Source organism: Amblyomma maculatum, chromosome 1 (assembly GCF_055883805.1).
Source record: "Amblyomma maculatum isolate TAMU_Amacu chromosome 1, ASM5588380v1, whole genome shotgun sequence".
NCBI lineage: Eukaryota > Metazoa > Arthropoda > Arachnida > Ixodida > Ixodidae > Amblyomma > Amblyomma maculatum.
In genome coordinates this window covers 153,406,156-153,535,894 of record NC_139344.1, presented here as the reverse complement: position 1 = coordinate 153,535,894, position 129,739 = coordinate 153,406,156, and the positions used below count along the sequence as shown (strand labels likewise).

The following is a 129,739-nucleotide window of genomic DNA, read 5'->3' as shown; positions in this document are numbered from 1 at the left end:
GTGTCTCGCTGGAAGGACAGTTTTTCGCAGGTTCGCTCAAAGTTAGCCAGATACAGACCGATATCCCCTGATATCACATATGGCTGCATGTACTTTGACATCTTGAAATCTGCCTCCTTGTTGAGACGAGGTACCGCTAGCTGGGGACAATCGCCCGACCTCTTGCTCAACTCTAGTTCTAATTTCCGGAGCTCAATTTCTTGGTCCAGCTTTTTTGCTTCTCTTTCAAGCTTCTCACGTTCGTGCTCCCTTTCCTCTTTTTCCCTCTCAAGTTCACGCTCCCTTTCCTCTTTTTCCCTCTGACGTTCGCGCTCCCTTTCCTCTTTTTCCCGCTCTTTCTGCTGTCTGAGCTGTTCCTTTTTTTGACCGATGAGGTTCCATGCTTCACTGAGCTCCTCATCATCGGCTCCCAAATCTGTGATTGCCTTTATAATCAAAGGTTTTCGTGCCAAACCACTTGTATCAATTCCCAATTCCTCACACAATTGCAACAGTTCCGGTTTCTGCAGCTTTTGTAGGTCCATGATCGCTCCGAGTGTCGGCTACTTCCAAAACAACTGTGCAAACTACCAAACCTAAAGGCGTTTCCACACTCTTTTTACCAGTTCTAAAATCTAACCCTGTTCTAGAACCTGGTCCACATCAGAAGAAAAGCCAAGCACTCACCCACACATGCAATCGATGTTCCGGGCTGCTCTCTTGTTGGCCGATTGTTGCGCCTGCTTGTTACTTGAGATGCCACCTCCGATCACCAGATGTTGTGGCTTGTAGATTCTGATCCACCTCGAATCACCAGATGTTGTAGGTTGTAGATCCAGATCCCACCTCCAGTCATCAGATGTTGTGGCTTGTAGATTCAGATCCCAACGCTGGTCACCAGTTGTCGTGACGCTGGGGCTACGTCGACCCGGCCTTCACTTGGTAGCGTGCAGAGACTCGGGGTTGAAGTAGGATTGAATCTTCGAAGTTGGTGAAATATGTACAAGCAGGTGTAATGGCACTTTGAGAAACTTATTTACAAGATTATTTACACGAAAAAGAAGGGTACATCAGCAAAGTGGCAAGCGTTAAGAGTTCATAGCGAGAAGCGACTGGATGAGCCGTTTACCCAGGGCCCAGAGCGACATTTCGTGCTCTGCAGCGTCCTTAAAACCCCCTATGTCCAGCCCCTCTCTGAAGATGCTGACCAACCAAATCCAGGGCACGCCCCTCAGATATCGGCATCCAATCGAACACATCACTGCACTGATGGTCTGAAGCACTGACTGGCCCGGCATTGTTTCGTTGGGCCTGGTCACTTGTTGGCGGGAAAAGCTTGGGAACGGCGAGGAGGTACATTTCTATTCTTCAGCCAAGAATCGATAGGCTGGTTCCGGCCAGTGGATTTACTTCTCAGAAACCCAAGTGCACGTGCGCGCCGCATACGGCTCCCAGCATTGTCCCTTTCCAACAATTGCAAATCTTTCCTGCATTCCCAGGAAATCCTCTAATGGCCGTAATCACCTTGTTCCTTTCTTGTCCTGTACGTCAGCGGACGTGTCACTGTCGCCTGCTTTGGACAATAGGCATTCCTTACTTGACCATAGCGCTTCTCGACGGGAAGGGTGAACAGTTGAACGAAAGCACCTCCGGCTATTTCCCGCAGGGGGACATTTCTTTGTGTTTTTCTAGACGTTCTCTTGACAGGGTTAATTTGGCATTTGCAGGGTGTCCACAAAGCAAAACAGGCTTACAAAACAGGATTCCTGGAAACAGGCTCACTTAGAGCCATTGTACCAACACCACATATCCACAGCACTTATCCATGCCCACAGGCGAACAATAGAGCGCGCAAGTGCGAATGATGCACGGTCGTAACAAGGATTGAGAGATTTTCAAGAAAGAGTTTTTGACTGCCTTTTCAAGTGTCTTTCGGAAGGAAAGAGCTAAGGCCCTCCTTCAATCAAGACTTCAACTCCCAAGCGAGCCTGTCCTGGTTTACATTGAGGAGATGAAACGCCTCTTTCGCCGCGCTGACCCTAACATGACCGAAGGTGAGAGAGTGAAATATTTAATGCGAGACATAAAAGAGTCTCTTTTTGCAAGGCTCCTCAGGAATCCTCCAAAAACCATTGAAGAATTTGAAACCGAAGAATCTACCATCGAGAAGACGTTGTACACCCGGATGTGCCACTACGAACGACCACTCGAACCTACCTGCGCAAATCTCTACAGCAACGCACCTGACTTTATCCGAGAGATCGTCCGAGAAGAACTCCGCCAGTTGCTGCCACCACCCCAACACCCCCAGGTGGCGACGCTCGCGGACGTCGTCCGTGAAGAAGTCAAGCAGGCACTGGGTGTTCCTTAGGTGATGGCTCCGACTGCTCCAGTGCAAAAAGCAGCAACCATGAACTATGCTGCAATACGTCATGCTACACCCCGACGTGACCTTTTAGGCCCTCGACGCTACCGTCCTGTTCCCGAAAGCCGCCCCTTGGCCCCCGCCCGCCAAGCCTACCAACGGCTTGCAAGCCCCAGGAAATGCGACGCCTGGAAGATGTCTACTAACCGACCACTATGCTTCCACTGCAGTGAGGCCGGCCGCATATCCTACGCTACTGCCCTTACAGACGCATCGGCCTACGCGGCTTCGTCATCGACGCCCCATAACCCCGTCCTGGCGAACGACCGGAAGAAATTGAGAACTACTACTTGCGAAGGGCTGAGTCACCAAGCCGTCGGTACCGCTCTTCATCGCCGTATGGCGCCCGATTTGCGTCGCCAGGCCGCTATAACGATGACAGTGTGCGAGGAAGTTTCCGTAGCCACCATAGGGGAAACTAAAGGCAGCAACCTTTGGAGCTGAGGCTACTCAACGGCGAAATGATGAAGATCCTCCGCCGCCAACGACGACTAACGACGACGTAGCCATTTCACCGCCGCTCCACACGACGACAACCCACCAGAGTGCGAGCCGACACCGCTGCCCAGCGAAGTAATAATGGTATGCCCCGGCCGTGACCTGAATGAACGACAGAGCCGAGATCGGACACTAAATGCCCCAATATAGTCAGACGTAACGCATGCGCGCGCGCACGTCGGCCTCCGCGATGTTACGTCGGCGAAAAACCGGTCTGTACTCCAACGTCACGGCGTGATGGACGGAGCGGGCGCGAGTCGACGCAGCCCAACGTCGCCGACGCGCAAATAGAATCTCGCCTATTCCTCGCCGACCGCGTCCGCCGCATCCACCACGCATCCCAGCATTCCTCACGCGCAGTGAAGATGGCGGCTTGCTATGTATAGACAGCGACCGCGCGCGCGTTTTAGACACTGTTGCGGAAAAGCTGCAAGAAGGCATTCGAGGGCAGCTGTGCGTCTGTGATACCAAGCGGATCGACTACAGAGTAGTTCAGAGGAAAAAAGAATGCCTGGGATGCAATCTGTCAGCAGTGCTGCCGTGCACAGCTGTGAGTTTTTCGCTGCAGTGCTTGTGCCATACCCGTTTTAATGCAGTACTCTAGGAGGTGTAACGATGGTGTTGTTTCACTTATCTGCAGTACATTCAGTAGAAGAATACCAGAAACTGCGGAAGCGGCTGTGCATAGAGTTGTGACCGCGGTACACGCCGGAATCAAAGGCCGTACTCGGTTTGGCCAAGCGGAACGTCAGCGGCTCAACAACCAGAAAATTCGCGAAATTGATGGAATTCTACAGGAACTACGGCCACCGTGAAAGTGATCCTCATTACTGTGTAATCTCTAACTCTTCTGTAATCATACAGATACTTAAATTATGATTAGTTTTCAGTAAAACACGCACGTACACAATCATTATCCGTAGCCGTCGTCGACGCGGGCTCAGGCCGTTGCTGGGCGGGACGTCTCCACGGCTGGCTGTAAATGCTTGGTGCCATTTGAACATTCGCAACATTTTGAACATTCCCAGTAAACACATCGCATCATTGTCTAGATCACGACAGTAATTAGTGCCTCGATAGGCGGCCAGTTCCTCCCTGCAGGTGCCCTGTCTGCTCGAAAATGCAACCGAAAACGTACCAGAGTGTGTCTTGTGCGTATGCGCGCCGCGGCACCGTGCACGCCAGCTGCGCCAGACCATTGCCTCCTATAACGGAGGCTATAGCCAGACTATAGAGGCGGCAGTTTTTTGACGCGCCCGTCTTAGCCGACGTACCGTGGCCGACGTCACCGGCTCTGCCAGTCGCGTCGAAAACGTCAGAATATATTAGAGACCTTGAAGTTGCTGTCGACGGTCGCACAGTTACTGCCCTAGTAGACACCGGAGCTGACTATTCAGTCATAGAACAATGCTCTTTTTATTTTTGCGACCATTTGTAACTGTTTCTCTTTCTACACAAGACAAGAATAAACACCACTGCAAAATGTAGTAGGTCTCCACAATTCAGGAAACTTTATCCATCTTCCTTGTATTTCTCCGCAGTTTCTGCGTGCTCATGCTGATTGGTCTGTTTGTGAAAGTTTCGTTATCTGGAGTTAAATCATCAGCAAATAATTGCTTACACAACAATCTATAAATCTTACAACAGCTCACGTTGACACGCTGGCCTAGACTAATCATCGACAGCTGATTGGTAAGCATTGGCCTTGATTCTAGAAACTTGCATGTAGCAGAAACGTTTGACGAAAAAAATTGTTCAGTAGTTGCAACATCATACCACGTTGCACTGATGGAGGGCAAACACAATTTGCAAACCTTTTGAAGACGCGGAACGACGGCGTGCTGCTACCGTCATCATGCGAAAACAGCTGTAGCGCATAGCCAAAGTCGCCCGAGCGAGAACTTGGTGCCGCTGAACGAGAGCAAACAACCTACTTTACAGAATTTTATAGCTTTCACAGCGCTACCCAACACTTGCCCCATTGACAAAATACTCGAAATAAAGCCTCGTGTTGCATGTGCAGCTCACCTGAGTTGGCGGTCAGCCGGCGGATCGCAACGGCCAACTGTTTTCGCCGTTCGCAGCTCGACGGCACTCAGAACATCTTTTATCGAGTTCTAGTTGAGTTGCCGTAGTTTCAAGCCGAGCACAGCATCACATTTCCACCAAATTGAGCGCAATAGCAAGAAAATAAAGGTCAAAACCGCACGCCCGCAATCAATGACAGCAGAAACCAAAGCACAGAACAGACCCAGAAGTGAAAATTCACGTGACAAAGCCTCGCCGTGACGCAATGTCCTCCAAAACGTGGACACCACCTCTGCAGCTTTGATGGTTTCATCCGGGTTAGTATTGCTGTGTTTGCAAGTGGCAGTGCGCGCTTTGTGAGAGCGGTCTGGCGACAGTGAACTGAGTTTTGATTCGTGAGGTGCCCCGACATCTCCTGGATTGCTGTGTCGCCATGCGGCGTCGATCTTGAATTCCTTGCCGTCGCAGCCATAGTGAGACCTCGTTCGAACGTTCGGGCCAACTTTGACGTATTTGAACAACTGGAAAGGACCAGCGGTGTGCAGGTTCTACTGCGCCAAGTAACAGTTTCCGAATACAGTGCGCTTAAAGAGCCACATTGCAAAGTGCCGGAAGTACCCACCGGACATTAGACATTCTGCACAATCGATGCAAGATGAAGCCATAGAGAAAGATGAAGCTTCGAAAACTTTATTTGGTTGCATCCGCTCTAGAAGCCAATCCGTTGAAGTTGTCAAGTCGGAGAGTATGTCATCAAAAAATGACATGACAGCATGATGGAAATGAAAGAGGCTGGCGGACTAGCCACTCAGAATGTTTCTATAGCAACATTCTTTGACCGAGTCACACCGGAGTTTCAAAACATGATGGACGAGGCCCTGGCACGAGCGATATACTCTAGTGGAGCTCCTTTGTCGCTCACAGAAAACAAATACTGGCTGGATGCTTTCAAGCTTCCAAGGCCTGCATTTTCGCCGCCGTCAAGGCATTCGCTGGGCGGGCGGCTTTCAGAATCTGAGTACGCCCGGGTGATGACACAAGTGGAAAAAAAAATAATTTCTGCGCTCAGTGTCTCGTTGCTTACTGATAGCTGGGCCAATGTGCGCGGGGAGAGCGTTATGAACTTTGTTGTAGCTACAGCGGACCCAATCTATACAGTGGCGTGGAAGCAGATGATCATAGGCACACAGGAAAGTACTGTAGGCCTGAAAATAAAATGGACCACCGCTCAGGGTAGCGGAGCGGCTGCGGCGCCGCACAACGGCGCTGTTATCTCGTGTCGCTCGTTGGCAGTCAGAGCAAGGGTCAGAGTGCCCCGAGTGACGACAAACTTAGCCCTCGCGTGGGGGCTTGTGTGTTGCGTTCAGTTGCTCTGCTGTTGACGGTCCCGACGAAGGGAAGCGCGCATCGCCTATTCATCGAGCACATCGGGCTGTGGCAGATCAGTTGGACAGTCGCAGTCCGTCAAACCACGGCTGTGTGAAGAAATGAGTCGGAGTTTTGTTTTTCGTTGTCCTTTTACATTGACCCATTGTTAGATGTTACATGCTAATCCCCTGCATCCACCATAGCCGGATTTTATGGCAACGCGGTCCAAGACGCGGCATCTGCAGCCACCGTGACGGGCGCTTTTTCACGCCAGTGAGATAACAGAGACGGCGAACTTCTCTGCGGGCGCTGCTTCTCTTTCGAAGCTGTCGTATTGGCAGTGTCTTCGCAATAAGCTTGATATTCTATTCATCAAAGATCTGCAATTTTTTTAATTGGGGTCTACGATACGTAGTCTTTGACGATAATTTTTTTACAATAGTTCAGTCCCGAAGAGATTCTTAGGAAGACGAATCACAAAGCTTATTGTCAGTAATGAAATTTATTTGCGAAGCAGAATTAAAATCTCATTGGCATTCTTCAGAGTGACCTTAGTGAGACGAAAAGTTGCCGTGTGCCGCGATTGACTTGACTTAGTCGTTTTGGCATTTAGTGCGTGCCAAATATTGCAATCAGCAGTAATTAATTAGCGCAATTAGTGGTGAATAAATAAAACGTGCAGCTAGTCTAGTGCTGTTGGACTTGGCATAAGCTATCCAACTATATACGACTTGTAGCTATAGCATGCATTTTAATATTTATTCACAATTATGCAATTAGCAGTAATTAATTAGCGCAATTAGCGGTAAATAATTAAAACGTGCAGCTAGTCTAGTGCTGTTAGACTTGGCTTAAGCTATCCAACGATGTACGACTTGTAGCTATAGCATGTATTTTAATATTTATTCACAATTTTGCAATTAGCTGTAATTAATTAGCGCAAAACGCTACTAATATGCTCAGGAACCATTCATGACGCCTTACACAAACTTTAATCCAAGCGACGTTGCCATGCAGTAAAGAAATATCCGTAAATGGGCCGCGCGCTTGACTGCGGCTGCTGCAGTAAATGTGGTCGTCTGTATGTTTTGCCCCTCCCAAGATGGCGGCAAGTTGGCGTCAGTTTTTGGACGTCACCTCCACTCCAGAAGTTTTTATATATCCTCCTTGGTCTCGTCACTCGGGGCACTCTGGCTGCCAGAGAGCGGCGCGAGATAATAGCGCCCCTGTGCGGCCCCGCAGCCTGGTCCATTTTATTTTCCGGCCTATAGTACATAGCAGGGGAGGTTTCGAAGGTAATCGGAAAGCTTGACCAGCAGAAGTTTTTGGTTTGCTTACAGACAACGCTAGTAACATGAAAACTGCATGGACGTTTGTAAAGCATCACTATTCCACTGCCACTACTTTGGGTTGCTGAGCCCACGCTCTAAACTTGCTTTTGTTAGATATGGTTAAGACTCTTCAAGAAGTTATTAAGAAGGCGAAATGTGTGATAAAGTATGTGAAGCACTCTCATGTGATTTGTGCTCATTTCGTAAAGAAACAGCTGGATTGCTGCGATGGAAATACGGCCACTCTCAAACTGCCTGCTGAAACGCGCTGGGCAGGTGTTGTGATGTCACTCGAAAGCCTTCTGAAGAACAAAGAAGCTCTGCAAAAAAACGGGATTTCCACTGAACTGGGAGTAAGCAAAAAAATCAGGACCACAGTATTAGATGCAGACTATTTCTGGAGAGATTTGCAGAGCAGTTTTGACATGCTGATCCCCACTGCTCATGCAATTTCTGAAAGAACAATGTGCGAAACCGGAAACCTCTCAACGCAATGTGCGGCCGTCGCTGCAGTGGCGCCGCCCCATGGCCGCCTTCCTAAAAGCTCGACCACTTCTGAAACCGAGTCTGACAGCGTTCGCTTATCAGATGTTCACGAGATCTTGCTCAATGTGTCTACAGAAGTGGAAAAGGCCCTCCATAATTCTACTCGAACGACAAGCGAGAAAGAAACTGTGTTGAAAATTCTCCATGACAGACGCGATTTCATCTTCCGTCCAGCCCATGAAGCAGCGAATTTGCTTGATCCGAGCTGCAGAGGAAGCTCTCTAAGCCAAGATGTGAAACACGCCTCGCCTTTGATTGTATCACACAAGCTGCAGAGGGCCTGGATCTGAGGGTTGGAAAACTACTTTCAAATCTCGCCTATCACTGGAATAAAGCACTGCCTTAACCAAAATGTTCACTGAAGTATAAAAAAAAAGAAAAATATTCTTAGTATGGGGCGTTCCGGCATATGTTTTTCGGAACTGATTGACCTGAGCGATGCGGTGATAATTGCTTCCCACTCGCGACAATACCTTCTTCAAAGTATTACGGAACAGTTCGTAATTAATGTTACCAATAGCCCTTTTTGCATTTAATGTCACCATGGTCAACAATCAGCTGCATGATGCGCATACTAATGATAAGCATTCATAATGATAAACGAATAAGCACTATATCGTTGATAATGCCGCACTTGGCCCAAATTCATCTTTTCGGAAGCGGCGAACTTGATTTACGCGTAAATAAGTGATGCATGCACAGCGACTGCATTGTTCAGTATATTACCCGTAGCTGCAGTAAAAATTCACTTTCAAATTATTGTCATGTATACCGTCGTTCCCATGTGTAAAACGGGACAGTGCAAAGCTGTATAACGCAGCAGTGCTCACGGTGTTTTTCGTTCGCAACGAACACAACGGAAAAGGGGCAATAGAAGAACACAGCATGCTAAAGCGCCGCAGTAGTATGGCTGTTTTGAAAAACGATTCCATAGCTAATTTCTACCAAAACTAATTAAAATAAATGGAGAATGGTAACCTAGCTGTGGCCTTTTCTGCGATTCTTTTGACGCAATCGCTTAGCAGGGTTTTATTGTTCAGCACATAAATTTTCAAAAGATTTCTTCTGATTGAAACCCTACAGTGCCTTGTTGTTGTTTTTTCTTCCATTTTCAGGCATTAGGGAAAAAACCCAGAAAAATCAGTTTTTTTTTTCTTCAAAATCCTCTGCCTTTTTCCGAGCTCTCCCATCCCTACCAGCTGCAACACGCGCGCTCCTCACCGCGATCGGCGCTTCTGTTGACGCCGGAGTTACGTTCGCCCGTTGCCTATACAATATCTCTCCCGAACAAGTGTGAATCAGATTGGCAGCCTACACACGCTCCTGGCGATCGTAGCATCGTGTATTCGCTCCTGGCGATCGTAGTATCGTGTGTTCTATTTATTCTGTTCTATAGTTTCGGTTTCCGTTCTGTGGGTTGTGCTTGTACTTGCCTTCGTCTTTGACTGGATTCTGTCGTCATAAGTCCCGTGAACCACGGTGTATAATATAGTGCCAACGCTCCAATAATAGGTGGCGGTCAAAGTAAACGAATCGCAAAGCATGCTGGGTACTCCGACTTCCGGTTCGCTCGGCGAGGAGCGCGTCTACGGAGCTGCGCTTGAAACGCGGCGCTGTCAAGTTGTAATTCAACTTTTCATTCTTGTTTTGAGCACTAATGAAGTCATAAAAATGGTCAGCATGATATGTTTACATTATTGTGCCCACGTTCAGCGTTGTCTACCTCAAAAAAGAGCGAAAAGGCGTTGTAAGTGCGACAGTTTCAGCCAGTTTCTTCTGTTCTCGCTGAAGTTTAGCATACACTTCAAATCACTTGCTAAAAGTTCCTTGGTTGCTACTTTTATCATGCAGTCACTACGTGTGTGTCTAATATATATTCGAGTAAATATATTTTGGCGGTTCTGCGTTACCAAGAGCTGAATATTCGGGCTGTATAGCAGCCGTAGCCTAGCATTACGTACATGCGAGAGGACTGCCGCGCGATTTGCCGCTGCGACGGCGAAGAGCTGAACGCATACAAATCTTAAGAGGATTTTCTTACATTTTTTTTTTTTTACTGTCTTTACAAAACTTTTACGTTTTACGTGCGTTACACAGAGCAGGAGCTGCAAGGGTTTCTTGCCGTGCGATTAACAACTGAAAATAACGGCTTGAGGGGCGAGTTGGTGCATCGTCGTATTCAGATATGTGGCGCGCCACATATCTGATTAACAACTGCCTCAGCCTGCAAGCAAGGTACACAGCACCTTAAACTGGGACATGCGTCGAGCTCGCGAAGGTCTGGGTTTGATTACCAGAGCGTCATAGCCTTAGAAGGGAACACTTCATGCTCTCTACAGCTCAACGTCTTTATTGTATCGTGTGTCGGATAAATACTGCAGAAGCTGGCATGCTCCTATCAACTGTATCATGGTTAACATTATACTAGCGTAATAACGTTTTTTTTTTTAGATTGAAAGTGAAAGTTTATTAGATTGAACATATTTACAAAATGCATAAAAATACAGACTAGTATAGTAGTATAACAATCCTTTTATTTATTGATAGCTGTCAATAAATAAAAGGATTGCGAGTATCATAAAGGATTAAAAGGTCTCATGGAATTGAATTTTATTTCAGCTGTATTGAAAACTGCAACTGCATCACATGTTGCATTGTTTGCTGTGAATGTTCAGTTATAGCATGTATGCACTACGCCCCAACATGCGTGAAACCAATATTAAATGGCTGCAAAGCTCTACTAATGTGTGTCAAGGACTTGGAGGGACTATAGCTATTCCTGGCTCGGATGGGTCTAGCTAATCCAGCAGTACGAGAGGCATTCACTTGCCGAGGCTTTGGTACATGCAAGAGAACCCTGCCTATAGACAAAATTAACCAAGCAGGTGGTGCCAGATATTTCAAACTATACACATACAACTGCTGGAGCTATTCATTTTAGGTAATTCTTCCGAGTACTGACTGCTGCATTATGTCAATGCGGAAGTAATAAAGAAAATGCTTTATCTTTACGGCACCCCTTGAAACCCCCGGGAGCTTAAGAATGTAAAACCCTTGCAATCGCTTCCCATCAATGTAGAGAAAGGCCTGTAGCCATTTTGCTGGTGTGTGTTTCATACTCGGAGCCTGGTTAAACGAGAACAACCAGCCCGAGTGCAAACAGATGCCTTGGATGGATGACACCTCGGCTGCTGAGGCATACATACAGAAATGTGGAAAATATATAGCTTAAGCATTGTATGCAGTGTGTTCAAGGTAAAACACTTATTACGAACAGCTAGGCATAAGGTGAGCTTGTCTTAGGGTTCTTCCTAATGCAAACCGGTATCTTTTAAAGGAAGGTATGTTTTAAAGCTTGGTGCGCAGCTTTGCTACAGCCACCACAAAATAAACAAACTTGGGCACAAGGGTCCTCAAAAAAAGAAAATAGCAAAGCAAACCCTTGACACAGGCAGCTTTATTATACAACTTTGAAAGGGGAAAGTTGCTCAGCTGTTAATGATAAGCCCTTGTTGTAGTGTGGGCAACAACAACTAACCTTTTCTTGTAAAAGTATTGCAATACATTTTCTCTAGCGTGTGATAAATTTATCTAAAGCAGACCTGTGAGGGAGAAAGAGCAAATTACAACAAGATGCACGGCACAGCATATAGAAATTAGAGTTCGAATAGACCTATGACTGAGAAATAATAAACTGCAACAATGCATGGTACAGAGTACAAAAACCTTGCTTCGGCTTTTCTAGCGCACACAGCAGCTATAGATCTAAGTTAATTTAAGCATTTGCTACAGCTTTCTTTGGAAAAGTTTTGCATAATGTTGAACCAACTAGTCGGCCCATTTTAATTCTGGCATATCGCCACAGCTTGAATGCTCTAATGATTTTTGGTTAATCATTTCCAAGACAGTGGTGATTACAATAAGTCTGGGATAGCTGTGAACGTTTTCCTAGACTTCTGAAACTAGCAGTTTTATAGCATTGCCAACTACTCTCTGACTTTCATGGCTAGACCAACCTCTGTCTATTTTGCGGTGTTCTGCCCTTCTTGAAATAGCTAATGACCGTCCCAGTGATGATTTAATTAGATCGCAACATGTTTTGGAGTTTGTTTTTTTTTTTTTTTTTCTTCTAAAGCTTGCTGCCTTGCTATTGTGAAGAAGAGAGGTGTTGTATCTCAAACATAACACGTAGAAGGCAGGCCCCGCAATCATAGTTTCCGGCCGTTTTGAATGAAGCCTCTGCAGAATAACTCTGGAACAAGGAGCAATGACACGTAAACTTAATGTATGCAATATCGTGAAAACAATGAGTGCAGTAATATGCAAATAATCATATTTAAGCGGTACCTATAGATGTAGACAACCACTTTTCATGCGCACGTTCGCCTTCGAGGCTGTATAATCAGTAAACTGCTTTGCTATATGACAAACATTTGGTTTTATATCATTTATCTCAGCTGTTAGTTCCCTATGTTCCGTACAATAATAGATTAAAAAATTGCTAGACAATGTTGGGATCTGTTTTTTTTTTAATTTATGTTATCTGATAAATTAGCTTTAGAGTCTGACTCGGAGCATTAAAAATGCTGAAAAATTATTAGTATCTCTTCCTAACGCGATCACATCTCTGTACACACACACACACATCTCTCTTCGTACACAGAACATGAATAAACCTAACTGCACCACATTCGGGTCCGCACGAACAGTAAGTTTTATCGTAAATATCTTCCTTGTAATTTCTCCATAGTTGCAGCGGGCTTAAACTGATTGATCTGCTGGTGAAACATCTTTCATTATTGGGAATTAAACTAGCGAAAAAGCTTTCACATAACGTATAAACCTTACATATGCTCATAAAACACATTCGTTGACAGCGCGGCCTGCAGACACGCACACCGAGACCTTCCATCGGAATAGCATTGTCGCATCGGCCTTGGTTCGAGGAGCTCGCATGTGGCACAAATGCCCAATGAAAAATTATTTCACTGCTTATAACGCCTTGTCAAGCTGTACTGACGTAAGCCGAATACCCAGGTATACCCAAAGCTTTTCCAAGACGAACGACCGCGCGCGCGCTGCTGCCGCTTGTCCACATCGGCTATGCGCTGCTTCCGCTGCAGCGCATAGCCGATGTTGACCGGGTGACAACTTTGTACTATGCTGAAAGAAAGAAAACCTACTTTACAAAATTCGCTAGCCTTCACAACACTGTAAAAACACCGCGATCAAAACACTCGAAGCAAAGCCTAGAGTTGCCCGTGGAGCTAGCCGTAGGCGGTCTGCAAGCGGATCGCAACGACCGGCCTGCTGTTTCTGTCGCTCCTGTTTCGACGGCATTCAGTATATCCTGTACCCCATTGTAAAGAAATTGCCACAGCTTGAGGCAATGCACAACACCGTTTTTCCAGTGATATGAGCGCTATAATTGACGAAATACAGGTTGAAACCGCACGGCAGCGAGCAACAGCTGCACAAACGAAACCACAGAAATGATCCGGAAGCCGAAATTCACGTGACAAAGCTCCATCCGTGACACTCCTGGCGCACGTCGCCCTTCCTTAACGGCCACCACGGTCGACGCAACGTTGGCGTACGAAGAACAGTAATATAACAGCGCAACAGAAACGAGACGAAGAGGAGAAGACAACAACGGCGCTGAACTTACAGCTAATTTAATGAAAAAACAAACCTCCCATCACGCACGTGTTGAACCTGCCGATGCACTATCTATTGTGCAACATGGTCATCTCTTTTACTGTCAACGCTACAGATGTTTTACTTACACGAACATTATGCTTCCCGTTAATATGGAAGGCCTCGGCGATTCCTCTAGTAGTCTGGTTATTGTGAAGAAATAATATCTCAGTATCGACAAGGAAAGGTACACGTACATTCACATACATTACAATATTTTGCCAAGTTGGTTTCATTCTTCTTTAATGACTGTGTATGCTCTGTCAGCCTAATGTTAATGCAACGACCAGTCTGCCCAATATACGTACGGCCACAGGACAACGAAATTTGATAGACTACGCCCCTCCTACTACTAATGAAACTATTGGCGTGATTGACCTGGCATGTGTTCTTGGTTTTTATTACTTTTTATTATTACTATTATTACTAATTATAATATTGCTTTTTTACTATTACTGTTATTACTAAATATATTATTACTTTTTACTATTACTATTACTTATTAATTATTACTTTTATTACTTATTTATTTTTATTACTGTTTGTCATGGTTCACCAATTCGCCCAATCAGCCGTTCTTCTACAGTTGGCGTACGAGTAGTAAGAGTATGGGATAGGCCTAGTGGATAACGGCATCCCCCAGTGCATAAATTATCCGATATCATCCCTCAGCTCATAAAGTAATCTTCCCCAAAGCTTCTGTCGCCACAAATTACAGCATATTTCCCTTCGACGTCGAATCATATTTTTCAGTTCTAGCCCATTTCCTGCAAGTTTTTTTTTGTTTGTTTGTTTCAAGTCGTCCAGCGAATTTGTTGCCTGCTGAGCCACACCTGCTGACGTGCAGCGTCGGGCCAAGTTCACCTGTAAAAGTCAGTGAGTGAAAAGTTTCATTTCGTGAATTTTTCTACAAGAAGCCACAAGCGTTTGAGGAAGAAAGGAATCACATTATAAGTTGTTCGTATGCTACGGTGCCGTAACGAACGCCGTACCATACGAACGCCGGTCTTTGCATAGAGAACAACAAGTGTTTGAGAAGAGACAATTCTACTGCTATGTTTTTTCCAAGTCTATCACCGAAGATATTACTTTCTACTACATCCACTTTCTTCATGCGTCAAGAATTTTCGTGACAAGGAAGGTCAGAAACAGTCACCGTTCTTTCATTGCCGGGTCAGTTAACAGAGAGGAGATGCTAAGTAGCCATTCTGGGCTCCTTCATTGGGAAGCCGCTGCATTGCTGGATGTGTCGAGCCGCCATGTGCACCTTTCGAGCTCGGGAGCAGCCATATTTTAATATTACCGGCTGAACAAGTGACACTTCCTACATTCTGTTTTTCAGGTATACGTCCTCCGAATTCATTTTGCAGAGTTCGGGTCGTCCGGAAATCCCATTCCAACAATTGATACAAACTTTTGAACTTATTTGAGTATAGCAGGCGGGTCTACAGCGACCGCCGAGAGCAAAAGAGGCCCATTACTTTACATTGTGGGAGATGAAGCTGGAATAATTTAGACTACCGCTATTACTTGTTCAGCTGAGACTAACGGTACTATGTCGGCCGTTAACAAGACAGCTGTTGCAGTGTTACAACAAGAATTCAAGGCACTAACAAACTTGGTCATGGAACGAAGACGTTTTCAAAACAGTCAGCAACAACTAGGCGAGTCGATTTCAGAATATATCGTTGCATTACGTGGCATACTATGCGACTACGCGTCTCCGGAAGAAATGCTCAGAGATCGTATCGTAACAGGGGTGTTTTCTATGAGAATTCGAGAGAGTCTTTTGTTGGAAGGGTCCACATCACTTTTGCGACTGCGTGTGACATTGCGTTTCAACACGAACAGGCTATCCGGGATGCTCAAAAATTTATACTACCTGTTCAACCCATCAGACAAACAACTTTAGTCCGTCCAGTGTCATCACAAAGGTCAGCTGCAAAGCAATTTCGCCCTCCTTTTTCCCCGCAACAATACGACAACCGGTTTCGCAAGCACGAAGATTCTAAAAGTATTTTTCAGGGTCGCACAACTCGCAACAAGTATCTCCGAGACGCTCTCTGCACCTGCCCCAAAAACTGTTTTCAAAGCAACATCCAGTTCAAAGGCTCACTACCAAAACAAGTGAACTGCTACTGATGCCGGTCAACGAAACACACCGCCGGTGCATACACTTGCCCTGCACAATGCAAGATATGCTTTTTCTGTGGAAAAGCGGGACAATTTGCCTCTATGCGGACAACGCTAAGCAGTTCGAGAGGTCGACGAACAGCAAGACGAAATACGACGAACAGCAAGACGAAAACGTAACCCAACAAGGACAGCTCCTTGTTGAGGTAATTCAAGTTAAGGAAGAAGCGATGAAAGATGGTGTTCATGACATGGTGTTGATCAGTGACGACCCGACACAAGGTACGTATACAGGGGTATACGGTATACATATCCTGAACACAACAGAGAACTTGGGTGCGCGCGTCCTGGCTTTACATCTATTCAAAGCGACAACCAAGGAAACCAGCAGGTATTGGACCAGCATGACAGGGAATCCGCCCTATTCACAGGCAGGGATATCCACTCCCTTGTGACTGTAATGTCATTGCTCAGGAGTAACACTCTCCGACCTCCATTTCCGGTGATACGACAAAGTGCAACGCCTCACCAGAGCGCTTTCATGTGAATGACTCTCCATCCAGTGCGTCATTACTTTCAAGTTAGCAGCGCTCTGTGCTTCCAGAATCAATAGTGAATGCACTGCTTTACAGCCGCATTCAGCTGAACCCCTGCGGAGACCTTAGAGCCGTGGAAAATCACACACGGCAAACTACCGCTGTGTGCCGCCCTGGCCACCACCTCTCAGTGAACTGGCTGGGAGACGAGAGTGTATGGAGTCTGTTGTACTGTTCTTCTGAGTGAATGCCAATTTTTTTGCGAACAAAGAGAGAGAATGTGCATGTTTAAACTTGTGTGTTTATGACAAAAAATAAATAAAATGCTTTTTGTTTCTTCTACATGTGCTTACCTGGTACTATGAAATGTTTTTATAAATTCAAGAATTCTTTCTTGATTTCTTTGTCCTGCGCGCTTGCGCAAAATGTCAATGTCTTTGTTTCCCCCCCCAGAGGGAGTATTTGTTATATCGCGTGTTCTGAATTTTGTTCTAATTTCGGTTTCGTCCTGTTTCGGTTTCTGCTTTGTGGATTATGTTTGCGCTTGTCTTCCTCTTTGAGCAGATTCTGTCGGTCATCAGCCACGCGAGCGAGGTATAAATATACAACCACCACTCGAATAATAAAAGGCTCTTTTTCCACATGGACTCCTGAGGCGCTAGGTTTGTCTCCGCTTCGTAACGACCACCGCCGTGGCCGGCGCAACACATTTTAAAATTCCACCAAAATGGCCTTTTGGGTTTGGACTGTTTGGACTCGACTGTGCCATCTCGTTGCATGTACGCTGTGCATCATATAATAGAAAGACGGACCAGAGTCCTCACAGGTTTTTCTCGTTGCCCATTGCATCTAAACGGCCACTTCGAAACAGGATGAAAAGAAAGAAGAAATCACTTCTCTTCATTTGGCAACTTTCTTTTCTTGCTGCAGGCCTGCTGTACGCCACGTCCACGGACTCTTCTCTGCGACCGATTTCCTTTGCCTGATCCTTTACGGCTTGGCCCACTGCCTGTAAGACTGGTCACGAGCTGGTGAGCCGTTCCGTGAATGGGGGATTTTGCCAGGTTTCCCCTTTATAGTTTAGGTTCATGCCTAGCTAGGGCTACGGCCATGACATTGTCTTCCCCGGGCTCTGGTCCGGTAAACTGGTTCGCCAGTTTGCCGGCAGATAACATACCTCTAAAATATTTTTCTGTCGATGGTGTCAAGCATCGAGACACTCTGCTCTTGCTTTATAAGACCTATGTACGATTAATACTTGAATTCGGCTTCATTCCTTTTTTTGGGTTCCCAAGGTACAAGCTTGAACCCCTGTTTGTTTTGGAATGACGTGCTCTGCGCCTATGTTTAAGTCTGCCCAAATCAGTGGCAAATGCTTTGCTATACTTGGAAGCTCGGATACCTAATCTAAATTCGCGGTTTCAGCTTCTAACTGTGCAAACATATTTAAGGTCTTTGTAGCCAGTCCCTGGAGTGGCTAACCCCATATGTACTTCGATCCCATCATACTTCTTCGATAATATTTGGCCTACATAGGTATGAGCTCCCTCAGGTTGTGTTTACTAATTCCCTGCTGTCGAAACTTTCCGTATCAATAACCTCTTTAGTACAAGTTAACCATCGGCGGCCTGATATTACAATCTCATTTGCTAACACTCTCCCAGGGAATGGTAAGCATTTGTCTGCCAATGTAATAAATGCCCTTATAGAGGACTATCTACACAATTTTCCGAACCATATTGCCATTTTTACAGATGCCTCCCAGCAGAATGAAAAGCAGCTATTGGCATATAGTCCCAGGCTCTTGACTGGAGTTATTAATTTCGGGTTCTACACTATACGCCAACTTTTGCTGCTGAGTTTCTGGCCATTGAGTTGACCTTGACAAAGATCCCCAGTAATATTTCAAAGGTTATATTTCTTTCTGACAGCCTATCCGTGCTGGCATCGCTCGAAAATTCGAGGGACACTCTGCTTTGCCGTTCCCTTTATTTTTTCATTCTTCCTCACACTGCATATTTGCGTTCTCATTGAGTCCCTGGCCACTGTGGTATTACAGGCAATGAAAAGGAGAGTTTTTGGCAAAATTCGCTCTTGGTGGACCTCTTGTTCCGTGCATACCTAATACCGTTCACTTAACTTTAGCACGATTTCAAAATTTTCAACGTCTCCATCACCTCAGTCACGAGCCTCTCTTTTCTGCACCAGATTGCCAACACCTCAGATGGCCTTGGCATGGCCGCATGTGTAGCTCAAGCTATGTGAAGTGTCTGTGGCTGTCTTGCGCTGCAAATTACCGAAACTAAATCTGTATTTATGTCGTTCGGGGCTATCCGCTACTAACCTCTATGAGTCTTGCAAAGAAATTGAATCCATAGATCATTTTTTCCTCTTCTGCCGGAGGTTCGTATCTCATCAAAATTTACTTAGCGACTCCCCTTTCGAGATTAGGCCTTCCACTAACCATTCCAGTTCTCCTCTCCTTCGGGGCAAGTGTCAAGGGATATGCTTTGAAACCAGTGTGCGATTCTATTCATGATTACATAATTTCAGCAGGCAGATTCCTATGCTAGGTATGACTTCATTATTTTATCTTTTCCTTTTTATTTTTTCCAAATTCAAGTTATACACCCATATTTATCTTGTTACTCCAGTACTTGATCATATATATTTACAACCTACAATGCACCCTGGCCAATCCCCCACAGTGGGTATGTGCCATTTTGTCTGAGGTCATCATTATCAAGATTTAGTGCAGAGGACGCTGAAGCCAGGTGGTGCAGTATGGCGAAAATCACGGGACCTGGTCGCGCATGACAGCATCCCGTGCAAGCTCCACGAACGCGCTGGTCCTAACGGGTTCTATTTTGTGACTTGCAGGACCTCAGTCCCATATGATCAATTTGGAGGAAATTCGCCTGTGCCCTGAAAGGCATATAGGATCGATGGAATCAACCACCGAGATAATGTTGGTTTATGATGACACTCCGGAGAACAGGAAAGGGGCTCTCAGCTACAAGAAGGTCACTATCGTTCCAGCCCTATATAATGTGATCAATGAGATCTTCTGGAACGCGACTGAAAACAAGCAGAGAGATAAAAACTTGGACTGTATCAAGGTACGGTTTACGCGTGGATTTAAAAAATATCAAGGGGGAGGGGGGACACCTAAGCTCCGCTGTTAAGGGTGTGACGCAATAGCGTAGGCTACCAGCCCACATATAAAGCCTCGCTTTAACCTAGCCGTATGAACGTGACTGTGTTGCATATAACGTGAATGCAACGGTCCTGGCAGGCTTATTCTGACATCACCCTCCCATATGAAAGGGGAGGGTGAAACTTCTGTCAAACGTAACATCAGGCAACCCTACGGCTAGTCAGTGTGCGGCCATGTTAACTGCCAGCTACTGCCTGCCAGAGCCATGTCCATGAGTTTTTGCTCACACAACCGCTTTAAACGTGTGAAAAGCGTGCCGTTTTATGGAGTTGGTTGCGAGACCGAGACTCAGACTCACAGTCACAACTGCTACCTTCACAACTGTCACAACTGCGACCTAGGGTTTTCTGACTGAGTTAGCCTTTGTGCGTGCTAACAGTGCAGTTTATAGCAAGCAGGCCCTTGCATAGACAGTGACCACTCGGAACTTTGGTTCGGGCTAGTTGGTTCATAGCATATACCGAATCTTGATAGCGCGAAAAACAGGGACACAGACAAATGTAAACAACGGGGCCAGTGCTGCTACCATTGTTTCCCCATATCTACGAGCCCGTCTTTTGCACTGCCAAAAATCAGAAGACAGTGAGCTCAAGAGAATAGATCGCAGCTCTCGGCTCTGCAGCATGTATAGACAACTTGTAGTCTAATGTCTTTTATGAGATTTCCCCAATGTGATGTGGCGTCTCTCATAGCCTGAGTCGCTTTGGGACTTTAGACTCCTTAAACCAAACCAAACCCATCCAAACGAAGGTGATGAAAATATTGTTATAAGAGAGCAACTGCTGTTTAGCATGCACTCATGCTAAGTCATACAGCTACGAAGGATGTTTATCTTCAACTGCGAAGCTTCTCTGAAAGCTTCGAAGATTTCATTTGTAGCCGCCGCGCTTGTGTGGACGCTGAGCAATTGCTTGTTTGTGCTGTGTACCGGTTTCAATATTCAGTAGTTAACAATTTAATGCTGCTTTATCTTCATCGTCACATACACATGCATTTCAGTTGTGACGCCGTCTATAGCTATTGACCCTACAGTGCAATCTTGATCTGCACATAGCGCCAGTGCTGGCTGCTGTCTTGACAACTTGCGATCTTGCTTGCGTTGAACACTGTTTCTGCTCGCGTCCTTCTTACTTAGAACGTCTTTGTTGCGCTGTTCGTTCAGCAAGTTCCACAGGCCTGTTCCGTGTTTTGTGTCAGATGCCGAAACGCTGCCAATGCACAAAGCAGTGATATCTAAAGGAGAGTTAATTATAGATGGCATGGTTGTAGCGATGTCTCCGTGATTACTTATCCAACTTCTATTCACCGACCCCGGTGAGCCCTATGGAAGCTATATATGGTCATGAATCGTGGCTCCCGTGGAGTCACGCGTACGCTGACCCGTATCTCTGCCATAACTGGGCCTACAGAGGGCATATTGCTTGTCTAGACAGCCCGATGTGCGTGTTCTGAACATGCCCACAGACTCCACGAGAGACAGTCTCAACACCTTGTTCGAAACAGGCTCGATCTGAGCATGCGCAGATACTCGTAGGTTTCTCATCTTTTCTTTCCTTGCTGTTCGCTGCGGCATGAGCAGATGCATCCACAGTGCGGAGCGGGCAGCTCGGCATTTATGTAGAATGGCAGTACATGAAAGGGCTAAAGACATGACAGGCTGTTAATCCACCTAACTCCATTACCGCTCTTTATCCAGATCGACATATCCTCTGAGAATGGATTTATTTCTATCTGGAACAACGGCAAGGGAGTGCCTATCGTTCAAGACCAAGACGAAGCTTTCCTGCCATCGCTGGCCTTCGGCCACTTTCCGTCAAGACGACAAACTAGAAAAAAGACAACCGGGGGCCAATATGGTTACGGAGCAAAGTTGTGCAACGTTTTCAGCAGCAAATTTATTGTGGAAACATATTCACGCTCAGATAAGAAGCTTTTTAAACAGGTGAGTCTCTGTCAGAGCGTTCAGTTTTTTCGTGTGAGCAGGGTACGGGTACACATTATTTTCGGTCACCAATCAGTAAAAGCAGGTCCCATTGCCTATCGCAAATCATTGCCACTCCGTGACAAACCCGCCACTGTGCGACCGTGGCGAGTCTTCTGTTCGCTTTCTCCACAGCCACCCTCGCTTCACTACCCCAATATCCCTCCTGGCGAGTCTGACTAGCCTCGGCGGTATTTGATTGGTACCCGCTTAGCTAAATATGTCTCTCTACCTTTCGCCTATCTTCTCGTCTGGGCGCATAAATGCGCAGTAGCGGCAGTGCGCAGCGGCTTTAACAGGTATACAAGTGACAACCCATGCTATGCGATCGCATACCGCACAAAATTGCTTTCCAACGCGGCAGCTGTTGGCCCACTCGCACACGACTATTGGTCCTACCCGCTATTAAATTGTGCGGTGTCATAATTTTGTAAGCTTGGATTCTGACATCTTGTGCCATGCACAACTTTGCTGCCTGGCGCTTTGTTTTCTAGCGTCGTACCAACGATACCATTATTACTATTGTTATATTGTAGGCTGCGTTAGTTTTCTTAATCTTCTGTATTATTACGCGTGTATCTACCGCTGTTAGCTTTGCAAACCACTTTTCCCTCCCCTCGCTGCGGCGGCGCAGGGGTTGCTGCGTTCGACTATAATCGCGGCTACGGCGGCCGGTTTCCCTTCGAGGCGAAAACGCCCATGTACTGCGCATCAGCGCACATTAAACGGTTGAGATTTCCGAAGCTTCCCACTAAGGCGTTCCTTATATTGTCTCTAGGATGTTAAACACCCTAAACCAAGCAAAAACTTCCCCTTCCATTAGGAAAACAATAAATGATCCGAAACCTCAAATTCAGCTCGCGACAGTCACGCGTTGCGCGTTACGCTGCTGTCCGATGGCATTGACCATTCGAAGAAGCAGACTGCTCCCCGGAATGGTATTAGTGTTTTCAGCTGAATTCCTTGGAGGTGTTTCCTTTCTCCCCGTGTGTCGCTCAAGTGCTGTTGTAGGATGGGCAAAAATTACCTACAATGTGAAGCGAAATGCCGTGGCAGTAACTTGGGCCAAAGGTCAACGGAAATCGGTTTCTTTCGGCTGGCCTCCGCGCCCGCAGAGCCGGCGTGACGGACGCCACACTGACGTCTAGCATTCCTTACAGATTTTTTCCAAGTGAAATCATCCTCTTAAAAGTCGTCCCTAAACATTTTGAATCGGAGTCCAAATAAAAAATTACGAGGGACTTTAGCGACTAAAGTAGTGAAAGCCGAAAGCCTGAGTGTCGCATTCAGCTGCGCAACTGGTACTAATTAGTAATTAATTATTTGTTAGTAAAAAGTCAAATAAATAATTAGTCATTAAGTAGGTAGGGAATTAATTGTGTGTCTAATTAATTAGTCATTTATTATTATTATTATTATTATTATTATTATTATTATTATTCAGTCATCAATTAGTCATTTATTAGTTAGCAATTAGTAATTGGTCATTGATTGACATACGGGCATATAAGGCACGCATTCGCGCATACTGTGGTGGTGCTCCGTGATTAGTCGAGACCTCTATGACGTCATCTCGCCTTGGGCAATCAGAACCCCCGCAAAAGCGGGACACATTTTGTTTACGCCAGCATGACCCATTAAATGCTTTCGCCTTAATACATTCGCCAGCATATGTCACAGGTATGTCCGATCGCGGTAGCTCTGATTAGGGCGATATGGTGCTGGCCCGAGGACGCGTGATGGATGCCGGCTTCGGAGTCCGCGTTTAGGCGGAAGCGATCGAATGCAAGGCACCTGTGTACTGCACGATGTCAGTACTTTAAAAGAACCCCAGCTTGCCGAAATTACCGAATCTTCTCATTCTGACGTTCGTCATAGCCGCTTTGGGATGTTAAACCCCTGGTCCTTATACTCAGGTGTGGGAAGACAACATGTCTAAAACGAGTGGAGCAAATGTCACCACCACAGGGAAGGGATCAGACTACACGCAAGTCACTTTCTACCCTGACCCGACGAAGTTCAAGCAGATAAATCTCAATGCGGACATGGTTGCACTATTGTCGCGCCGAGCATACGACGTGGCGGCGTCCACTCAAGGCGTCAAGGTGCGTATATAGTCCGGCATGCGCCGCCGCTTTGCACCCGACGAAGTTCCTTCGTTGCGTCTGTTAGTCCACTCGCATTTCGCAACCTTGCTTATTTATTTTATTATTTATTTTATTTAGGAATACTGTCAATCCCGGGCGGGATCGTTACAGGCAGGGCACAAAACGCATACATAAAGTCAGACAATATTTGGAACACGTTCAAAGACAGGGACAATAATTTAAAATGAAAGGAAGATTGTGGTCAGAAATGAGCGAAGCAAGACAATGATCAGTGTACAGTAAAAATTACAGTGAACTGTTGATACATGAAAACAAAGAAAAAGGTATATGAATGACACAGAATGGAAATAACCAAGCAATAAGGTATTAGTACAATTTGCAAGTTATCAATGTATGCTGACAAGGAAACTGTTCGGATGAACATTCATGAATTTGTGTGTAAATGATCCTCCACTAGCTTTACAAATTCATCCAGTGTTGAACTATGTGTTATTGATGGTTTCAAGGTGTTCCACTCTCTAATTGCAAGGGGGAAAAATGAGTTTTTGAAACTGTCACAATGGCAAGAAAATTAATTTATAGTCAAAAAGTGTTTATAGCGTGCGAGTCTTGTATCTTCGATGACGATGTACTTTGATGTATCTATATTAAAGTGGTTATGCACGAGTTGATACAGAAATTTCAGGCGTGCTAGTACTGCGCGTTTTTCCAAACTCAGCATGCCGGCTTTCTTAAGTAGGTGAGTTGGCGAGTCAGACATTTTATATTTGTTAAAGATGTAACTTATCGCCTTCCGTTGTATTCCTTCTGGTTTTTTTATGTCTTGTTTAGTTGCCGGGAACCTTACGACGTTAGCATATTCCACTGTTGATCTTGCATTTTAGTTCGGCATTTTAGTTTCGGGTTGTGCATCTCGGAGACGACGTCTAAGGAAAAATAACTTTCGTGTAGCAGCTGCTGTTACGGTATTTACGTGCGAGTCCCATCTTAGGTTATGCGTGAGTATCAAGCCAAGATATTTGTGTTCGCTGACTCGGGTTAGTAAAGTATTGCTTATACTGTACGGAAAATGCAGGCACTCTTTTTTTCTTGTTATCGGCAGGACTACACATTTATTAACATTTAGCACCATCTGCCACTCTGTACACCAGTGTGACACTGTTTCCAGTGCGTTGTTTAGGGCGATATGGTCTTCAGAGGAATTAATTTCACCATAAAGGATGCAGTCGTCTGCAAAAAGCCTGATATTTACGAGAATATTTTTAGGATGGTCATTTATAAAGAGTAAAAATAATATTGGCGTCAGTACGCAACCTTGCGGTACTCCAGAGGTAACAGGTACTATTTTTGAGTTATGGTTATTTATTTGTACAAACTGGTGCCGATCTGTTAGATAGTCCTGGATCCAATCTATGACAGGGTTATCACCGAATATGGATGTTAATTTCTTGATAAGCTTTACATGAGAAACGCGATCCAAAGCTTTGGAGAAATCTAAAAAGATGAGGCCGATTTGTTTTTGGTTATCAATGCTAATGAAAATATCGTGTATTAGCTCCAGTAGTTGGGTGACGGATGATAGCCCCTTGCGGAAACCATGCTGAAAGGGTGATAACAGATGTTCCTGCTCAAGATGTGCGTTTAAGTGTTTTAGTATTATGTCTTCTAGAAGTTTGCAGGCGGTACAAGTTAGGAATATTGGTCGAAAGTTAGAAATATCGTCTTTGCTACCGGATTTGTAAATAGGAATGAGCTTTGCGGTTTTCCATTCCCATTTCCATTCCCGTAAGCGCAGGCTGAGTCTGCATGTCGCCGGTGTCAACTGCTTGTGAGAACAAATAATAAATCAATTTGTGCGTGAGCTTGTATCTCTTAGGGTTTTAAGGAGGCTCCCCTGCGAAAACCATTGAGGCCTCCGTAACGGGCACGCGATCTTATGATCTGCCCATGCGCGATGGTGTAAGTACTTCTCCCGCCAGGCTCGTCTGAGCTCGACACGATCGATGAAACCTAAAACGGAGTAACGGAAACGGCGGGTTTTATTGTGCTCTAATCCGTTCGCGCAAATATTGAAAGATCATGCGCGTTGGAATGTTTGGTACGATACCACTGAGGCACTGAAACCACTCTGCCATCATCTTGCACCATGTTATGAGCGGATAATAAACAAAACAATACCATAAGCATAACATACGGCCTTGATCATGATTCTAAACCGCGTCGAAGCGCGCAGTACAGCTTCCCTGGCATTAGGCGACAAAACTATCGCCGCAGCCTGGCGTCGCACGTTGTCGTGACGCTGGGACTAAGTCGACTCGGCCTTCACTTGGTAGCGTGCAGAGAATCCGGGTTGATGAAGGATTGAATCTTCGAAGTTGGTAAAATATATACAAGCAGGTTTAATGGCACTTTGAGAAAACTTATTTACATGAAAAAAAGGGTATATCAGCAAAATGGAAGCGTTAAGAGTTCATAGCGAGAAGCGTCTGGATGAGCCGTTTACCCGGGGCTCAGAGCCTCATTTCATGCTCTGCAACATCCTTAAATCCCCCTATGTCCAGCCCCTCTCTGAAGATGCTGACCAATCAGTTCCAGGGCACACCCCTCAGATTTCGGCAACCAATCGAACACATCACTGCACTGATGGTCTGATGCTCTGACTGGTCCAGTATTGTTTCGTCGGGCGTGGTCACTTGTTGTCCGGTAGAGTTTGGGGAACGGCGAGGAGGTAAATTTCGATTCTTCTGCAAAGATCCGCTAGGTTGGTTCCGGCAAGTGGATTTCCTTCTCAGAAACCCAAGTGTACGTGCGCTCCACGAATACTGCTCCCATCATTGTCCCTTTCCGGCAATTCCAACTCTTTCCTGCATTCACGGGAAATCCTCTAATGGCCGTAATCCCCATGCTCCTTTCTTCTCCTGTACGTCAGCGGACATCTCACTCCGATCGTCTCCTTTGGGCAATAGGCATTCCTCACTTGATAATAGCGCCTCTCGACGAGAAGGGTGAACAGTTGAACAAAAGCACTTCCGGCTATTTCTCACAGGGCGACGTTTCTTTGTATTTTTATTGAAGTTCTCTTGACAGGGCCAAGTTGGCAGTTGCAGGGTCACAACAAAGCAAAGCATGCTCACACAAAAAGATTCATGGGAACAGGCTCACTTAGAGCCCTTGCACCAACAGCACATATCAATACCATGCCCACAGGCGCACAATAGTGCGCGCAAGCGCGGACCATGCACGGTCACAACAGCCTCCTCCCCCGCCAGAAGAGTCACGGAGGGTAGCAGTCGCAGCTGCTGCATGAAAATACGACTTAATGGCCTGCACATGAACGCTTGAAGCTCGCTGTCGCGTTGTCTTGATTGTCGTAGGCCAAATTGCTTGAGCTGTCTCTGAAACTCAAGCACATGTCTAAGCAAGCACTCGGCTCCCGTCTGAAGAGACCAGGTCAAAAGAAAACTGCCATCGTTGTCCGAGAAAAGCCCACACTCAAGACGTTCAGGACCCACGTATGCCTAGAAAACCAAACGTGCTGCTTTACATAGTCACATATATACAAGCGCACGAAAAAAAAACCTGAGTATCAATTTGGATACATGGTGAGGAGCACTTCGGACCGCTTAGAAACAGCGGCTAAGCGCGTCCGCATTCCCATTTAACTTCCCCTTTTTGTATCTTATTTCAAAATTGTACTGCTGTAAAATTAAGCTCCACCTCAGAAGGCGACTGTTCTTCGATGTCGCAGTTTGCAGCCAAGCCAGGAGACAATGGTCCGTCTCTACGATGAATTTGGCCCCTCCAAGATAGCACTGCAATTTTTGAATGGCCCATACAATGCAAGCGCACACTTTACGCCTACCAGGGATTTTCACTGCGTAGTTAGTGTTAGAAAGCTTTGCAACGACTTCAGCAGGTCCTTCCCACTGTACTTCGAGCTGATTCTGCCTTGAACCTGAAACATCACCTGGTCTCCGATACGAAACGTCCTTTGACGGGGTGACTTATCATAGTACAATTTGGAACGAGCCTGGGCTGACTTCATGCTGGCCTCAACGAGTTCCTTAGTGTTACGTAAGCGATTCAGGAGGTTCAGAATGAATTCTACTACTGTTGGGTCTTCTCCGCGCCCCTCCCAGGCTTCGCGCACCATTCGCAAAGGTGAGCGCAGTGACCTTCCGTATACCAACTCGGCTGGGCTAAATCCAGTGGATTCGTGCGCCACTGACCACAAAGCGAAAAGTGCTGCAGGAAGGCAGGTATCCCATTCGCGCTTGTTTTCATAGCACAGTCCCCTCAGGACGCGTTTGAGAACAGAATGGCATCTTTCTACTGTTACGACCGTGCATCCGCATTTGCGCGCTCTATTGTTCGCCTGTGGGCATGGATAAGTGCTGTGGATATGTGCTGTTGGTACAAAGGCTCTAAGTGAGCCTGTTTCCATAAATCCTTTGTGTAAGCCTGTTTTGCCTTGTGAAAACCCTGCAAATGCCAAATTGACCCTGTCAAGAGAACGTCTAGAAAAATACAAAGGAATGTCGTCCTGCGGGAAAAAGCCGGAAGTGCTTTCTTTTGTTCACCCTTCCCATCGAGAAGCCCTATCGTCCAGTGAGGAATGCCTACTGTCCAAAAGGACGGGAGCCGAGTGCTTGCTTGGACATGTGGTTGAGTTTCAGATAGCTCAAGCAATTTGGCCTACAACAATCAAGACAACGCGACAAGCAACAGCGAGCTTCAAGCGTTCACGTGCAGGCCATTAAGTCGTCTGTTCATGCAGCAGCTGCGACTGCTGCCCTCCGTGACTCTTCTGGCGGGGGAGGAGGCTGTTACGACCGTGCATCATCCGCACTTGCGCGCTCTATTGTTCGCCTGTAGGCATGGATAAGTGCTGTGGATATGTGGGGTTGGTACAATGGCTCTAAGTGAGCCTGTTTCCAGGAATCCTGTTTTGTAAGCCTGTTTTGCTTTGTGGACACCCTGCAAATGCCAAATTGACCCTGTCAAGAGAACGTCTAGAAAAACACAAAGAAATGTCCCCCTGCGGGAGATAGCCGGAAGTGCTTTCGTTCAATTGTTCACCCTTCCCGTCGAGAAGCGCTATGGTCAAGTAAGGAATGCCTATTGTCCAAACGAGGCGACAGAGTGACACGTCCGCTGACGTACAGGACAAGAAACGAGCAAGGTGATTACGGCCATTAGAGGATTTCCTGGGAATGCCGGACAAGAAAGGAGCATGACGCATACGGCCATTAAATGGTTTCCCGGGAATGCAGGAAAGATTTGCAATTGTCGAAAAGGGACAATGCTGGGAGCCGTATGCGGCGCGCACGTGTACTTGGGTTTCTGAGAAGTAAATCCACTTGCCGGAACCAGCCTATCGATTCTTGGCTGAAGAATAGAAATGTACCTCCTCGCCGTTCCCAAGCTTTTCCCGCCAACAAGTGACCAGGCTCAACGAAACAATGCCGGGCCAGTCAGTGCTTCAGACCATCAGTGCAGTGATGTGTTCGATTGGATGCCGATATCTGAGGGGCGTGCCCTGGATTTGGTTGGTCAGCATCTTCAGAGAGGGGCTGGACATGGGGGGTTTTAAGGACGCTGCAGAGCACGAAATGTCGCTCTGAGCCCTGGGCAAACGGCTCATCCAGTCGCTTCTCGCTATGAACTATTAACGCTTGCCATTTTGCTGATGTACCCTTCTTTTTCGTGTAAATAATCTTGTAAATAAGTTTCTCAAAGTGCCATTAAACCTGCTTGTACATATTTCACCAACTTCGAAGATTCAATCCTACTTCAACCCCGAGTCTCTGCACGCTACCAAGTGAAGGCCGGGTCGACGTAGCCCCAGCGTCACGACAACTGGTGGCAGCGGTGGGATCTGGATCTACAAGCTACAACATCTGGTGATTCGAGGTGGATCAGAATCTACAAGCCACAACATCTGGTGATCGGAGGTGGCATCTCAAGCAACAAGCAGGAGCAACAATCGGCCAACAAGAGAGCAGCTCGGAACATCGATCGCATGTGTGGGTGAGTGCTTGGCTTTTCTTCTGATGTGGACCAGGTTCTAGAACAGGGTTAGATTTTAGAACTGGTAAAAAGTGTTGAAACGCCTTTAGGTTTGGTAGTTTGCACAGTTGTTTTGGAAGTAGCCGACACTCGGAGCGATCATGGACCTACAAAAGCTGCAGAAACCGGACCTGTTGCTATTGTGTGAGGAATTGGGAATTGATACAAGTGGTTTGGCACGAAAACCCTTGATTATAAAGGCAATCACTGATCTGGGAACCGATGATGAGGAGCTCAGTGAAGCATGGAACCTCATCGGTCAAAAAAAGGAGCAGCTCAGACAGCAGAAAGAGCGGGAAAAAGAGGAAAAGAAGCGTGAAATTGAAAGAGAAGCAAAAAAGCTGGACCAAGAAATTGAGCTCCGGAAATTAGACTTAGAGTTGAGCAAGAGGTCGGGCAATTGTCCCCAGCTAGCGGTACCTCTTCTCAACAAGGAGGCAGATTTCAAGATGTCAAAGTACATGCAGCCATATGTGATATCAGGGGATATCGGTCTGTATCTGGCTAACTTTGAGCGAACCTGCGAAAAACTGTCCTTCCAGCGAGACACTTGGTCTCAGAGATTATTGACGGTTCTGCCCTGCGAGGCAGCGGAGGTTGTCGCGCGGCTAAGCAAGGAGGACGCGGACAACTACGAGAAGGTCAAAGCTTGCCTTCTGAGTAAGTATAGGCTTAGCGCCGAGGCGTTCAGACAACGTTTTCGGAACGCTACTAAGTCCAGGGACGAGAGTTACCCTGAATTCCTGTAGAATTTAAGAGCTAATTTGTGCGAGTGGCTAAAGAGCACTGATTCCTACAGTGATAGGGACGCTGTTGTCGAGAGAATTCTTTTGGAGCAGTTTTATAACTGCCTCCCAGAAAAAGAAAGAAATTGGTTACAGGACCGAGGCGAAGTTAAGTCGGCAACTGAAGCTGCCGAACTTATTGAGGAGTATGCTTCGCGCCGACAATTCAGCAACCCAGCAGTGGATAGGCCCCGCAATCCCAAGTTCAGTGTGAATAACCGTCAGAAAAGGCACTTCGCTAGATTTGCAAACGAAGAAAGGACGGCTTCTTCAGGCAAACGCCCTAGAAAGGACGGCAGTGAGAAAAGTGGGGAAGTGACCAACGCGCAGAACACAAAGAAAAAGCTTGAGGCTAGGAAGCCGCTCACATGCTTTAGGTGTAATGAGCAGGGTCACATTGCCGTCAACTGCCAGAGAGAAAAGATTGCTTTCTCGTATGTCAGTGACTGCGATGAAAATATGCAGCTTTTAGAACCCTACCTGCATGACCTAGTAGTCAACGGGAAGCCTTGCAAGGTACTGCGCGATTCGGCCGCAACGATGGATGTTGTCCATCCGGCGTATGTGTCGCCTTCCGACTATACAGGACAGTGTGCGTGGATCCGCCAGGTAGTGGAGGAACAGAGTGTGTGCTTGCCAATCGCGAACGTGGTCATCGAGGGCCCTTTCGGCGAGTTAACAACCGAGGCTGCCGTTTCAGAAAAGCTGCCTAAGTGCTATCCGTATTTGTTTTCCAACAAATCGGACATGCTACTGCGAAAGAGGGGCATCCTTTTCGGAGACAGTGTTGTGCAAGCATTAACACGTTCAAAGGCGCGAGAACTAGCTACACTGCTCATACCAGAAAATTCCACAGCGGAGGAAACGGCAGTTAAAACAGTGGTCTATGTGGAAGATAGCGGGTCAGAAAACTTTGAGAGCGAGGCATCTCAGATAAGTCAACTTGAAAGTGAGCTTGATGAGACGCGGAATGCGGACGTTTTTGAGAGTAACCTCTTGCCGCCAGTGTCTAGTAATCTCACGAGACTTTTAAGTGGAACCCGAGAGAACTTAGCTATGGAGCAAGCCGTGGTAAATCTAACGTTAAACCTTCCCGAGGAGATGGGGGACAACTTGATTTGCCTCAGCGGAAAAGGAAGCAACGCTCAGGAGCTTTTCAAAAGGACGGAGCAGAGAGGAGAACTAAAGAAATCCCAGTTGTCCGATCTAGGCGAGATAATAACAGAGTTTGAGGCCTGCTTCGTGGACAGGCCAGGCAGGACTGATTTGACTGAGCACGATATTGAGCTGACTTCAGACGTGCCAGTGCGATCAAGGTGCTACCGATTTTCTCCAATACAAAGAGAAATTCTGGATAGGGAAGTAACTCGCATGCTGGAATTGGGAGTAATAAGACCCTTGGAAAGCGATTATGCTTCGCCTATGATCTTAGTAGAAGCTCCAGGTAAAGACCCTAGGCCTGTGGTAGACTACCGAAAGCTAAATTCTCTCACCAGGGATCAAGTGTATCCTATTCCGAATATTGAGGAGAGAGTAGAACAGGTCAGTAGAGCGGCATATGTGACTACGCTGGACCTTACTCGAGGATACTGGCAAGTACCGCTCACTGAACGCGCCAGCAGATACGCGGCTTTCGTCACTCCGACGGGCAGCTACCAGCCAACAATGATGAGTTTCGGGCTCAAAAATGCTCCATTTTGTTTTTCCCGACTCATGGATAGGGTTTTAAAGGGGTGTGAAGCATTCGCGGTGCCTTATTTAGACGACATTGCGGTTTTTTCCGACTCATGGGCGAACCATATGGTACGTCTAAGAGCTGTACTGAGCCTTTTGCGTCAAGCTGGACTAACTGTAAAGGCCGAGAAATGTTGCCTGGCAAGGGCGACCGTGGACTACTTGGGTCACAATGTAGGTCAAGGTTTCAGGAAACCCAGCGAGATTAAGATTTCTGCGGTAGCAGACTACCCGCGGCCGAGCACGAAGACGGAAATTCGAGCATTCCTGGGTCTGACTGGATACTACAATCACTACATCCCTAACTATTCAGCTTTGGCCAGCCCTCTGACCGACGCTCTCCGCAAGACAGAACCGACAAATGTAGTCTGGGACGAACAAAAGGAAGCCTCCTTCGTAAACCTGAAGGCTGTGCTGATTAGCCGTCCGGTATTGCGAGCTCCAGACTATGCCCGAGAATTCACGGTCCAGTGTGATGCCAGTGATCGAGGGTTAGGTGCTGTTCTCTGCCAGAGAGATGACGACGGTAATGAGCACCCCGTGCTCTACCTGAGCAGAAAACTGAGTTCTAGAGAGAGGGCTTATTGCGCGTAAGAGAAAGAGTGCGCTTGCATTGTATGGGCCATTCAAAAATTGCAGTGCTATCTTGGAGGGGCCAAATTCACCGTAGAGACGGACCATTGTCCCCTGGCTTGGCTGCAAACTGCGACATCGAAGAACAGTCGCCTTCTTAGGTGGAGCTTGATTTTACAGCAGTACAATTTTGAAATAAGATACAAAAAGGGGAAATTAAATGGAAATGCGGACGCGCTTAGCCGCTGTTTCTAAGCGGTCCGAGGTGTTCCTCGCCATGTATCCAAATTGATACTCAGGTTCTTTTTTTTTTCGTGCGCTTGAATATATGTGACTATGTAAAGCAGCACGTTTGGTTTTCGAGGCATACGTGGGTCCTGAACGTCTTGAGAGTGGGCTTTTCTCGAACAACAATGGCAGTTTTCTTTTAACCTGGTCTCTTCAGACGGAAGCCGAGTGCTTGTTTAGACATGTGGTTGAGTTTCAGACAGCTCGAGCAATTTGGCCTACAACAATCAAGACAACGCGACAAGCAACAGCGAGCTTCAAGCGTTCACGTGCAGGCCATTAAGTCGTCTCTTCATGCAGCAGCTGCGACTGCTGCCCTCCGAGACTCTTCTGGCGGGGGAGGAGGCTGTTACGACCGTGCATCCGCATTTGCGCACTCTATTGTTCGCCTGTGGGCATGGATAAGTGCTGTGGATATGTGCTGTTGGTACAAAGGCTCTAAGTGAGCCTGTTTCCATAAATCCTTTGTGTAAGCCTGTTTTGCCTTGTGAAAACCCTGCAAATGCCAAATTGACCCTGTCAAGAGAACGTCTAGAAAAATACAAAGGAATGTCGTCCTGCGGGAAAAAGCCGGAAGTGCTTTCTTTCTTTTGTTCACCCTTCCCATCGAGAAGCCCTATCGTCCAGTGAGGAATGCCTACTGTCCAAAAGAAGACGACAGAGTGACAGAGTGACATTTCCCAGGTATGCAGGAAAGATTTGCAATTGTCGGAAAGGGACAATGCTGGGATCATTATGTGGCGCGCACGTGTACTTGGGTTTCTGAGAAGTAAATCCACTTGTCGGAACCAGCCTATCGATTCTTGGCTGAAGAATAGAAATGTACCTCCTCGCCGTTCCCAAGCTTTTCCCGCCAACAAGTGACCAGGCCCAACGAAACAATGCCGGGCCAGTCAGTGCTTCAGATCATCAGTGCAGTGATGTGTTCGATTGGATGCCGATATCTGAGGGGCGTGCCCTGGATTTGGTTGGTCAGCATCTTCAGAGGGGGGCTGGACATAGGGGGTTTTAAGGACGCTGCAGAGCACGAAATGTCGCTCTGAGCCCTGGGTAAACGGCTCATCCAGACGCTTCTCGCTATGAACTCTTTACGCTTGCCATTTTGTTAATATACCCTTCTTTTTTCGTGTAAATATTCATGTAAATAAGATTTCTCAAAGTGCCATTAAACCTGCTTGTATATATTTTACCAACTTCGAAGATTCAGTCCTTCTTCAACCCCGAGTCTCTGCACGCTACCAAGTGAAGGCCGGGTCGACTTAGCCCCAGCGTCACGACACTACGCTGTTGCTCTGCGGATGGTGGATCGAGCTATGCACTACCTTAATGCCGCATCGCTCGAGAAATGAGGTGGTGAGGACACTTGTGAAAACGCTACCCTGATCACTTTGGACCTCGGAAGGGAATCCAACTCGTGCAAACACTGACAGCAGCGAATTCACTACACTCTCGGACGTCACCTCGCGCAGCGGAACAGCCTCTGGAAACATTGTGGCTGTACATAACATAGTGAGAATATAACGGTACCCTGACTATGTCACAGGAAGTGGCCCAACTACATCTATTACTAACCGGTGAAACGGCTTGGTAATGATTGGTACTAACACCATCGGAACTATCCACTTATCTTGCGCCTTTCCAACCCGCTGGCACGTGTCGCATGACCGTACAAAATTTTCCGTGTCCTTAAAACATCCAGGCCAATAGTATTCTTGCAACAGCCTCTGCTTTGTTTTCCTTATTCCAAGGTGACATGACCACGAGCTGCCATGGGAAAGTCGCAGTAAGTCTTCGCGGTACTTTTGGGGAACGACTAATTGGTCCCGCTCTACTCCGCGCTTATCCTTGAATAAGCGATACAGCACTCCCTTTCTCATCTCGAAAGAAATATTCTTTGCTGTCTTAGTGGCGTGGTGGCGCTCCCTTATCTCCTGTATCTTGGGATCATTGGCTTGCTCCATAGCTAAGTCCTCTCGGGTTCCACTTAGAAGTCTCGTGAGATTACTAGACACTGGCTGCAAGAGGTTACTCTCAAGAACGTCCTCATTCCGCGTCTCATCAAGCTCACTTTCAAGTTGACTTATCTGAGATGCCTCGCTCTCAAAGTTTTCTGACCCGCTATCTTCCGCATCGATCACTGTTTTAACTGCCGTTTCCTCCGCTGTGGAATTTTCTGGAATGAGCAGTGTAGCTAGTTCTCGCGCTTTTGAACGTGTTAAAGCTTGCACAACTCTGTCTCCGAAAAGGATGCCCCTCTTTCGCAGCAGCATGTCCGATTTGTTGGAAAACAAATACGGATAGCACTTAGGAAGCTTTCCTGAAACGGCAGCCTCGGTTGTTAACTCGCCGAAAGGGCCCTCGATGACCACGTTCGCGATTGGCAAGCACACACTCTGTTCCTCCACTACCTGGCGGATCCATGCACACTGTCCTGTATAGTCGGAAGGCGACACATACGCCGGATAGACAACATCCATCGTTGCGGCCGAATCGCGCAGTACCTTGCAAGGCTTTCCGTTGACTACTAGGTCATGCAGGTCATGCATGTAGGGTTCCAAAAGCTTCATGTTTTCATCGCAGTCACTGACATACGAGAAAGCAATCTTTTCTTTCCGGCAGTTGACGGCAATGTGAACCTGCTCATTACACCTAAAGCATGTGAGAGGCTTCCTAGCCTGAAGCTTGTTCTTTGTGTTCTGCGTGTTGGTCACTTCCCCACTTTTCTCACTGCCGTCCTTTCTAGGGAGTTTGCCTGAAGAAGCCTTCCTTTCTTCGTTTGCAACTCTAGCAAAGTGCCTTTCCTGACGGTTATTCACACTCAACTTGGGATTGCGGGGCCTATCCACTGCTGGGTTGCTGAATTGTCGGCGCGAAGCGTACTCCTCAATGAGTTCGGCAGCTTCAGTTGCCGACTTAATGTCGCCTCGGTCCTGTAACCAATTTCTTTCTTTTTCTGGGAGGCAGTTATAAAACTGCTCCAAAAGAATTTGCTCGACTACAGCGTCCCTATCACTGTAGGAATCAGTGCTCTTCAGCCACTCGCCCAAATTGACTCTTAAATTGTACAGGAATTCAGGGTAACTCTTGTCCCTGGACTTAGTAGCGTTCCGCAACCGTTGTCTGAACGCCTCGGCGCTAAGCCTATACTTTCTCAGAAGGCAAGCCTTGACCTTCTCGTAGTTGTCCGCGTCCTCCTTGCTTAGCCGCGCGACAACCTACGCTGCCTCCCAGGGCAGAACCGTCAATAATCTCTGAGACCAAGTGTCTCGCTGGAAGGGCAGTTTTTCGCAGGTTCGCTCAAAGTTAGCCAGATACAGACAGATATCCCCTGATATCACATATGGCTGCATGTACTTTGACATCTTGAAATCTGCCTCCTTGTTGAGAAGAGGTACCGCTAGCTGGGGACAAATGTCCGACCTCTTGCTCAACTCTACTTCTAATTTCCGGAGCTCAATTTCTTGCTCCAGCCTTTTTGCTTCTCTCTGAATTTTACGCTCACGCCTCTTTTCCTCTTTTTCCCGCTCTTTCTGCTGTCTGAGCTGCTCCTCCTTTTTTTGTCCGATGAGGTTCCATGCTTCACTGAGCTCCTCATCATCAGTTCCCAAATCAGTGATTGCCTTTAAAATCAAGGGTTTTCGTGCCAAACCACTTGTATCAATTCCCAATTCCTCACACAATAGCAACAGTTCCGGTTTCTGCAGCTTTTTTAGGTCCATGATCACTCCGAGTGTCGGCTACTTCCAAAACAACTGTGCAAACTACCAAACCTAAAGGCGTTCCAACACTCTTTACCAGTTCTAAAATCTAACCCTGTTCTAGAACCTGGTCCACATCAGAATAAAAGCCAAGCACTCACCCACACATGCGATCGATGTTCCGAGCTCTCTTGTTGGCCAATTGTTGCTCCTGCTTGTTGCTTGAGATGCCACCTTCGATCACCAGATGTTGTGGCTTGTAGATTCAGATCCCAACGCTAGTCACCAGTTGTCGTGACGCTGGGACTGGGTCGACCCGGCCTTCACTTGGTAGCGTGCAGAGACTCCGGGCTGATGAAGGATTGAATCTTCGAAGTTGGTAAAATATATACAAGCAGGTTTAATGGCACTTTGAAAAAACTCTTTTACATGAAAAAAAGGGTATATGAGCAAAATGGAAGCGTTAAGAGTTCATAGCGAGAAGCGTCTGGATGAGCCGTTTACCCTGAGCTCAGCGCCTCATTTCGTGCTCGGCAACGTCCTTAAATCCCCCTATGTCCAGCCCCTCTCTGAAGATGCTGACCAATCAGTTCCAGGGCACACCCCTCAGATTTAGGCAACCAATCGAACACATCACTGCACTGATGGTCTGATGCACTGACTGTCCAGTATTGTTTCGTCGGGCGTGGTCACTTGTTATCCGGTAGAGTTTGGGGAACGGCGAGGAGGTAAATTTCGATTCTTCTGCAAAGATCCACTAGGTTGGTTCCGGCAAGTGGATTTCCTTCTCAGAAACCCAAGTGTACGTGCGATCCACGAATACTGCTCCCAGCATTGTCCCTTTCCGGCAATTCCAACTCTTTCCTGCATTCACGGGAAATCCTCTAATGGCCGTAATCCCCATGCTCCTTTCTTCTCCTGTACGCCAGCGGACATCTCACTCCGATCGTCTCCTTTGGGCAATAGGCATTTCTCACTTGATAATAGCGCCTCTCGACGGGAAGGGTGAACAGTTGAACAAAAGCACTTCAGGCTATTTCTCACAGGGCGACGTTTCTTTGTATTTTTATTGAAGTTCCCTTGACAGGGCCAAGTTGGCAGTTGCAGGGTCACGACAAATTAAAGCATGCTCACACAAAAAGATTCATGGGAACAGGCTCACTTAGAGCCCTTGCACCAACAGCACATATCAATACCATGCCCACAGGCGCACACTAGTGCGCGCAAGCGCGGACCATGCACGGTCACAACAACGTGTTGAAGGCGAGAATTGTTTATCAACATCCATTTGAGCACAAATCTGTCTGAAAGTAGGATCATTCATGCACTTGCACGTGCAAGCCAAAATTTGAACGCGTGGCTGCATCTGCTTGGGCAGTAGAGCTTCGTTCTGTTCTATGTGGTTGTAGTGGGAAAGAGCTGGGTATATATCGAGAGCGAAGCCTGCCGTCCGATCTCCCGGCGCCTCTTATTATCCTGCACATTTTGGAGCCAAATGAGAATCATCTACCGCTTACTGATGCTTTAATCCACTAAGCTTAGACTTCACCATTTTTTTCTTGACTGTGTTTTTCTTCAAATATTAGGCCATGCCGTTGGACCAAAGACAATCAGACACCTTTACAAAAATGCTGCCCGCAGCTTGGGTATCTAGACTTTGACGTTAACTGCACAGATGGGGAATTGCTTCATTTAATAGGGGCAAGTTAAAAAAATATATAGCTGGTAACAAAGACTCATGGTCTCTGGCGTTCCTGTATTGCTCCATCGACCAATCATACCGGCAAATAAAAGCAGTTTTTCAGTGCCTCACATTAGACAAGCCAGGGTTATCAAATCCTCGAGATAAAGTGTATTGCGGGCAGCTTCTTGATTAGATAAGGAATGTTTTCACGACGAACTATAGATATACTTTTTCTTTCCGGAAAAAAATTGTGTTTGGCGGTATGAATGTGGGCGGAGATCACTTAGGCCCCAAGTTAGCTCGACTATAGATCTCCAGTGAAGGAGATCTTGTGACTGTGAACTATACGTCTGTTGAATGGGGCTCAGAATATTGGCTTCAAACGGTGTTTAATCCCTCAGCAAGAAAGAAAGAAAGAAAGAAAGAAAGAAAGAAAGAAAGAAAGAAGGAAAGAAGGAAAGAAGGAAAGAAGGAAAGAAGGAAAGAAAGAAAGAAAGAAAGAAAGAAAGAAAGAAAGGAAGAAAGGAAGAAAGAAAGGAAGAAAGGAAGAAAGGAAGAAAGGAAGAAAGAAAGAAAGAATGCCTGCATCGTTCTCGCTGTCTAAAATGTAGAAGTCCTTACGTAAAAGGCTCTTTTGCTGCAGACCTGTTAGAATCGAGGATCGAAGGTCAATTTACCGTGAAACTTCACTTGAACGAATTTCAAGGGACCTCCGGAAAATGTTTGTTAGGATGAAAGTTCGCTGAATTGAAATAAGGGCGTGCAAGGTTGATCTGCAAGAAACATCGGGGGTCAAAGTTGTATCTCAACTCATTTGTCACTGCGCTCATTTGTAAGCAAGTAATGCAGTAACCTCTTGCAGCCCTTTCGAAATTAGGCCTGCAGTGGTCTTAAACAAAACCACTGTGTTTTAGCTCCCGTGAACCTTGTCCGACACAACGGTCTGCTGGGCAGCAAAGGCCTTCATTTTCTCCAAGCAGATCACTGCTTCAGCAGATAATGGTTAATCAACATGCATAAGTACACCTTCCTAGTAGAACTGATGCTCTCGCTATGGCTGGTTATGACTGTCGAGCCAATTAAGTGTGCAATGCCAGCTATGGATTTGACTGGCTACAAGCCAATTAAATCCATAGCTAAATGACGGCCACTTTTCTTCACGATGTAATGAAAAGTGGTTCTAAACGTAAAAATACGCCACAAAAAATGCGAGTTGTGCTTGTTGAAGTGCTCAATATGACGTAAGAGACACAGAATGACGTCGCGGGAAATGTTTGTAGAACTGAAATGAGCAATAACTAATTTCGGTAAAATGAAGGGCATTTGCATAGCGTTCAATGGAGCTTCGGTGGGGGCATTTAATAAAGTTCGTACAACTGAATACTTCGTATAAGTGACGTTTGTTCAAGTGGTATTCCAATGTATTTCGAATGCCGAAAAGCACTTTTATTCATTTGAAGGCATGATCCTAACTACATTTTTTGCTTTCTTTTGTATTCGGGTCCTTGTTTGCATGGCTACTTCATTTGAAAGGAACGAAGCGTGCACGCCACATGAAATTGCATGCAGCAGTGCAAGTGTGCTTCGCGGCGCCTCGTGACTGGTGGGGATTCTTGGTGGTTTGTGGCGCCCAGGTATACCTTAACGGAAAGAAGATAAACGTGAAGAGCATGAAAGATTATGCAAAGTTGGTGTTGGATGGAATTGTTGACGGCAATGGAAAACCACTCATGGTAGCCCACGAACGAGTCAATGAAAGGTGGGAAGTCGCAGTCGCGTGCAGCTCCCAGGGGTTGTTCCGGCAGGTCAGCTTCGTCAACGCCATCGCCACAACCAGAGGCGGAAGCCACGTTAACTACGTCGCCGACAATCTCGTAAGGAAGGTATATCTTCGATCTTTTTTTTTCTTTTCTAGCCGATTTGCATTGTGGTAGCTTCTTTGGCAGATTCAATCACTGTCTGCGCTGTAAACACACGTTGAGACTCATCGTGCAAGTGTGCGCGCGAATAATTAACGGGCACACGGCTTCATCACCAGCAGCGTTCATAATGCTTTATGGCGTATGCTAGGGCAAAAAACTAGACTTAGCTCATGAATGGACCACTTTCTCTCTTGTAATGGTCTTTGTGAAGCGGTCCCTTAAAAGCTGTAATTTTTTAACGCGTTAGCTTTATTGCGGTTTGCAAAATCTGTTCGTCTGGGGATGTGTTACGCCGCCACAACACTCCACGAGGATGCCAAATACCCATCTACTTTACCTCACCATCTATAATCACCACCTAAACAGCCCGCCTTCATGATAGGTGTAGCAGCCATTACCAACATTGTTCTGTCTAGCTTTATACTGCAGGAGCTTCACCTATTCCGACCTCCCAGAAGGCCCTACCCAGAACCTGACCACTCATTTCCACCCTCCAAGACATATCCGCCCAAGAGAACCTCAGACCCCCCCCCCCCCAATCACTGGAACAATAATAATAAAAAAAGACAAAATAGGAAGGCGGTCCACGCAGAAGCGACACGAACCAATGCTAACGAATCTTTGTCGCTTCACATCGTTTGATCGCGTTTACATTTTAGCTTCTTGCCTTTTAGTTATTCATTGATGACTGCTGGCACAGCGCGAATAGCATAGTCTATACGCCAGTCTTTGATATCAATGCATTCCTTTTGTGGCACGAAGTCTGCTGCAGAACGAGAATGCCGCTTTCTGTGGCCGACTAATGGTGGGTGACTGGCGTCTTAGCTCCTTTTTCAGGTCCAGGAGAGCGTCAAGGAAAAATCCAAAACTGGTGTGAAGGTCCTGGCGAAGCAGATCAAAGACTGCCTGTTTTTGTTTATTAACTGTGTCATCGAGAACCCTGTATTTGACTCTCGGGCCAGAGAGAAGTTGACGCTTTCAGCCAGGAAGTTCGATTCGAAGTGTGAACTCAGCGAAAAGTTCTGCAATCAGGTACGCTGCAATTACTCCATGCTCGTAGCTTCAATTACCGCGTTAAGTTTAGTTTTTAGTGAGTTTTTAATCACGCAGAGACATCTGCGGTGTTACACCCAGCAACAATTTCAGTTGCACAAGGGTCAACATTTTCCTTATCGATGGTGTTTGAAAATGTCTGTGCAGGCAGCCGAGCCATATCCTGATCATTATTTGATACTGTGCATGAAGTCATTTTAGAGAGGTTTGATTTCACTTAAAATTGTACCCAAATAGCTTGTTATAAGATATTACGTGGCTCTTTGTGGACAGTTTGTATATGCTGATTGTCAGGACGATAGCACGCTTAGAGTAGATGGTCGCCGGCCTCGGCTGTCTTTATCAGACGCTCCCCCTAAGTCAGCAGCTCCTGGTCTTGCGCATCCGAGGTATAGACAACGCAGAATCCCAGAAGGTGCATGATGGTTGGTTGGAGCTTTGAAGGGTCAAGGAACCTGCAGGACACTAGATCCAGCATGAAAGCATGCGTAGTTATAAATTTCCTTAAGTTCGCAAAGTCTCGTAGCCGTAACTGCTAAGGTTTCAATGTCTAAAATAAAATGCTGATTAGGAAAACAGCGTTAATCCAGAAATCATTCTACAAGTCTGGCTTAATACCAGAGCAGAAAATATACAAGAATGGTTATTTTATGTAAGCCTGCCTGAGACTACCGCTGCGGCATACAAGGTCTATGTTGTTTGTAGTCTTGGATCAGTGCACGGTTAGGGCGCTCGGCAGCTGAGCCCAATGACGCAAGTTCAATCTCAGTCGCGGCGGTCGCATTTTGATGGAGGAGAAACGCGAGATGCCCGTGTTCTGTGCAATGTGCACGTTAATGAACCCCGGGTAGCCGATATTTCAGGAGCCCTTCCACTACGGCGTCCATTATAGCCAATGTTGTTTTGGGACGTTAAACCCTCTCATACCATACCAGTCGCATCGCTATTCATATGCTACTGCTGCACGTTTACGCCCCCATTTACGACGTCACCGCGCATTGCACCCGCAGATAAAGGGCACTCGAGAAAGAGTTATATGGGCTTCGTGGCGCTCAGTTTGTTTGGCTGCGTTCCAACTTGCAGACATTTTCTAGCAATGAATAGGGTGCGTAACGGAGACTGCACTGCTGCTTATAGGCTTGTTCATACTGTTTACTAGGACAAGCAGGGCGTAGAAAGAGGCAGAAGAAATAGGGAAAGGTTTGGTTTGCCTTTACGTGTCGGAACGCGATGGGCTTTGCGGCAAACCGTTAAGGGGAAGTAGGATGCGTTATTATGGCCAGCGACGCATTGTTTCATGCAGACCGTATGGTTCAGCGATTCGGAGTGATTTCGGCGAGTTAAAGACAGCTCTGTGAACTCGAGTCATGATACGTGTACATTTTCTGCATTTAGTCTTGATAAAAGCGCGACCGCCGCGGCTGGCATATGAAACGCGTCAACGCGGACTGCGTAACCTAATGTCAAAGCCAATGATCGAGCCTCCGCGACGTGTGCAAAAGGCGTGGAGCAGGTCAACCTGATAGTCGCCTTCGTACAGTAGCAGCGCAGTAATCGTAAACAGTAGCCTACAGAAAGCAAAGTTATGCAAATAAAAATTTGGCATCACATAAAAGAAGCACGTTCACACACGGCAGGTTTACTCGGCTTCTCGTTTCGCCCGCAGGTGCTGAAGTGCGGCCTGGTGGAGTGCGTCATGTCACGGGCGACAGTGAAGGCTGAGAAGGCTGAGAAGGAGATGGGCACGAAGTGTTCGGTCAAGAAGCTGAAGGGCATCCCCAATCTTGAGGACGCCGACGACGCCGGCACGAGGAACTCGATCGACTGCACACTCATCCTTGCCGAAGGGGACTCGGCCAAGAGCCTGGCCATCTCTGGGCTCTCTGTGCTGGGCCGCGAGAAATACGGCGTCTTTCCGCTCAAGGGCAAACTCATCAACGTGCGCGAAGCCACCCACAAGCAAATCCTTGAAAATGCGGAAATCAACAACATCATCAAGATCATGGGCCTGCAGGTGAACTACGCGAGGGCGCTTGTATGTTTGGCAACTCCTTGAATGGGAGGTTCGCTTAGTTACGATGTATGTTACGAAGCACATTTTACGTGGAATGACGCTTGATTACAGCCATTTTAATTCTTAGTTTGAAATGTGGTCTGTCATGTATATTCATCTTCCATCCGTACCCCATTGCGTGCCCACTATGATGAGAAGTGTTACTCAAACGCGCGATGTGCGTCACTTGTTGTGGACGTGTCCATCAACAACGCACATTAGGCAACGGATAATCATGAAGGTGGGCCTGCGGTGGAATCGCGATAGTGATTATGAGAAATGGACAATGGACAATCGCTATACTGCCAACCTTCTCGAATACATAAGCACAACTGGACTGCACTCCTTTTAACTTTCTATCTCCTGCATCCCATTCCCCCTTTCTCAACTTATGCCTTGTGGCAAACTCTTCGAAAAAAAAAACGCGCTAATTTGAGATTCCTAAGAGTGCAGCAGATAACGCAGCGGCAGGTTCCGTTCGAATTCTCGTCTGTTGGCACGTGACGCCGATCCCGAAAAACCAACTGCTCACCTAGGTATACGCGTGTTTCCTTTTTTTTTAGGCACCGCGGGAGCATAGTGATTACGGTGCTCGATTACTGCACCCAAGAAAGTGGGATCATATCGCGGCCACGACGGCTGCTTTTTTTTTATTTAAAAGCTAAAAACAAGGCTCCTGTGTACTGCGCGATGTCAGTGCAGTTTAAAGAATCCCAGGTGGTCACAGTTTCCGAATTCTTCCACTACGACGTCTCCCATGGCCTGAGTCGCTTTGGGGCGTACATTAAACACTAAACCAAACCAACCAACATAGTGTTTCCTTGTAATTTCTGTTCTTTTTTTTTCAGACTTACTTGTGTTTCCGCAACAGTGTTCTATGTTTCGCAATACTTGGTACTTGGATATAGCTTTTATTTTAAAAGCTGGTACTGGATAAGCCGAAAGACGAGATGAAATGACATATCCTGTGTTTTAAACCAGTGAATGGTTGGCGAGAATGTGAAATTTAAGTTGTATTTCCTTTTACTCTGCGTAGTACAAGAAAGCGTACGAGTCGGTTGAGGACCTGAAGTCTCTTCGCTATGGCCGGCTTATGATCATGACAGACCAAGAACAGGACGGGTCGCATATCAAGGGGCTGCTGATCAACTTTTTCCACTACTACTGGCCTTCGCTACTTAAGCTGCCTTTCCTCGAAGAGTTCATCACGCCCATAGCCAAGGCAAGCCGCGAAAACATGAAGATTTCATTCTACTCCGTCCCAGAGTTCGAAGAGTGGCAAATGGCCACTGCCAACTGGCAGTGCTGGAAAGTAAAGTACTACAAAGGTCTTGGTACCAACACTGCCAAGGAAGTTAAAGAGTACTTCATGGACATGCCTCGACACCGTATAACCTTTCAGTATCAGGGCAACGAGGACGACCATGCCATCGAGCTCGCCTTCAGCAAAACGATGATCCAGCAACGAAAAGACTGGCTTCGGCACAGCATGGAAGAGAGCAAGCAGCGTCGCGAGATGGGCCTGCCCGAGCCCCACATGTACTACAGCAACACGAAGAATGTGACGTACCAGGACTTTGTGAACAAACAGCTCATCCTGTTCAGCAACATGGACAACCAGCACTCCATTCCATCCCTAATCGATGGCCTCAAGCCGGGACAGCGCAAGGTGCTGTTCACATGTTTAAAGAGAAATGACAAGCATGAGATCAAGGTAGCCCAGCTGGCTGGATCCGTGGTAGAGCACTCCGCTTACCATCATGGCGAGGAATCGCTGATGTCTACTATCATTAACCTCGCGCAGGAATTTGTTGGTAGCAACAACATCAGCCTCTTGCAGCCTATCGGCCAGTTCGGCACTCGGTTGCATGGCGGCCAAGATGCCGCAAGCCCTTGGTACATCTTCACGATGCTCTCACCTCTTGCACGTTTCATTGTACCTGCCTCTGATGATCCCATCCTGAAATACCTATACGACGACAACCAACGCATCGAGCCGGAGTTCTACATTCCCGTGCTCCCGATGGTGCTCGTGAATGGTGCGGAAGGTATTGGCACTGGTTGGACCACGAAAATACCAAATTACAATCCACGCGACATCGTTGCTAACTTGCGGAAGATGATTGCCGGTGGAGAACCGACCGCTTTGAAGCCATGGTTCAAAAACTTTAGCGGATCTATAGACCAGGTGAGGAACGTGACGTATCAGTGATAGGATTCTCGTCAGTAACAGTGGTGGTTAGGCAACGGCTGTGTGCCTCTACTCACAAATTTATGGCGTTCTCGTTTGCGGCGGTCGTAAACATCTGTCCTGGGATCTTTGTGAAGGTTAAAAAATTTTGAAGTCAATCCGGAGCTCTGCATAGGTATGGTTTATTTCCAGGATGTAATGCAGGCAAGTAAATTTAACATTTCAGATAGTGTTGAAAGATTCAATAGAGGATGTCCCTTAACCCTTTGAGGGTTTTTGTCGTACACGTACGGCGGCGGTTTTCCCTCCCGCAAGGTTTTCGCCGTACCGGTACGGTTTCAATCCTCCGTTTGAAATTTCGCGCCCCAATGACAATGCATGCTCACTGGGAGGTGCTGCCACCTCCTAGGGCTTACAAGAAGCGCTTCAAATGTATGGCGCTGCCTCCTTGCGAAGATAAACAGAAGTGATTCCTAGCTACAACCTGGTCTGCGGCAACGCCGCTGCCCTATCGCGGTTTCGGTTTCGCGATGTGATCGCAACCGAGGCGCGAAACTTGATTTCTATCTTTATGGGCGCTTCCGTGCAGGGAATAAACAACTGATTCCTAGCTGCAGGTTGTAGCCCGGTTTGCGGCAAGGCCCTTGCATGGTTTCGGTTATCCCCCCCCCCCCCCCCCCCGCGATCGCAATGGAGGCGCGCAAAACTTGTTTTTTATCTTTATGGTCACTCCCGGTGCAGGGGCCACAGAAACCGATTTCCATCTTTATTGGGGCTGCTGTTAGCTTGCTTATCACCGACGCTCACGAGGTATTCCTGCTCCCCTAGTTGTTTCCTGAGGTTCTTGAGTTTGCAGTGTGCAGCAACGTTGACACCAAAATACGGTTCCAAATATTTTTCTACACCTTTTCCTTAACTTTACTCATATTGAACTTTCAAAGTCCGCAATAAAGTAATTTGACCATCTGGGGAAATTTTTTTCAAAACAATTCGACCCTCAAAGGGTTAAAACATGGTGCAATGATGCCATCTAGTGGGAGGTTACGTACTTGGCCGCAACAGATTCAGATTTACCTGTTCTTCATATGTAACATGTTAGGCTTGGTTCACATTAAGCGTTACCAGTGGCATTGTTTCTTCAATATCCGATGCCCATGCAGCTTATGCCTGTTAGCCAGGAACATGAACAAAAAGCATCATGTCCAATCCCTGTGCCTTCTATTAACTTTTCCCTTTTTGTGGGTTTCAGAGAAGTTAGCTGCCTATATAATGCCATAGATTTTCATTGGTAAGACAACAGAAGTCTGGCATTTCGAAAAGATTGTGCTATATCAAACTGCTTTTCAGCCAGACGCGCCATTCTAGTCGCATTGTTTCTGCAGTACGTGATTAAGACCCTTCACTGCTCTGCACAGGTGGAGCCGCAGCGCTTTATCATCAGTGGCAGAGTGGCTATTTTGAACTCCACTACCATCGAGATCACGGAACTGCCAGTGCAGATGTGGACCCAGACCTACAAGGAGTCTGTGCTCGAAACATTGGTGCAAGGCACCGAGAAAGTGCCCCCGCTCATCACCGACTACAAGGAGTACCACACGGACACCACCGTCCGGTTCGTGGTTTCTATGACGGAGGAGAATTTGTCCAAGGCGCGCGAAGACCTGCACAAAGCTTTCAAACTGCAGACATCGCTGACCACGTCCTCTATGGTCCTGTTTGACTCGAAGGGCATCCTGAGAACGTTTCAAACGCCTGAGGACATTTTACGCGACTTCTTCGTAACTCGTCTGGAAGGGTGAGAACATCTTGATATCAGCGTCCCCTTGCGTGAGACAATATGCTGCAAATTCCTGGTCCATGAGCTGCATACGGGAACCAGCTAGTGCATAAAATATAGTGGCGATGCTTCATTATATCGTAATTTAAGCTGGTTGATGTTATCAGTGTAAGCAGCCAATATCATGTATCCCATGGCACTGACAGCATTCATCTCTTTAGTATCTCTCCGCTGTTTGTCATGCTTGCCGCGGGTAGAGGAGTATCAAACGGGCGTACTACACTGCGCGTAATGTACGTGTTGTCTCTTCGCCATTTTCGATAGATATTTTCTACTGGCCTTCCAACTCACGCATGACAGCATGCCATTAGTTGCCGTTTTGCCATGACAGAAGAAAAACGTAGCACGAAGACAAAATCGATGCTTTGTGCAGTTGTTCATCATGTGCAAGCATCATGTGTTCGCCTCTGATAATCGCTGGTCTAAAAACAAAACGGGGGTAGGGGGAAAGAGGGCTAGGGTAACAAATTTTGAGGCTATACAAAGTATGTTATGTGCTTCATCTGCACGTAAGGTCCGCCAGAGCAAATGACTAAACCGGTACTTAATAATAGTTAATCTCTATTTTAACGTAGCACCGAAGAGTCGCTAAACGCCTTTTATCACAATTCAAACCCATCGCTAGCGCGATAATTAATGACGTATGAAGCTGGGAACGATATCAGTGAATACTTGTGACGTCACAGAACAGTGGCGTACTATCAACGGCACCGTGACGCGCGACATCGGCCAGCAGCTGCATCGGCGTTCGATTAGGCATATCAGCGAAACCTTCCCGCCGATAAGACTGCGGCATGACTGGGTTCACTTTGTACTCTACTCAAATTACAAATAAGCGACATGATAGAGTATTTCACATGTTCACACATAGACACTCAGCGTAGCCACCGATAGAATTTTTAGCGGACGCCAGTGTCCTCCTGCGACCAGTAGGCATGCACGTCCACGGTGTTGAGCAATATCGGCGATTGTGCAGAGAGAGTTCGGGTGTTTTAGCGAATGTAAGAGATGTAGATGACCACTGGGTAAAGTTTTTGTCGCCAGTGATCTGAAATCGACGATTCTTTACTTCTTAGGACAGGACATACGCAGGAATGAGCGGGAAGCATCACTGCCAGACGGCGTGACCTGGCCCCGTATTCAGAGTTTGCGTTGTTTTCAGTGTCCTTTTCGCCCTCATCTAATTGGTAGAAATGCCAGAACCGGACGTGGCAGTTCGGAGGCAGTGAAAAGTGCGACAGAAACCAGGCACCGAGTTACGCTATGGTCACATAAAAAAAAAAACTGTCACTAATGTCACAAACCGATCGGATATTCCCGCTAATATTGGTCGATTCAAAGTCCCAACGGGTTCTGGCCAAACAGGCAAGGGTGGCGGTTTTGTTCAGCGGGGTCCCGATCTAGAGACTTCACTCATGTAAAGGGCTCTTTTGGGCCTGCACAATCATTTCTCTTCATTAAAAGTTTTCACTGCTATCAGTCGGAGCGGAGGCTGCTGGACAGGTCACAGTTTATTTTTTGTGAATTGCTATAGGATCGTGTGTTTCGGCTCAAAGCGTTTGCGTCATTCACATAGGGTAACAGGGTAAGCTTTCACCTCAGATGCTGAAGACCTGAATGAGGTAACATAGCCAACATGGTGGTGCGCTTTAAAAGCGCAGTCTCTCACTTTGGTGTGAACTCATTGGTGTTACTGCGTTCTTCGGCATGTCAGCAGGCTATAAATTGGGTGCTGGACTTTTGTTCCCTTATTTTTCCCATAGCAAATTGGATGGATGACAATTTATGGTCTGCTTTTCATTTCATTGGCCTTCCACTATGGCGTCTCTCACAGCATGAGTCGCTCGCTCTGGGATGTTAAACCCCATAGACAAACCAAACAACCACCATTTTGTTGGATGATTTGGCAGCTCCTAGGCCTAACGAAAAACAAGGGTTCGCTGCGGAAATGGTTGGATTCCTTGAAACCAGATGGTGCCACTATCAGTGAAGCTGTCATTGTGTTCATATTCCCCAGCGAAGCATATTCACCAGGCGGCACCGGCATTCATCGGTGTTTCTTGCAGAGTTATCGCAGTAAAGCAAGTAACGTACAATTAGTGCAAAATATACTATTTTACGTAATATCGCATGGGCCGGCCCTTGTCACAGACAAGCCAGCGTTGGCATTGTCGTAGTTGTAATGCGAAAATCAACCCGGGGCCCTATTCTCGACAATTCGCCATTTTGTTCAAACTGTGACGTACGCGTGACGTGTGCAGTAGGACGGTGCCAGGTTACGAAAGCACACAATCGGGTATTAAAAAGGACGGTGCTCCTGCAGGAACCGATACTTTGCGGTGCATTCCATGATTCGGAAGCCTCGGGTTGCATAAAGGCGAGTGAAGTATGTTGTGGCGTTGCGGTATTAGTGTGTCATGACATACTTGCGGTCGAACATTCGGCATCAGCTACGCACTGAAAGGCTGCGCGAGTTTCAGCTAGAGAGAAAGAACGGCAATGGAATATTCGCAGTGGGTTGGTGAAAAATGGGAGCGGAAAGTAACATTGCTGTTCATAACGGCCGATGATCTCTCACGTTCACTTACCAGCGGCTTTTAAATGCAGGAACTAAAACATTTAAGGACTTTGTCGTAAACAGAAGGAATCGACAGATTTCCAAAGTAGCTCTAGTATTGTCCATCTCTGAGGACAACGCTCGCAGGTACTGGCTGTGCTACCTGCCTTTTTCGAAAAGCCGCGTTATGACCAGCTACCGTCAGGTCACCAAGTCTGCTTAAGTTTTTAACAAATGTCTGCTTTAGTTGTGTAGAGCGCGGAAAGCAGTGGAAAGTGAGAGATGGATGGAGAGAGAGAGAGAGTCTTCCACACACACACACACACACACACACACACACACACACACACACACACACACACACACACACACACACACACACACACACACACACACGCACACGCACACGCACACACACACACACACGCACACGCACACGCACACGCACACGCACACGCACACGCACACGCGCACACGCACACGCACACGCGCACGCGCACACGCACACGCACACGCACGCACACGCACACGCACGCACACGCACGCACACGCACACGCACGCACACGCACACGCACACGCACACGCACACGCACACGCACACACACACACACACCACACACACACACACACACACACACACACACACACACACACACACACACACACACACACACACACACACACACACACACACACACACACACACACACACACACACACACACACACACACACACACACACACACACACACACACACACACACACACACACACACACACACACACACACACACACACACACACACACACACACACACACACACACACACACACGCGCGTATGCCTTCCACACCTTCCGCGAAGTGCAAGGCATACGCCGGGCCTTGCACCTAGTCGGTTAAATTTTCATGCGCTGGCGTGCGAAAAGCTCTTGCGAAATGCAAAAGATGTCCGAGAAAGAGAACGAAACAGAAGGACAGAATAGCAGGAAGGTCAATTAGGTAATTTTCAGGCTACCATACACGTGCAGAGGCGGAAAAATGGACAATAAGGAAAGAAAGCGAAAGATAATGATTGAGGAAATCATGGTATGAAGCTAGGGCGGCGCCGCGCGCGCCTTTTTCTTACTATCGAAACGGTAAAATGCAAATCAATAGTGGGAGATTATTTTCAGGCTGTATTAACAAAAGCAATCAACACAGAATGTCACTACTCAACATCATATGATTAGGGAGTACCGTCATAACGTCTATCACCTTTTTTTTGCATCCCATTTTTTTTTCTCTAAAAAATAAGCAAATGGTGAGCCCGCATGCATATTAAAAGAAAACTTCATATATGAAACAAATCACATGTGGCAAACAAACATGTGCCATGCACTAAAACATACATTCCTTTATTAAAATAGTTGCTGAGAGTATTTTTGCTTGCTTTTCCCATCGTGGAAAGGCTGTTCAATTCATTAATTCATTGCAGTGAGTGCATAGTGCAAGGGAAAAAAGGCAGTGTTTAGGGTCGACGTTTAAGATAGTCTTTGGTGATCCCTCGCTGCATGCCTGTCGCGCGAAGTTCCTGCACAGCCATCGAACCATATGACCCCTCAGGTTGTACTCACGAACCGATCAGACAGATAATTAGAAAACATCACTGTGCTCTCTGAAATTCATGTTGGTTTGGTGGGCGCTGTTTAACACAGAGACAAAGAGAAGAAAACATGGGACTGGGGCCTTTATTTAACAACCCACAACTCGCCAAACTTCCCCTTCTGTTGCTCTCTGAAATGCCTTGTCTCGCGCAGATCAACCGCTTAAGTTAGCGGGCCGCATTGGTGCGCTTGGCAACGACGGCGCGGATCGATGATCTCTCTATGAGAGCAAAGCATTTGCAACGGGAGGGTAGCTACGACCCTCGTACGGCTGTAAATCTGCGTCTTCAGTATTAATCCTCTAAAAAATGACACAGCTGAAAAGTTCCCTTATGACGTCGTTTTAGTGCTTTTTGCAATTACAAACAAGATGTGTCAGCTTACTTCGCCACCCACCAAACTCTCTACCAAACTGCGGTGAGCTAACAGCCGCCTACACTGCACGTCGAATTCGCCATGTTTTTTTCGCGGCCACCTCAAGTGGTTCAAAATGCGGTGCCCAACTTTGGTCATTTAAAGCAATGGCAGAACATCCTTTGCATAATGAAACGTTATTTTGACGTCATCATTAAATGTTTATGCATGACGTATTTCCCGCCACACAACGTCAGCCAATCAGAATTCAGGAGTCGGCTCTTGACAGTGGGCGGTTCCTCTCAGCTCATTCGTAATACAAGCGTAAGTCCTTCCCTTTCTATTATATATACCTCTGTTTTTTCTCCACAGTTACTTATATATACCCTCCATGCATCGTGAATACTACTGCTAAACATCCGTTTTCACGCTCACGTCATTTTTACGTCACCGCAAAGAGCTATTTCGACACACCAAAATTTCGCGCCACAAATTTGAAACGCGTGACTGTTCTGAGAACCAATCAGAGAAAACAAATGGCGCTGAACGGCGGCCATGTGTGCCGAGAATAGGGCCCCTGGTTACACTCACGTGATGATTTCGTATCAAAATTGCGACTCAGTCGCTCTTTGTGCAGCGTTCGGGGTGGTGTCATAACATTTCGATTCCCATTTACCATCTATCTGCTAGTCATGTTGAAGGTTAGTTTGACGTAGGGATCTGAATCGACGACATATAAGCAGCTCGGATACGCCGCCTTCCTTTCCCCCAAAACCAACTTAGAAAATGTACCCACCGTCGTGGCTCAGTGGTTGACGCTCGGCTACTGAACCGGAGTACCCATGTTCGAAACCGACCGCGGTGGCCGCGTTTCGATGGAGGCGAAATGCTAAGGCGCCCGTGTACTGTGCGATGCCCAGATAGTCTAAATTATTCCGGAGCCCTCCATTACGACACCTGTTGTATCCATCCTTCTTTCACTCTCACCTTCCTCCCTTCCCTTACGGCGCGGTTCAGGTGCCCACCCAGAAGTGTGACAGATAGCGCGCCTTCCCTTTCCTATAAACCAAGCCAACAAAAGGCTGTCAAAAATTCGCGGAATGAAATGACTGTGTTAAAGGCGCTATAGTCAGTGCCTTATTGATATGGTTAACAGCCAGCGCCTTGTGTTTGTGCTTTCTAGTTTCACTGTGTCCCGTCCCTTGAGCTGTTCCATCACCCCGCGAATTTTTGAACCTAATTAGAACGCAACTTCAGGCGAAACGATCCTGCGCGAAGCTGCTGCGTGCTCATGCAGCTATGCAAATATGAGCGGTGGAGATGTGTAAGCGAATCGATTTAGTCGTTGTTACCGATGTATATCGGGGGGAATCATGCTTTGGCGTCGTAAATACTGCAACCTGTGGTATTATCTCGAAGCATTCGTTTGCGAATATGCGATCGGTTAGACGAAAAGGCAGCCGAAAACAAGAAAGCGAACAGCGGGTATTGAAATCAACTGCGGTCAATGCCCGCGGAACCAAGAGCAGTATCGCGGCGCGGCTGGGTGCGGGGCGAAGTAGAGGGCGACGGATTGCCTCGTTCCGTTGAAATATGACTAGGGTTTCGGCCGACTGACGGCCTCTCGCAGCTGCGGGCCACCGGAACTAACGTCCGCCAAGAATCGGCATTGCATTGTGTGGTTTGAACCGACGACGAATATAGGGCTAATATCAACCAAAACGAATCATCCGGTTCGAGTTATAGAACACAGGCCGCCTTCGCTCACTTGGCTTTTATCAGCACATCATTGCACCAATCCATGAATTCGGCCGCCTTCCTAAAACGTGCTGGCACGCACGCCATGTGGACTTGAGCAGACAACGCAATAGGCGATGCGTCGCGACTTTTGGTACCCACGTGACCAATGTTGCAGCTCTTCGCTGTTTGTGACGTCACAGTACCGCCCGGCACTGAGAAATGGAAGCCGAAATCGCTCAGTAGAAATAAACTAATCACAAATTATTTACCGCACGCATATGAATCCCAGAGCGTGTATCACGCGTGCCGGAGTAATACACAACGTTTGAAGCAAATAATGAGGTAACAAAAAGTTGACGTCTCAGCCTGTTTAAAGGAACCCAGGTGGTCTAAATGAGGAGCACTTCACTGCGGCGTAATCGCTTTGAGACGTTAAACATCACGTACCGCTTCTATTTCTGGGTCCAGCGCAGTTAAGTTTCTATAACAGCGCGGTGTTTTATACTGGTCAGCACTTTCGCTGTTGAGCCGTGGAGCAAAAGTGCAAATCTTTATTGGCAGCACGAATCTCGTTATTGCCAGCGGCTATCTTTAAAAGGACACTGACTATGTTCAATTTCTCCATTCGATAATTACCATGAGCATTTTCCAAAAACAGAGGCAGCTAGTATTTTCACACGGCAATAAAACGATGAGCTGGAAAACTAGCAAATGAATTGCCAGAGGATAAGCAATGTCGTCATTCAATCCTAAACTGATTGCGGAGTCCATTTAGAAATTTTGCAGTAAAATTTTGCCAAAAAATCAGTCTTTTGCTGCCCAACTAAAATTATCATAACGACAAAGAACTGACGTTTACGGAGAACAAAAATTGATTGCAGCTGTCTACACCATGGCCTTTAATGCCAGGAAGCATTTTCATATATTTCATTATTTCTCACGATTCAACACCGCAGCTACGTGAAGCGTAAGGACTACCTTATCGGACTGCTGTCGGCTGAGGCGAAGCGGCTGGAGAACCAGGCACGCTTCATTCTGGAGAAGACCGAAGACATCATCACGATTGAGAATCGGCGACGCAAGAAATTGATTGAGACGCTTCAGACGAGGGGCTACGACCCCGATCCGCTTCTCACATGGAAGAAGCAGCAGGCCAGCCGGCGCGATAGTCAAGCAGATTCCCAGGACGAAGATGAGGACGACGACACGGAGAAAGAGGGCGTCCATTACAACTACTTAATGGGCATGCTGCTGTTAAACCTTACCCGCGAACTGAAGGACGACCTGTGTAAGAGGAGGGACGAAAAGAAAGCCGAACTGGAGCTCCTGCGGCGCAAGTCTCCGGAGAAGCTCTGGGAGGAGGACCTGGACGCATTCTCTGCCAAGCTAGAGGAAGTGGAGCTCGCCGAACGAGACGCAGAGAGTGGAGCCAAGGCCCTGAAGGGCTCCAAGGGCGGACGCGGAAAGGTAATTTTGACAAGTTTACTTACTCTTTAGTTGCCAACTCTCTAGGCCCGTAATTATAAGTTATCTGTTTATATGTTATATGTTTTAGATTTGTTGAAGCGGTACGGTTGCAAAGCTCCTGATAATAGGCCTTTTTCTAAAGCCCTCTTTTTGCAGTAGTTCAACCCTCTTGTAACCGCCACGCGAAGTATTCACTTTCCGGACAGGATCGGCTAGAATTCCTCGCATATTTTCTGCAAGCTTTCGTTTACGTTAGTGAGGTGTAGAGCTACTATATAGTCTTAACTCTAGTGGGGTGGACATTTTTTGGAGATATTAGGAGACTAGCAAGTGCATATCAATAAAGATGGTTCTTCGTCTCTTCTTCGTACACGTTCTTTTTTTCTTCTTCTCCGAAGTACTGCGCCGCTAGAAGTCTTGCAGAAAACACTTGTTGCGCGAGTATACGTATAAACTTAGCTCGGAATACATGCGGCTTTTTTTTTTTCCCACGATTTTCGCGCATCGAAAAGCGCCGCTCCGGCGCGACGCCCAGATCGAGATACATGGAACGGCGAAGCGACGCGAGCGCCGCCGCGGATCCCTAGATGCGAAAGAAAATGCATCAGCTAGTGAAAATAGCCGCAGAGCGAGGTATACGTGAGACGCTGTCCCTTGTGTTAAAATCGCGAAAGGGCTCATTTTAACGCTACTGTGCTAAATGTGGACAGCCAAGCGTACAAAGGTCGCACAAGGATTTGGCGCGCTTGAATGAACGAATACCTCGGATAGTTGGAAAACGGGAAACTTAGAGTGAAAGGCACTATAGGATGACGGTCAGATATAGGGAAGTGCCTAAGAGATTAGTTGAACAAAACAGCACGTAGTAACAGAGGCCGCCGTCTCATATCCACCTCTTAAGGACGCATTTGCTTTGTTGGGCCAATGGCATGAAGACCGAGTTGCTTTTCGCCTCAACCAAAAAGCACCCGCCATATGGCAGGGATCGGATGCCGCGTCCTTGGGTTCAACAATATAGCGCCATAACCACTGCGCCACCACGGCGGGTCCAATTAAATTTAAAAAGAAAACGCTATATATATATATATATATATATATATATATATATATATATATATATATAAGATGCGGTAGGGGCGCACAAACGAAAACAAAGGTTTATTTCGGACGTTTCGGCCGGGGCCCGGCCTTCGTCAAGGAATGCGCAGAGCAGCCTATGCTTTCCGCTTAAATACATGCGCTATCGAAGGACATGTGACAAGTAGTGACACTGTAATGACAATAGAATAAAATACGCGTAAAATCACAAATAATACATTGTCAAAGAGGTTATATCATTTCATAATGGCGCGTGTGGAGCTCATGCAGTACATTTTCGGCGTAGCATGCAGATACATAACAATTCGACACACAATGTCCGCTCATGCGCACAAGGTAATGATTAATGCGTATTGCATCTTTTAAGATATGACCAAGAATCATACGCAAGATATGTAATCATCTTTTGCACACAAAATAAATGCAAAATCCAACACACGAGGAACAGTCGCTAGTGAAACATAGAGAAAAATATTTTATATGCTGACATGTAGAAAGTTCAATTCAAGTTTACTGGAGCACTGTTTTGTAATAAAAGCAAATACATGTAAAAACGTAAACATAGCATGTCATGCACCTTCACTTCAATACTAATCACGCGTCTTGGGAAAAAAAGATATTTTCCCTAGGTTTTCATTGAGACCAGAAGTAACTGCATTGAATTTGTAGATTAAAAAGGATTCTCGGACCTCTCTTTCATGATGAGATATAAAACCAGATTCCAGTATTGTGGCTGTAATTTTGTCAAAAGAATGGCCCGGAATCGCGACATGTTTGGAAAGCGCTTTCCAAACATGTCGCGATTCCGGGCCATTCTTCAACTTGAATTGATCTTTCTACATGTCAGCATATAAAATATCTTTCTCTGTATGTTTCACTAGCGACTGTTCCTCGTGTGTTGGATTTTGCATTTATTTTGTGTGCAAAAGATGATTACATATCTTGCGTATGATTCTTGGTCATATCTTAAAAGATGCAATACGCATTAATCATTACCTTGTGCGCATGTGAGCGGACATTGTGTGTCGAATTGTTATGTATCTGCATGCCACGCCGAAAATGTACTGCATGAGCGCCACACGCGCCATTATGAAAGGATAACCTCTTTGACAATGTATTATTTGTGGTTTTACGCGCATTTTATTCTATTGTCATTACAGTGTCACTACTTGTCACATGTCCTTCGATAGCGCACGTATTTAAGCGGAAAGCATAGGCTGCTCTGCGCATTCCTTGACGAAGGCCGGGCCCCGAAACGTCGGAAATAAACCTTTGTTTTCGTTTATGCGTCCCTACCTCATCTTATACATATTTCTGGATCCTGGAAGACTTTTATATATATATTTATATATACGTTTACGTTTATATATACGTTTATATATATATATATCTTACGTTTATATATATATATATATATATATATATATATATATATATATATATATATATATATATATATATATATATATATATATATATATATATATATTCTCATCTCGGAGTTCTCTCTAAACCTTCCGGCCCCTCAGCCTCACCAGCCTCTCCAGATTGCCGTTCTTTCAAGCTGAAACTCAATGGCACGTTACACACACACACACACACACACACACACACACACACACACACACACGCACACGCACACGCACACGCACACGCACACGCACACGCACACGCACACACACACACACACACACACACACGCACACGCACACGCACACGCACACACACACACACACACACACACACACACACACACACACACACACACACACACACACACACACACACACACACACACACACACACACACACACACACACACACACACACACACACACACACGCGCGCGCGCTCGCGCTCGCGCTCGCGCGTGCACACAAACGACAAAGGAAGGAGAACATGCAGTTAGGACCGCGCGCACGTACTGCTGTAGCCCTATTGACCTCGGATGGATGGATGGATGGAATATAGGAGCGTCCCCTTTGAAACGGGGTGGTAGCAGTAGCTATTATGCTCATTTTTCTCCCTATGTCTTAATTATTGATTTAGAATGGTTAACTAAACCATCATTCTATTCTGCTCGAGATCGAGCAGAGTCGCCACCTAGCGTCATAGTGACGAACGCTACCCAGTGTGGATGCGTGTTCGCGTCGTGTGCCAGCCCGCAGGGATTTACGTGCGCTCGTGCGGCGTGTACGAGAGTGCTTTTTGTCTGTTTCGAGGTTCCTATGCGCTTTTTCTTACCTATCTGCCTCTTGCAAAAGAAATGAACAGATATTACCCTACGCTCCATTAAGAAAACAAAAAATACTTTTCCATATCGAGTATGTCACGCTGGAAGGACATATCATCAGTCGCGGTCTTCGGCGCTTGAGATTTTTTGACAAGCGGTGTCTTAATCGAAGCGCTGCTTTCGTTAGGCGCCGTGTCAAAGCAAAGCAGGTTGCTGATGTAAATACAACTTAATAAAAGCGCTCAAAAATCGTATATTCCCGTTTCTGTCTGGAATACCGACTGCTGAAACATGCGACCGCAGACTGCTGTATAGCAAAATCCAGTTTGAACAGCCCATTCTGTGCCTTCGGTATCCATGATAGAGTTGTCTGAGTACTTTATTTATTTATTATTATTAATTTTTTCGGTTAAACTTTTGTCGCGGTGTCTCAGTGATAGGGCGCTCGACTACTGATTTCGAGAACGGAGGGTTCGATCCCGGCCGTTTCGAAAGGCGCTCCTCGGCTGTGGAATTTGACTGAACGTTAAACAATCCCACGTAGTCAACGACACCGAGGCTCGCCCCTCCCTACATCATCTGTCATATAGCCCATGCCGCATGGCGCATTACACCCATATATGCGTTTAATTTCTTCTTTTGTTTTTTTCTGCTGAAGGATTCTGCGCATCCGTAACAGTGGTAATGAGCACATTTCGCTTTAGAGAAATGCTCGAACGTTTGAGAAACAAATGTTCGCAGCACCTGTTACACTAAATATTACATAATACACATAGATCAATGTACACTGGTAGCCCATTAGAACATTAGAACCCCTTTTTCGTCTGTGCTGTCTTTCGAGCAAACTGATTGTTTCTGACAAGGGCTCGCTGTCAGCGGATCACGGTGCATCCCGTTCTCACTCGCTTCACTCGCTAGCGGCGTCAGCGGCATCAGTCAGTCGCTGCTATCTGTTCGTCGCCCAACGTTCCTATGGGCCCACGCGTTGCTTCCCGCAACCTTACGATAACTCAACTGCACTTCATTTCTCCGACCACAAAGCTTCTTGATGGAGTACGTGTGAGAAATTAAAAAAAGTTGTCTGTAATTGTACATACATGTCTTGCTCGAAATCATTGCCTCAGTCTATCGAAAAATGTGAAACAGCTGATGAGCTGCGCTCAAACTTCGCATTAGGAAGTAACGTAATCGTCGGCAAATTTTTTGGCGAATACTTGTGCCTGGTTGTCTAGCCATGTTGATGTCCACTCAGTCTATGGCCATCCGCCGGACAGTACGCTGTCAGTGCTGCATTTCACCTGCTTAATCCTCGAGTCAAGTACGATATAATGAACCAGGCTGCATCGATTCAATCTAAAGTACTGCAGGTCAGAGCACGAACCTTGATCTCCGTGGGCTTGACACTATATATTTGCCTGTCTCACTCGTATAAGACACGCGCACGCCATTTAAAAGGTAATAAGATGTGTCATGTTCAGGCCCAAGTATCAGGCCTGTGAGCGCCCCTACAACGCAAAAAGCGTGCAAAACGATGCCAGTAAATCTAAAAGACGTGCATGCCTTGTTTTCCTAAAATCCGCGCATATTTTTTTTACTGCATTTTTTCTGCTTTCTGCAGTATTGGAACACTCTAAACAGTAAATCGCTATTGCGTAACATAAGACACGTTTTCATCGCCAACAAACCTGCCGTAAACTCGGAAGCAGTCATAAGCCGCGTCTGCGAGCGCCGCCGGCTGCCGATCCCCACTATCGGAGCGACGGTGAGGCCACCTATAGGTCGATCTCGCGACGAATACCCTTTGCCATCCTCCCCAGTACTTATTTGGTTCTGGCACATCTGAATCTCGTTAAACTGTGTACGTGTCGGCCCTGCTTGGTAGCAAGAACGCCAGGCCTCAGTCGGCCACTATGCTAACCTCGTTCTTGCAGTCTACAGCGTTTGCTTAGAAACAAGCCCATTCTAACGACGGCAGGAAGGAAGAGCCTTGAAAACAAAAGCTGCTAGGGTGCCGCGCCGGCGTCCTAGTAGCAGTAGCTCTGACGCGCCCTCTGGCAGGCACCGCAGCTAAGACTGACTGTGCAGTCCATGTTCCCACCGAGATGGCGACAATGCACTGCACGCTACACAACAAGAAAAATGGCCGTTTTGCCTAAGTCTCACTGGATTTTTTTTTCTGGAAAAACTATTGCTCTAAACATTTATGAAATAAGCACAACCTGGTAAATCCAGTTTTCAGGATAATAAATTTGAATAATAAATTATGCTTTGCCAAGCAACTTTTTTTTGTCAAAAACAGTGTTTTAGCAAGAAGTTGAGCAACACTTGTTATGATGCCTCTGTATCTTAAGATAAAGAAGAACTTTTACAAATATCTGAAACATAAAAGTTGACTTGGAGTGTGTTAGCCACCCTCTGTAAAAAAAAAAAAAAAGACAATATTTTTCTCTTGAATCGCAAATTAGCAACGAAACAACTCGAAGCGCTGTAGTTTAGCATGGCATGGGGGTATCAGTAGGTTGCGTATGCGTGTGTAAAAACGATTGTGTAAAATTTTGGGCAAGACATGAAATTAAAGCTAAATAAACGTGCTTTCGCAACATACGATTTTATAACGAATTATTTTTAATGCAATAATTTCTGCTGCTTAACGTACTTATCGCTTCAGTCCAGTCTGAGGTTCGAACAAGGCCAGCTGCACAGACAGCGGAGCTCCATTATTTCTGTGCTCTCGGATTCGTTTAAGCCCTTTCAGGAAAAGTGTCCATAGGAATGCACTAAAGACTCCAGAAAGCACGGTGAAATGTCGCTAATCATAATACCACTTTTATGATATTCGTTACTTCGATGATTGCACCGCCGCGTTGGTGCAGTGGTCAAGATGCCCGACTACTGTGTCGTAGTACCCGTGTTCGATCCCGACCGCCAGCGGCTTGTGTTTCGATGGAGGCGAAGTGAAGTGCGTCCGTGTGCTGTGCGATGTCAGCGCACGTTAAAGATACCCAGTTCAGTTCAGTCGTTCAGTCGTGTCCGACTCTTCGTGACCCTATGGACCATGTCACGCCACGCTTTCCGGTCTCTCACTATCTTCCTAACATCACATAACTTCATCTGCAGTGCCTCGAGGATGCCATCTAACCATCGCGTTCGCTGCCTACCCCTTCTCCGGCGACCCTCAACCTTTCCCAACATCAAATCTTTTTCCAGCGACTCCTCTCTTCTCATCAGATGACCAAAGTAGCTGAGCTTTAACTTTAGAATTTGACCCTCCAATGAGCAGTCAGGGTTTATGGTCGACAATATCGACTGATTTGATATTCTGGCAGCCCAAGGAACTCTCAAGAGTCTTCGCCAGCACCACAATTCAAACGCGTCATTTCTTCGGCGGTCAGCCTTTTTCACAGTCCAACTCTCGCATCCATACATCACAACTGGAAAGACCACAGCACGAGTTATACGGATCTTGGTTGGCAGACTAATGTCTCTGCTCTTTACTAGGTGGTCAAGGCTAACCATTGCTCTCTTTCCAGAAGCAGGCGTCTCCTAATTTCATGGCTGCAGTCTCCTTCCGAGGTAATCTTGAAGCCCAAGAAGAGAAAATCTGTCACAGCTTCCACTTCTTGTCTATTGATGCTCCAGGACTTGATAGGGCAAGACGCCATGATCTTTGTCTTTTTAATGTTCAGTTTAAGCCCAAACTTCTCACTCTATTCTTGTACGTGCATCAGAAGTCTCTTGAGTTCCATTTCACTTTCTGCCATTAAAGTGGTATCATCCGCATATCTAAGGTTGTTGATACGTTTTCCAGCAATCTTCACTCCAGCTGAAGACTCGTCCAGACCGGCCTTCCTCATGATGCACTCTGCATATAGGTTAAATAGGCAGGGCGACAGTATGCAGCATTGCCTCACTCCTTTCTCAATCGGAAACCAATCAGTACGACCATGCCCTGTTCTGACTGTGGCTTCTTGTCCTTCATACAGGTTCCTGAGGAGACAGATGAGGTGAATTGGAAGTCCCATCTCTTGGAGAGCTTGCCACAATCTGCTGTGATGTACGCAGTCAAACGCTTTCGCATAATCAATAAAGCAGAAGTAGATGGGTTTCTGGAACTCTCTTGCTTTTTCCATGATCCAGCGAAGGTTGGCAATTTGGTCTCTAGTTCCTCTACCCTTGCGAAACCCAACTTGCACGTCCGGAAGCTTCCGTTCCACATACTGCTGCAGCCTTCCTTGGAGGATTTTCAACATCACCTTGCTAGCATACGAAATAAGCGCGATCGTGCGGTAGTTGGAACAATCTTTGGCACTGCCTTTCTTTCGAATGGGGATGTAAACTGACCTCCTCCAATCCTGTGGCCACTGCAGGGTTGTCCAAATCTTCTGACATAATGTATGGAGAATGTTAACAGCGTCATGGTTGAGGTTTTGAAGCAACTCAGCTGGAATGCCATCAATTCCGCTAGCTTTGTTCTTAGCAAGGCTGGCTAAGGCCCATTCAACTTCACTCTTCAGGATGCCCGGCTCGAGATCAGTAATCACAACCGTCTTATGTTGGGTTTGCACATTCGGGTCCTTCTTGTACAATTCTGTGTATTCCTGCCACCTCTTCTTTATTTCTGAGGCTTCAGTGAGGTCCTTGCCTCGTTTGTCCTTTATCACGCCCAGCTTAGCATAGAAGCTTCCTTTGATATCTTTGATTGTCTTATACAGAGCTCTTGTGTTTCTTAGTTGGCTGTTGTCTTCAACTGCTTGGCACTGTATGTTCAGGAAGGCATTCTTATCTCTCCTTGCTATTTTCTGAAAATCCGCATTGAGAACCTTGTATCTTTCTCTTTCCCCCATAACTTTTGCCATCCTCCTTTCCTCAGCTATTTGCAAAGCCTCTTCAGATAACCAGTTTGCTTTCTTGCATTTCTTTTGCTTTGGAACTACCTTAGTAGAAACTTCTTGTATTATATCGCGAACATCAGTCCACATCTCTTCGGGCTCTCTGTCTTCTAGATCTAATTCTTGAAATCGATTCCTCACTTCCACAGCATATTCTAATGGAATTTGATCAAGGCCTTCTAGTTTTCTGCGTTTTCCTCAATCGAAGCTTAATTTTGGCAACAAGAAGCTGATGATCGGTGCCACAATCGGCCCCAGGCCTTGTTTTTATTGCTTGTATAGCGCTTCTCCATCTCTGCCGGCAAAGAATATAATCGATCTGATTCCTGTACAGACTGTCCGCTGAAGTCCATGTGTACAGGCGCCTCTTGTGCTGTTGAAAATGAGTATTCGCTATGGTCAGGTTGTTTTCTTGACAAAACTCTTCTAGCCTCTGCCCAGCTTCATTTGGCTCGCCAAGACCGAACTTGCCTGTAATTCCGGATATTTCTTCACTCCCGACCTTAGCATTCCAGTCTCCTATAAGAACAATGACGTCTGATGATGGGGTGCGGTCTAAAAGGCATTGTAGGTCCGCATAAAATCTCTCAATGTCAGCTTCTTCAGCAGTAGTGGTCGGTGCATAGACTTGGATAACTGTTATGTTGAAAGGGTGACCTTGGATCCGAAGTGAAATCATTCGGTCGTTTTTGGGGTTGTACCCTAGCACTGCTTTGCCCATTCTTCTGTTTACTATGAGAGCGACCCCATTCCTTCTCTTGGATTCGTGCCCACAATAAAAGACATAATGGTCGCCGGAGTTAAATTCTCCCATTCCGGTCCACTTGAGCTCGCTGATACCCAAGATATCAATGTTCAATCTGTCCATTTCTCGCTTGACGACATCCAGTTTACCTTGCGTCATAGATCTTACATTCCACGTTGCTATGTGATATATCTCCTTGCAACATCGGACTTTCCGGTCGCTTCCCGACACATCCACAACTGAGCGTCCTTTTGGCTTTAGCCCAGCCGCTTCATTCGTCCTGGAGCTACTAGGAATCGCCCTTTGTTCATCCCCAGTAACATGTGGGACGCCTTCCAACCTGGGGGGCTCATCTTCCGGCGCCATATCTTTAATGGTATTGTGACTGGCCATAGGGTTTTCTTGGCAGGAAATACTGGAGTGGGTTGCCATTACCTTCTCCAGTGAATCACATTTTGTCAGAACTCTCTGCTGTGACCTTTCTATCTTGGGTGGCCCTACACAGCAGAGCTCACGACTTCATCGAGTTTCGCAAGCCCTTCCGCCACGACAAGGCAGTGATCCATGAAGGGGTCCCCAGGTGGCCGAAATTACTCCTTAGCCCTCGACTACGGCACCTCTTTCTCTCTCTCCCCTTTCACTCCCACATTCCTCCCTCTTACGGCATGGCATGGCTCAGGTGTCCACAGAACAAGAGTGGCAGATACTGCACCTTTGCTTTCCTGTGAACCAATTATTTACTTCGGTGATGTGACGAAGTATCGACGATGCGGTATCGAGTATCTGTATCGAAAATCGATTTCGGTTCTGTATCTTGTATCGATATCAAAAATGCAATTTTCGGGGTATGGAGTATCCGTATAGAAGTTACTCTTAGGAAGTACCTTGCCCAGTCCCGATTGGTGGTTATGGCGGACACCAGCTGAGAAGCAGTAGGCTTCAATTAGTTCGATAATTAGGCAAATGCGTTAATTGAATTTTTATTTTATATTTTAAGGGATATGCTGTATTTGCAGAATTGGAGCTTGTTCTCCAAACAGTATAGCTGCAAAAAATGACTTCCTTTAAAAAATTGTAGCGGGCGTTAAAATGCCCACAAACGTCTCCCTGATAGGGGGCTTTTAAAAGCGCCAGTGGCGCGTCCGGCGTAGATCGCTCGGCTAATGCCCGCTTTGAGTCCCGACTGCAAGCGTAATGACTGCGCGCATAGGGTACGGAAGCAGCGGCAATCAGCGAGGCAGTCGTCGAAACGAAATAGGTAGCCAACCGCCTTGCGCCTGTCTGGCTCTTAGGCGATGCCAGCAGAGCGACGAAATCTTTGGGTGGAGCCAAAGTCGCTGTGTGAAGCTGCCTATCGGGGTCAAATTTGCGGGCCTTGTAACGCGCGATACAGGTTTGTTAGAGAAAATTTGATTTAGCTGCTACTCTATGGACAAACTGCAATTCTGCCCATATACCCTCTGAAATGAAAATTTTAAAGGTTAATTATGTATTTAATTAATTAGCGAACCAATGAAGTCTTCTGCCTCTTACCTGGTGTGCGCCGTAGCGGCCAATACGGCCCCAGGGCTAAAATAAATCTAAAGCTATTTACCTTTGTCTTAAAATTATGGACCTATGAAAACCCGATCTTTTTCCAAAAAAAAAAATGATCGGTCCCCCGATCGAAAAAAAAAAATATATATATATATATTGAAGAGAGGTTTATTGGCAGTTATTCGGAGGACTGGAGATGGCGACCGGTGACACAAGGCAATCGTAGATCGAGGCACAATATCGTCCGAACAAGACGGTCCGAGCTCTCAGTGCCCGCGCCAGCTGATCGGCGTCTTCATCGTCGTTAGCTTCGGCGCTGTATCATCTTCTTCCTTACAATTGCCCCGGCGGAAAGAGGGAGCCATCTTGGCGACTTAGGGCGAGGGTATGACAAGAGGGTCGTAGTATATATATATATATATATATATATATATATATATATATATATATATATATATATATATATATATATATATATATATATATATATATATATATATATATATATATATATATATATATATATATATATAGTCGACTGACGTGAACAACTTCTCGCCCGCGGCGACGGTGGTCTGAAGAAGGCGTTGCCGGCTCCACGACGTAGTTAACTGGTGATGTACGCTCTAATACACGATAAGGGCCATTATACTTTGCAGAGAATTTTGAATCAGCCGGAACACACAGCCAAACGCGGGTGTTGGTAGGAAAGTCAGCAGCGGGCTTGCCGTGATCGCTCTCTTGTCGGCGAAGATCTTGAATGTCCGACGTGAATGAACGAGCCAGCTGACGGCACTGCTCAGCATTACGGGCAACAGCAGAAAGAGAAGTGTACTCTGAACTGTCGGGGTGGTAAGGAAGTATGGTGTCCAGTAGACAGGAAGGCTCACGACCGTATAGGAGAAAGAATGGGGAAAATCCAGTCGTTGCCTGAATCGCTGTGTTATAGGCATAGGTGATGTATGGAAGCACCTGATCCCAATTAGACGCGTCAGAAGAAACGTACATGGCGAGCATGTCACCAAGCGTTCGGTTAAACCTTTCTGTGAGGCCGTTGGTTTGAGGATGGTAAGCTGTGGTGGTTCTATCTATTGCTTGGCAAGCTTCCAACATGCTCGCTGACCACTTGAGATAGGAAGACGCGGCCGTGGTCACTGAGAAGTTCACGAGGAGCCTCGTGACGTAGAACGAAGTGACGCAGGATGAAGGAGGCGACGTCACGAGCACTAGCCGTAGGCAGGGCTGCAGTCTCCGCGTAGCGAGTGAGGTGATCCATGGCGACTATTATCCAGCGGTTGCCTGATGTCGAAGATGGAAGGGGACCATAGAGGTCGATTCCGACACGATCAAAGGGTCGCGCTGGACAAGGCAATGGCTGTAATGGGCCGGCGGAGGGGCGCGGAGACGACTTCCGCTGCTGACAAGCAGTACAGGACCGAATATAGCGGCGGACAAAGTTGTACATCCCCCGCCAGTAGTACCGCTGGCGAAGACGCTCGTATGTCTTCAACAGGCCAGCATGTGTGCTCGGCGGGTCGGCATGGTGATGGGCACAAATTTCTGTGCGAAGATGGCGGGGAATGACCAAGAGCCATTTGCGACCATCCAGGCGATAGCTTTTTCGATACAGCAGACCACCCCGGATCGTAAAATGGGAAGCTTGGCGACGAAGGGCTCGCGGGAATGAAAACGTTGAGGACGCGGTGAGGACGTCTAGGAGCGAATATATCCAGGGATCCCAACGTTGCTCAAAGTCAGGTCTTCGGAGGTGAGGGCTGCAACGGAGGGTTCGGATATCGAGTGCGAGGGTGCAGGAGAAGGTAGCGGCGAGCGCGACAAGGCGTCAGCGTCGGAGTGTTTGTGTCCCGATCGATATATCACTTCAAAGTCAAAGTCTTGAAGGCGAAGAGCCCAGCGGCCGAGGCGCCCAGAAGGGTCTTTCAGGGAAGCCAACCAGCATAGGGCATGGTGGTCGGTGATGACGTTGAAGCGGCGGCCATATAAGTAAGGGCGAAACATCGTTGAGGCTCACACGATTGCAAGACACTCTTTTTCTGTGACGGTGTAGTTAGATTCAGATTTCGTTAGCGCTCGGCTAGTGTAAGCAACCACATATTCGGAAAAGCCTTGCTTGCGTTGAGCGAGGACAGCACCAAGGCCGATGCCGCTGGCGTCAGTGTGCGCCTTTGTAGGAGCGGATGGGTCGTAATGGCGGAGAATGGACGGTAAAGTTAGTAGACGTCGGAGCGTAGTGAAAGCATCGTCGCAGAGTGGGGTCCATGTAGACAAGTCGGCGGGACCATTCAGCAATTTTGTAAGCGGTGCAATGATGGTAGCGAAATTGCGGGCAAAACGGCGAAGATATGAGCATAGGCCGACGAAGCTGCGCAGCTCTTTAACAGACGTCGGTTTCGGGAATTCAGTGACCGCAAGTAGTTTGTCCAGATCGGGCAGAACGCCAGCTTTGGACACGACATGACCCAGTATTGTCAGCTTGCGGGCACCAAAACGACATTTCTTCAGGTTAAGTTGGAGACCGGTGCCAGTGAGACAGCTTAGTATTTGGTGCAAGCGCACGAGGCGCGTCGGAAAATCGGGAGAGAAAACGACGATGTCATCCAAATAACAAAGACAAATGTTCCACTTGAGGCCGCGTAATATGTTGTCCATCATTCGCTCAAACGTAGCAGGAGCGTTACAAAGACCAAAGGGCATCACAGTGAACTCATATAGTCCATCAGTAGTAACAAAGGCTGTCTTGGGTCGGTCAGACTCAGCCATAGGGACTTGCCAATAGCCAGAACGCAGGTCCAGGGACGAAAAGAACTCGGCTCTTTGTAAACAATCGATGGCGTCGTCAATGCGGGTAGTGGGTATACGTCTTTACGAGTAATTTTGTTAAGAGGCCGATAGTAAACGCAAAATCTTATGGAGCCATCCTTCTTTTTCACAAGTACCACATGAGACGACCATGGACTAGATGAAGGCTGAATTACACCACGTTGTAGCATGTCGTCGACTTGGTCAGCAATAACACGGCGCTCCGTAGGCGAAACACGGTAAGGGCGCTGGCGAAGAGGGGCATGACTGCCGGTGTCGATGTGGTGAACAACCTCAGTCGCACGGCCCAAGGAAGTCGTCTGAGCATCAAACGAAGAACGGAACTGGTTGAGTAGAGCAAACAGTTGTTCACGGTGAGTCGGGTCGAGGTCACTGGCCACAGATGATTGAAAAAGGTCCGAACTTGGTATGTCGGAAGACTCAGTAATCGGCATTACGGAGGCTACGTGGGCACTCTGTGGTAGATACCCATCAACCTCAAACGGCGAGATGAGGTCAGCAACTTCAATATGACCAAGGCATTCTCCACGAAGTAGCGGGACCACAGCGGTGGAGGCATTCGCAACAAATATGTCAACGGCACCGCAGTTAATATCGATGATAGCAAAGGGAAGAAGGAGGTGACGGCGAAAGGCGAACATGGGAGAAGGCGCAAAAAGAACAGTCGCATCGAAAGAAAACGGTACACACACGAAAAAATCACAGCACAGTTGGGCGGAATGTCGGTGTCGTCGGCGACAACAAGTTTGACGCAAGAAAAAGACGATGCATCGCCAGGAACCGCATCACAGAGCGCAAAGAAGGCGACGTGGGCGCGGGCGCACTCAATAACAGCATTGTGGCGGGACAGGAAATCCCAGCCAAGAATTAAGTCATGCGAGCACGACGCAAGCACTAAAAACTCGACGATGTATAAGACGTCCGCGATAACGACACGCGCTGTGCAAGCAGCAGACGGACGAACGAAATCGGAGCTGGCGGTGCGAAGAGAGAGTCCAGAAGGCGGGGTGGTGACTTTATGAAGCGAGCGACAAAAACTTTCGCTAATGACGGAGAGAGTGGCCCCTGTATCGACGAGTGCAAGGGTACGGACACCATCAACAAAAACTTCGAGAACGTTCGGCGGAGACAGACGAGGACTTGTGGTAGGCGATGTGCACGCAGATCGTGCCCCAGGAGCTGCGGCGGCTAGTTTTCCGAGTCTTGTGTCACGCTGCGATGCCGCATTGGAGACACGGACCGACGGCGAGGGAACGGCGAGCGCTGCAGTGGAATGTGCTGGCGGCCCGACGAGTTGTGCGGCTGCCCTGGAGATGTAACCGAAGGTGGGCGCAAGGTGTCGTATTGATAATTGTAGTCATCCATAGTGCGTGCAGGGGCAGAGCGCAGAGTGCGACGGCACAGGCGGGCGACGTGGCCGGGAATACTGCAGGCATAGCAAATAGGCCGGTTGTCATTCGTGCGCCAAGGATTGTAGGGAGGCGTCGTAGATCGGAACCGTGGGGCGACAGATGGTGGCGCCATAGTCGGCACGTACGCAAAGGACTGTGGCGGTGGTGGGCGGGCGGTAACATGTGCATACGTGGGAGGCATCTGTACTTGCACAGGCAGAGGCGGCACGACAACAGGGGGGCTGTAACTTAATGGTGCAGCAAGAGGTGTGGGCTGCAGTGGAACAGAGTCGGCATGAGGTGCTACAGGCGCTGGCTGGCCAAAACTGGGAATGGCATCAGCAACCTCCTGCGTGATGGTGTGTCGGATGGAAGGGTTAAGCAGCTGGGCTGTAGATGACGGGCGTGGGCCAGACAAAAGCCCAAGCTGTCGGGAGACCTCATCCCGAACGAAGGCTTTGATGTCAGCCAAAAGGTCGCTGCTCACAGCCAGGCCAGAGATGGATGCAGCAGGTGCGGGAGAGCGACGAGTGCAGAGGCGTTGCTTGAGCATTTCGTCGAAACTTTGGCAAAGGTTGTATACTGATGCCACCGTGGTTGGGCTCTTTGCCCACAGCATGTGAAATGCATCGGCATCAATGCCCTTCATTATGTATTTTATCTTGGCAGCCTCATCCACAGAGGGGTCGACACGCTTGCATAAATTAACGACGTCTTCATTGTAGCTTGCGAAGCTTTCCCCTTCATGCTGAACGCGTACGCGCAGGGCTTCTTCAGCGCGTAGTTTCTGAGCTGTGGGACGACCGAAAACGTCCGTGAGCTTTGCCTTGAAGTTGGCCCAAGTTGGCATGTCGGCCTCATGATTTCGATACCAGAGCAACGTCACTCAGGTAGAAGATGACGTTGATTTTCATGCGGTCATCCCAGTTGTTATGGCGACTTACCCGCTCGTACGAGGCCAACCAATCTTCAACGTCCTGGTCGCCCTGCCCGCTGAAAACTGCGGGGTCTCGCTGCCGCATGGCATCGGAGCATGAAATGGACTGCGAAGGGGCTGCCACTGGCTGTTGGCCTACCTCGTTTGTCGCCATAGGTATCGTACGGCTGCGGCGCTCTACGGTGATCGTTTAAGGGTCGTACCTCGGCACGTTCCACCAAATGAAGAGGGGTTTATTGGCAGTTATTCGGAGGACTGGAGACGGCGACCGGTGACACAAGGCAATCGTAGAGCGAGGCACAATATCGACCGAACAAGACGGTCCGAGCTCTCAGTGCGCACGCCAGCTGATCGGCGTCTTCATCATCGTTAACTTCGGCGCTCTATCATCTTCTTTCTTACAATATATATATATATATATATATATATATATATATATATATATATATATATATATATATATATATATATATATATATATATTATACATACACATGCGTCGAGTACACGCCTCAGCGCACATTACAAAGCCCTTATTCTTTGTGGCCTTAACCTTATATATTCGCAATATGTGCGCTCCTTCAAATATTCACGCTTCTATATACTGCAAACAAACTCACTTTCGAAATGTTGTCTGACCCATTACACTCGGCTGGATTTGGTTTATTTTCGGCGTCAAATACCACTGTCCTGCGTTGGCTTTGCCCTGAGGGGACTGCATGGTGCCGCGAAGGATGCCACGGGACTGTCTATCCGATGATTCAGTGCCGGTTCCTCCAGCACCTGTGAAGAGAGCCGCCTATGCGCGCTTCAATGACCTTCAGAAAAAAAAAAAAACAATCCGAGAACACTGCAGAATCTGCACTGGAGAAATGCGTAAGCCAGAGCGTTGCTATGTTATTGTCCGCGAGATGCGTCAACAGAATATCGCGAGTACTCCGTATTTCCTTTTATGTAAACAAATTTTAGAACGCCGGTGAACTTTGATACATTCAACGGAACGCTGGTTGTGCTCGATACGCAGTGCGCGATATACCGTTAGCAGTAACGCTCAAGCTTTCGCATTTCTCCACCGCAGATTCTGCAGTGCTCTCGGAATTTTTCAGACTACAGTTGGTTGATCACCTATCTTTACACACTTTCTAACCATTCCCACAATTTCTGCACGAAAATCACGGCCTTTCAAGTTCAAGATAACTTTATCGCCGTCGATGTAGAGGTCCCTCAGCACCCCCAGTAAGACCCTAGGGGGCCTCCAAGGGAGAGGGAGCCCACAGGGGGACGTCTTTCGCAAAGTGTCCCGTGCCAGACGGATTGCTTGAGCTTGCGATTCCGCCGCTCCCGAGGAGGGCATCTCTGGTTTCTTTCTCTATGATTCCATCAATATGCCTGGAATAATGTAGGCATTCCCAAATGAGATGATCTTGATTAGCTTTTATCCCGTATTTGGTGCAGAACTTTGGAGGTTCCCCTCCCTCCCCGTATAGATAAGGAGGAAAGGATCGATTTGTTTGTAATTTTCTCCAGTCTCTGCACTCCTTAGGTGTGAGAGACCGATCTGGTGGTGGGAGGTCTAGTCTCATTCCTGTGTTCAGCCGTGAGTTCTGTGTATGTGATGAGCGGGTCCTCCGACCCGGGCAAGGGTGATTCTACGGCCGCCCGGGTGTAGATATCTCGGGCGAGACTGTTAGCAGCCTCATCGCCTGGAATCCCCTCGTGGGCAGGCACACATATGATGGAGATCTCTCTATCTAATACTGATTGTCGAAGTATCTTAACCGCTTCTTTCGAAACGATCTCCTTATTCAAGTTTCTTACGGCTATCTTGTCGCAAAGTATGAATTTAGCTTTGGTGCTCCTGCAGGATACCGCCACAGCGGCCTCTTCCGCTATGAGCGAGTTTCTAGTGTTGAGGGATCCGGTGACCACCGTCTCATAGTCCGCTACCCATCGATTACTGCCATTACCGCCGCTCCTTCTAGGCCGCAGGCCGCATCGCAGTACGCAATTCGGCTATTCTACCCCTCGTAGTCTTTTTCTTATAACTTGGACTTTGTGTGCCCTGCGCTCCTTGTTGTGTGTCACGACCTTTCCCGCTCGTTCACGTTCAAACATATTAAATTTCCCGCCACTGGAAGTTAGGTTTACGTTAACGTAGTCGAGTACCACGTCACCCCATATGAATGTTGCCAGTATACCCCTCTAGGCTATTTAGACGTCTGATTGATTTAATTTGCTCAAATTAATTACCCAATTAACCCACGTACACCAAATTATTTTCCCAGCGATAATTGTTGGTCCTCTACCTAATGCAACCACTCTCTTTCTTATACCTCGTTTCGTTCGAGCGTAATCGTGATGACAGTTCTGGTAACACGAAACTAGCTGCTGACATACCAACTTAATGCCTAATCTTTATTAACATGTACTTGCTTCTGGAGCATGCCGACCATACGCGCCCCGCCTCAGGGTACGAAGGCGTGAAGTGGAATATATCCGCCCACTACGATTGCTCTCCCTAAGGTGAGAGGTGAGGCGCTTGCATGATAGTTCCTTGCATCCCAAAGCTGTGATGAGTGCAGAGGGAATGTAGTGCCAGAGCAAAATTGTTATACGAACACATAGGATAAACATGTCCGCAATAGTGCATTCATGAAAGTTTATTTCAAATTGAGCTATGACGTACACTCGCGTTCTATGCGCCTTTTCTCGAGTTTAGCCTTAGAGATTCTGATGTGTGATAAAATTGCGTTGCCAACCTGGCGAAGCATTTCGAAGCTTAACATCTCGCTTCATAGTTAACTCGTCGTTCTTTACTGGAATTTCGCAGTACGTTCGTTAATCATAAAAATCGCATCGGGCTTTCGCATGGCCTCATTTCACCTAAAGCAACATCGATGAGTTCTCTCTGATTTTATTTCGAGTGAATATTCTGCCTCTCCCATGCCTGAAGAAGAAAGTCAGCTCATTGACAAAAATAGTTGCGGTCCGAAGAACGGGATGTGCGACCGCCAGAGGCTGCGTTTCGATGGAGGCGAAATGGAGAGGCATCAGTGTGCTGTGAGAACCGCAGGTGGTTGAAATTACTCCGTAGCCCTCCATTACGGCACCTCTTTTGACTATTTTGACTTTGGCAGCAGCGGCAGCATGGAATGAACTTCTTTTCTAAAAGCAACCGTTTTTGCTGCAGATAACAGAAAACCTTCTTCGACGCCGAGGATCAAGATTTCTGCGTGACTATCAGCACCGCCCACCAACGTACAAGCAAGCCTGGTTTTCGGCTACCATCTTCGCAACATTAGGTGCTGTCGTCGAGGGTCTCACCAGCTATGAAAGGACCACCGGAGCCTGTGCATCACTTTGGCAGCAGCGGCAGCATGGAATGAACTTCTTTTCTAAAAGCAACCGTTTTTGCTGCAGATAACAGAAAACCTTCTTAGACGCCGAGGATCAAGATTTCTGCGTGACTATCAGCACCGCCCACCAACGTACAAGCAAGCCTGGTTTTCGGCTACCATCTTCGCTACATTAGGCGCTGTCGTCGAGGGTCTCACCAGCTATAAAAGGACCACCGGAGCCTGTGCATCACTTTGGCAGCAGCGGCCGCATGGAATGAACTTCTTTTCTAAAAGCAACCGTTTTTGCTGCAGATAACAGAAAACCTTCTTAGACGCCGAGGATCAAGATTTCTGCGTGACTATCAGCACCGCCCACCAACGTACAAGCAAGCCTGGTTTTCGGCTACCATCTTCGCTACATTAGGCGCTGTCCTCGAGGGTCTCACCAGCTATAAAAGGACCACCGGAGCCTGTGCATCACTTTGGCAGCAGCGGCAGCATGGAATGAACTTATTTTCTAAAAGCAACCGTTTTTGCTGCAGATAACAGAAAACCTTCTTCGACGCCGAGGATCAAGATTTCTGCGTGACTATCAGCACCGCCCACCAACGTACAAGCAAGCCTGGTTTTCGGCTACCATCTTCGCTACATTAGACGCTGCCGTCGAGGGTCTCACCAGCTATAAAAGGACCACCGGAGCCTGTGCATCACTTTGGCAGCAGCGGCAGCATGGAATGAACTTCTTTTCTAAAAGCAACCGTTTTTGCTGCACATAACAGAAAACCTTCTTCGACGCCGAGGATCAAGATTTCTGCGTGACTATCAGCACCGCCCACCAACCTACAATCAAGCCTGGTTTTCGGCTACCATCTTCGCTACATTAGGCGCTGTCGTCGAGGGTCTCACCAGCTATAAAAGGACCACCGGAGCCTGTGCACGGTGGTCCTTTTGATTTGCTGATTTGCTGCAGGTCAGTGGTAAACGTTTCTTACACTTCTGCACTTCTATCGTTGCTGCCGCTGCTGCCACGTGAAAAGTATGGAAAATGAGCAATGTCGAACTTGTGATACTGAACTGGATGTAACCGATGCCACTGTTGAATGTGCCGAGTGTCATCGCAAATATCACACAGGAAAATGTGCGGGCATTGCGGATGCAACTATCAAGACGAAAGGAGAAGCTTACCGCAAAAACTAGCGCTGCTCGACATGCAGATCTTCGAAATCACGAACCTCTGCAACTGAAAAAACTGGCAGCGAACGTGGCATGGCAAACATTCAACTGTGGCTCAAAAGTATAAGCGACAAACTCGATGTGCTATTACCACTCAAAGAAACGGTTGAGAAAATTGAGGACCCACTAGACTTCATTAAAGAGCAGTATAACGAACTGCTAACACGAACCGAAAAAAAATGAACAGGATATCGCTGAACTGAAATGCAGGGTGGACGAAATTGAATCCCAGGACAGGAATGTAGCTGAGCTAAGGGCTGAAGTCGACAACCTTGAATGGAGGAGCCGACGGCTCAACCTCGAGTTTCATGGAATTGAACAGACTGATGAAGAAAATCTGCTTTACAAAATCAATGCGATTGCTAAGCAGCATAACCTGCGGCAGCTAGCGGAGTGTGACGTCGTATGGATTCACCGACTACCAGCAAAAAAAGATAAAATTCCTGGTGTAATTTGCCGCTTTGTGAAGCAGTCAGACCGGGATATCTGGTGGCAATGTAGGAAAAAGTTGCGTGACTCAAGCGACACAGTGTTCATCCTGGAAAACTTGACAAGACGGGCGCGTGCACTCTTAACCGACGCAAAAATCTGGGCCAAAAGGAATGACTTCAAGTTTGTGTGGCATAGCAACGGCCGAGTTCTTGTTCGCAGGAGGGACGGGGAGAGTGCAATAGCGATTGCCAGCGTAGGCGATCTCGATAAACTGTGATAAGAAGTTTTTTTGTCAAACATGGAAAACGAGTCATGCATCTTACCGCATACTTTTGGGAACTGCTTAGGCAAACAATATGCTAATTCTTTCAAGTGTTTTCATGCCAATGTACGTTCAATCAGAAACAAAGAAGGCGTTTTGAATCTTTTTTTTTTTTTTGAACAAGTGCAGAGAACATTTGATGTTGTAATGCTGACAGAAACATGGTCCACTAATGAAGCCGATGTCTATCGCCTACCGTCCTATAAAACAGTATATGCCAACCGGTCCACGGGGCATGGTGGAGGGATTTGCATATTAGTTAATGATAACAATCTTTATGAGCTCATTGAAGATTACTCTGCAACAACCCAGAACTATGAATTTTTGTTAGTCAGGATACAAAGAACTTTATTGGCTGTGTGCTATCGTCCCCCAAATGGTTCTGTTGTAGCTTTTCTAGAACATTTTGAATCAATATTGGTGTTCGTTAGTGAAAATCATTTAGATTTTATTTGTGGTGGAGACATCAATATCAATATGCTGCAGAATGACTCCGTAAAATATAAACTTGATATTTTATTAAAATCCCACGGCTGCTATAACGCCATTAGCCTCCCTACCAGAATAACAGACTTCATCGTCTCTAATTGATGTTTTTTGCACAAATATAGGTTCCGATGAAGTTAAAGCTGGCGTATTTGCATTTGATCCGAGTTATCACCTGCCAATATTTTTCTGCTCGAGGAGGTATGCCCGTCGAAAACACACTTCGGATATCTTTGTACTTCAACCTATAACAGGCGGTAGCCTCTCAATTTTTCGCGAAAAGGTAATGTCCACGAGTTGGGATTTCATTTACAGCACAGCAGATGCAAACTTCGCTTATGATGCATTCATTTGCAAACTGAAATCTATTTACGCAGCAAGCTTTCCTTTCGTACGCACCAAGCGCCGCCTAAATATACGTAAGCCTTGGCTAAGCAGCGAGCTTATTAGCAGAATAAACAAGAATAATAATTTATACAACCAGTTCATAAAGTCTAAGGATATTAATATACTCAAAGAATTTAAGACATACCGTAATAAATTAGGCAGTGATCTGAAGAAGGCAAAGCGTTCCTATATGAATAACTTATTCAACTCTACTGTAGGAAGTACGGATGTATTGTGGAAAAGGCTTAATTCTGTGCTAAAGCGAAACGTCGGCACTGAAACAATTGAAAAAATGGTAATCAATGGCTCTGAGTTGTCCGGGAAGCAGCTTGCTGATGCGTTTAACAAATATCTGATGAACGCTGTAGAGAGCAATGTGGTATTTAATGATCTTCAGAATTTCTATAGAAATGGGACCTCCATTTTTTTTTATCCTGTCACAAACGAGGAAGTGATCAAATTAGTTAGAAGCATAAACAACAGCACTAGTAAAGATATTGACGGGTTCACTGTTGTACCAATAAAGCATGTTATTGATGTTCTCGCGCCTTGCCTTACGCACATTTTTAACCTGTGCCTTTCTCAGGCCGTATTTCCGTCTAAGATGCAAGTGGCACGAATAACTATGCTGTTTAAGAAAGGCGAGCGAAACGATATGGGGCATTACCGCCCCATATCAGTACTTCCTGTGCTTTCTAAGGCTTTCGAGAAGGTTATTCTAAATCGATTAGTTCAGTTTGAACAGAAACATCACCTCCTAGTCGACTGTCAGTTCGGTTTCCGGAAAGGTCTTAGCACAGAATTTGCGCTGCTTGCCCAAAAGGAGTTTATATTATCTCAACTCGAAGACAGCAGACTGGTCTTGGGCCTTTTCGTTGATTTCACTAAAGCGTTCGACTCCATAAATAATCATCTACTAATACGAAAATTGGAGCATTATGGCATTCGTGGACAAGCAGCATCTCTCATGGAATCTTATCTATGTAATAGAATCCAAATTGTAGGAATTAATGGCCATTTCTCCAACCCTTTACAAGTTTGCTGTGGAGTACCACAAGGAAGCATTTTGGGACCTTTTTTGTTTAATTTATATATAAACGACATAGTGAATAGCTGTCCCGCAGCTAACTTTATTATATATGCCGATGACACCAGTGTATTTCTAACTGGACGATTGGCCGATGAACTCATTGATAATGCAAATTTAACACTTGCTGCGTTAGAAGAATGGTCGCGCATGAACATGCTTAAAATAAACACAACGAAAACAAAAGCAGTTCTGTTTCGCCCTAGAAACAAGAGCATAATAATAACGAAAACAATATCAATGCAGACCATACCAGTAGAAATCGTGCCGACATTCAAGACGTTAGGTGTAATCTTTAATGAAACCCTTTCATGGAATGCGCATGTAGATTTCCTTACAAGTAAACTCGCGCAGGTAGTGGGGCTGGCTTATCGAAATAATTTTCTGCCACGTAATATTATGACACTAATATATAACTCCCTATTTTCATCGCGGCTTACTGTGGCTTAGTTTGGGGTTCAACCACTAAAGAAAACACGCAAAAAGTTTATGTGTTACAAAAGCAGTTTCTTCAGATTATTGAAAACGTGCCACGTTATTACTCGAGAGAGTCATTACTCTCTCGTTGTTGTTTTCCGTCGCAGCGCTCGTAATTAGCAATGTTGCACAAATGACGCGTGCCTGTCGAGATGAATCGTAGAAAGTTGTAACGCAAAAGAAACGGCGGCACAAGAGATGACAGCCTGTGTCTTGTTGTCTACGCGTCTTCTGATGTGTTCTTTTGCCGATGAATTAGCGGCTAGCCCGCACCAAGTTATTACTATCAGAAAAAAAGTTTAGGCGGACGCTCCGCCATTAAGGGTATGGACGCGATAGCGTTTCACACATGCGGACGATATTTTTCACTTTTTACTTCATCTATTTCTATTTTTTATTTTGCACACCAATACTTAGCATCAGCAAACATGGCTTTCCGTTCTGAGTATAGTTCGACACCTTTAAACGCGTTTTTAATTTCTTTCAGTTAGTTCAATCAATTAATTGAACAATCACGCACTCTGAATTTTCCTAATTGCATTAATTAGCATAATCAAGCACTGACTTTCATTCTGAGCAATCTGAAACGTTTGAACCCCATCTTTCAATTTTTGCATTTCTTTAATTCATCACTTAATGAATTGATCAGAGTGATTTCATTAACTCGTCATCGCCTATCAAATACCAATCAATCATCAATTGAGGCTCTGGCACAGATTTTTGGCAAAGTGCTAAACGTCGTTAGTTTGTTTCTTTTTTTCCATTGGATGGGGGAGTAAGGCGCGATATCCGTCTCACTTCTCGATGGACACCTATACTTATAGTGAACGGCATACAAGTGGAGGTACATACGTGCCGTATATAGGTTCGAACCTCAGTAGCACAGATTGTTGGGCCAGTTGGTGAAGCGACATATTCAAGAAAACGGCGCGAAAGGCGAAGGGACACAAGGAACGCGCGAATACACACGCCAGCTGAAATTTGCAACTGTATTTGCAGAGACGAAACACCGCTTCAAGAATAAAAACACACAGTCGTCCTACGTTCCAGGGTTGTTAGGGACGCGCATCCGATCGGCTGGCTCGGGAAATTGTTGAGACGCTCAAGGTTAGGGAGACGGAAGCTTGCGTGAGTAATTCATCAGCGCGGCCCTTCTCAAGAAAGACACAGATGGAAGACCAGCTTGCCTTGGTAAACTAGGCGAAGGATATGTTGAGTGCTTAATTTGCGCTCTTAAATAAAATGTTTTTCTCTCTTCTCTCTCTCTCAAGAAAGAAGTAAATTTCCCTAGCGCTAAATAACAGACTGTTCAGATCCAGTGCCTCTCTGTAGTGATTATTGGGTTATGCGTCGGTATGCTGAGATTTTTCTGCTGTGGCTTGATTTCCTTCCTAGCTTTTATGCTTGTTTTGATGGCAGCTTTGGACTCGCCGGCTTCTCCAGTTGTTGCTTTACATTAAGCCAGTTATACCTAGTGGCACGGGCAGAGGCATATTTTTTTTTGGGTAGCCTCATCATAATATTATATATATATATATATATATATATATATATATATATATATATATATATATATTGTACGCACATTATATGTATATTATTATATGTGTATTATGTATATATTGTATATATATATATATATATATATATATATATATATATATATATATATATTGTACGCACGTGCGTTTTTGCTTCTTATGTTTCTGAAAATCAAGTTGTAAAGTTTGCGCCCGTGTGTGCGTGCGTGTTCCTTCCTTGTGTCCTGTCGTCGTCTTTTGCGCAAAGTTTTCTTCGATTCCCTATGGCCAACCAGCCTCCAACTTCACTAGCAGGTTGATCCTAAATAAGAATCTAAATGGTATATGTCATCACCCTTAACGCTGCATAAGGAATGGTTGCGTCACAGTCTTGATACAAGATTCATCATCACCATCATCATCAGCCTGATTATACCCACTGCAGGGCGAAGGCCTCTCCCATATTTCTCCACTTAACCCGGTTCTGTGCTAGCTGCATCCACTTGCAGAAGAAATGGACATGGGCAGGACATGTAGTGCGAAGAGAGGATAACCGATGGTCGCTGAGGGTAACAAACTGGATTCCAAGGGAAGGAAAGCGTAGCAGGGGGCGACAGAAAGGTAGGTGGGCGGATGAGATTAAGAAGTTCGCAGGGGTCAAGTGGATGCAGCTAGCACACAGATACAAGATTACGTGCGTATTTTTTTTACTCGTTTTTCTCTATTCTGGATCATGGCGACGCCTTTTCGACCGAACAAGCTGTATACGCTACCGCTTAAAACGCCCGTGTGCTGTCCACTGTCAGCCTTCACTGTGACGTCCCTCACAAGGCGATCACGTCGGGGAGTATTTGATCCTGCTGACTGGGCGGAAGATTTTGAAAGCTGGCTTCGGGAGCCTTCAGGTTTTGCGTCCCATTTGAAGAGCTTTTCCCCGTAAAGCTTTTGTCGAAAGTGTAAAGCCCTGGTTCTGCTTCTGAGCCTTGTAGTGGCGCTTATTTAGCGTTAGTGGAGGTCCTCCCCGTAGGCGAGGGCAGGACAAAAAACCTTGCTATCAAGACATTCGGAACACTGGAAATGTATTACAAGCCACACGAAGTAGCTCAGAAGCAGACCCCTTGGGCTCTTTTGACAGCCTACATTATCTCCCCGTGGTGGCTCAGTGTTTAGGGCACTCGACTGCCGAGCCTGAGGATGCGGCGGCAATAGCAGCAGCAGTCGCGTTTCGATGGAGGTGAAACACAAAGCGCTTGTGTGTTATGCTATCTCAGTGTACATGAAAAAAAGAACGAAGGCGTTTGAAATTGTTCGGGAACCCTGCATGGCGCCTTCCGCAGTCCGTGTCTCTTTGGGTGTTGAACCGTGCATACCATACTAAAACATGTACCGTAAATCTGCATTACCCTTGTGCACTGCCAATGTCTGCATCTTAGAGAAAACATTTTTCGGCGGACTCGGTGATTGTTGTAGTAGATCGGATGGGGCGCCGTGTTGTTTCTTTTTTTGTTTGTTTTTTCCAATTCTCAATACCAAAGCGTTATTCGGGTGCTTCCAACAGGTGTACTGCAAACTGAAATTGGAGAAGCCTCTCATCACTTTTACGCGCACGAGTCACTTACTACGCAACGTCGATAATTGATTCCCACTCACTGAGTGGATATTAAGCAAATAGACATGATAGGAAGCGCTGATGAGCTGAAGTGATCTCACAAGCGCCAGGAGCCATTTATGCCTTTCACTTTCATTGACGCTTGCACCGGTTGAATATTTCTTTCCCACCAAGGCGGGAGCGTCCAAAAAGAGAGAGGCTGAGGCGAAGCCCTCGGTGCGGGGCGAGCGCGCGGTGCCCAAAATCAAGGCCAAGAAAGCAGATAAGGGCCCACGTCGCGGAGCCAGGAAGGCGGCAGACCACGACGCTGACTGTGGTACAACGGAACGCAGTCCCGACGATAGCGGCCATCCGGCGTCTGCAAAGGCACCTCAGCGCAAGCGCGCTGCAGCCGGTTCTGTAACCAAGCCTGCAGGCAGCAAGCCAGCAGAAGGGCAGGACTCCTGTTCTGAATCGAATTCTTCCGATTCGCTCATTGCCTTCGGTTCCGACGACGATGACCAGGGTATGCCAGCTGCGGGTCTATCGGTAAGTCGAATTGGCTCATCAGTGGGACTTTTCATCTCAAACCTCGAAAGGACATAGCGGGTAATATTATGTTATCATTCATTCATTCATTCATTCATTCACGCTTTTACTGATACACCTGGGTGTATAGGAGGCCAAGGAAAAAAGCCGTTCTACGACGGCTTGAGGAGTCCCTAGCCCCCAAAAATGCAGGGGCAGTGTAAAACACAAAGACACAATGCAAACAATGATTACAGCCTAGTGATAACAAAGAATATTAACTCAATAGCATGTAATCATGCACAAGCATAAAAAAGAAACTATACAGAAGGTTCTAAACTCACATACGTACATGCACACGCAGCATGACTTCGTCCACTAAAGAAGAAAATCCTCTCCTATATAATATCTCTCGAACTGACCCTATCCTGCGCCAGCGGCGGCTGCATCACCCTTGCAGACTTCCTGATCTCATCAGTCAACCTGAATTTCTGTCCCTTCTAAGCTTACCTTCTCTTGGAATCCACGTCCACTACGTTGCCCTTCATCATCATCATCGGTTACTTTGCCCTCGATCGCTTTAACAATTCACGTTTGTTTCTCGACCAACTCTGCTATCTTCCTTTAACATATAACTTTCCTTTCAATATTTCTCAGTGCGGTCTTTAGGTTACTATTTTCTTTAGCCTCCACATTTCTGCCCAACCGGTTAGTACTCGCAAGATATAGTTCTTGCACGGTTTTTTCTCCAAGGATTCTGGTATGCTGTCATTCATGTGAGAGTGCTTGCCAAATGTGCTCCATCTCAATCTTTTTCTCCTAGTTAGTTCCCGTTCGTGGTTCGGATCTGAGGTCACTACACCTGTCACACATTTCATTGCCGCTCTCAGCGCCTCTCTACCTTTCGCAAACTGTAGCTTCGTTCCGAAACTGCCGAGCATTATTTTTCTGCGTATGAATTGCTCAACTCTTGCTAATGAACTCAGGGGATGAATTTGAATGTCATTCGTGAATCGTAGGTTTACTAAGCTGTCCCTTTATTATTGGATTTTATTACTTCCTTTGCGGGCTGGTCTTGCAGCCGCTACAGATATTTACAAATTGCTCGACACGCTAGTTACGCAGTGCATGACTGCTGAGGTCTTGACTCAGTCAAATGATTTCTCTAACCCCTATATGTTGTAGGTGTTGGTTACTGCTACAGTGGTTGTAATGGCCTGAGCCTCAAGAACGCCAATGCGGGTTCCCAACGTGCCCCGAGATAGGCGTGGCAAGATACACCCAGAAAACAGACCGCACACATCGGTGACGGGGGGAGACAGACTGGGCCTCATCGCTGTACGCGGGGAGTGCGTTTATTCTTTCCCTTCCCGCTTCTTTCCAACGCAAACGGGTTTGGATTCCTTAGAACAGACGCTCACAGTAGCAGAAAACATGTGAGACATTGCTCTGAGGAATCGTCACAGTTATGTTAGACGCATTTCTCTCTCACCTGTTTGCTTCTGTGAATGTGGTCCACTGTCGAGTAGCTTTTATAAAAGCCTATCTTTTCCTTTTCTTGACTGAAGTCTAAGGTTGTCTGATGCTATTATTGATTAGCCCATTAAATGCGTTGCAGGCAACAGACATCGAACTGACCAGCCAAATGTTTTAAGGTCATAGACCTCCATTTTCTTTTGGAAGAAGGCAATGGTATAGTGTTCTTCTCATATCCCGGTAGGTTCGCGGTTTCGGCTCAATGAGTATACAGATTACCAACTTCAACCAAGACTTAAAAAAAAATGCATATCAGACGCTAATGAAATCATTATTTTGGTAGCAGCCTACACAGTAATTCAGGCTAATTCCTATTTTCCTCTTAACTAACTGATTATGTTTAACTAATCAACTTTTTAAATGCTGGCTGCAGACCCGAAGTTTGATAGGCAAAATTTCCGAGTGCCGTCTTCAGAAATCTACAAGTCATTTGTTTTCTGCACGACATGTCTCACGTAGTCCTCTTTTCCGCTTTCCGAACAAAGTCTGCCATGGATGAATAAAATGCGAGGTCGTGCTCTGCAAGCGCACTGTTGAAATTTGATTCGTGGCCCACTCATATCTTAGCCTTCACACGTCAACAGCACCGTTCGGAAAGCTCCAAACATAACCTCCCATATTGTCCATGCCCGGTCACGGGCGCCGAAATCAAAGGATGTCGACCGTTGCGTTCAAGACCACAGCGGAAGAAAGCATAGTGCGCCGTCGGCGCGCCCGCCTCTGGCGAGATAGCTGCCACTAGTGTACGTCGCTAGTGGCAGCACGTTGTTTAGGGTGCTACACACGTTGATCCCATTCTTTAGTTGCTTTAGTCTTTATTTCGGGCACCTACAGTGTTTGTACAGTGTGGCTTTGGAGCCACACCATGAGGCTCGTAATGCATTTGTTCCGAATCTCCTCGGTGTAATAATTTTGTCTCTCCTTTCCAAGGGAATGAACTTTTGGCAAAAGACTGTGCATCACATGACTGAGGCGGAAGGGAAAAAAGCCACAGGACAGCTGATTGACGGTGCTCCCATACCCTGGACTACATCGAAGCTAGAGATAACACAGAGCTATTTATAGCTACGAAGGAGACATTTCGACAGTAGACAGTTTACCGCGAATACACAAAGTATTGAATAATATGCATACATAGTTTACCTGCAACTGCGAGGAAAAAGATACAAAACTTTTGTGCTGCGGAAGAAAATTCAGAACCACGCTGTTTTCAAGAAAACAGAATACAGCACAAAAATCAATCAAAATACAGCAAAACAAAGACAAGAAAGAAGAACGTGTGCATCAATGAGCCGAAACGAAAGGGCTGGAAACGCCAAGAAAAAAAAAAACTCTCAAAAACGTAAGTTAGTGGGTATTCTTATAGGCAGAAGCGACACGCGCGCTGAAATTTCGAGACGTGTGTCAATAATAAAGGACTGCAACATTGAAATAAGCCTTTTTACTTATATAAACACATAATTCTAAGTAAATATCAGCTACGCGTGCCACTTCTTATACGGTCCAAATCGGTTAATTTTCTTACTGTCACGCATCGTCTGTTCGCGATGAAGACGGCACCGCAGGAGATTTCTGTGGTAGGTTGCCTCGCCAACAAATAGCTGTTTAGTAGCTTCCTGTCGTCAACAACAATCCCAGGCTGCATGATCGGAAACACCTGACAGAGGTACGGTGATGTGCAGAACAGACATGCGTATTCTCTTCGACTGTATACTGCAGATTAGTACACGTTGTTCCGCTGCCTTCAATATTGTGTGCATTTGACTGTGGCAAGAACAGAATAATACGCTCACTTGAAAAAAATACTTTATATACGTTACTGAAGTCGCGGCTACGCACCCTGCAAGGAAATGTATCGTTCTCCAGCGCTCATGAAGACGGTATTCGAAGCGCAGGGCTATAAAGCGACGTGCCTCTAGCCTAAATGATTCGTTCATACACGTGGATATGACTTTTGCATCAAAAATTAAGCGCGCACGCCACCTTAGTGGATGGATGTGATTAACGCATTAATCACAGTGAAAAGGTTTTGATACATCGCTTAAGTGAAAGGTAGGCTAGTGATCTCTATGCTTGTCTGTACTTTGTTGACCTGCAGTAAAGAAAAGAATAGTGCTGCCGTGGTTATGGGGTTCCGTACACGGTTCCCAGGAGAAAATTCTGGGTTCGAATCCACATTGACGGAGTTTCAGTTCCCCAATTTTTTTGCTTCTTTAACGCCTGTGGACCGCATGCATATTGCTGAAATTGCTCACCTCTGCCAATGATGCAAGCACATTGAAAACCCGCGTGACGGGGCGCTTGCGCATTGCTCTCGTCTAACTGGTCCTCGCCTGAAACGATGCAAGGAGCGTACGCCGACAGCCGTCACGTCGCTGCATCATCAAGCACGTCACTAACGTGGGTGCAATGTTTTTCTATAGGATAATCCTTAACATGTCGAATTACAGATATATAGAATAGTTTCGCGATCCCCTTAGACGTATTCAGCTTCGATGTAACAGCAGAAAGAATGAATTTCCTTCTCTGCAGCAACAGCTACACCGAGGCCCCCCAGCCGATCCACAGCGAAAAAGGGCCGAGGAAAACGTCGAGGAACAAGATGACGATGCCGACTTGGAACCATCAGGTGGCAAGGTGGCAGTCAGGAAACCTGCTGCCGGTCGCCGGGCCGCCAAGAAGGCATCGGGTACACCCTGAGGGTGTTCCGCTGCCGCTGTAGACGGGTAAAAATCATGCGGGACGTACTGCCCTCTTCTACTTCTTCTGACGATGAAGCTCCGTCCTCTCATGTCTCCCCTGTGTGTCTCCAGCGGTCGCTCGAGGGCTGCGATCAAGTACGACTTCGGAAGCGACAGCAAAGAGCTTTAGCGCACACCGTCGTCCGATTAAATGCTTTGAAACTCGGGTACCAGTGTCTACGTGTTTCCGCTTCACTTATGAGCATTTCTTTTTACACGCACCTCTTTGTCTCGCGTGCCTTCACTGAACAGTTCAGTCTCACGGCGCCGCTGTAGTTTTTAACTGTGTGCACCTTTCAACCCTACTAGCTGCTCGTCATGCGCGTTGCCGAAGCTTTGTCTTTTTAGTTTTCCTTATTCTCATTAACTAATTGCCGCGATGTTGAAGCGACACTTCCAAACTCAAACAAGTTTGGATGATGTGTGCTGGAGTAGGTTTGGTCTAAATGTATAGTGCACGCTGAGAAAACCCGCTAGTGGCTTGCTTGCACAAGGCCTGAATGCCTCTCTAGCATATTCGGGGTGCGATGCCCTTAGCGGTGAGAATTTTAGTATAGCGTACACAAACACACGCAGAGAAATAGCGCATGCCAAAAATATCGTGATGCGCGCTGCGCATGCGCTATACGATAGCCGAGAACGAGCTCTTGCGAACAATCGGCCAGCGTACGCGTTAATTTGGAGTTTATCGTGTCAGGCTCTCGCGTACGATGAGGAAATAGCCTTGGTAAGATGGCGTCCGGGTCGCTTGCTTCAGTGTGAATTTGTGTTCGTTAGTTTGTTTTTGGGCGCGCTAATGTTTATAAAAGGTACACTGAGCTTTCACTTAGCCTCATGTAACCTTCAGCACAAACAGTTTGTGATTTATACGTTTTTTTTTTTTTTTTCATTTTGCTCTGCGGCTGAGAAGCCCCTAAGCCTGGCATTTGGCGTTGTTTTGTTGGCATGGGAACGCCATGAAGTGGATTGCCTTGGCTTGCACTGCTTACACGCTTGCTTCCGTGAACAGAAGTCGTGAACGGTACGCACCATAATGACAACACAAAACTTGACGCAAAATTAAATTAGTAGTTTGTAATGTGTTATCCCGGCTCCGTGTTCAACACAGGAGCAAAATAACTGGCTAAGGTCCCTGCGCGACTTGGCTAGTTTTGGCTCCCGAGTGAAAAGAAAATTAAAAAAAAAACACTTGCGTTCGTGTTTTCGTACGGTCAACTAAAAGCGCCGATTCGATACACGGAGTAACGCCCTGTAATTTGCTGGCGTTTATCGTACGAAAGAGGCCATACGCTATACTAAAATGTCTCTACTTTGGTGTACAGTTTTCCAGCTCGCAGCACCATTTTCGGCCGCCCCGTACGGACAGCTGGTCAGCCTGAAGGGCTCTAAAAAGAGTGACAATGTCAACTGCATGGTAGATACATGTGCAGAAGTGTTCCCGCCAACTAGTCGGCCCTGTACAGTATAGATGTTGGCGAAGTTATTAGCGTATCGTCCCTTTGTCTGTTGCGCCGAAGGCTGCATTTCCTCCCCTCGGCCATCGTGAAGTCTGTGCGAAAACGTGGAAATCGTGAAAGCGTAAAATACAAATACAAACGTGAATTGGAACGAGCAGTGCGATAAGTCTCAAAAACATCCATCGACAGCGACATAGGCGCGCGCCGACGGGATTAAGGGGTTTGAATTATGTTGTCCCTTGCTCCACAGAAGGCATGAACGGCCGCTAAGATGAGTGTCACCCTCCTCCCCCCCCCATCCCCCACTCACATTTTTTTCCTCAAACAGCTGTGCATATCTACTGACTGTGCAGTCTGCACGTGCAGCCAGCATACGGCTTCTGCGCGCTCATCATCGTGATGGGCGGCATCGCTGCTTGTTTCAAAGGCGTATATACTATATTAGCCGAGGTCGCCTATATAATATTGTTTACGAGCCTGACCTGTTTTCGACATGTGTCTTACTTCAGCACCAGCAGGAAGTGTCCCCCTTGACGCGCTTATCGATTTCTTGACCACTCTTGAGCACGTCGCGACACTTGTGTAGCAGAAGGGATTGTTAATTGTCTCGGTCTTTTTCATCCCCTCTGACAAAGGAAACGCTACGCAGCCGGTCAGCCAGCCTGGTAACCAGGACGGCCTAGCGCGACCAATGAGTGCAGTGCGGCAGGTACTCGTGTGGCTCAGCGGGCCATAGCCACCGCGTAGCCTGCAATCGTCCAGGGAGCCGCGAATTTCATTATTTGCGAAGAAGGGCGTTCCAGGGCCAAGCCACGAGCTTAACCCGACGAAATGTATTTGGTTTGGTTTATACTCAGGCTATATGAGAGACGCTGTATGGTAAGGGCTCCAGAAATTTCGACCACCTGAAGTTCTCTAACTTGCACTAACATCGCACAGCACGCGGGCGCCTTGCTTTTCGCCTCCATCGAAAAGCGGCCGCCGCGGCCGAGATTCGTTCCCGCATTCTTGGACGCAACAGTCGAGCGTCCTATACACTGCACGACCACGACGGAGTCATATGTTTTGTCTTGTGCTCGATACAGCAAAGTATGCTCGCCGATTTCAAGAGTCTGTACGAAAGGGTTGGGCTCCATTACAAATGGACATATAGCGCATGGAATGGCGTGTGGGGTTTACAGAATGTCTGTTACATCCCACTGCACAAGACATTTACTTTGTAAAAATGAGATATCCACTGCACGACCACGACGGAGTCATATGTTTTGTCTTGTGCTCGATACAGCAAAGTATGCTCGCCGATTTCAAGAGTCTGTACGAAAGGGTTGGGCTCCATTACAAATGGACATATAGCGCATGGAATGGCGTGTGGGGTTTACAGAATGTCTGTTACATCCCACTGCACAAGACATTTACTTTGTAAAAATGAGATATCCACTGCACGACCACGACGGAGTCATATGTTTTGTCTTGTGCTCGATACAGCAAAGTATGCTCGCCGATTTCAAGTCTGTACGAAAGGGTTGGGCTCCATAACAAATGGACATATAGCGCATGGAATGGCGTGTGGGGTTTACAGAATGTCTGTCACATCCCACTGCACAAGACATTTACTTTGTAAAAATGAGATATCCACTGCACGACCACGACGGAGTCATATGTTTTGTCTTGTGCTCGATACAGCAAAGTATGCTCGCCGATTTCAAGAGTCTGTACGAAAGGGTTGGGCTCCATTACAAATGGACATATAGCTCATGGAATGGCGTGTGGGGTTTACAGAATGTCTGTTACATCCCACTGCACAAGACATTTACTTTGTAAAAATGAGATATCCACTGCACGACCACGACGGAGTCATGTTTTGTCTTGTGCTCGATACAGCAAAGTATGCTCGCCGATTTCAAGAGTCTGTACGAAAGGGTTTGGCTCCATTACAAATGGACATATAGCGCATGGAATGGCGTGTGGGGTTTACAGAATGTCTGTTACATCCCACTGCACAAGACATTTACTTTGTAAAAATGAGATATCCACTGCACGACCACGACGGAGTCATATGTTTTGTCTTGTGCTCGATACAGCAAAGTATGCTCGCCGATTTCAAGAGTCTGTACGAAAGGGTTGGGCTCCATAACAAATGGACATATAGCGCATGGAATGGCGTGTGGGGTTTACAGAATGTCTGTCACATCCCACTGCACAAGACATTTTTTTTGTAAAAATGAGATATCCACTGCACGACCACGACGGAGTCATATGTTTTGTCTTGTGCTCGATACAGCAAAGTATGCTCGCCGATTTCAAGAGTCTGTACGAAAGGGTTGGGCTCCATAACAAATGGACATATAGCGCATGGAATGGCGTGTGGGGTTTACAGAATGTCTGTCACATCCCACTGCACAAGACATTTTTTATGTAAAAATGAGATATCCACTGCACGACCACGACGGAGTCATATGTTTTGTCTTGTGCTCGATACAGCAAAGTATGCTCGCCGATTTCAAGAGTCTGTACGAAAGGGTTGGGCTCCATTACAAATGGACATATAGCGCATGGAATGGCGTGTGGGGTTTACAGAATGTCTGTTACATCCCACTGCACAAGTCATTTACTTTGTAAAAATGAGATATCCACTGCACGACCCCGACGGAGTCATATGTTTTGTCTTGTGCTCGATACAGCAAAGTATGCTCGCCGATTTCAAGAGTCTGTACGAAAGGGTTGGGCTCCATAACAAATGGACATATAGCGCATGGAATGGCGTGTGGGGTTTACAGAATGTCTGTCACATCCCACTGCACAAGACATTTTTTTTGTAAAAATGAGATATCCACTGCACGACCACGACGGAGTCATATGTTTTGTCTTGTGCTCGATACAGCAAAGTATGCTCGCCGATTTCAAGAGTCTGTACGAAAGGGTTGGGCTCCATTACAAATGGACATATAGCGCATGGAATGGCGTGTGGGGTTTACAGAATGTCTGTTACATCCCACTGCACAAGTCATTTACTTTGTAAAAATGAGATATCCACTGCACGACCACGACGGAGTCATATGTTTTGTCTTGTGCTCGATACAGCAAAGTATGCTCGCCGATTTCAAGAGTCTGTACGAAAGGGTTGGGCTCCATAACAAATGGACATATAGCGCATGGAATGGCGTGTGGGGTTTGCAGAATGTCTGTCACATCCCACTGCACAAGACATTTTTTTTGTAAAAATGAGATATCCACTGCACGACCACGACGGAGTCATATGTTTTGTCTTGTGCTCGATACAGCAAAGTATGCTCGCCGATTTCAAGAGTCTGTACGAAAGGGTTGGGCTCCATTACAAATGGACATATAGCGCATGGAATGGCGTGTGGGGTTTACAGAATGTCTGTTACATCCCACTGCACAAGTCATTTACTTTGTAAAAATGAGATATCCACTGCACGACCACGACGGAGTCATATGTTTTGTCTTGTGCTCGATACAGCAAAGTATGCTCGCCGATTTCAAGAGTCTGTAAGAAAGGGTTGGGCTCCATTACAAATGGACATATAGCGCATGGAATGGCGTGTGGGGTTTACAAAATGTCTGTTACATCCCACTGCACAAGTCATTTAATTTGTAAAAATGAGATATCCACTGCACGACCACGACGGAGTCATATGTTTTGTCTTGTGCTCGATACAGCAAAGTATGCTCGCCGATTTCAAGAGTCTGTACGAAAGGGTTGGGCTCCATAACAAATGGACATATAGCGCATGGAATGGCGTGTGTGGTTTACAAAATGTCTGTCACATCCCACTGCACAAGACATTTTTTTTGTAAAAATGAGATATCCACTGCACGACCACGACGGAGTCATATGTTTTGTCTTGTGCTCGATACAGCAAAGTATGCTCGCCGATTTCAAGAGTCTGTACGAAAGGGTTGGGCTCCATTACAAATGGACATATAGCGCATGGAATGGCGTGTGGGGTTTACAGAATGTTACATCCCACTGCACAAGACATTTACTTTGTAAAAATGAGATATCCACTGCACGACCACGACGGAGTCATATGTTTTGTCTTGTGCTCGATACAGCAAAGTATGCTCGCCGATATCAAGAGTCTGTACAAAAGGGTTGGGCTCCATAACAAATGGACATATAGCGCATGGAATGGCGTGTGGGGTTTACAGAATGTCTGTCACATCCCACTGCACAAGACATTTTTTTTTGTAAAAATGAGATATCCACTGCACGACCACGACGGAGTCATATGTTTTGTCTTGTGCTCGATACAGCAAAGTATGCTCGCCGATTTCAAGAGTCTGTACGAAAGGGTTGGGCTCCATTACAAATGGACATATAGCGCATGGAATGGCGTGTGGGGTTTACAGAATGTTTGTTACATCCCACTGCACAAGTCATTTACTTTGTAAAAATGAGATATCCACTGCACGACCACGACGGAGTCATATGTTTTGTCTTGTGCTCGATACAGCAAAGTATGCTCGCCGATTTCAAGAGTCTGTACGAAAGGGTTGGGCTCCATTACAAATGGACATATAGCGCATGGAATGGCGTGTGGGGTTTACAGAATGTCTGTCACATCCCACTGCACAAGACATTTACTTTGTAAAAATGAGATATCCACTGCACGACCACGACGGAGTCATATGTTTTGTCTTGTGCTCGATACAGCAAAGTATGCTCGCCGATTTCAAGAGTCTGTACGAAAGGGTTGGGCTCCATTACAAATGGACATATAGCGCATGGAATGGCGTGTGGGGTTTACAGAATGTCTGTTACATCCCACTGCACAAGACATTTACTTTGTAAAAATGAGATATCAACTACACGTGAAAATCTCCCAGTGGAATAACTTTTCCATTGTTATTTCCATTATTTCGTGAAAAACCTTTCGCTATAATGAGGTCTGACTGTATTGATGGCCAGGAGTTAGATCTGTTAAAGCTGTTTCTTGAACTAGCGTGTACTTATAAATACGAAGTTGAAGGCAATTCCAGCTGTTATTGGAAAAGTGAGCTGTTTTGAAATACACGGAACAGCCGCCTGACTGGCCGCACACTTGAACAATTTTTCTAACCCGAGCCCAATTGTCAAGATTCATTCCCTCTTCTTTAGGGGCTGAATGTATTTTAAATTCTAATGCAACAAACTAGGTAGAAAATAAATTCCAGAGCTCAGCTGCGAAGCCATTGGCGATATTAGCGTATTCCTGTCGCTTTTGCTCGTGTCTTCAACGAACTCAGTTTTCATGTCTAGTTTTCATGCTCTTCCAAACGTCATTAATTATGTAGATTGAAAAACAAGTACAATTCTTATGCTTAAATGCACGCATTAAAAACGAATTTTTGCTAGTTTGGCAAGTCAGAACCGTAACAATACATATTTTACGGTCCTGTAAAATGTGCATTGTATATTTAATGCAACTGTGCATGAGGAAGCTACATTTCCATAGATCTAAATTACACTGCAGCATTTTTTGCAAAAATCTGGCTTTCAGCAGAAACCCACAGTTTTGCATGCTGTGAACTCAAATATCACATTTAAATCAGACAGAAAGAAGCAGAAATACGCAGCCCATGCGACGGGGTTCACCGCGGGTGGCGCCGCCGCCTGTGATTGGCCAAGACATCGCGTGACTACATTTTGATGACCGGGGAAACTGCCGATGAGGCTCCGTCGTTGCGCTGCGTGCCGATCGCAGCTCTCTGCGGCTCTGTGAAAGTCAATATGGCACGCCATTTCCACTCGAATGACCATCGGGTTTTTCACAGCATGTATCCGCACCAAATGCACCCACAAACGATGCAGCACTTCCGTTGTGGGGAGCGCAAGCTTTGCATGAAATCTTGCTGTGGTATACAGTAAGGCATTTTGAAAAGTAGTGTGTGTCATTATTAGCAGAATCTACATGGCCTTCAGCGAAACCTCGGCACGCATATTCCTCACAAGGAAGGGCAGCGAACAGTGCACTAGCTGACTACTACTGTCTCAGGCCTCTCGCCCCGCCAGAAATGTCATACAGTTGTGAAAAAAGGGCCCAAGGCGTAATGTACCAAATCCTGCTTTGAGTGCCATGCTTCCTACCTTGGCGAAATGAAGAATTTTATGGAAACAGTGAAGCGGTACACAGCTTCCACATGACAAATGAACTCTAAGCGGAGGAGCGCTGTTGCCGAGCTCTGCGATGCACGCGTGGCATTGACGGAGATATTGTGCTGAAGAACATTTTCCTAAATGTTTTCTTACAAGAGCCTCGTCGGTTTCATTTCTCATTTCATTTGCATCCCCAAACAAGACAGAGCTATGTAAAATGACGAGGCAGCAACTGGTGCTAAACCACGAGGCCATATATGAACAACTTCGATTGCTTGCTTGGACGCATCGAAGAAAACCTCGCCGCAGTGTATACTTGAATGCGCCTATACTCAGCTGAGTGGTACACGCCTTATTCTCTAATAACGCTCCCGTAGGTGTCCCACGGACATATCAGGCACGTGCCGGGCTGGAAAGGACCTCGCAAAGCCGTCACAACCTAGCTGCGACACAACAGTGGGTTGTTCTTAATCATCTACTTGTTCGTAAAGGATCATCAGCGCGTGGCTGATGAGTTGTCCGATGTTTATCAAAGAAGCCGCTGCTCATACCTTTGCGTAAAGAAAAAGGAAAAAAACGAGATACGCAATCACAACCACGTGCCGATGCTGTCTGCCCGTCCCACCGCCAGGCACCCCGGAACTTTTTTTTTTTGGTGTGTGTGTGTGGGGGGGGGGGATTTTGTAAAGTCCTAATCGTTATTTTCATTCAATTTATATATTATTCTTATTTTATTTTTGTTTTATTACTTTAACTTAGTTTGTAAATATAACTTAGCCCCAAATTTACACTTTGTAAGTTTATTTTGACGCAGTTTTGGAGCAGCTCTGTGCAGTATTCACAGTGTTTGAATGCATGCAGTTGTCATTTCTGTTGATAGTAGGTGCGTTTTGTGTCCTATCGTTTCTTTACGTGCGCGTCATTTGCTATCGATGCGGCATCAAAAGGGGCTCAGAAGACGCGCCTGGTAAAGCTGGAGTTGCCACTGAGCGCTTGACCTCTCAATGACAGCATTCTTTCTTTTTTTTTTTTTATAAAGAACATTGAGCGATTGTTCCCGCGACATACGTTTGTCCCGTATCCACGTGTGCGGAAGAGGAAACGTAGGAGAAGGCAGAGGTTCGGAATGCAGTGACTACAATACTGCTTGTATCTGCTTATATGTTTGCTTGGAACCTGGTGGTGGTGGTAGTGATTATTTGATTGAATAATGAAACAAAGGAAAGAAAAGAGTGCTCCCGGCCGCGGCAACTGCTATCTAAAATCTGAAGGAACCGAGCTGCGCTGCGCCCGGCGGAAAATAAAAGGGGCTAGGGAGAGGATAGCAAGGGGAACTACAGAGGGGAGCGATATCAAGAAAGGCCAAGGGGAGCTTTGTACATTATTTACAAAATACAAAAAAGGACCACGAGTTCGCGTAGCTCGCAGGCAAGTTTCCGAGCACCCTGCACAAATGACTGCGAGCGAGCAGCCTCAATTGTCTTTGATTAGCTGAAGGAAACTATTTTCCTTTCCCTAACCATCGATTGGTGAGAAGTGTCGTACGTGTCGAGGGGACTACTTTTCCGCCCGACGATCCTCTGCAAACTGCCTATCACTGAACGGAGCCGTATATGTTTAGCAAAAAAAAAAAATGAATCTCAAGACGCAGACTAACACGTCCTCCAGGTGTGACGATATGCATGACCCACTGCCCAGCGGTTTTCTAACCTAACCTATAAAAAAGGAAGGAAAACTGGAGGAGGAGGAGGAAGATGAGGCGGAAAGGCAGGGAGGTTAACCCGTAAAAGAAACCGGCTTGCTACCCTGCACTGGGGGAAGGGGGTGAGTGGATATAAAAGTTGTGAGAGAGGGATAGGTAAGGTTAGTACAGTTACATCACAGACATGCCACATTACATCACGTCACAGTCATATCACGTAACATAACAGCAAACTCATAGTCTTTCGATTATGCCTGTGCTTTTCATAAAGCGGAGCAGTGCCTGGGAGGCCTTCACCGCAGACGATCGCCGTGGCCAGGGACCTAAAATCTTAATTTCAGTCAATGGCCGTCCATCTAGATGCTCCAGCGTACGCCACAGACACTGTCTTTCCTCACTGTATATGGGGCACTCTCAAAGAATGTGACCTATAGTCTCGTCGCATCCACAGTTTGTACATGTAGGGCAGTTTGCCATGCCTATCATAAAAGAATACGAGTTTGTGAATGCTACTCCAACCCACAGGCGGCACAGCAAAGTTTCTTCGCGTCGGGGTAGGCCAGGTGGAAGCTGGGATTTTAAGCGGCAGTTCGCATACTGGCCAGAATTCCACAAGGAGAGCGTGTGTTCCCGCGCAAGTGCGCGAAGCCTGCCCGCTGCGTCTGCCCTGGAAAAGGAAATCAAATCGCCGTCTTGGTGGGCTGTTCGTGAGACCTCGTCCACCCGGAGATTGCCCGCTATGCCGCTGTGTCCTGGAAGCCATTGGTAGATGAAGTCATGTCCTCCATTTATAGAATAGGGATGAAGTTGTAGCATTTCCGCGGCGAGTTGCTCATGGGCTCCACGGCGAAGAGCCGCTTTTAAGGCTTGCAGGGCTTCTTTTGAATCTGTCAAAATAGACCACCGCTGAGGGCTCTGCTGACTGATATGCCTCATTGCGACACGAAAAGCGGTTAGCTCTGCAGCTGTTAGCTCTGCAGCTGTTGAACAAGTCTGGTGAATTGTCCTAACTTTAATTTCTGTATTAATTGAGGGTATGACCATGGAGACTGAACAACTCACGGCATTCACTGAACCATTGGTAGACGTGCAAACGATTTGCATGGTTCTCATGGAAGTATTCAAGAGTGATTTGTTTTAGTTCGGTCTCGACCTTTAGATAGCTCGACCTTCTCCCTGATGCCGGGTATTGAAAGAAGCACGTGTGGTTTATGCAGGCTCCATAGTGGAGAGGACGGTCTGGATGTGGGTGTAAACTGGGACGGCAATATAGCGTGATGCGCATCAACGGTCTCTGTAAACGATGTACGCGGCCTGGTAATATAAAGACTGGCCAAATGATGACAGGGGACCCGGGAGATGTGTCGGAAATGTGCCCTGAAAGGTAGATATGGGATGCTCCTGAGCATATAAAATGGTAGCAGCCGTCGAGACACATTTCGGCAATCCCAGGCAGGTTCCTGAAGCTTGAGCTTGAACGCTCTGTAGAATTCCTAAGTTGGTTTTCCTGATATTTCGAAGTGCAGGAAAGCTGTACCGAAGAAATCCCATAAATAATACACGATGTAGTTGGAGCATCGACCGCACGGACGCTCCCCACGACTTTCCCCTAATAAAGGCAAGTACGTGAGCAATTGCTGTCAGCCTCTTTTTCATGAATGAAATATGGGGAGTCCACAAAAGATTTCGGTCAATGATCACTCCTAGAAAGCGATGACTGCTTTCGTAGGGCATTGCTTTACCATCAATGCGTACGGTGTAAGGTGACATCTTGCATGCGTGTAAATGCAACTAGCGAACACTTTTCAGTTGATATCTGTAGACCTTGCAGGTGGAGGTAGGCCGCAACTATACTTGCCGCCTTTTGCAGCCTCGTTCTAACCTGTGGGCGCGTAACTCCTGATGCCCAGATATAGATGTCGTCTGCATAGATTGAATGTTGCGCCGATTTTGGTATTAAGTCGACAAGCCCAACAAGAGTAAGATTGAAAAGCGTTGGGCTTAGTACCCCGCCCTGTGGGACTCCACGGGAAGTGAAATGAGAAGATGTTGGGCCATCCTCAGTCTGCATAAAGTTGGATTAATAACTGCGTATCCAGCAAAAAACACGACCGCCAAGCTCGGCAGCTTCCAGAGCGTCCAAAATGGCTTGGTGAGTGACGTTGTCATATGCGCTCTTTATATCCAGGAACAACGCCGCGGGTAAGCGCTTCAAAATTTTTTGGCGTTGTACAGATGATACCAGGTCCACCACGTTGTCAATTTAAGAGCGTCCACGTCGAAACCCTGATATTATATCCGGATATATGCGGTAGCGCTCCAGGTACCACTCAATACGTGTAAGCAGCATTCTTTCCAGTACTTTACCAACGCAACTAGCCAGTGCAATTGGACGGTATGATGTTAAGTCCAGAGGCGATTTGCCAGGTTTCAGGAGCGGAACTAAACGACTGCACTTCCACTCGTCTGGAACTGTACCCGCACTCCATGATTTGTTGTAATATTTCAAAAGAACGTGCCTAGCTTCTTGTCCAAGATTTCCAAGCTCAGTGTATGTTACACCGTCGGGACCCGGCGATGATGACCGTCTTCAAGAAGCCAGCGCAGCGTCAAGTTCCTCCACGGAGAAGGGAAGGTCCATTCGTGAATCCCGTGGAGCAGGAACATCGTTGAAATGTAGCGTTGCCGTTGAAGTCTATTGGCCTGCTACCCCAGCGCAGAAATCTTCTGCTACCTCGACCTCACCACGTCTTTGGTAGAGTGCGAGAGATTTGAATGGGTAGAGCTGTTTAGGGGATGTTCAGAGACCACGAACGACATTCCAGATGCGTGTTAAAGGCTTGCGGGGATCAAGCGTTTCACAGAATGACCGCCAACGTTTTGCCTGGAGGGCTTGGATTCGGTGCTGAATTTTCTTTTGCATGCGCCTCGCATCTCTGAGGTCGAGGCGAAACTTCGTATGCAGCTCTGCCCTCTGTCGCAATGCTAGCAGGCGCTGTAATTCCGTATCAAACTCTGTGTAGGTAGGCAGTGGGGTGAAGAAAGACGTCGCATTTATTATGCCCTCCTTAATTTTCTTTTCAGTACTTGCAGAGAGGCCTGCTGTGCAAGCATCTTTCATAAGTGCTTGAAATGCCAACCAATCGATGTGGCGCATTCGTGGGACAGACGTGGATGTGGAAAGGCCATTATCACATATGTAGGAATGTGGTCACTTCCGTGTGTTACTATATCTGCAAACCATTGGACGTTGCTGGTAAGGCATCCAGACACAAAAGCTAAATCAAGGCAGCTGCTGTAAGTTGCCCCTCGAATAAAGGTCGGTGTACAGTCATTAAGACACTGCAGGAAAACTGGCAATGGCTAATAATCAAGGACCTTGCGAGATTTACACTAAAGTGTGATAGCGAGAATTTGGGAAGGGGGGGGAGGTTATGTACACTATTTACAAAAAAAAATAACGTAAACAATTTCGCCCCGGTCGCGCGAGAGTTGATAGGCGCGGGAGTTGGTCGATAGGCATCTATTTACTCTGGAGGGGGCATAGTTCCCCTTTTCTATACACTTTCCCACCGCTTATGTGATTTTGACAAGTGCCTTATTTCTAGATCACTATAAATATACTGCGCGTTCAATTGAGCTTGCTAGGAAAGCTATTTTGTTGCGTCCATGGAGGAGCCAGGGAGGGGTCGTTATTCTGAAACCTTCTGATTGTTCCATCGCCTCCTTTTCCTTTGGGTCTTTTTTTCCCCGTTTTTTTCCCCCCTCGACCTGCGGCTAAAATAATACTGTCCTCCAAAACCACAAATCATGACCGAGATCAAGGGAACTGAAACATGCCATGCGCGAACTTTCATAACCCATGTGTGTATTGCTTGCATGTGGGCTGCATTTTAAGCGCACGCTCTGTTATTTAGTATTCACTAATGATGCATTTTAAGCACCTCATTTCATGGCCCTTCGTTCAATTCACTGGTAATTAGTGTAGCTAATTTGTTGTGTGTGTATTTACCCTAGGGCAAACACAGCAGTATCTTGTATACTTGGTAGCACAATATATTCGTAGATTAACATGTTTTGTAGTTATAAGTCTGGCTTTATATATTTCCCAGTTGGTTCAAGGTGTACAAGCTTAATAACTGAAAAGGTGAAATTGACTGCCACAACCAAAAACTGGAAAAAATGGTATCCGTGTTTTTAATTATTTGTGCTTAATACAGCTTTGTTAATCATATTTCAAGATACGCCTCCTCGTAATTCAATGGGTAAACAGCACACCCTATAGAAATGCGCTATATTTTTTGCTGACACAGCATAATGTCGACATATAGTCGCAATCAATATGAAGGTGATCGCGGGAGCATCGTCCGGCGGGTCTTTCAAGCTGCATAACGACCGACTTTGTAACTGCGAAGATAATGATTGCGCTGCTTTGTTGCCCTCCTATGCTCTTCCGGGTTACAAGCATCACCCCCCTTGACTAATTTGTCGCCAGTTTTTTTGAGTTTGCTTCCCTATCATGATAATCGTCTGTGCCGGTCGTTTCCTGGTATCTCGGCTAACAATGACGCCTCTGTGCGCAAAATGATAAGGCGAACGTTGGAACGCACTTAAAGGTTATTTAGCGCAAGCTGACTAATCTTTAATACAGCAGTTTTGCTTAGCATATTTTGTTATGGAAAGGCCGAATTATGATAGTTTCCTCTCTCTTTAGCTGCTCAGTGAACTACTGTTGTTTCACGAAATATTTCCTGGGGTTTGCTTTATTTTTATTGCACACCCCTCTCATTTGGATTGGTATAACAAGGGTTGGCATACATATATTTTGTTAACGCAGTCACTGTCTTACAACCGACATATGCATGACTGGTGATTTATAGAAAAAAAACCATCACCGAGAAACACTAGTGCGGAGTGACATATAAATTCGGTTTCGTTTGCTGACGCCTTTAGTAACAGTAAACAGTAACAGTGCCGATACAGGCTGCACAGATTGTGCTGGATTATATATTAACATGCATCATGTTGAGATTTAATCTTTTAGCAGTGAATAAAAATATTCACCAATATTGGGTCTGTAAGGGACCGACGGGCACAACAGATTAGCGCGGGCCCCGATGGAACGCTGTGGCAAACGCCTAACAATGACACTGCATTCGTGACGACAGGCGGGTCGTGACAGGACCGCTCTGTTCTTTTCTTTCCTTTTCTTTTTTTTTTTTTTTTTTTTTTTGTACACCGGATTGAGCGCGCTGTCTCGACCCCGCGGGGGCAGGTGAGACTCTCATTCAATGAAAGCACCCAATGGAAGGACGTGACCCTAGGAGGTTTGCCTTTCCTTTTTTTTTTTTAATGAGAGAGAGAGTTTAGTCCTCTTAAAGTTGAAGGGGGCGCTGGACGTCGGAACGAACCAATCAGGTTGATGTTGGTTGTGATTGGTCGTTGCGGAAATTAGGGCTGGACCTAAGGGGGTTAAAACCAAGCCCAAGGGCATGGTCCGGCGTTCCGGACTAGGTTTTGATGCTCGGCATCGTCCGCTATGCCGAGGAGGGAATATTTCCATTTTAGCCAGTTCCAACCTGTATCTCTGCTGTAAATGTTGTAAATATTTGCTGTGTGTATAAAATTCAGTTTTCTTCTCGTCAACACCTGCCCTCAAGTCTTCGCTCATACCGTCTCCGACGGGGCGTCTCTGGCGCAAGGAACTTCCGCTGCAACAAGGTATACCGTCTCTGACGGCGCACCCCTGGTGCACAGGGCAAAAGAACCACCAACGGAACATCACTGGCGCAGCCGACAGGCTGTCTCTACGGGCGAAGTAGAGACAAAGTAAGACAGCGGAGAAGACGGAGGAGGTGCAGGCAGCGAGAAGCGGCAGCAAAGGAGGCAAGGAGAGATGTCGCAGCAGGGACTACAAGACGGATCAGGGACGCAAGCGCAGCGCGTCGGTCAGCGGCGGGTCTACGCAAGTAGGCAGCAACGCACCCAAGGCCCGTGGCGTGCGGGAGCGCATCGCAGGCTCCACTGAAGGCGGCATGGACATCGACACTGGACAGCGTTCAAAGGGGATCAACACATCGAAAACGTGAGTTTTCCCGGTCCCATTGTTCGTGTCTCTGTCTGCGTTCAAACCGGCTGGGCAATTTTAAGGGTGCGTGGGTCCGCATGGACCCACGCACCTCTGTAGAGGAAAAGATCTAGAAATGGATAGAATGCTCATTCAGAAAGCGGAACAGGTGTGGTTAAAGGAGGCGCAGGCAAAATTGCAGAGGCTAAATGAAGAAAAGGTACCCATTTTCAGTGACAATATGCTTGATTTGGACCGCTTGATTGAAATTGCAATAGCGGGAAGCCATGAAGCTGATCGGAAGATCGCTATGGGAACACGGTGGACGAGGGCAGTGGGCGCAGAAATTCCCGACACAGAGCCAACAGTTACGCCGCCGGACATGGAAAACAGTTACTCAGGTAGGTCGCCCAAAGACGGCAGTGAAGTAACGGTGGACAACCAGTCGGCTAGCAGTACCATCTCTTTTTCGAGCAAAGCTGCAGAAAGGACAGGAAGCGAGGCTAGGCTTCCGGCAGGGAGCGAAAACAGCACAGCTTTACCGCCGCCCCGGGATGCCAGCAACGAAAACTAGCTGCCCAGTCACAACAGTCAGGAAGGCATTCAAGTACCTGTATGTTCTACGAGCGAAGACACAGTTGTGATCGCCGACCCGTCAGGGAGGCGCGAGGAAAAAGAGCAGGTAAAAGAAAGTGCATCTTTCTTCGAAATCGATAGCTCGGCGGAAGAAAGCATCCAAATTGATACCGATGTTACTCCATCTGGGCCAGTGATTAACCGTTTCGATGAAGCAACTCTTCAGGACAGCTTTATCGAGGACGCTGGTCCGGTGTTTTCGGACGTGAATGGTGCGATACCGCAAACGCTACATAGGCCAGGCCGAGAAAACACGTGTTTCAGTACACGTGAAACCGGCGAGGACGATGGCTCCCAGAGCAGCGAACTTCCCGAAAGAGTAGGTAGTACTCCTGACGGCAAGAGCTCGTCATTCAAGGCAAGGAAGGGCGATGGACGAGTCGCGCGGAACTCAGAAAGTGCCGCACAGTGGTCGAATGCGCATGAAGATAGCTCTAACGCGTCGATCGAAGGTGGGGTAGCGGCACCAGACAAGATTGAACCTGATTGGGTTCCGTGCACACCGCAGAGCTGGGTAGACTCGTCCTCAGGTGCCCTGCATGCTTCGGTTTTAGAACCCACGGTTTTTTCGAGTATTTGCGATCCGGGAGGGCACAAGCCATCGACTGTTTACTCTGTTGAAACTGCGGCCCAAGGCATCGCACGCCGGCTCGAGCGCACACGGCAGCAGGGGGTGCGACCGGGGAGACTCATGTTGGCGTCCGTGAAAGAGACTCTGGCACTAATGAGTGCTGAAGCCTTGCAAATGTGCGTATATGCGTGGGTGTTTCCGAGGATAATCAGGGTGTGCGCGAACCCGAGAACTGATGCCTGCGCGTGGACTTGAACTTTGTGTGTGGCGCAACTTGTGCACGCAAATCGTGTTTCTGTGAAGTGATCACTTTTGATTTTTAGTTTTGTTTTGCTTTTTATGCCGTGCGCATCGTGTTTTTTGTTTGTTGTTGTTGTGCCCCCCCCCCCCCCCCCCCAATATGTGAGTATTGTTAGTACGTATCTAGTGTTGTTGGTGTTGTGGTCGCATTTGGGAAGTGGCGCTAGGCTTCATCGGTCTCTTGAAGGAATTAATTCTAAACGGCGCCATTGGGCCCCGTGTACAATCTTAGAAGGGGCGTGTAAGGGACCGACGGGCACAACAGATTAGCGCGGGCCTCGATGGAATGCTGTGGCGAACGCCTAACAATAGAGATTTAGCACACCGTGATCCGCGATCCGCTACCTTGATCCGCCACCGCGCGTTCCACTGCGCATATGCCCAGATCACTTTGATGTCATTAGATGGCGCCGCATACTGGATGTCGGTAGAGATGTCAGCACATAGACCTGCCGAATCTAAACCAATCAGCTTGTGCCCACGAACGGTAGAGAGTCACGGTTGCGGGTCGCGGATCACGGTATGCTAAATCTCTCTATTGGCACTGCACTCGTGACGACAGGCGGGTCGTGACAGGACCGCTCTGTTCTTTTTTTTTTTTTTTGTACACCGGGTTGAGCGCGCTGTCTCCACCTCGCGGGGGCAGATGACACGCTCATTCAATGCAAGCGCCCAATGGAAGGACGTGGCCCTAGGAGTTTTGCCTTTCCTTATTTTTTATGAGAGAGAGGGTTTAGTCCTCTAATTGTTGAAGGGGGCGCTGGACGTCGGAACGAACCAATCAGGTTGATGTTGGTTGTGATTGGTCGTTACGGAAATTAGGGCTGGATCTAAGGGGGTTAAAACCGAGCCCGAGGGCACGGTCCGGCGTTCCGGACTAGGTTTTGATGCTCGGCATCGTCGGCTATGCTGAGGAGGGAATATTTCCCTTTTAGCCGGTTCCAACCTGTATCTCTGCTGTAAATGTTGTAAATATTTGCTGTGTGTATAAAATTCAGTTTTCTTCTCGTCAACTCCTGCCTTCAAGTGTTCGCTCATACCGTCTCCGACGGGGCGTCTCTGGCGCAAGGAACTTCCGCTGCAACACGGTATACCGTCTCTGACGGCGCACCCCAGCTGCACAGGGCAAAAGAACCACCAACGGAACTTCACTGGGTCATAATTTGTTTTTACTCTTTAATAGCTGCTTTTAGAACTGCGGACCAAGGGTATACAAAGCAACCGGAATGTTAAACAACGAAATATTTTAAAACAATGCAATACTGCAGTTATAGGAAAAGGGAGGCACAGTAAATGTCGCTTTCGTTCTCGAGGAAACCTGAAGCAGGTCGCGGGGCAAGGGGTCAACAAGCGAATGAAGAAAAGGACAGAAAAGTTGTGTAGTGGAGGGCACCGGAATAGTTACGGGCGCACCTGAGACTATACTTTCTTGCTGTTAATGCGAAAGTGTTGATTGCACACATAGATCAGTAACTGATATTTAGTCGGTTGAAATAAGATCAGTGAACCTTTTTTCATTTATGTAATAATTCTTGCCATCCATCAGTGCATATTCTTTATGCTCTTAGACAATAAACATCGTTTAAAAAAAATTAAGCAATTCCAATTATGCGTAAACCCCCCTCACACGCACATAGACCGCGCCTTCACTTTCTTGATTTTCCTGCACTCTTTTGCTGCGGAAAATTCATTTGCGTAGTTATCCGTCAAGGCGAAATATAGGAGCCCATCTAAGCAGCAGGATACAGAAAACACCTATTCATTCATATGGCCCACGACCTTGGACGGTTTTTGGTGCCGCTTATTTCTGGACGCTGCTGTAGTCGCCGCATTTTTTTATTTTTTTTTGCTGATGATACAGATTATTTTCGCTTAAATAATTTCTAACGTGTGGGGAGCTTTGCCACGCGCTGACCGCGCACAGCTCAGGGTGCGGTAGAGTGCAGTGCGAAGTAGGAATTAAGCAAAAATATGAACTTTCACGCCTCCATTGCTAAGAAGAGAGCCCGCGCCTTGTGGAAAAGTATGAAGGCAACGCATTCCAGAACGATAAAAATGCATCGCAATTGGGCTATGTCACGTTATGCTATGCTATGTTATGTGTGAACGCTTTTAAGGTAAGCTAGGTGCCAGTTGACTGTACGCTCCACCGTATACAGACCAAAAGGACACGTGCGGTGTAACTGCAACCTGCTTAGCCACGCGTAAAAAAAAAGAAATATTGTTACTATCTAGAGGGGAGTGTCAGCTGTTACAGAAACAGCGAAAAGCGAGAGGAGCGCTATCCTATGTTTCTCTCGATACGGACGGTGATGACGTAACGTGGCGCTGCTCAATGTATCGGTTGCGGCTCGAGAGATCACATTCATAATGATTGCGACTGTACGTGTTGGTCACTGCACGCGAATCAATGATGCGACACCTGCACCTACTAATATTTTCCTGATCAACAAAAAGCTGTGGAAATGCCACAAATGAATTACTGCACAAAAGCACACACGCGCGCCCATCAGTAACACGGGACTGTTACGAGGCTCAATCCGTTCAACTCGATCGACGCAGGAGCATGGCATTCCACATGTTCACTTGGCTCCAAGCTGTTCTGACACAAGATGGAAAGCAGAATAGCCACTATTCATCTAATACTATGCTCTCCAGACAGTGAGCGGGTAGGTCACCCGTGCGGCGGCGGCAACGGGGTGGACATCGACCGCTTGCCTTTGATCGGCTGGACGAGGCTGATGTAGGCGAAAACACCTCTTCTTTCCGAGCTGAAGAATTCACTGGTGGGACGTTCGCCGCATGGAATTCGCCGCAACGAGAGCCATTTAGGCTCAGATAGAACCTGTACTAAAACAACAGCGATGGGGTTTGTCGCGAATGTAAGGCACCAATACTTTTTCTTGTGTGTTTTCATGTATGTTTATTGGATCACATGTGCTGGGCGGAGCCAACGAAGAGGCTTGCGGTTAACTGTACTAATGCCCCCAAAATAAAACGGAGCACACGAACGAACTAAATTTCGTTTCGCGGCGCGCGAATCACGTGGATGTTCAGCTTCACACTTTTAGTATTCGCCTCATTAGCAGCCCGGATGAAGGAGACCGCTTTCTCCCCAAACCCGTGCTCCGCTTTATTTTGTAGGCACATTAAAGCAGTTTATCTCTCTAGATATAGGTACCGGGAATCATCAACGGCTAACCGCAAACTGGCTGGTTTGAGCGCGCTACGTATTTTTTTTTTTATTTTAGTCTTCTTGTTCACTTACGCGCTCGGGCGTAATTCCTAAGCCTTTGTAAATGTGCAACATAATACTTCAATCTTGCTGCTTCTCCTAAAACCTGCCTTTCTTCATCTGCGTACCTCATCGTCATGCGACGAAATCCAGGGCCCCTTTCCCGATAATATCACAACAAAGTGATGCCCAAGTAATGGATGCATTACTGCAAAAAGGAGCTCCTACTTCCAGAAGGGAGAAAAGCCATGATATAAACACCGAGGGCCAAATTAAGGTATGGTATGTATACACTTACGGCAGGAATAAAACGACCTACAGCACCTCTGTGTTTGTCTTTGAAAGGGATCTTTTGGGTTTATTTCGAATTTCAAAGTGTCTCACTTCAATGAAAGCCGTGGAGGAGCTTCTGCTAGACAGCAATTGACAAGGTACAAAATTAACTAGACATGAAATATAATTAAAAAAAGAAATGAAGTAAAAAACGGCAAAGCTTGACCACCTCGTCCCCTCTAAAAACGTTTCGTCGGAGTCCCTGATCACGTCGTTGACTTTTGTTGCTTTTTTTATTTTGTTTCTTCTATGCTGCTACGAAATTACATGGTTCTCAGCTTGTCATTCATTTCCAATCAGTTGCGGTCATTAAAAGTAGTCGTTTGACATATTGGTCGTTTTGTAGTCATTAGCAGCCATGATTAGTCTCTGCCTAGTCATTTCACTTATTCCCAGTCAATTGCGGTCATTTCAAGTCGTTTTGACATCTTGGTCGTTTCGTAATCATGATGATTCATGCCTAGTTATTGTAGTTATTACCACTCATAGCTAAGCATTTTTATTAATTTGCTATCCGTTGAGGTCATTACATACCAGCTGTATTTTGACATATTGGCCATTACAACTGATCTTTAGTCATCACTTCGATGGGCACTGCTTAACGGCTCATTCAATGATTACCCCCCTGCTGTAGCACCCTCGGGCTAAGCGGGGTAACCATTGAATAAAGAAAAAAGAACAATCATTATTTTATTTTATTTATTCTACCCTCAGGGCAATTCATTACAGAGGGGAGTGGGCAATACAAAGCAAGAAGATAAGCTGCCAAAACATGCATAACAATTGGAATAAGTGATCAAAATTATAACAGGCACTAATAAATATATTAGACAATAGAAATTGTAACAGCAGACCGAAACAATGCAGGTTCAGAAATTGTGGCAATTGAAGAAGGAACGTGGTTCCAGTCATATGACGTGCGAGGAATAAAAGAATAAAAAAAAGTTTTTGTTTTGCATGTAGAAATGCCTACTTTATGTATGTGATCAGTGCGGCGTGAAATATATGAATGGGGGAAAAGTAACTCGTTGCGAATGGACTCTAAACATTTTGTGAAAGAGACACAAGCGTGCAATTTTTCGTCGTGATGCAAGTGAAGTAAGGTAATGTATTCTTCATGGCAGTTAAACTTGACGTGCGCTGAAAGTCAGATAATAAAGCACGCTGATTGATTTTGCGTCATTTCTAGTAGGTCAATCAAGCTATTTACACCAGGGTCCCAGATTGATGAAGCATATTCTAGCTCTGAACGTACGAGTGCAGTGTATAGTAAAAGTTTGATGTTAGTTGGGGCTGCGTGAAAGTTACGTTTCAGGTATCCCAGCATGTGATTAGCTTTGTTAATATTGTTACGAGTGGAAACCACGCACCAGCTGGGCAACACAACTGCGGAATCGATGGGCACCGCTTAACGGCTCAACTCAACCCTCAACGTCGTCTTCGTTCACCCAACCAGACACTTCGTTCTTCACTTGCTGAATGCCAGTATGAGACACCAGATAACCTTACCCCCGTCGCAGAAGCACAGTCCTGGTACGTTGTAAGTAAACGAAGCAGGGCGTGAATAATATGGCTTGAGTCGGGTCACATGCACAATGTCGGAAGCTCGTGGTGCTGACGACTTCGTGTTCAGAGGTTCCATTTCGTATGTGACGCCGGTGGCTCGGCACAGATACGGTAGGGGCCTGTGTAGCGTGGTAGACGTTTTTCGCATAAGCCCACCTGGCGGGATGAGAGCTAGAGCAGAACGAGAGAGCCTGGAGCGTAGTGCATATCACGGTGGCGACTGTTATTACGGGATTGCTGGGAGCCTTGGGAGGCAAAGAGCTTGTCTCGAGCAATGCGGCGAGCATCATTAGCGCAGGAGATGGCATCACCAGCGTAAGTACCAGTGGCGGCGTCAGTACCGGGTAGCGATCTATCAAAGGGGTCCGTAATGGGTGTCGTCCAAAAAGCAGATAAAGGGAAGAGTAACCAGCGGTATCATGCCGAGAAGAGTTGTAGGCGAATGTTACAAAGGGTAGTTAATGTCCCAATCCTGATGGTCGTCGAAAACATACATTGATAACATATCTGTGAACGTACGGTTGAGGCGTTCTGTGAGGCCGTTGGTCTGAGGATGATGGCGGTGGTAAATTAGTGGCGGACAGTACACACACGAAGTAGCTCGTCAACCACTCTGGAGAAGAAGCAGCGACCACGATCCGTGAGTAGTTCATGAGGGGCACCGTGTTGTAGTATCAAGTCATGGAGGAGGAAATCAGGGACGTCTGTAGCGCAGCTAGTCGGGATTGCGCTAGTAATGGCGTAACGCGTAGCATAGTCGGTCACTACGGCGATCCATTTGTTCCCTGAGGCAGAGACCGGGAAGGGTCCAAGCAAATAAACATCAACACGGAAAAACGGGTCAGTCGGGATGGAGACTGGCTGCAGGTGTCCTGATGGCAATGCGGATGGTTTTTTTTCCGACGCTGGCACAGCTCACATGCGGCCACATAATACTGAACTGAGCGATAGAGACCCGGCCAGTAAAACGTCGGCGCACGCTGTCATACGTATGGGACACGCCAAGATGTCCAACAGTGGGAGCATCATGAAATTGTTCCAGGATGGTGGAGCGCAGATGTTTCGGAACGACGATCAAGCGTTCAGCGCCATTAGGTTGGATATTGCGGCGGTATAGTGCGTCATTGTCATTGTTTCGTACTCCCTTGGAGTACGAACTTGGCGATGAGACTGGCCGGTGGTCAGACGATCGATGATAGACCGGAGCGCAGAGTCCAAGCGCTGTTCGTCAGATATATGTGGATAAAGGCCGATAAAGACATGGACGCATGCGTCAATGTCACAGGCCGCAGAGCTGGGATGATCGACAGGGTGGCGGGACAAGCAGTCTGCATCTTGGTGAAGCCGACCAGACTTATAAACCACGGAAAAGGTGTATTCTTGCAACCTTAACGCCCAGAGTCCCAAACGTCCAGTAGGGTCTTTGAGTAAAGATGGCCAGCACAAGGCATGGGGGTCCGTGATAACAGTAAAGGGTCGCCCAAATAAATAAGGGCGGAATTTCGCAATAGCCCAAATAAGAGCTAGGCACTCCCTCTCTGTGATAGAGTAATTATGTTCTGCCCTAGATAGTAGGAGGCTGGCATACGCAATCACTCTGGTACGGCCGTGGTGTCGCTGAGCGAGGATAGCTCCAATGCCGTGACCACTTGCGTCAGTGCGGAGTTCGGTAGGGTCCGATTGGTTAAAATGGGCCAAGACGGGTGGATTGGTGAGAGTAGCGATAAGTTTGGAGAAAGCTGCAGCTTGGTCAGGGCACCAAGAGAAAGGTGCATCTTTTTTCAGTAGGGTGGCGAAAGGGCGGGCAAGGGCTGCGAAGGTCTGGACGAAACGACGGAAAATTAGAACACAAGCCGAGAAAACCTTTAACATCACTAGATGAACGTGGCGTAGGAAAAGTACGAATGGCGCGAATCTTTTGGGGTCAGGCTGAACACCAGCATCATTCACTAAGTGGCCAAGAACTTTGATCTCCCGATGGCCGAAATTGCATTTTTTTTTTGGAGTTGAGCTGAAGGGCGGCGCGGCGGAACAGCTCGATAATGGTAGAAAGGCGAGAGCGGTGGCTGTCAAAAGTGGACGAGAAAACAATGACGCCATCTAAGTAACAAAGACAAGTCGTCCACTTGAAGCCGCGCAGCAACGAGTCAATCATCCGTTCGAAAGTTGCAGGGGCGTTACATAGGCCAAAAGGCATGACTTTAAATTGGTAGTGGCCGTCAGCAGTGATAAATTCCGTGTTTTCGCGGTCTCGTTCATCGACGGAGATTTGCCAGTAACCAGAGCGAAGGTCGATGGAGGAAAAGTAGCTGGCTTCATGTAAGCAATAAGTGCATCGTCGATGCGCAGAAGAGGGTAGACGTGTTTTCTGGTCAACTTGTTGAGGTGGCAGTAGTCGATGCAGAATCTCCAGCTCCCATCTTTCTTCTGGACCAGCACAACAGGTGACGCCCAGGGACTGTATGAAGGCTCAATGATGTCGTCGGCCAGCATCTTGTCGACTTCACGTTGAATCACCAGGCGCTCGGAAAGGGACACGGTACGGTCACTTGTGAACAGGAGCAGCATCGCTAGTGTCGATGCGGTGGGCTACAACAGACGTCTGGCAAAGAGGTCGGGCCCCAAAATAAAAAATGTCGCTATATGAAAGCAACAGCTTGTAGAGCGTGTCGACATAACTGGGTTGCAAGTCGGCCGCAATCATGCTGAAAACAGGATAACGGTGGAAAGGAGACGACATAGGAGTGGTAGGAGTTGTGGAAGGTGCAGAGGGAGGGTCAGTAGTTAGGGCTGAAACTTCATAGTTGGTCAGCGGGGAAAGTTCAGCTAATGAAATGCCGTCGGGAAGGACTTGGGTCGACAAACTGAAGTTGAGGACTGGGAGAGTGGTGAGATTCTGAGATAAGTGCACGATGAGGACTTGGAGGATGACGTGACGCTGCAGGACGACGTCCGTAATTGGGCACGCCAGGTAGTCTCCATCGGGCACGGGCAGGAAAGGGCACATAGGAATGTAAACAACAGCTTCAGGAGGGAGGCGGGAATATTTTTCTGAGCGGAGGCTTGGTGGTGGGGAGAGGCCTTCAGAGCAGAGGGGAGGGTCCAGGCTTAGAATGCCGGTTTAGCAGTCAATAAGGGCTGAGCGAGCGGTCAAGAAGTCAAGGCCAAGGATCAAGTCATGGGGGCATTCCTGAAGCACGTTAAGACTGGTGTGCGACGACCAGCAATGGTTACGCGGGCGGTACACATGCCAAGCACGGCAGCAGGGCTGCCATTGGCGACGCGAACGGTGGGCGAAACTGCTGGCGTCAGGACTTTCTTCAGGCGACGACGAAACGAGGAACTGAGGACAGAGAGTTGGGCACCAGTGTCAATAAGGGCAGAGACAGGAACACCATCCACAAGGACTTCGATGAGGTTAGATTGTGGAGCCAAGGTCAACAGAGGTTTTCCAGTCCGGGTCGCGAATGCAGCATCCCCTCCGGGAGCTGCATCGTCTAGTTTTCCGAGGAGTGGTCGGCATAGGACGGTGAAGAATTACGACGAGGAAGAGTAGAGCGGGAACGTCGGGTTTGCGAGGAAGACGACTGGCTGGAAACACGAACAGGTGGAACAGGATCTGCACGGGGCGGGTCAGGTTGGGGCGAGTAATGGCGCAGTGCAGAGATTCCACTGCGATTGACATAGTAGAATGGGCGTGATGGCATATACCAGCGGTTGTGGCAGTGACGGGAGATATGACCAACACGGGAACAGTTGAAGCAGATTGGGCAATCGTCAGCGGTATGCCAGTCATTGGGATTGCGGTAGTGGTGTCGAGGCGAAAAGCTGGGGTTATAGGCAGCAGCGATCACAGGAGGGGTTGAGATGGAGTCGATGGTGTCCGGGACGTGGCCAGTAGAGATGCCCATATTAGCAACCTCCTGACGAACAACAGCCTGGATGAAGGATACAGTAGGCAGGATGTTGTCCATCAGCTGCGACGAGGAAACAGCGGGAGTCATGGCCTCGAGTTCGCGGTGGACGATACGGGTCAAGTTAGTCGTGTTGGAAGGTTGACGGAGAGTAGGCAGGTCAGTACAGGACGAGCTCGCAGCTGTGTTCGGCAGGCGGTCAAAATGGTGACTTATGCGCTTTTGTTTGGCCTGCTCGAAGCGCCGGTACACCTGAAGAACAGAGTCCACAGTAGAACAGTCCCTGCACAAGAGGAGGTAGAAAGCGTCGTCGGCTATACCCTTTAGTATGTGGCCTACTTTGTCGTCCTCAGACATGCCCGAGTCTACTTTTCGGCACAGGGGTAGGATATCTTGTATATAGGAAATATAAGATTCGGACGAAGCTTGGGCGCGAGATGCCAGGTCTTTTTTGGCAGCAAGGTGGCGTCCAATAGGCTTGCCGAAGAGGTCGTGAAGCTTCTGTTTGCACACGCCCCAAGATGTCATTTCGTCTCCGTGCGTTTCAAACCAGACGCGCGCGGTTGCGGTTAAATATAATATGACATTTGCCAGCATGAGCGTTGCGTCCCAGCGGTTGTGCTTGCTTACTCGCTCGTAGAGTGCCAGCCAGTCGTCCACATCAACGTCGTCGGTCCCGCAGAAGGTGCCCGGGTCTCGGGGTTGAGCCATGACGATAGCTTGAGCGGCGGCCGTAGAGGGGATGGTGTCTGTGGACATGATGATGGTACCGACATTGCGTCTACTGCGGAGATCCAGCTTGTTGTACGGGATCGATTATTTCACCTCCACCAAAGATGTTACGAGTGGAAACCACGCACCAGTGGGCAACACAACTGCGGAATTGATGGGCACTGCTTAACGGCTCAACTCAACCCTACACGTCGTCTTTGTTCACCCAACTAAACACTTCGTTCTTCACTTGCTGAATGCCAGCATGGGACATAACAATATGCTCAATGAGCACGTTCCAGCTAAGGTTTGACGTAATATGAATTCCCAGGTATTTATAAGTTGTAACTGGTTCAAGTGACACGCCGTTTAGAGTATATAAGGGTAAATCACTACTGACATGAGAAATGCGCATAGGTTTGCACTTGTCAGCATTCAACTTCATATTCCAAGTTTGGCATCATGACGATATTGCGTTAAGGTCGGCCTGAATCACGTGCTTGTCCCTATCACTTATTTCCCGAAAAAGAACGCAATCATCAGAAAAAAGATGGACAGAAAAAGAAAGACTACTGGGTAAATCGTTGATAAATATGAGGAAAAGCAGAGGCCCCAAGACGCTGCCTTGGAGTACGCCGGAAAGAACAGGGTGAGTGGTCGAATTAACGTTGTTGACAGCAACGAATTGCTGACGGTAAGTAAAAAAAACTTCGAGCCATTTGAGAATATTAGTATCTAATCATATCGTGCGCAGGTTTGCTAACAAAATACGATGAGAAACTTTATCAAATGTCTTTGCGAAATCAAAGAAAATACAGTCTGCGATAGAGTGACGGTTCAAAATTCCGTGAAGTTTGTATGTGAATAAGAATAACTATATTTCGCATGATTAGGATTTCCTGAAACCGTGCTGAGAGGGATAAAAAAAACGAGTTAGATTTAAGGTAAGCGATAATGTGTGAAAAGAGTATGTGCTTGAAGATTTTGCATGGAATGCTGGTAATAAATATGGGTCTGTAGTTAAAAGGCGAGTGCTTATTACCACACAGGAACCACCTTGTTGAAGGCAAAACCCGACCTACTGTCAAATTTTGCAGTTATAAGGTCAATTACAATATCTTATGCGGTTTTAGGCTCAAGGATACTAAGTTTGCCTTGCGCGAAGACTTCACGCCTGCGGTTAGAAAGGCCCGTTTCAAGCTTTCACAATACGCTCGTGACCAGGCTTTTCCTTCGAAGTTGCAATTCGATAAGCTTTTCGTAAATAAAAGGTGCTTTGGTTATGATTGTGAACATGACAGAGTTGTTGAGCTTAGGGAATAGCAAAAAGGGAGGCAACTGCCCGCTCAGCAGCATGGGCCTGATCTTCATTCTACGCCTTCGGCATCATCAAATTCTGAATTGACAATTCTCATCGTGAATTGCAGGAGTATAAAAAATAAAACTGATGAATTTGCTGCCCATGTTTCCTCCGTTAAGTCTCATGTTATAATTGGCACTGAATCGTGGCTGGATGATTCCGTTCTGAGCCCGGAAGTTTTCCCAACTGGTTATAACGTGTATCGTCGCGACCGACACTTGCATGGTGGAGGGGTATTTCTACTTGTGGAGGAATGCTTTCGCTCTTTAGCAATAACAGCGCCCCTAGTTGGCTGCGAATCAGTGTGGTGCAACCTTCGCCTATGCAATGGAAGGGACCTGACTATTGGTTCCGTCTACCGTCCCCCTTTCGCTACCAACCCTGACGTTTTCAGGTCACTGTCTGAGTTCTTGCTTGGCTTAAAAAATGACTTTCTGTTTGGCGGAGATTTCAATATGCCTGATTTCAAATGGGTTGGCTACAAACCTCTTCGTACGAACCAATCTTCATTGTCTTTGGCTTTTTGTGAATTAATTACTACTAATTATCTATATCAGTACGTCACTGAGCCTACTCGGGAAACTCAGCACTCATCTTCAGTGTTAGATTTACTCTTCTGTAACCGGCCATCGGTAGTGCGCGGCCCTGTTATCATACCAGGAATAAGTGATCACAGTTGTGTTGTTGCTAACGTTAGACATTTTGCTTATTTAATTCCAAAAGGTCTTCCTAGGAAAGTTTTTGTTTTTACCAGGGGCGATTATACATCAATGAATAACGAACTTGCTTCCTTCCTTCCCAATTTTATTATTCTAAGCCAAACTTTAGGCTGCAGTTCACTCTGGCAGGTATTCAAAAATAAATTGGGCAGCCTAATTGATAAATACATCCCAACAAAACTTCTTTCTGGTAAGCGGCGCCGCGACAAACCATGGATCACGCGACAAGTCAGACGGCTTGTCAGGAAAAAACATCGCCTTCTTCAATCGTATAAAAAGAATCGATGCCCTGCTGTATTGCAGTCAATTCGAGCCCTTGGCAGTACACTAAAAACTGAAATTAAAGTTCAATAGGATAACTTCTTTAATAACCTGGGTTCTAAACTGCGTAGTAACCCCAAGGAATTGTGGACGTTTCTGAAACACAACGGACGCGAACCAGTCGGAATCCCAAACCTAGACGTCGATGGCGACCTTGTTACTACTAATGGTGATAAAGCTTGCCGCTTTAATGCAAATTTTCAGTCTGCCTTTGCGCCATCGTACATCGGAGAACTTCCGAACGCTCGTGAATTTATTACCGAAACCATGCCTGAATTGGTTTTTACTTACCAGGGTGTTTTAAAGCTGCTTAGTAACATCAGGGCCGCCTCTGCCAGCAGCCCTGATGGTGTACCTACCTTTGTTTTAAAATCATGTGCAAATAAAATTACTCATTATTTAGTCACCTTGTTCCAAACATCGCTTAACTCGGCATGTTTGCCAAATGAATGGAAAAATGCTAATGTTGTCCCAGTGCATAAAAGCAGTTCGAAAACGTCTGTTGTTAATTACCAACCCATTTCTCTGACTAGCGTGTGTTGTAAAACATTGGAACATATAATTTACAGCGCAGTCATGAAACACCTTGACTCTCATGACTTCTTTACGCCAGTTCAGCATGGCTTTAGAATGAGTTTTTCCTGTACCACCCAGTTACTTGAGTTCAGTAATGATCTGTTTTCCTCTTTTGACCACGGATATCAAAGTGATTGTGTATTTCTGGATTTTAAGAAAGCCTTTGATTCTGTACCTCATGTGCTATTATTACATAAGTTACGTTGTCTTGGTCTGCATCCTAATGTCATCGACTGGCTTCATTCATATCTCCAGGACCGCATGCAGCGTGTTGTAATTAATGGTTGTAACTCCGATTCCGTAAACGTCTCCTCAGGTGTGCCCCAGGGGTCTGTCCTTGGACCCCTCCTTTTTCTCATTTTTATTAATGATATTGTTCTTGACCTCACCTGCCAAGTTCGGCTATATATATATATATATATATATATATATATATATATATATATATATATATATATATATATATATATATATATATATATATATATATATATATATATATATATATGCAGATAAATGAAGGGGAAATGAGGGTGCTCGTTAAAATACATGAAGGAAAGAAGCCAACAGTCAGCGAGGCCAAAGAAAGCATTAGGGATTATGTTTTATGTCTTTTTTTTTAATTTTTACTTGGATAATCACAGAAATGAGTAATGCAATCTGCTTAGGGTAAAGATAATTAAACACAAAGTAGAAGAAAAAACAACGTGCCGATGGTGGGGACCGAACCCACGACCTCTGAATATCGCGTCCGGTGCTCTTCCAACTGAGCTACATCGGCCGCTGTCCCCCCTGCTACTTTATCGGGTATTAATGTTGTCTGTATACGAACCTTGAGAGTGTTCACCAGCGCCGCCCTCAACCAGTAGCGGCGGACGTGGAACGTCCTGTGTTACCGCCAGCGTCACGTAGAACGCGATCAAGAGCGAGGGCGAAAGCTGTGCTAGAACCCTCTTACGCTACCTATGGGATCAAGACTGTCAGAACCGAGACCCCCGTAAGCTACAAGCAAATAAATGAAGGGGAAATGAGGGTACTCGTTATAATACATGAAGGAAAGAAGCCAACAGTCAGCGAGGCCAAGGAAAGCATTGGGGATTGTTTTATGTCTTTTTATTTAATTTTTACTTGGATAATCACAGAAATGAGTAATGCAATCTGCTTAGGGTAAAAATAATTAAACACAAAGTAGAAGAAAAAACAACGTGCCGATGGTGGGGACCGAACCCACGACCTCCGAATATCGCGTCCGGTGCCCTTCCAACTGAGCTACATCGGCCGCAATCCCCCCTGCTACTTTCTCGGGTATTAATGTTGTCTGTATATGAACCTTGAGAGTGTTCACCAGCGCCGCCCTCAACCAGTAGCGGCGGACGTGGAACGTCCTGTGTTACCGCCAGCGTCACGTAGAACGCGATCAAGAGCGAGGGCGAAAGCTGTGCTAGAACCCTCTTACGCTACCTATGGGATCAAGACTGCCAGAACCGAGACCCCCGTAAGCTACAAGCAGATAAATGAAGAGGAAATGAGGGTGCTCGTTATAATACATGAAGGAAAGAAGCCAACAGTCAGCGAGGCCAAGGAAAGCATTGGGATTATATATATATGCTGACGACTGTGTGCTTTACCATGTTGTGGAAAGACTATCAATGAGTGGAACCGACTGCCAGCTGGCATCACTGAGTGCAGCACGGAAAATGTATTTCGGGCTTTTTTATCAGATGTGTGACGTAGCGCTCAGTTCTCTTGCGTGTGTTTCCTTCATCACTTTGTTTTTGAGTGTTTTCATCACTTTGTTCGTCGTGCAGTTGCCCCCTTTAGATGCATGTTTCTCATTCTGCATTATCACTTGTGTCGTGTTATTTTCTTCGTTTTTATGTATTTTTATTGTACTACTGGCGTTTCTACGAATGGGTTTTGTCATCTCCCTCCCTGCAATAATGCCTTCGGGCGCTGCAGGAATCTGTAATAAATAAATAAATAAATAAATTTACATAATTAACAAATGGCAGTTTCATGGCAAAACATTTTTTTAATGTTCCTAACAGACCTGATCTAAAGAAATTATGACTGCAGCACATGGCGCCCATCTACAACTGTGTTATTTCCTGCAAAGCTTTCTCAACGAAAGACCTTCGCGACGTTTTCCTTCCTCCTACTAAGTAGAGAATGTTGCCTTTTTCCTTCGCAGTCAGTGCGCTGTATAGAGATCTCTAGTGCACTTTCACTGTGGCTACCACAGGATGTCAAATGTGCACATGACCCAACTTTCGGGTCTGTTATAACACTGTAGTACCCCTACTTTGACTAGAATCAGTATCTAATAAGGAAGGGGAAGTAATCTGAACTGAAAAAAGTACGTAAAATCATTCGAGTGCAATGAATTTATTGATTGCTTATGAAATTATGAATCAGCATAAAGTAACAAAAATTACCCCGAACTGCATGGTGAATCATATCTGATACACGATTAAATAGCCTTGTCGCAATGTTGCCTAAAGGATTATTGCGCAGATGATGCTGTATCCAGACAAAATAAATCTCAGTGATACCCTAACAAGTTTCTGGGAGCGCTGCTTCTAGTCAGAATGAAAAAAAAAATATTCCTTACACCAATTGAATTTCTGCAAGAAATAAAAAATGCCACCTTGTTGCAGATTTGGAATCAAAATGGCTAAATAATTAATTCTGGAGATTCAATTACTGTGCACAGGAATTCCAGACAGTACACACTGTGGTACTAAATATATAAAATCTTTTTCTTTCCGTTCAAAACAATTTAGCCAAAGGAAATTTACCGTATTATATATGATACACTATGCGATAAGGTTAACAATACCGTCGGGATGGATGACTACAGGATACAATGGGATGTAGTTTAATGAGGCATTTCAGGCAAATCCGTAGATTCAGTACTTGAAAAGAAGCTGGAAAATACATCATTCAGTACATTTGCACAGTCACTATAATATTGTCACGGACAACAGGGCTAGATGTGACAGACGACGGGACGAAGCTGTACCAGCAGGCAAAGTTCGGCGCACAGCACGCGAGTCAACTTCAGCGTCCTCTTCTTCCAGGCGCAGCAAGAACATGGGGACACCATGCAGGTGGCATTACTCCCCCTCTTAAAAAAGAGAAATAAGGGACGGAGCGCAGGTAAGGTGTCCTACGCGACAACGAAACAAGCGCATAGCGCACTACCGCGTGAAATAGGGCTTCATGCGGACGACGTGCACGACCTCGGAGCGTTGCTGCCGACGCGAAGGCTGCACAGTACCTACTGGAAGAACTTCGTATGTTATTTCCGTGACTCGGCGCAGAACTTCGTAAGGTCCGAAGTAACGAGAAATCAGTTTATCACACAAGCCGGGCCGACGCACCGGGGTCCACACCCAAACTTTCTCTCCGGGATGGTAGGCGACGTGTCGATGACGGAGATTGCAGCGGCGTGCATCCGTGCCCTGCTGTTGCTGAATGTGAATGCGGGCAAGTTGACGTGCTTCCTCAGCGCGCTGAGCAAACTGCTCGGCGTCTGGCGTGAGTGGATGATCATCTGTGCAGCTCGGAAGCATAGCATCCAACATCGTCTGAACGTCACGTCCGTAGACTAGGCGAAATGGTGTAAAACGCGTCGTCTCTTGGGTGGCCGTGTTGTAGGCATATGTGATGTAGGGGAGAATTTCATCCCAGTTTTTGTGTTGCGAGTCTATGTACATTGCGATCATGTCGGCGATGGTTTTGTTGAGTCTCTCCGTGAGGCCATTCGTCTGCGGGTGATATGCAGTAGTTTTTCGGTGGCTGGTATGACTAAGCTCGAGCACGTCGTGCATGAGCTGTGCCGTAAACGCGGTGCCTCGATCGGTTACGACTAGGGACGGTGCGCCATGACGCAACACGATTTGCTGCATAAAGAATTGAGCGATCTCAATTGATGTGCCCCGCTGCACTGCCTTGGTTTCCGCATAACGTGTGAGATAGTCGGTCGCGACTATAATCCATTTGTTACCCATCGACGACCGCTGAAATGGGCCCAGTAGGTCGATGCCGACTTGGTCAAACGGCGTCCGAGGTGGAATAATAGGTTGGAGCAAACCCGCGGGTTTGAGAGGAGGTACCTTTCGACGTTGACACTCGCGGCAGCCTCTGACGTAGCGATGGACGGCGTCAGAAAGTTTAGGCCAATGATAGGCTTGACGAACTCGAGCGAGTGTGCGTGCAAAGCCCAAGTGGCCGGAGGTGGGCTCATCGTGGCAAGCAAAAAGGATATCGTCGCGAAGGTCAGCCGGCACGACAAGGAGGTGCGCTCGATCAACAGTGCTGGAGATTTTATTGAATAAAACGCCATTCCGAAGACAGAATGCAGACAGGTGCCTTCCAAACTGGCGGGGGACGTCAGCAGCGCGACCCTCCAGATGGTCAATGACAGGTCGAAGGTCTGGGTCAGCTCGCTGTCGGGTCATTATGTCTGAGGAATTCAGTAGTCCAAGAAAACCTCTGTCATCCGTGGCGTTATCGACAAATCCGACGGGTGCCCGCGAGAGCGCGTCAGCATCTTCGTGCTTCTGACCAGATTTGTACACAATGGAGTAATCAAATTCTTGAAGGCGAAGGCTCCATCGTGCTAGGCGCCCCGATGGATCACGGAGGTTGGCCAGCCAGCACAAAGAATGGTGGTCAGTAACGACTTTAAACGCGCGGCCATAGAGGTAAGGCCTAAATTTCATAGTTGCCCACACAACTGCGAGGCATTCCTTTTCCGTAATGGAATAATTTGTTTCAGCGCGGGAGAGCGTACGGCTGGCATACGCAATGGCCCTTTTCACGCCAGCTTGGTGTTGAACGAGTACAGCGCCAAGGCCGATGTTGCTGGCGTCGGTGTGGATTTCGGTGGCAGCGTCTTCATCAAAGTGTGCAAGAACAGGGGTAGTTTGCAGTCGTCTGCGTAGCTCCGCAAAAGCCTCCTGTTGCTCGGCGGCCCACACGAACTGTGTATCATCCCGCGTGAGGCGGGTGAGGGGTGCGGCTATCTTAGAAAAATCGGCGATGAAGCGGCGGTAGTACGCACACAAACCCAGGAAACGTTTCAGACTCCTCTTCGTGGTAGGAACGGGAAATTTTGCGACAGCGGCAGTTTTGTCGGGGTCTGGCCTAACGCCTGCGGCACTCACAAGATGACCAAGAAACTTCAACTCTTTGTAGCCAAAGTGGCACTTTTTGGGCTTGAACGTCAAGTCAGCTGACCGGAGGGCATCTAATACTGCTCGAAGGCGTTCGAGGTGTTCTTCAAAGGTTTCAGAGAACACGACAACGTCGTCGAGATAAACTAAACAGATTTACCATTTGAGGTCGGCGAGAACGGTGTCCATCATGCGCTGAAAAGTAGCCGGCGCTGAACATAGGCCGAATGGCAGCACTTTAAACTCATACAGTCCATCTGGGGTAACAAAAGCTGTTTTTTCGCGGTCCCGCTCATCAACCTCAATCTGCCAGTACCCGCTCTTCAAGTCAATGGAGGAGAAGTACTGGGCGCGACGAAGCTTGTCGATCGAATCGTCGATACGGGGCAGCGGGTAGACGTCTTTTTTTGTGATGTCGTTCAACTTTCGATAGTCAACACAGAAGAGAAGGGTGCCATCCTTTTTTTTTTCACAAGCACGACAGGGGACGACCACAGACTGTTGGAGGGTTGGATGACACCACCACGAAGCATCTCCTGAACCTGTGTGTGAATCGCTTCACGTTTCGTCGTTGAGATGCGGTACGGCTGCTGGCGTATAGGGCGGGCATCGTCGGGAGTAATTATACGGTGCTTCACAAGAGGCGTCTGTCGAATTTTCGATGATGTCGCGAAACAAGCACTGTATTTTAGAAGGAGAGAACGTAGGTCGTGCTGCTGCGTTTCCGAGAGATCTGTACTAATATCCAGACGATCAAGGGATAGGTGCACATTTTCAACTTCTCCGAATGTAAAACATTCAGAAACGTCCGCTAAGGCGTCGGCGAATGCGATTGCGGTAGCGCGGAAAAGATGGCGGGGCTCGTTCGTGAAGTTAGCACCAGGAGCTCAGATCGGCCGTTACGGAGATGGATGAGACTCCACGCCGAGGTGATGCCGTGGGGGAGCAAAAGGGACTGGTTGCCCTCAGCGACCGCCGTTCCGTCACGCAGTTCATCGCAGTTAACGGTCACAAAAACACTGGAACGTGGCGGAATAGAAACGCTCTCGGCGGAAATTCGAAGAGGGGCGTGGCTTTGGCGGTCTGCGGTGTCAGTATCATCCGATTTCTCGGTCTAAAAGGTCACGGTACGCTTCCGGAGATCGATAATGGCCCCATACTCCCGAAGAAAATCGACACCAAGGATACAGTCGCGGGAGCAGTCAGGTATTACTAGGCCGCTTACAACAAACGTGGAGTTGCGAATTTGGACTTTCGCCGTGCACTGACCGCTCGGAGTTGCGACATGCCCGCCAGCGGTTCGAATCTGCGTGCCAGACCATGGCGTCATCACTTTTTTTTAGAAGTGCCGCTAGCTTCCCGCTTAACATCGAAAAATCAGCACCAGTGTCTACCAATGCGCTAACCTTATAGCCGTCGATGACCACGGGTATATCCAGCGAGAGTCTATCTTCACGTGTACGAACTGCCGTCGGGGCCGTCAAGTTACGGTCGCTCACAGGTGGCGTTGTCGGGGGGTCTTCGTCGCGTCGATTTGAAGCGGCCTCGCCCCCTGAGGTCGCTGTCTTTAGTTTTCCCGGCTCGGACTAGACGGCCGTCGCTGCGCCATCCAGGAGGAGCTGGGCTGCGAGGATAGTCGGCGTGGAGACGGAGATCGTGACTGTCGTCTAGAAGTTGGCGCCATGCGCTGCTGGGCTACGTAGTCCTCAATATCCCGGGGTCGTTGGCCTAAAAGAGGGCTACGCATGTCGATGGGGAAACCCTTCAGTCCCAGTTGTCGATATGAGCACTGTCGATACAGGTGGCCAGGTTCTCCGCAGTGGAAGCACAGGCGCTGCCGATTTGGGGCACGCCACAGGTCTGCCTTTCGGTAGGGTGGGCGGCGGTTGTCGATGTACGGCTTGGGATGGGCTGAATACAGCGAGCCTTGGTCGGGTGGCGGTAATTGTGTGGAATCAGTTGGGGGACGTCGCAAGATGTCCGCGTAGGTTGGCCGACAGGACTCGGTGGAAAAGGATGGCGGGTTAGCAGATGGTACCGAAGGCCGAAATGCTTGTTGGAGCTCTTCTCGGACAATACTAGCGATAGAGCTGACCGTCGGCTGGGGAGCACCGAAGAGCGTCTGGAGCTCTTCACGCAAAATGGAGCGGATGATGTCGCGAAGAAGATCCGGACTAGCCCCGAAGGCCGAATGCGGCTCCGTGAGCGAAGCGGCGAGTACCGGCCTGTCGTAGGTCGTAGACCGCTGCTGGAGCATCCTTTCCATCGTGACTGCCTCCGAAAGAAACTCGGCAACAGTGCTCGGCGGATTGCGCACGAGCCCAGCGAACAGTTGTTCCTTAACGCCGTGCATGAGATGGCGTACCTTTTTCTCTTCGGGCATGGCCGGGTCAGATCGTCGGAACAGCCTAGTCATGTCCTCCACGTACATGGTTATGGTCTCGTTCGGCATCTGTATGCGAGAGCGTAAAGCCCTTTCCGCTAGTTCTCGGCGATCCGGGCTGGTGTAGGTGTCCAGGATGCAGCGGCAGAACTCGCGCCACGATGTTAGGGCGCCTTCGCGATTCTTGTACCAAATACGAGCGCCATCTTCCAGGCTAAAGAAGACGTTCCTGAGCTTTGCGGCGTCGTCCCACTAATTAAATGCGGCGACGCGTTCAAACTGGGTGAGCCAGTCTTCGACGTCTTCCGTCTGACAGCCGTGGAAAGCCTTAGGCAATCGTGGGTTCTGGAAAGTGTAATACGTTGGAGTTTGCATGACAGGTCGAGGGGCGGCTGCGGTGGTGAATTCCAACGGCCCGTGCTCAGGTGGTAGGCCTAGGTTCCTCCGGCTAGCGCGGTGAATAGGCGTGTCAATTGGCACAGGACCTGAATCCTGGGTATGCGGAGGAGTGCGGGACATATACTGGGATCGATACCCTGCGCCGACACCAAAATATGTCACGGACAACAGGGCTAGACGTGACAGACGACGGGACGAAGCTGTACCAGTAGGCAAAGTTCGGCGCACAGCACGCGAGTCAACTTCAGTGTCCTCTTCTTCCAGGCGCAGCAAGAACATGGGGACACCATGCAGGTGGAAATATATAGGTTCGTCACTCAGGTTTGTTAAAACTAACCTAGATGTGTCGGAGGGGTTAACGGCGCTCCAAAAGTTTCTCGGACCATTAGGCAGCATACCCGGTAGTGTGACATTCAGATAATTTGTTTTAGCGCTCTTGACAGCAGAATTATAGATGTCAGCTACATATTGGTAACGGGACCAATGATGTTCAGTGTTAGATTTTTTTTGCTGATGGGAAGAAACGTTTCTTACGGTTAGACAAGCGTTTAAGAAGTGCATTATATCAAGGTTCATACAGATAAGATATCACGCGAGTGGGTATGGAGCGGTTGGTGAGATGTAAAATTTTTTTCTTGAATAAGGGGCCAGTTTGTGTTCACCGATCGCGAGTCGAATTCGTCGAAAAAGGTTTCGAGGAAAGAACCTAGTTCATGATTAATTTTGTTGAAATCAGCACGAAGATACATATGTATTGTTGTAGTGTGACTAACTGATTTTTGTATAGGAATGTTCACGGAAAAATTAGCAAAGAGTGATCGCTTAACTGGGACATGTGGGTAATTTTTGAACACAATTCTGTGCTTGTTGTTAGCACGAGCTGTAATGTACTTGCTGTAGCTGCAGTAACTTAGTAGGCTATGTAACGATCTGAGTAAGGTTAAACAGCGAGCATAAGTTAGTGAATTCCCTGCATTGTGTCGAACATGAGGAAGGTTGCACCAATGACCAATCGATTCCCAGAAAGTTGAAGTCGCCCAGTAGAAAGATTGAGGACGAAGGGTGATGCGTTATGACAACATTAATGGCATCATGAAGCTCGGCAACAAATGTACGAGAGGCATTAGGCGGTCGATACCATGCGCCAAGCATTACTCTGCGGTGACTTAGTAGAAGAGATACGACAAAAGAGAAGGGAATACGACTCAATTTTTTACTTACTGCTATAAGTAAGCCACCGCCTTGCCTATCCTTTGTCACATCGATAAAAGTGGAAATGATTTGAAAAATTGAATATTTCACAGTCACGTATGCACTCGTGTAGCCAAGTTTCAGTTAGTACGATAATGTCTGCGCAGCACGCACTTATGGCAGAAGATAGTTCTGTACGCCTTTTGATGATGTTAGTAAATAAAACTGATATTTCGGCTACGCTTAGACAACGACCAATACCCCTCGGTAACCGTTAGATTTAACGGGACTAGATGAAGCGGGGGGAGATGAACGCGCGTGTTGGGTTCTCGGCTTGGTGCGTTCTGCGGCAATCTCAATTGTATTATTGCTGACAGAGTTATACATGTAGGATCTGTTATTCACGACTTATTGTATTTTAGTTTAAAAGATGGGGAGCCGGGTGATGATTTGGCAAAGCAAACCAGTTTCTTGCGTGCTTGGCGTGTAGCAAACGAATAATCTTCAGCCACTTGAATCTTTGATGTCCTTTTTACATTTCAGGATTTTTTCTCTGGTTTTGAAGCTGCTGAACTTCGCAATCACCGGACGGCATCCAGAACTAGAATACCTTCCTTATCGATGAGCGCGATCAATATCGTTAGGTGAGAGTTCGCCGCCAACGTATTTGGACAGCACATTTAAAATTTTTTTTCCGTTTCATATCCCATGTGTTATGGTCGTGATCACCAACGATGCCATGAAGCACTACGTTATTTCTTCGGCTCTGGTCTTCTAATTCATGAATTCGCGCCTGCAGCAGTTGATTTTGTTCGCGGAGCCAGAGTGGTGCTTTCAAAATCCTTTTTTAGTTCATCTATCGCTCAAGCGAGTGTTCAACTGTCATAAGCCTAGCATTCATACTGGTGAGGGCAGAATCAATACTCTTCTGTCCACACCGTAGCTCTTCCATAGTTTTCTTAATTTCTTCGTTACTGGCTGAAAGCGCGACTGACTGTGCCTGCAATTCTTTTAAGATACAGAGTATTTCCATGTTTTGTTCCGCTTGTGTTCGAATAACATTACCTGCACGGCTGTCCCCTTCGCTTCTGGTGTCTTTGCTTGGTTTGTCGGCGATATTTTTGGTACGCGTGTGAAAAGGACCTGGATTTACTTCCACATATCCCGACAATAGCAGAAGACAGCTGTCGAAGTATTCAGTGCACACGCTCAATATAACCCGTGGGCACGGGAGCAGCAACAAGCATCGATTGTCACTTTTCTTAGCATACAAAGGAAAGCAGTTACGCACCTGCATGGCAAACATTGGCGATCCGTTAGCCATTGCAACTGCAACGCTGCTCTCGTACCCACTGAAGAGCTCCCGCGCACACCACTGGCTAAACAGTAGCATAGCACTTGCTGTCGATGACCATACCGCGGCGTAGGACTGATAAGGCCGGTTCACGAATCTTGTGGTCGCCGCCTGATGAACGAACGGAGGCAATTGCCAGGAATCAAGTTGCGTCACTTGGTGTAGGAAGGCACTGTCACTGGCAGGATGGCAGGTAATGTAGATGCTGAGCACCATGATCGGAAGCAGAACCTGTATGGCAAACATTGGCCATTGCAACTGCAACGCTGCTCTCGTGCCCACTGACATTATCAGTCATTAGCATTAGTTATATTGCCGCGAAATCTTCAAAACTGTACTTGTTTTTTAGCAGCCGCCGGCATGCGGCCTTATTACTGTGATTCACTTATCACTGTTATCAATTCTGTATTACCCCGCCGGGGTGGCGCAGCGGTTACGTCGACGCTCGACTACTGTTCCCAAAGACGCGGGATCGAATCCCGGCCTCGGCGGCAGCTTTTAGATGAAGGCGAAAAGCAAGGCGCCCGTGTGCTGTGCGATGTCAGTGCACGTTAAAGAACCTCAGGTGGTCGAAATTTCCGGAGTCCTCAACTACGGCGTCTCTCATAGCCTGAGTTGCTTTGGGACGTTAAACCCCACAAACCAAACCAAACCAATTCTATATTCTTTGTTTGTTAATGCTCGATGTCGCAAGACGCACCTTTATCAGTTTCTTTGTCGCGCAAGATTCGCCGAGATCTGTCTCGAAGATTACGGCCACTCGCGTATGTTTCTACAATGTTCCAGCTAGGTTGTACTAGTAACAGTTTGCGGAGTTATCTAGATGGTTCTGAGCCGCCTTTAAATTGAGCGTCTATGTGTGCGACAGGCATTCTTAGTTCGACGATCGACGAGCACGTTTGTTGCTATCGCCGCCGCCGAGTTGTTCTTTTGCGGGCGCAAGTCAGCCCAATAAAGAATCAATTTCAGTACCATCACGCCTGTGTCTTCTTTTGGTGTGTGCGGCCTTGCCACCATTACATGACAATATTAACCCTATTGATGTCTATAACTTTCATTCAATACCTCTCACCATCAATCGTTATCATTCTTAATCTCCCTCATCACAACGTCCGCTATTTGCGAATGACACATTAGCGCACAGATCAACGCACAGATTTTCGCTCCTTCAGCCTCAAACGGCTTCCGTCTTAAAAAACCTCTACATCTATTTAGACTACCCGCTGTCAGGAGCTGGTATATTAACTCGATGGCGCCAACCACGCCTGAAAAAAACGGCGGCGGCGGCGCAGCGAGAACACTGGGTGGCGACGCGCCGGCGTCTCGGCGCGCGCCGCTAGCTGAAACCGCGGCGCAGACGGTGTCGTTCGTCTCCTCCCCGCTCTCCGTGACACCAAAGCAGAAGTAAAGCCGTTGAATTCCAGCGTCCGTACGGGAAAGCGTAATCAAGGTGTTGCACGGGCATCGGATCTGCTTCCTCGTCACCACTGTTATATCCGCGTTGACGATGGCCGAGCGCGGCAGAAATATAGACACCTGACATGCTGCAGCCGATGGAATAGCAACTGTTTAGCAGTACGCAAACGATAATACAGCGATTTGCAAAGCAAGACTTTAGGAACGGACCCAGCAGGTCGATGCCGACTTGCTCGAAGGGTGCGTTCGGAGGCGGTACAGGGTGCAGCAGCCCAGCAGGAGCAACTGTAGGACTTTTGTGGCGCTGGCACTGCGTGCAACTGGCCACGTAGCGCTCAATGGTCGATCGCGCCTTAGCCCAATAAAACCGTTCTTGAGCACGGCGGAGCGTGCGAGCCGATCCAAGATGACCAGACGTGGGGTCGTCGTGCAATACGGGCAAAACAGATGAATAGAGGCTTTTAGGAGCTACGAGTAGTGTGGGCCCACTGGAGAATAGGTCTTCCACAGGAGACCTTCGCGTACACAAAAGCGGCCAGTAACCCGACGGGTCTGCGGGGAGTTGAAGAGAGGCTGCAGATTGAGATCTTTTTCCTGTCTCGATTGAAAAACTTGAAGGTCTGGAAACTCTGCAACCAGGACAGAAATGCAATTGTCGAAGTTGTCGGCGTCGCACTTGCTGGTGGCTAAGGGAAGCCGCGATAGGCAGTCTGCGTCGGCGTGGATCAGGTCGTACCCCGCGCTCGTTAACGAGGTGTCCCAGCACCAATGCCTGGCGCTCGTTGGAATTGAGGACGAAGCCAGCGTTACGCAAACAGTCGAAGACAATAGCTAAGCGTTCGTTATGTTCATTGAAGGTCCTTCCAAATAAGACAACATCGTCCAAGTAACAAATAAAAATGTCCCACTTCAAACCGCGCAGCACTGTGTCCATAAATCTTTTGAAGGTTGCGGGCACGTTGCAAAGTCCGAACGGCATAACATTACATTCAAGAAGTCCGTCCGGCGTGACAAATGCGTTTTATTACCTGTTATTAGGATGTACAGGGATCTTCCAGTAACCTGATCATAGATCGACACACGAGAAGAGGAGGCAGAAAGGCAGTCAATGGCATCATCTATTCGAGGTGGGGGGTATACTTCCTTTTTAGTGAAGGCATTCAGACGGCGATAATCGACGCAGAACCTCCACGTACCATCCTTCTTGTGCAGCAGGATTATAGGGGCCGCCAAAGGACTCGAAGACTCCTGAATTACTTCCTTGTGAAGCATTTCTTGGACTTGATCATTGATCCCCTTGCGCTCGGATTCTGACACTCGATAGGGCTTCTGGCGCATCGGGCGGTAAGAACCGGTGTCTATGACGTGACGAGCGTGAGACGCAGGTAGAGAAGGCGGTCCAGTG

The 129,739-nt window shown here is 47.0% G+C and overlaps 1 protein-coding gene and 1 pseudogene across 1 annotated transcript; both read left to right on the top strand.

The window, feature by feature from the left end:
• The first annotated feature begins 16,235 nt into the window (after positions 1–16,235).
• On the top strand, positions 16,236–87,005 carry LOC146204647 (DNA topoisomerase 2-alpha-like). Its single transcript, XM_084604912.1, has 12 exons — positions 16,236–16,287; positions 19,422–19,660; positions 21,455–21,700; positions 23,656–23,844; positions 40,313–40,561; positions 41,438–41,632; positions 43,320–43,667; positions 44,743–45,894; positions 47,313–47,692; positions 54,988–55,498; positions 82,234–82,587; positions 86,635–87,005. Exons 1-12 carry the CDS (start codon positions 16,236–16,238, stop codon positions 86,800–86,802), a joined length of 4,083 nt encoding a protein of 1,360 aa, XP_084461038.1. The 3' UTR covers positions 86,803–87,005.
• LOC146204648 (uncharacterized) lies at positions 74,489–76,732 on the top strand (annotated as a pseudogene).
• Positions 87,006–129,739: the final 42,734 nt, after the last annotated feature.

Coding starts and splice junctions, on each gene's coding strand:
- LOC146204647 (XM_084604912.1), top strand. CDS start 16,236: ATGAAAGATGGTGTTCATGACATGGTGTTGATCAGTGACGACCCGACA. Junction 23,845..40,312: donor CGTCCACTCAAGGCGTCAAG/GTGCGTATATAG, acceptor TGTGGCGCCCAG/GTATACCTTAACGGAAAGAA. Junction 41,633..43,319: donor GCGAAAAGTTCTGCAATCAG/GTACGCTGCAAT, acceptor TTTCGCCCGCAG/GTGCTGAAGTGCGGCCTGGT.